General features: G+C 36.7%; 1 protein-coding gene across 1 annotated transcript; it reads left to right on the forward strand.

Moving 5' to 3' along the window:
• The first annotated feature begins 61,960 nt into the window (after positions 1-61,960).
• On the forward strand, positions 61,961-121,633 carry MIS18BP1 (MIS18 binding protein 1). The gene is made up of 15 exons (XM_082841224.1): positions 61,961-62,026; positions 66,744-67,369; positions 71,518-71,628; positions 72,255-72,730; positions 78,979-79,052; positions 80,766-80,896; positions 86,193-86,280; positions 88,313-88,470; positions 91,956-92,820; positions 102,614-102,777; positions 108,677-108,837; positions 110,860-111,008; positions 115,748-115,835; positions 120,629-120,683; positions 120,868-121,633. The coding sequence occupies exons 2-15, from the start codon at positions 66,835-66,837 to the stop codon at positions 120,969-120,971; spliced, it is 3,159 nt and encodes a 1,052-aa protein (XP_082697350.1). The 5' UTR covers positions 61,961-62,026; positions 66,744-66,834; the 3' UTR covers positions 120,972-121,633.
• The last annotated feature ends 263 nt before the right edge of the window (positions 121,634-121,896 follow it).

Consider the following 121,896-nt stretch of genomic DNA (forward strand, 5'->3'; position numbering starts at 1 on the left):
ATAATTTAAAAATTAGAATCATCAGGAATTCCCTGGTGTTCCAGTGGTTAGGACTCAGAGCTCGGAGCTTTCACTGACAGGGCCCAGGTTCAGGGAACTAAGATCCTGCAAGCCATGCAGTTCGGCAAAAAAAAAAAAAAAAAAAAAATAGAATCATCATAATTTGCTAGTTGATGAGATGATGGAGGTAAGAGAGAGGAAAGAGGTAATAACGGTGGGGACCTTCCTAAATTCACCACCTGGTAGATAATGGTGCCATGCACAGAGATTAGAAACATAATAGGGGTAGAAAGTTTGGAAGGAAGATCTTGAATAGGGTTTTGAGATATTTTGATGTAAGATAACTGTATAAGAAACAAATAGAGATAATGTGGTTGTTGGGTTTGAGTTAAGAGAGACTTGTAGCCTGGGAATATAGATTTGAGGGTCAGCAACATATAGGTAATTCTTAAAGCCATGATAATGCTGAATAGCACCCAAAAGAATGTGTAGAATGAGAAAAGATGGATGACAAAGCTTTGAGGATTACCTAAAGAATGATAAAGATTGGTCAAAGGAGACTGAGAAGGAGCAAGACAGAGAAACTGGATAAAAAATGGAAGAGTGATGTTTCAGAGCAACTAGGGGAAGAGAGATTTTTCAGAAAGGAGTGAGTGGGACAATGGGTCAACAGTGTCAAATGTTACTGATAGGTCAAGTAAAAATAAAAAGAACTGAAAAATGTCCATTGGATTCAGCAACAAGGAAGTCAGGACCTTGACAAGAGTAGTTTAATGAAATGAAAGGATGCTATCTGGCAAGAGATGGAGAAGTGAATGCAAGTGAGGGAACAGTAGCAGGAAATGTAGACAATAGTTTTTCAAGAGTTTCAGATATAAAGAGGAGAAAAAGGAAGAAAAATAGGCAAGATTAGAAGAAGTTGTACATTACAGGGAGGTTTTATTGGATATGATTGTTTAGTTGTTTGGTTAGTTTTTTATTGGTGGTGGTTTTATTCGTTTTAAATGGGAGAAAATTGAATATGTTTAAATGCTTATGGAAAGGTATGGTAGCCAGCCACCAAGATGATCCAAATAATTCCTGCATCCTGATATTCATATAGGGTCTTACACACACACATTGAATAGTACGGATCTGTGTAAGTAATAGGAGAGTATGGAAATACAGGTGTGTGACTCCTAAAACTAAATGATAAAAGACACTGTGACTTTGCCTTGCTCTCTTGAATCACTAGCTCTGGAAGAAGCCAGATGTCATGTTTTGAGGACACTCAAGCAGCCCTATGGAGAGGTCCATGTGGCAAGGAACACTCATCCTTCTTATAGCTGGCAAGGAACTGAGGCCTCCTGCCAATAGCCATGTAAGTGAGCCATCTTAGAATAGATTTTTCCAGCCCCAATCAAGCTTTCAGATGACTGTCAACTGAGGCTGACATCTTGACTGCAACCTCATGAGAAATTCTGAGCCCAAATCATTGCATTTAGCCACTCCCAGATTCCTGACCGACAATAACTGTGTGATAATAAATGTATGTTGTTTTAAGCTGGCAAACTGTTAAGTGACAATAGATAACTAATACAGAACTAATACAGAAGGTTATAGTATTAAACAGGAGAGGTTTAAAAATATAAAAGAAGGAAGAGATCATTGATATGCAAGATATAGAGGTAGAAGACAGTGTTTCCTACGTGAAAAGACCAGCTTCACATAGGAGAAATGATGCCTCTTTCACTTCACAGGAAGGAAATAAAAGGACGGCTATCTGAACTCAAGCTGTTGGTCAGTGGCAGGGAATGAGGAAGCACGCATCTGATGTTCTCAGTTTTCTCTGATAAGAAGAAAATGGGGTTATCTGTTAAGAGTGATGAACAGGTAGGGAAGTTTAAAGTTTGAAGAGGATAGGAAATTTTATGTAGCTGCTGTGCAGAATTGAAAAGAGGTGACTAGGGAAATATAGAAGGATTTCTCAAAAGCATTGAGAGCCCAGCTGATGTCAGAGATCATGAATTTTTTATGTAACCAATCTGTGAATTTTCTCCAAAATAGAGGTGAGCTACAGGAGTACCTTTTGGCAAAATCTCACAGGGCAGATTTGGATCACAGTTCAAATTGAGATAAAGTTGCCTGTTCTATGGTCTAATCACAGCTTGATGTTTAAAAATGGCAGGTGTGATTGAAGAGAAGCCCAGTGCTTTACATTTGAAAGAGATGGGAAAACTGCATGGCTAAGGAAATTAATCAAACCCCCCAACCACTGTTGTACAGACCTATGGCTATTTAAATAGCTTTTTTAAAAGGTCAACCAATCTTATAGTATAGGAAATTATTAGAAATATTTTCTGGGTATTGTTAATGATTTATTATTTCTCACTTTTCCATATAAATACCTTTCCCTTCTCTTCTAGCCTTTTCTATTCCTTTAATATGCAATTATTAATAGAGTCTAAAGGAACTCTCTAAAATATAAGCCAAAATTACCTCCCTTCATGCTTATATGTGATAAAGTGCATTCTTCAGAATTGGCCCATCAGATATGTTTTACCCATTGAACACAACATATACATAAACTTAATTTAACAAATAATTTGAGAAATAATTGCTATGATTTAACCTACAAAGTAAACTTTTCTCCCTAAAATAAATACCTCATTGGAATTCAAATAGCAGAGTCACAGTATACAAACCAACTTCATTCTAACTAGTTCTAGTTTGCCTCTTTAGAGACTTTTTTTAAATTCCAAGATAAACCAGGCTTAGAAACATTTATACAATCCTACCATGTATTAGGCGAACAATAAGCCATGATACCCTAAATATGAATGCAGCTCCCGTGTATTAATCATATTCATTAAAGGATAAAATATTTCATACAAATAAAAGTTTTTAGGCCCCAAGGTATAAAATGCAATATTTTCCAGCCATGACTATTTTTAAAGAGGCATATTTCTGAAAATACCTTGGGCTTCATTTCGGTAAACAATAACACACACTAATGCAAACAGATACACTGCCAAGTCATTATTCTCATACTTATTAAGGCAAATAGGCAGCACCACAGACAAACCTGAAGCACTGTAAATAATGAGAGTGTTAAATTGAACCTAATGAATGATTCATAAAACCTAATTCTTCCAGTTTATTTGGCACTTCTCTCACAGTCAGCTGAAACAATGCAGAATGATTACAAAGATGTATCATCTGTACTGCTAGGGCATACGCCTTATCTATTAAGCTAGCTCATTTATTTAAAAAATCATCATCATCTCATGGCTACTTTGCATTCTAAATGTTTGCTTTTGTAGGATAACGTGATGCAAATGTGCCTTTCTGGAGTTTAAAAATGAGATAATGTCCGGAGGATGTCTGCTTCACACTTGAGACCTGCTTTACGGGTGAAGTGGAACTCCAAGAGTAAAATGGCACAGACTGTGACTCTCCGAGGCAATGTATTGCATTCCTGGTCCAGCACTTTACTAACATGAAGGACTAGAATATCATCAAAAGGATCCTGGAGCTAAGTAAGCTGAAACACTGGTTCTATTTCTGGATCTGCCATGGCTTGATTTGACCTCAGTCATGTAAAAAAACTTCAGACGTCTAGACTCTCTTCCCTTACTTTATCACATTAGAGTATGGACTGGAATAACTGTGAGGTTCCTTCCATTCTTCATATTCAGCAATCTACATCACCAACAAACTGATATACCAGCTTTCAACCATATTCTACTAGATTATAAGAATCACGAAGGCAGAACTAGGTCTGCTTTGTTCACCGGTGTATCCTCAGCACCTAGCACAGTGCCTGACCCATCGGAGTATTTCAATAAATACTTATTAAATAAACAAATGGGCCTATTCCAATTGAGAAACACAGTATTAATCATAAGTTTGTTTCCTCCTTCACCCAATATTTGATACAGCAAAAGCTTGGGATAGCCAAAGCCCCAAATTATTGACAGCAGCTAAAGATAAGAGAATTATTACATTCAGCAGCAAACACAGCATTTGGTTTTCTCACCAAACTACCAGAGCAACATATTTTCCAAAGTCTATTATGGAGTAATGATTGGAATATGTTTTTCTATTACTCAGTGTAGCTAGGTTTAGGACTAGCATTCTAATTAATCAATGGGCTATCATTTTCTATAGTAATCCTATTTTAAAGGAAAGAAAACTCTCCCTCTCCCAATACACACATATAAACACATATGCACATTTAAGCCTATATCTCTCCTCAAAACACAGACTCAAAGACTATACACACTAAGGAGAGATTTAAAGTAGATACCATGGAAGATTCTAGGAGGGAATATTCTGTAGCTTCTACCAACTTCCTGCTTTCCACAGTCTATCTTGTGTTTTATACCCATTGTTTGATTCAATCTCTGTCTTATGGAATTTGGGCATTGCATCAACAGTTGAGGACTAGCACTCTGTTCCCTCCCTGAGGATTCCTTCCTGACTTAGGACAGAGTAGAGGAAAGAAGCATTTTAAGTTTTGGATTCCAATATATCTGAAATTTATTCAAGCATACTATTATAACCATTCAAAATATGAAAGACATTTTATATCTAATAAGCCTCTGTAACAGATGCTTTGTACTATATTGTGCTTTGTACAATAATGATACAGTATGAAAAACTATACTGTAAGCCATAAAGTACAGCAGATAACCCCAGAACAATTTAATAAAGTAATTTTAGTGACCCTTATAATATTTAGATATTCAATATTTATTCTCCCATTCTCCCATTTAGTAATAGAAATGTGGTTTCAGAAATTTAAGCTCGGATTTGCCAATGGTTGGTTCAAGAATGAGTATGTAGTATAATTATTATCAGTTAGACACAAGAAGAGAAATGCTAGAAATTTCTAGAAATATTATTCTTTCTTTCCAAGGCAGTGGCAAGAAACTGGTATCTCTCTATAGCTGGACATGAATAAGAAAACATGTAGCCCAGATTTCAGTCAGTTAAAATCACAAACGGAACCAGCCTTAGTTTGAAGTCCAACAATACTGGTAGCATAATGGAAAAACAGAAAGAGCCTAGGTCCATGATGACATTAATGAGCACTAAAGCAGTTAAATCTATAGCCTACTCTACTTCTGGATTTTCTTTTATTTGAGATAATAAATGTTCTTATTGTTTACATTAGTTAAGTTAGTGCTTCTGTTAATTGCAGCCCAAAGAATCCTGTCTGATACATTTAGTTATCTATTTGTGGAGACCATCTACTATGTAATTTTTTTTATTGGAGTAAAATTGCTTTACAATGTTGTGTTAGTTTCTGCTGTACAATGAAGTGAATCAGCTATATGATTCCTATACCTATACCTATTCCTATACCTATATCCCCTCCCTCTTGGACCTTCCTCCCCAGCTCCCCCGCCCCCCATCTAGGTCATCACAGAGCACCGAGCTGAGCTCCCTGTGCTATACAGCAGGTCCTCACTAGCTATCTATTTTACACATGGTAGTGTATTTATGTCAAACCTAATTAAGGTGATTTAAGACAATTTTAAAAAAACAAACAGACTTTGAAGTCCTAGTATTGGAAGTCCACACAGTATTGGTAGTCCTAGCCAGAGCAAGTAGGCAAGAAAAAGAAATAAAAGACATTCAAATTGGAACAGAAGAAGTAAAACTGTCACTATTTGCAGATGACATGATACTATATATAGAAAACCCTAAAGACTCCACCAAAAACCTTTTAGAACTAAGAAACAAATTCAGTAAATTTGCAGAATACAAAATCAATCTACAGAAATCTGTGGCATTTCTATACATTAATAATGAAATATAAGTAAGAGAAATTAATAAAACAATCCCATTTACAGTTGCACCAAAAAGAATAAAATACTTAGAAATAAGTTTAACCAATGAGGTGAAAGATCTGTACACTAAAAACTATAAGACCCTGAAGAAAGAAACTGAAGAAGACATAAATAAAAGACCTTCCATTCTAATGAATTGGAAAAATTAATATTGTTAAAATGTTCATACTATCTAAAGCAAACGACAAATTCAATGCAATCCCAATCAAAATTCCAATGGCATTTTTCACAGAACTAGAACAAATAATTCTAAAATGTGTGTAAAACCACAAAAGATCCCAGATAGCCAAATCAATCTAGGAAAAGAAGAACAAAGCTAGAGGCATCACATTCTCTGTTTACAAACTTTACTACGAAGCTATAATGACCAAAACAGCATGGTATTAGCATAAAAACAGATACATAGATCAATGGTATAGAGAATAGAGAGCCCAGAACTAAAAGCACACATTTATGAACAATTTACAACAAAAGAGCCAAGAACATTCAGTAGAGAAAGGACAGTCTCTTCAATAAATGGCACTGTGAACACTGGGTTGCCATATGCAAAAGAATGAAACTGGATCACTGTCATACAACATTCACAAAAACTAACTTGAAATGGCTTAAACACTTGAATGTAAAACCTGAAACCATAAAATTCCTAGAAGAAAACATGGTCTCCTTGACATCAGTCTTAGTGATGTTTTGTGGCTTTGACTCCAAAGGCAAGGGAAACAAAATAAAAAATAAACAAGTGGAAGTATATCAAACTAAAAAGCTTCTGCACAGCAAAGGAAACCATCATCAATGAAACAAAAAGACAACCTACTGAATGGGAGAAGATATTTGCAAATGATATATCCAATAAGCCATTAATATCCAAAATATATAAAGAATTCACACAATTCAACAACAAAAAATCAATTAAAAAATGGACAGAGGATTTGAATAGTCATTTTTCCAAGAAAACACGAAAAGCTGTTCAGCATCACTAATTACTAGGGAAATTCAAATCAAAATTGCAATCAGAGGGACCTCCCTGGTGGCACAGTGGTTAAGACTCCACGCGCCCAATGCAGGGGGCCTGGGTTTGATCCCTGGTCAGGGAACTAGATCCCACATGCATGCTGCAACCAAGAGTTCACATGCCATAACTAAGGAGCCAGTGAGTCACAACTAAGGAACCCGTGAGCCACAACTAAGGAGACTGCTGGCTGCAACTAAGGAGCACACGTGTCACAACTAAGGAGCAGGCAAGCCGCAACTAAGGAGCCCACGAACAGCAACTAAGGAACTTGCCTGCTGCAACTAAGACCCAGTGCAACCAAATAAATAAATAAATAAAATTGCAATGAGATATCACCTCACACCTATTAGAATGACTATTATCAAAAAAGACCAGAAATAATTGTTGGCAAGGATGTGGAGAAAAGGGAACCCTCGGGCACTGTTGGTGGGAATGTAAGTTGGTGCAGCCACTATGGAAAATAGTATGGAGATTCCTCAAAAACTTAAGAATAGAACTACCATATGATCCAGCTATTGCATTTCTGGGTATATATCCAAAGAATACAAAAACACTAATTCAAAAAGATATATGTACTCCTATGTTCATTGCAGCATTACTTACAATAGTAAGGATATGGAAACAACATAAGTGTTCACTGATGGATAAATGGACAAAGAAGATGTGGTGTATATACACAGGCATACCTCATTTTATTGCACTTCACTTTATTGTCCCTCACATATATTGCACTTTTTATAAATTGAAGGCTTGTGGCAACTGTGCATCGAGCAAGTCTATCAGTGACATTTTTCCAACAATATTTGCTCCCTTCATGTCTCTTTGTCACATGAAATCTTACTATTTGCAACAACATGGATAAACCTTGAGGGTACTATGTTAAGTGAAATAAGTCAGACAGAGAAAGACAAATACCATGTGATTTCACTCATATGTGAAAGTTAAAAAACAAACAAACTCATAGATATAGAGAACAAATTGGTGATTGCCAGAGGGGAAGGGGGTGGGAATGGGCAAGTAAGTAAAGGGGGTCAATTGTATAGCAATGTTGTACACCTGAAACTTATAAAATGTTATACACCAATTTATATCAATTGAAAAATAATTATACACAATAGCCCACTCTAAGAACATAGTATACTGAGCAAATATTTCCTATTTGATTTATCAAGTTTTTTATTTGATTGTTCACAAGGCACTTTTTTAGAAAAGTTAAGCATTAAAGGCATCCTAGGAATAAAACTTTATATTAGTCTGTCACTGTGGAAAGAACTTTATGGAAGTAACAGATAGAAAAGGCCTTTCCGATTTGTCCCTTTGCCAAGGCATGAGTTTCTTACAATATATTTTCTCATTAAAATTATACAAAGGGTCTCAATCCTGAGGTTTTAGTGAATAAGCTGACTTCTAGCTGGGATTGAAATGAGATTTTTTTTTCCCCTGAGGAATAGTACTACAAATGTGATCAGGTGAATTACTGAGGAGTTTCAACCTCCTCTATAAGACTCCTAGTCTGTTCCAGGGTGATAATTTAATGTTGTGTATATTTAAGAGTAAACTGGAAACTCAAAAGAGAAATTAAGTTCAACAGAAAGAGTAGCTTAATGCTCTCAGCTTCCCACCACAGCCATGGACTGATATAGATTCTGTGTGGAAGCAGACTTTCTAAAAGATCATTCCAATTATAAGGTCCATAAAAACAACCTCAATAATCTAACTTGGCCTCACTTCCTTAACACATATCAATCACACAGCAGTAGTCAAGCATCACAGTTTCTTACAATATATTTATTCTTCCATGTTTCTGTTTGTGAAATCTCCTTTGTTTGGGATGAACTCCCTCTCCCCCCATCTCTTCCACCCTTTTCTCCTCTCCTTCCTCTCCTCTGTTCTTCTCTCACCTCTTCCCTAATTCTCCATTTCTCTTTCCCTCCAAATTCCCATGCACCATTTCAGGTCTAATTCAAGTCTGACCTTCTGCAGGAAGCCCTCCCTGAGCATTTCTCGCCTCTGAATTCCTATGAAGGAAAGTCTGCTGCATAGGATTCTAACATGTCCTGATTTAAAGAGGAAAATACTACAATGAAGAGCATAGTCTTTAAGAAAAAACAGAATTCAAAGCTCAACTTTGACACTCAGTAGCAGGCCCTCAATAAAATAGCACTGATTATTATTATTAATAGCAATAACAATGAACAAATATTAAAACTTGATTCTGCTATTTAGTAATTTTATGATCTGAGCAAGACATTTAACTTATTAGAACCACAGTTTCCCTATCTGTAAAATGAATAACATCTGCCTCACTAACCTCATAAAATTGTGAGAATTGAAATGAGGTCATGTGTGTGATAGTGCTTGTAACAATAATACAAATATCTATGATAGAGTCTAAGAGAGCTATTAAATATATTCATTAAAAGATTATTAATAATGGGGAATGCTTATGTTGTAATATCAAATGGACAGAAAAAAAGACACAATTGTTCAACAATATGATTAAAAACTACATTAAAGTGTATTTTTAAAAAGATTCTAAGGAAACATACCAAATCATTAAAAGTTTTCAGGGCAGGGACTAGGGTGAAGCAAGTGAGGTGCCAAGGGCACAAAATGTAAGGAGGCACTCCCTTACCTCCTGTAAGTGAAATGTCAGCCTCCTTACATTTTGTGCCCAAGATAATACTCTGGATACCCAGATAAAGTTGCAATGCTGGGGCAACACTGATGGGGCAACAGCAAATAGGAAAGAGCAAACACTTCTCCCCACCTCCTGCCTTCCAATCTCCCTCTAGCACCTCTGCATCCTCCAGCAGATCCTAACAACTGAGGATGGTTAGGCAGTCCCAGTCCCAGCATTACCAATCATAGAGGATCAATTTGGGGCTGAAAAACAATGGCTAAATAATTGGCACACCAATTAACTGAAACTTCCAATAGGAAGGCTATGTCTTAATTGCTTTCTTATAATCAAATAGTTTCTAATGATAAATTCTGACAAAGGGCAAAGTCCTAACTCCCAGCTAGAAGAGAGCACAGAGCAAAGACAGGGGCCTCTAATGGATTTTAAGGCAGTCAGAGGGCTTGCCTTGAGCTGGAAGCAGAGCCTGCCTAGAATTTTTCTAGTCAATATGATTTCATGGACCTAGAATGATCAATTTTCCAAAGAAATAACTCAATGACAATACAGTTAGCATAATATTGTGGTTGATAGCATGAGTACTAAAGCCAGATCTCCAAGTTTCAACTCCCAGCTCCACCATTTACAGACCTAGTGACTTAAGGCAAATTACATAATTTCTTTGCGCTTTAGTTTTCTCAACAATAAGACAAATATAATAATAGCACTTACCTGATAGTGCTACTGTGAAAATTAAATGATTTAATCTACATACAGTGATTAGAGCAGTGCATGGAACATAGTAAATGTTTAATAAATTTTGGCCACTATTGGTAGTTAATGATTAAAATTCTTTTTTTAGTTTAAAAAAGCATAAATGCCTCTGGGGATAACACTGTAATCTATGATTGGTTATTTATATTAAAGTGTAAATAAAAGATCTGAGGGCAGATTTGGAAGAAAACATGAGTAATCAGGAGTGGAAATTTAGGAAAACATGAGAGTACTAGGTTTGTAAAAAATAAATGGTAGAAAGAATACATGGTAAGGTCCACAATATTTTGTGCTTGGTTTTATCCCTCACATAATGTCTGACATACAACAAATCTTGCTAATCATTTGCAGAATAAATTACTTGAATGAATTTAATTATTAAGGAAAATTAAAAGTAAACAATGTAATGGACATTTCTGCTTCAGTTTAATCTAGAAGGAAGTTGTTCAATGCTTGAGGTGAGTCCCTAATAGCTACTATATATCATTGTAGGTTGACTGGTTTAAATGTGGAATATAAGGACCTAATATTCCTTCTCTCCCTTCCACTAAATCAAATAGTAGGTATTTAGAGGAAATCTAATAGTTACCTAGAGCTATGCAAAGAATAAAAAATAAATAAAAGGTGCTCTCAGGAAATTCACTGTAGGAGACACAATTCGTAATCATGAATTAGAGATTATCATCAGAGAGCATATAGCAAAGAACTAAAATGTCTTAAATAAAGAGTAAATGCCACAGAAGTTTAGAGGTAGAAGAAACAAATCATCTACCTTACTGAGGCTACAAGGACCCATCTCTCCTGCCCCATACAACACTCCCCTGTAGCAATGGCTCCAAAGGTCATGGGGCAACATAGATTAAGTCAGAGGTAATTTGGCAAAATCTGAGATTTTATTGGCAACATAGCATACTTCATACCATGGAGATCAAAGATATAGCCTGACACAGACACAGAGAGAAACTTTCATGAAGATCTTCTAACTCCCCACATTACGATAACTTTATAAGTTTTGCCAATGCCCCCTCCTTTCACTATAACACCAACATCCATGTAACATGGAGAGGGGAGGAGAAGGAGGAGAAGACGGAGTTTTGTCAGGAAAGAAAACTTACTGTCTTTTCTCCAAGAGGTTTCTAAACCTATCTGGATCAATGGCTGTATCTTATTCTTTGATCTTTCAAATAGGCCATGATGAGACTCCTTGATCTCACAAGACAAGCCTCACAAATCTTAAATGTATAGATAGTGAAGGAAATCAGTCTTCACCATTCCCACCTTAGCCTTGTTTTCAGAGGAAACCATAACTGATCATAGGAAAATGAGCCTCAAGATCTCAGCTAACTGGTTTTAAATTAGTAAAGTATTTTTCAAACTGCTTTGCAACTATTTAGTGGATCATGAAAGTTGTTTGTTAAATTACATGATATATTTGTATTTAGGCTTACATGTATTGGGTCATGATATACAATTATATGAATCACAAGTCAAAATATTTGAAAAACACTGGTCTAATCTATAACAGGGAAAGTGATGAACAAAGAAAATCCACCATTTTGACACCTAGCCATAGTCACAAAATTTTCAGCAAACAAGCAGAGGAGATCATCTGATCTTCCAGACCTCTTTATAATATCAGAACATTGTCAATTATTAATATGATAGTTCAACTTGCCTTGTCTCATAGAAGGATCTGGAGAAAACTCCAGACTTATATGTTGGGTTCACTCTCCCACACCATTTACTAATGTAATGGTTGTCATTTTCCCAGATCTGTAAATAAAGGTATATGTCTATGGGTGCTGATAAGTTTATGTGTGTCTATGTACAAAATATGTAGTTGTAGAAGTTATGTATCTATGTACAGAATGTGTAAGTGTAAAATGGTATTTCTTGTTAATATGGGCAATACTGGATCTGTCCATAATGAAGTTTGTTAAGAAGACTTTATCTGGTGGAACACATGCAGCATAGGCATGTGGGGGAGGATGCCCCTAAAGAAACAAGCTACAAGTTATGATGAGCGGTCTGTAAGCACTGGATAAAAGGCCGGCAGCCAGGTGCCCAATAGGATAGCTGACAAGGAATACTGACCAATGTATGTGTGAAATGGCTTCCTCGTTCATTCCTATTCTGCTGTTTCTTGCTTACACACCCTAGAAAGGTCAACCCCACTGGTGCCCAAACTGCCCTGAATATTAATCCAGGAACAGGTGGAGCAGTTGCCTTCACTGCCACTTCTGCTCATTATTTTACCTTCTGTCTTTCTCCCTTCTTTTAGATGATGTGTATTATATGTCATATACATATATGCTAAAATGACAAATTCATAAAATTGTTTGCTACATTTTCAGTCTGTATGTATAAAGTTATTCAAATATCATCTTCATAAAAAAATCATTTTCTCATCCACACATTTTTCATCCACACAAACTCTAAATCTAAAGGAAATGGAAATGCTAAGGGAAGCATACAGAACTTCCCACAGAGCAGAATAAATCGAGTTCACTTTAGTCTCACCTTTTTATCCCCAAATATGGTCATTACACTACCTGGAACTGACATAAATAGAAAGAAATGCATGAGGGAGGAGAGGCTGGGTGGAAATACTATTAAATGCAATTTTCATAGCTCTTAGCAATTTTACAAAAGCACTTACATATACATCATAACATTTAATTCAGACTACATTTTGGCTCTGTAGACAATATTATTTGTCTTCATTTTTCAAATAAGGAATGGAGGCTCAGAAATGTAAAAACAAAGCCAAGATTCAAACACGGTCCATCAGATCCTTCCATTTACACACTGCTTCTCTACTGCCTCAAGACGTTTGGAGCTTGTTCAAAATGGATGAATTGAAATCCTTAAAAAATAAAAATTAAAAAAACGTATAGGCTATATATCCTTTCAATCCCCCATTTGACTTTACCTATAATTCTACATAAAGTTACAAAGGCCTCATTAATATCTGCTCTGGTCACAGGTCTCTGCTAACTACTAATTATCATCTTCCATAGCCATCCAAAGCAGTAGTAATAACTATCTAGAACAGGACCAATACTCTACTTTCCCCTGTTCTCAGCAGCAAACCTCATTTCTATATCTGAACCTAACAATTAACTAGATATAATATTCAAAATTCAGGGTCAAGGGACTTCTCTGGCGGTCCAGTGATTAAGACTTCGCCTTCCAGTGCAGGAGCTGCAGGTTAGATCCCTGGTCAGGGAGGTAAGATCGCACATGCCTCACAGCCAAAAAAACCAAAACATAAATCAGAAGCAATATTGTAACAAATTCAATTAAGACTTTAAAAATGGTCCACATCAAAAAAAAAAAAAGGAAACTTTAAAAAAATTCAGGGTCAAAATCAGGAAAATTTTTCATGTTTATTCTATCTATAAATATAAATACAGGGTAACCAAAGAACCCAAGTTAGTGTTGCCCTAAGACAATCCTCCTACTTACATGAGTTTATTTACTAGGAAAATCGGTGTAGATGTGAAAAGAAACAGCTTCCCCAGCAATTCAATCTTTCCCAATCTCCTATGTCCAAGAATGTGATGGAAAAATGTTAAGCTATTGAAAGAAGATCACTTTGATGAATATGGCATTTTACTTAAAAAATTATTGAACATCTCTAATGTGTATGCAAGGCTGTGCCTGTCACACCACCACAAAAATAGTGATAGTGGTAGAGCTTCAGAGATTCTGTGGTCCAAGCTCCTGGCAAATGGACAATAAATGTTCTTTGATATCTTGTCCTGATGCTCCCTTTTTTTCTCACTCTCTTGCTTTCTTACCCATAATAACAGGCTATAAATCTGACTCAGATTAAAAGTTCTTATTTGGGACCACTCATATGCACAGTGTCACAAAAAGAACAACTCCGAATCACCCCCTTGCCCTGATTTAACAGGTAACATCTCCAAAGTGTTTTTTAATTATGTTCAGTTATCCCATTTGGGGGGCATGGGAGGTTTGTTTGTGTCTTTGTTGTTGTTGTTTGCTTTGATTTTTATTTATTTGGTTGGTTTTGTTATTGTTTAGTTTTTTTTTATTTACAATTGGAACGCTATACAATAGAGTTTAGTAATAGAAACAAATTCCCAAGAATGACATATGAGATTACATACACACAAAATATTACAAATTCAAATTAATCAAGATCTAAAAGGAAAAACATAAAAGAGACATCAGAGAGTAAAATATACTTATTATAATTAATAAAGTCTTTATTTTTTCTTTCTTACCATATTGATATTTTCTGTCATATTAGGGATTATTCATCCTGTGATACTATTTAGTCTTTAACAAACAGAAATACTATTGTTTGAAAGCAGTTTTTATTGTGCATTCCAAACAAATTTTCTATTCTAATCATTTTAAATGAATTCATAACACAATACTTAAAGTTATCCTGTGGTAAATATTTTTGCAAAGTGAATATTTAGCAAGGTATGAAGCTGAAATTTCATATATTGGATTTCATGTTGACTGTGTTTATAACTGACGGGTCATTTTGAAGTTCCATATTCACAACCAGTTGCTACACTACAAATAGGGTGGACTGTGTGTCCATAAACATTTCATATTAAATTGACTGAAAACACCACATAACTGTCTTGATCCATCTCATTATTGCTCATTCCAAGTGGCCCAGTAATGCATTACAGATGCAACAAGGACTTCAACAACTCAGTATCTGCTTCTTACAGATAGTATTCCTCACAAGAAAATAAAAACTGACAACTTAAGTTGGTGTGAAAAGGCACAACCTAATGGTCTGAGATACTGCTCTTTCTTTCTGACCTCAATCTATCATCCAAAAACATTATGTTACCATAAGTGAACCAAGACTGAGATTTATGCATATTGAAAATTGCTTCTCATTTCTGGAACAGCACATGCCATATGATGTGCATGCAAACTTCTCTGATTTAAAAGGCTCAACTTAGAGAGTTACTCTCATCAGGCTTAGGTAAATTTAGATTCTAACTCATCCACACCTTATTAACTGAAAGTCTCAAAAAAACCCAGCCACTTGTTTTCTTTCTTGATTCTTTCCAGAGAGGGAATGAGAGATAATAAAAGGAAAAGGGAATGGGCTATTAATCTCTCCCTTGACGATGTTCCTCAGTGGTCTAGAGAGAGGCTGATTTTTATGCCTTAAATTCTGCTTTCCCAGGGCTGAAGGGAAAGCAAAGAGAATGAGAGAATGAGAGAAAGCATTTCATGAGAAGATGGGAAAATTCTGAATTCCTCAGAAGCTTTCTTACTTCTCTAGGTCAAGTACAGATTAATACAAAGTGATCTTAAATTAGAAAGGGAAGAAATCTAGTGTTGGAGAAAAGACAGAAAGAGAGACCCTAACACCAAAAGAGAATACTACTCCATCATTCAGCTCCTCTTAAGGCCATGGCACATGCAAAGCCCGCTGGGCCAGCAATGAAGCAACATCCCAGAGTCGCATCTGCAAGGGGAGCTCAGGCCCTGACTTGTGCCTGACCTTGCCTCGGTGCCGCAACTGTTTGTCTCCCAGCCTGAAGTGAGCTGGGCTGATATGTTTTACTAAGTAGCAGTCCCACTTCTTCAAATGAGAAAAATCTGGCATTTGGTGCCTAAATCACAGACACCAGATTAATGACAAACATCTTCTCTCTGCTCTGCAGGCGTTGCATACACTGCAATAATTCCATAAGAGCTTTTCAATCTCTCTCTTTCAGTAAGACATAATTATAAATTTAACAAACAATTATAATCAAATAAATCAGACTCTCAAACTTTTTGTTCAAATAAGGAATCCAGTAGGTTTTATGTTTTCTCTCTCAGCGTATGAGAGGTGAAGGAAGTAGCAATAATTCCTTCTGACGTAACATTTTCAAGCTTTTCAATTTTCAAGTATTTTTACCTTTCAGAAAACAGAAATGTTGGTTTAAATTTTATCTTCAGAACAACAAATTCTTATGTAAGATTAACAACATAATTACAGACTTTTTAGAGGTTTACTTTCCAGAACAGAGCAACAATGCATGAAATTCAGACATTTTACAAGACTCCTTTGTTAGAAATAAAATTTGCAAGGATAGTTTTATGGCAGAAACAAAATTCTGTGTATGTTTCTGCAGATATAGAGGAAGAGGGAATATTTTATCCTTCTTATCTTGCTGAGATTTTCATCAGCTGTTAGAAGTCCCTACAGTTTTATTGCTAGTATACCAGAATTTCATTAATTAGCATCAAGAGAAAAATAAAGACTAGGGTGAGAAGCTCAAAACTTACAAAATGGAAAAGGGAAAGGACCATATAAGATTATTAATAAGCGAAAATTGGGGCATGTAATATTTTGCATCCTCATCTGGCAACTCGGTAATATTATAGTTAGAAAAATAAAATAATAATAATTTCTCATATAAAGGGGACCCTCTTACATGGGAGAATTATGATAATTTGCATGGATATCTTAAGCTTCAAAAGTCTGACTTAACCACAGAATCTGAAGTTAACATATTAACACTAGACATCTTTTGTAAAAAAGTTGGGAAAAATATATAATGCCTTCATCTGAAATATAAATGAATGTTTAATTCCTTAAAGGGATTCTGAGTTATATAAAAGGAATTTGAGGATTAGTATGCAATTCTGAGGATCAAGGCCCTTTCTAGAAGCATAAAATATTCAATTAACTATCCTGTAGAATTTTTAATTGTGACATTGAAATGCTAAGCAGAGCATTAACATCTATTTTTCTTTATGAATTAGTATTTTCCAGGACTACACACAACGTTGGTTTACAAAACACATTAGGGCGCTATTTAAGGTTTTGGTTACATTTCTCAATCCATGTGGAAGGCTAGTATTTAATTCTTACTAAGCTATCTTTCATAACCAATGAAGCATTGTTTCAAGCCAAGAAAACATTACATATGCTTAATTTTAAAGGGGGAGTATTTTTTAATATATTAACACAACTTCTTACAAAACTTAAAAATCATTAAGATATTCCAACTTCCCAATGCTGTGCTATAAAAAACTATTACCATAATGTGCTTCCTGGCTCATTTGTTTCCTTCACAACAAAAACAACAGGTCCTCTACCCGACTTCCAGAGGACAAGCCAGTTCTTCATAAAAGTGTAATGAACATAAATTCAGTGTAACTCCAAGATAATAAATATAATAGGTTTGAACTTATATATAGCTGCCATCAATTGGCAGCATCTGCTTGGAGCATTGTATTAAGAATAACCAATAAAAGATAGTTTCACACCAAGGAAAGGTTATATTTGCTTAATAAAAGAGCAGAGTATTTTTAATATATTATAACAACTAGTTACATAATTTCAAAATCAATACGATTCTCCAAATCTAAGTCTGGACTCAGGGAAAAAGAGTTATCAATTAATACTCTCTACTTAATGGCCCAGAATGGGGTAATAGCCATGTTTCCATCCGCAGTATAGCTAAGTATGTGCTGTCATATAGGTAATATTTCCTGTTGATGAACATTTTTGCTTCACTTAGTTTACCTTCGTGTGAATAGGAAAATCTATCCACAAATGTAAACAAACAACTGTGAGCAAATCTGCAGAAAATTACTAAATCAGCTTTGGTCCAGGATATTCCAATTCAACCTGCCAATAAAACCTGCCAAGAAGGTTCAGCTGACTGACAAATCATCACAATATACGATTATATTTTAAAATAAATACATATGTATAAACATTAGGTCAAAATGTTGTACATATTGAAAAATAATGTGTGTGTTCCTTTCTGAAATGTGTGAGGGAAGCTGGAGATCACTTGCATTAAAGTAGTTTTTGAACAGTGGTGATTTTTCAAGAAATGAAATAAACATTCAAAAGAGATCAGCCATAAACTCCACATTCTACCACCCTACTGCCAACTTCTTCAGTTTAAAAATAGGTATGATTTTAGAAAAGCAAGCAATGCAGAAGAGAACATAATTTTTAAAACAACTTTAAAAACAGAGCTCATCTGCTAAACTCATATTAAGTTCATTAGATTTAGAAAAAAGATGTTTTCCAACAGTTCATATTGAATCCTGTTCAATATTTATCTTCAGCTACAGAGAATGTATCAAAATATGCATTTTGTTTCCATTAAAGTAGCACAGTTAATTACAGCATCCAGTAAGACATGAAAGATTAAGCTATGTTCCCACAAAAATCTACATAAACAAAAACTCACATACCATGTTTAACTTATCAACTGAAAGTTATTGCTAATTCTAAGGCCACATCCAGTATAATACAGGGGTTTTATTACAATACAATGCTACCACCCCCAGTTTGGCTAATATGCATTTTCTTTTCAATTTTTCTTATGTTGTAACATCTTTTTTTGGTATATGAGCAGAACATTTCTACTATCACCTACAAATCTATATTTTCTTCATGAATGGCCCTATGAAGTACTTATTATAAAGAAAGTGGTCTAAGGAAATTTTTATGCAATGCTTTTCACTAAATTATTATTTTGAAGAGAAGAAAATTCTTGTATATTAGCATTAGAATAGATATTATCTAAGAATCATAGAATCTTAAGGTTGGAAGGCTGCTTAGAGCAGTGGTTGTCAACGTTTTTGCCACTAAGGACCCCTTTTTAATTTTATCTAATATATCTCATGTTTGAAAGTTTTCCTATTTCCAAAAAAATGCATTTAGAGAAGTGATTAATTTTCCCACTCTTAGTAAATATATGGAGCTATAAACCCCCACTTTCCAGTGGGCTTTAGGAAAACTGAACATAGCTCATGGGCCAGTGTGAGCACGACATGCTGATAAAGGGTGTGATTTCTGGAACCAGATGCCTAGGTTCAATCCTAGGTCCACTGCTTACTAGTTGTTATCTGTGCTTGTTTCCTTAATAGTATAATGGAAATAATAAGAGTAACTATGTCATAGGAGTAAACACTAACACACATAAAGCCCTTAAAACAATGCCTGGCAGGTAGTAACTACTCATTCATTGTTATGTTGATATTACCACTGTAATCCCTGAGAAGGGAACTATCTTTGGAATTTATTAGTCTAAAATCAATCCAAGTATCCTTTTCTATAGTAATCTTGACAGACAACCAGCCATCCCCTTCTTGAACAAGACCAACCAACAGAGAATGTGTCAGCTATCTATTACAACAATAATAGTGCATAACAAACCACCTAAAAATACAGTGACTTAAAACTATAAGAATTTATTTAGCTCACAATAAACAACTGGGACAGCAATTTAGTCTGGGCTTGTCTGAGCAGTCTTGGACTTAGTTGTATTCAACTCAGATGTCTGGTTGTCAGCTGGCCCTCAGCTAATTTAGGAAACCTCAACTGGATGACTAGGATGACTCACTCTACCTATGTGTATCTCATTCTCCAACAGTCGAACCCAAGCATGTGCTCATGGTGCTGGCAAAGGTGCAGGAGAAAACAAACCCCGTGTGCAAGCCTATTTCAATCTTCTGCTGTGTAATGTCTGCTAACATCCCATTGGCCAAGCAAGTCACGTGGTTCAGCCCAGAGTTAGGGGGCAGGGAAGATTAACCTTCCCACAGTGGGAGGAACTGCTAAGTTACATGGCAAAGGATGTGGATACAGGGAGTAGTGAAAAGTTATGTCATCGCTGCTATCATACACAGGGAGTTAACTAGGTCAAAAGTCAGTCCTTTGCAATTATCAGACAGTTATACTTGGGGCTGAGCCAAAACTTCCCTCTCTTTAACTTCTCTTATTTGTTCTAGTTAATTCTCCAGAGCTACAACTATGTAAGTCTAATCATTCTTCCACATGACATTAAGTACCATTAAAATATTATATTAGGTTCCTCATAAATCATCTTTTGCAGGCTAAAAAAACCCTACCATTCAGTTCCTTCTATTGTATTTCATATCATTTGAAAAATGATATTGCTTATACCATCAATATTCCCCTTTAAATCATAGTACTTTCTAGGTGTCAGATATGGTCTTATGTTACTTCCATTATTCTCATCATTCTCATTTTAAATGCATCTATTGTTTCATTTTTAAAAGCATAGGGGTTTTTGGCTGCCATATCACACTGTAAACTCACACTAAGCTTGCAGGCAAATAAAATCCCCTGGTGTTTTGCATGAACTGTTGTTAAGGGAAGATCCTCTTACTACAAATTCTCCACAGACTGACCTTAAAACACCTTCTTGAGTATATGCATTAGTTGGCAAAAAAAACCAGTACAGCATCATCATGATTTTCTTGTTGCCAATTTGAATTGTTTGAATTGTTGCATGTTTATAAACTCACTTATCAGTCTATCCCAAATGCTGACCCCTAGTCAACTGGCTACCATCTACTGCCAAAGCACTTACCATGTTGTGCTGTGAATTATTTTTCTATATTTCTGTTCCCATAAGAATATAAGCTCCAATAGGCAGGAATTACATCTTATTCATCTCCATCGCCGGTACCTAGTCTAAGATCTCATACATGGTATTTTGTTGAATGAGTGAATGAATAGAAGACATTCTACACCACCCTGCATCATCACCCTCCTCTTCACCTCAATCCCAGCCTGCCACATAGGCTGACTCTTGGCAACAATTGCATAGGCGAGAGTTGGACTTGGTGCAGTCTCTTAGTGCTTTCTCCTCCTGGCACTATTTCTCCCTAACTCCAAGCCCCTATTTTGTGTCCCACTATTGACTGGCACCTCAATCTCCTTTAAGATGTGTATTCACAACAGTACAAAGCATTAAACATAGAATATCTTCCACAAGATCCCTGACAAGTAGTTGACAAGTCTCTGTGTAAACACTTGAATTTTTAGTGATGGCAGACTTTCTCCTAAAGCAACACCTCCATTTTCAGATAATTCTTTAACCAAAGTATCCCTCTCTCCAACACTCTCTTGTACTTCTAGGTCTGCCTCTGAGGCTTCCCAAAATAAATTTAATTCTTCTACATGACAGTCTTTCAGCTACGTAAAGGTAGAATCAAGTCCATCTAAGTTTTTCTCCTGCGTTATGTACATTTTTCATTCCCTCAACTATACCTTGTATGATGTAGTTTTAGCTCACACTTCTCTCAATATACTCCTGTTTGTCAAAGTCATTTTCAAAATATGACACCCAGAACTAAATACAATCCACCAGATGTGAGCAATTTACAAGGTAGGGAGGGTATTATTTCCTTGTGATAGGACCAATGACTACTAGTTTGTTTTGTTTTGTTTTTCTGCAACTACATTACACTGTCAACTTATTTTAAGCTTACTGTCAACAACACCCCTAACGTACTATATTATGCACAGGGTCTTTTGTTGTCCTTTTTTTCGCTTAAGTGCAGCACTTTACATTGAGTGTTAGGAAATTTCATTTTCTTAGACTTAACCTTCCATCTCCCATTCCAACTAGTCAGGATCATTTAGATTTTAATTCTATCTTTTGACATATTAGCTGTCTCCCAGCTTCATCATTTGCCAGTTTAATGAGTATGTCATTTTAATAAAATAATTCTAAAATATTGAATCTAACATTTTAAAAGGCACATTACCAGAGATATACCTTAGGCACTATTTGAGCACAGCCTTCAAGCCAGTTACAAATCCAATCTCTGTGTTTTTAATGTACCATGCCTTGAAAGCATGTTTGTATTTTAGTATAAAACCTTTAAAAAACCAAAAGCCTACAAGGCCAATAGAAATTTATTATTATTATTATTATTTTTTTTGGTACGCGGGCCTCTCACTGTTGTGGTCTCTCCTGTTGCGGAGCACAGGCTCCGGACGCGCAGGCTCAGCAACCATGGCTCACAGGCCCAGCCGCTCCGTGGCATGTGGGATCTTCCCAGACCAGGACACGAACCCGTGTCCCCTGCATTGGCAGGCGGACTCTCAACCACTGTGCCACCAGGGAAGCCCCGAAATTAATTATTAATGATGAAATTTTAGAGTTGGAAGAGAAAGTTTTCTACTGGGAGAGTTCTATTTTAGTTGTCTGTCTATTCATAAGCCTATACTAGCTAATATCATCCTTGCCAATGTTGTTGATCCTTCTTTTCACAATGGTAGTTGAATTGTGCTGAAAATTTATTAAAAGTATTGCCATGAGTGAAACTGATTTGGGGGAGATATCACCTAATGATTTTTTTTAAACATAAACTCTAATGCATGTTATTTCTCATGCTAACATCTGTGGTGAGCAGCTCCACACAAAAAATCCCTAAGGGTTCCAGGTAATCATGCCGGCTATAACAATACAACATTAAAATGATTTCCTCATGTAAAATCTGGAAGAAGAGCTTCCAGATACTAGGCTTGGTTCGTGGCATACACAGGTTGCTATGATCATCGTCTAAATTCATTTTGGATTCAGCAATTTTATTTCCATTTTTACAACTCTCTTAGTCACTGAATCTTCCCTACAATCTACAACCCTGACTCAGTGAAAACGAGGTGAATCACAAGCTATACTTGTTTTATTTTTAGTGCGAAGCATAATCTTGAGGGAGTTGCAGATGTTCAGAAACAAAATAAAACCTTGTAAGGCCAAAATAATACTCCTTTACATCATAGAGTGTCTCCCATTGCCTGAATTTTAATACATGTCAACAGAGAGGGGGCAGCATGACACTTTCAGGAGAAACTCTGTACTCTGCACTTTTCTGATGCCTTTTTCAGTGTGACAAAAGGCACAAATGGCAAACGAAGAACACCACATTCATGAGCCAGGTGAGGAGTCTACCACACAATTTCATTTCCATTACTCATAGGCTGTCTGTGAGATGCATGGGGGAAAAGAAAACCAGAGTGTCTCTTTTCCAGACAAAACAAACCCTCTTATCAGAGATGACAAAAATGTGCTAAAATTATGCTAAATTAAAGCATGTCAAAAAATGGGTTCCAAAAAAGACTCTAAAGCTATATTTAAAGTGCAAGCTACCTACTTGGGTAACAAAATGTTTGCCAATAATTATTTCTACTTTAGCTATCTTCTATTTGCCAGACTGTGGTAAGAATTGAATATAAATTAAACCTGAACTTAAAATATTACTGTACAATTCAAGTGGTTTTCTTCCTTTCAAATGAATTTCATATGGATGAAATCACATAATATCAGGCTTTATTTTTACATCACAATGAATGTTTATTTGTAGGTACCCTGAGACAACTATAGCTCAGTAAAAGGTTTTTCTTTACCTTGGGAAAGTATGTAACTGCATGGGCCTAATAAGTGATGGGGACTGACCCCCAAAAAAGACAGCCTCAGCTGCCAGAAAGTGACATCATCTCAAGACATTGTGGGAGGAAAAAAAGAAATCACTCAGTAAAATTAACTTTAGTATAACTTATAAAGCAAACACAATACTCAGAAGAAAATGGTTCATTTTTAATTTAAATGGCATACTATATCAGTAACATTTCCAGAGCTACCTGTTGGATTCATGGCTCATCTGCAAGATATGATCAAATAGAAAATTTTTTAATTGTAAATATTCATTATATAATTACAGGAATAAGATATTTGGGTATTTTTACCTGTATCACAGCGCCTTACTACTCAAAGTGTGATTTGTAGACCAGTAGCAAATGGCTTCAACCAGTGGCTTCAGCTAGAAGCTTGTTAAAAATGCAGAATCTTGGACCCCACCCCTACCTCCTGAATCAGAATCCGCATCTTAAACAGATGCCCAGGTGATTACTATGCACATTAAAGTTTCAGAAACACTGTCACAGTAGACTTTAAAAGTCTCTTCTAGCTCTGATCTCCCACAACCAGAACCCGATACTCCCATTTAAATATTATAACTGGAACACATTAATAATAAATGTGTTGTTGAGTCCTGCATTCTTTTTAAATTAACTGGAATAAAAATTTTTAGGAAGTTGTCAAATAATGAATAACTGATTGTAGTGACAAGAATGAGGGTTACATGAAAATTGTAGTTGACCAGGGAAAACAAATCTGATGGATGTAACATTCAGTGTGCTTAGTACTTGTAAGTCGCAAAGGATGCTACTAAATAAGATCAAATGAAGCAGCTATACTGAAATCAAAGAATCACATCAAAGACAAAGGCAAGAAGAAAATCATACTGTCAAATGCAAAGTTTCATTTGAAATAGGAAGCAGAATTTTTATGCAGATTTTTGTGGAAATTATGGTGGGATAGAAAATTATGAGGTAGGTCTTACTAACATCCCTCCCTTTTGTGTTCTGCCTCACCCTGCCTGTATGTTGTAGGGAGAACCCTGTGTCCCAGTCTCTGGGAAAAACTGCTCCTAAACAACTGCAAATAATTGACCACTTCAGGATTTTGTACAAACGTCTTTAATTCTTCTCTATACTATTGCCAGAGTGATTTTTTAAGTGCAAAAAAAATTATTTCCCAGGTTAAACTCTTCAGTGGTCCAAACCACTTAGCAATTACACAGATCCCTTCATGAGAGGCTCATGACTTTCCAGGCCCATATCCTGCCACTTCCACATGCCCCACCACACAGCCATTCCACACTGCCAACTCAAATCACTGAGCCTTTATACTGTTCCCCCTTCCTCAAAAAGTCATTGCTCTTGCTTTCCTCTAACCTTCTGGGTGCTCATCCTCCACGTCTCAGATTTCAGTGGATAACTCTTTCCTCTGTTCTACCACTGTAGCAGCACTTAATATGCTGTACTTGAATTTATTGACATCTTCTTTTCTTCCACTAGGCTAATAAGTTCCTTGAGCACAGAAATGCTTTACTCATCTTTGTAACCCCAGTACCTAGTACACTGCCAGGCACTAGGTGTGTGTCTCCATTCCTGGGTCCTCTATTTTGATGAGACCTTGGTGGAGCTTTTTTTTTTTTCTTTTTTTTTCAGAAACAACCTAAATGTCCATTGACAGATGAATGGATAAAGAAAATGTGGTATATATATATGTATATACACACACACACACACACACTCACACACACAAATGGAATATTACTCAGCCATAAAAAATAACAAAATAATGTCATTTGCAGGAACATGGATGGTCCTAGAGATTATCATACTAAGTGAAGTCATACAAATATATGATATCACTTACATGTGGAATCTAAAAAATGATAGAAATGAACTTATTTACAAAACAGAAATGGACTCACAGACATAGAAAACAAACTAATGGTTACTAAAGGGGAAAGGGGGAGGGTGAGAGAGGGACAAATTAGGACTTTGGGATTAACAGATACATGCTACTATATATAAAATAGATAAATAAGGACCTACTGTATAGCACAGGGAACTATAATAGAAAAGAATCTGAAAAAGAATATATATATATTCTATATATATACATATATATGCATATATATGGACATGTATATATATAACTGAATCACTTTGCTGCACACCTGAAACACTGTAAATCAACTATACTTCAAACAAAAACAAAAAGATGTAGTGGTTAGGAGAATAGGCTCTGGATCAAACTGTCTAGGCTTAATCCTAGACAATTTATCTTGGGCTAATAATTGCTTAATCTCTCTAAGCCTCAGTTTCCCAGTCTCTAAAATGAGACTAATAAAAACACCTAATCTCATTGCTGGGGTAGGGGGAAGTAAATGAAACAAAGTATGAAAGATACATATGAGGCATTTAATGTTTGTCAAATGAATGAATGAATATATATTCTCCAAACAAAACATTTAAACATCACAACATATTTTCCATTTCAGTTTGAATAAGTTGATTCTACATTTGACTAAATTCGTGAATCAGGGTCTTTGTCATTTTTTGATACAAGTGACTCTGTCTTGTGCAAAGACTAGATTTGAAATAGCAGCAGTTTTTTAGCTTGATGAAACTGAGAAATTGAAAGAGAATGCTTGCCATCTAGTGGAAACCTGTTAAATTCTAGTGTTGCTTCTGAGTTCTGGTAAACTCTTGGTTTCAGGTGAATTGTTCATTTTACATCTTTTGTGAGAAACTTCCTTCATATATTTGTTTGCATAGATTTATAGGGGGAAAATGCTCTGTGGTAGAGCAAAATAATGATGATGAGCATCATCATCAGCAACATAAGTCTCAAACTATCCTTTGATCAAACAGGATCTGCTTTATAAGATAACATTATGTATATTACAGTATTTTTAAGTCAGGCTTGAAAGAAAATTCCAGGAAATAATCAACAATAGAAAAGACACATACTTGTTTAAGCAGTTACCAGCATTTCTTCCACAGTCCTCATGTAGAAGAGCCAAGAATATAAGTAGATTTATGCTCCCAGGTTTCTATCTGGTTTTAAGGCCCAGTTTTTCTGTAAGTAGTCTCCATTTTTTTCTTTCTGCACTTATCTTTTTGTGAATGAAAGTCTGAACATAAAGTGCCAACTGATTTTGTCTTTTGAGAAATCACTTCCTTTTACCATCAAAACATACCCTAAATAATTCTTTTTTCTTAACAGTTATCATGTTTAATAAGTATTTCTTGGTTTGAGTTTAATATTACTCCTTTAATCACCATAGAGATAAAACCCTGAAGTAGCCAAGTCTTATGAAATTAACTCACATCTCAAGAAACAAATTACACTCGTAGGATCATGAGCTGTGGCAATGATGTACAGTTCTTGGGTCAAAAGTGTAACTAATCTACATGTTGAATAAGGTTCCTTCTCTCTAAAAATGAAAAAACTTGACAAAGTTATGGGTGATAATTCTTAAAAGAGGCAAGTAAGTGGATTCCATAAAACTATTTGAAAGGTTAATAGTTTTAAAATATAATGAGGCAGGAGCTATGGTTAGGGGGGAAAAAAAAACGTGCCAGTGAGACAGGTAGAAATGTATTTGTGCAAAGCATAGAGTAGACAATGGTTCCCAGGACCATGTATCTTTCAGCGTGACCTTTAAGTGAGGCTATTTTTTACTTTCATCTACATATTGAACTGACTTATCCATAAACCAAGCTTGAGTTTTTTAGTTACCCTTCAGGTAGTCATAGAGAATCCCCCAAAGAATCATAGGCATGAGATGAGGGAAGGGCACTGATATCACTACGCCATGGGGGGTCTATGATACCTACTCATGAAGCATGTTTATGCCATCTGGTCATGCTTATACTTACTCCCAAATGTACCACTTCCATCTTGCAATGTACTGTTGCTGGGCCTGTCTGACCTTATCATTTGGGGAGTCTGACAGGACTCAGTACTAGACAGAAAGTCACTTGATGCTCCATGGCCAGGCATCCTGCCTCCATCAGGGACCTGGGCATATCAAAAGGCACATAATTCTCCACTGAAAATGGCATGGCCTTGCTCCAGAACTCAAAGGGCTTACATTATGATTTGCCCACTGGGGCCTGCCACAAACTCCATGCAGCATCTTTTCTCACCAACACCTTTAACATCATACAGTCTGCCCAATTGTATGACCAAAGTGGCAGGGCTGCTTGCACCACAGCCTGGACCTGTTGCTGAACTCTTTCCTACTCTAGATCCCAATTAAAGTTGTTAGCCTTTTATGTATATGGGCCAGAGAAGTATTCCTAGGTATAGAATTATGCTGCCTCCAGAACTCAAGAGCCCACCAGGTACTGTGCTTTCTTCGTAATATAAAGATGCAATAATTTGTCTTTTACTTTGGAAGAGATATCCAGGCATACCACTGATCAAGGATCTCTAAAATATTTACAAATGTGGCAGGCATTTGAATCTTCATAGAATTTGTCTCCCACATTCCCGCACCATGTCTTATCAATGCCCCCACTGTGCTATTTCTTGCAAATCCAATCCAATCAACATCATGTCATCAAAGTAATTAATTAAAGTTGTATGGTTCAGAATGTCAGAATGGTCCATATCTTCTCAGACTATATTATGACAGAAGGCAAGAGACTTAAAACGGCCCTGGATAGGGACTTCCCTGGTGCCTCAGTGGTTAAGAATCCGCCTGCCAATGCAGGGGACATGGGTTCGAGCCCTAGTCTGGGAACATCCCACATGCTGCAGAGCAACTAAGCCCGTGCACCACAACTACTGAGCCTGCGTGCCACAACTACTGAAGTCTGCATGCCTAGAGCCCACGCTCCGCAACAAGAGAAGCCACAGCAATGAGAAGCCCACGCACCACAAGGAAGAGTAGCCCCCACTTGCCGCAACTAGAGAAAGCTGCGTGCAGCAACAAAGACCCAATGCAGCAAAAAATAGATAACTAAATAAATTTATTCTTTTAAAAAACTGCCCTGGACAAACCTATAAATGGATATTATTATCCATTCCATATGAATATAAACAGTTTAATTTTTTTCTGGTTTTTTTCCTGGGTAAAAGGAAATATTTTGGATCACCTTTCTCCTTTGGCTGAATGGATGTTTCTTCGTTCTGTTCCTCATTACGCCTGGTCAAAGTGTCATTAATTCTGTGTTATGTAAGTCCCCCTATGTGTGTATCACACTTGCTAATACTACTCAGACCCAATTATCATTCAAAATATGTCAGTTAATCACAAGAGGGACCATCTGAGATTAGGAATAAAATAGGTCAAGTGTATAACTACCAGAAGAAAAGAAAACTCAAAAATATTTCCTCTACTGAAATTATTACTACCATGAGAAACCTCAAGATCTTGAAACTAGCAAAGAAATGTTTCAAGTCCAAACATGACTTAGACTTTTATAAAAAGTATCTTATTTAATTATCACAACAACTCTACCAAGTAGGTATTAACATCTCTAATTTATAAATGAGGAAACAATTTTTCTTTTTTGCCATGCCGCACAGCTTGAGGGATCTCAAATCCCCGACCGGGGATTGAACCCGGGCCATGGCAGTGAAAGCCTGGAACTCTAACCACTAGACCACCAGGGAACTCCCAACAATTTTTCTTTTTGGCAATATGCTATTGTTTTATTCTTTGCTTTGGAAATTTCCTCATATTTTAGTGCTTTAAATTCTCAAATAAACCCATTAATTTATATAGTTACTGAATTACTTTAAGAAGACAGAATAATTCTTCTTGCTGTTGAACATAAATTAAAAATACAGAACAGTCCAGGGAATGCAAAGAAAACATGACAACATTTCTGGAAACAATAACAAATATCTTAAGTGTTCAGCATACATTTGACATTAGAATTACAGAGAAATTGTACAGTATCAATGTTGTAAAAATGTAAAGGATGTCTATGTGTGTCTTGATTCTTTTATGTTTTTCTTTTTAAAAAAATTTTTTCACACATAGATTTCACAGTCAGAGCCTAGATATTAGTGCATGGTTGTTCTCTAATTTCCCAGGGAAATTTACTCCTTACATGGTTCCCTCTAACATAGCATAATCTAACACTAATCATAATTATGGGTCTCCAAATTAATTTTTTCCTTGAAGTGGTTTTGTTTTATTTTTTAATACCACTTCACCCATTTGTCCCACCTCTTCATCCCCTACCTCTGGCAACCAGCAATCTGTTCTCCGTATCTATGAGCTTGGGTTTTTGAGGGGAGCGGGAGGGTGAGGAGGGAGTTTAGATTTCATGTATAAGAGAGATCACATGGTATTTGCCTTTCTCTGACTTATTTCACTCAGCATAATACCCTCAAGGTTTATCCATGATGTCCCAAATGGCAAGATTTCATTCTATCTATGGCTGAATAATATTCCATCATATATATTTGTGAGTGTGTGTGTGTGTGTGTGTGTGCGCGCTCACGTGTGCACAATCACAGTTTCTTTATCCATCTATCCATCAGTGGACACAACTCATTTCCATGTCTTGGCTATTATAAATAACACTGCAATGAACATCGAGTTGCATATATGTTTTTGAGTTAGTGTTTTCATTTTCTTTGGATAAATATCCAGCAGTGGAATAGTCAGATCATATGATGGTCCTATTTACTTTTTAAAAATTTTTTGAGGAACCTCCATATTGTTTTCCATAGTGGTTACTCCAATTTCCCACTAACAGTGCATAAGGGTTCCCTTTCCTCTACATCCTTTCCAACACTTGTTATTTCTTGTCTTTTGATAATAGCCATTCTAATAGGTATGAGGTGATAACTCATTGTGGTTTTGATTTGCATTTCCCAGATAATTAGTAATGTTGAACATCTTTTCACGTACCTGCTAGCCATTTGTATGTCATCATTGGAAAAACGTCTGCTTCAGATAGCCTGTCCATTTTTTTAACAGATTCTTTTTTTTACTAGTAAGTTGTATGAGTTCTTTGTATATTTTTACTATTAACCACTTATCAGATAAGTAACTTGCAGATATTTTCTCCCATTCAGTAGGTTGCTTTTTCATTCTGATGATGGTTTCCTTTGATATGCAGAAGCTTTTTAGTTTGATGTATTTCCACTTGTTTATTTTTGCTTTAGTTGTCTTTGCTTTTGGTGTCAGATTCAGAAAATCATCACCATGACCTATGTCAGGGAGCTTACTGCCTATGTTTACTTCCAGAATTTTTATGGTTTCAGGTCTTAGGTTTAAGTCTTTAATTCAATTTGAGTTTATTTTTGTATATCATGTAAGATAGTGGTCCAGATTGATTCTTTTGCATGTGTCTGTCCAGTTTACCCACCTCCATTTATTAAACAGACTGTCCTTTCCCCATTGGATATTCTTGGCTCCTTTGTCATAAATTAATTAAACATATATGCACGAGTTTATTTCTGGGGTCTCTAATCTGTTCCATTAATCTATGTTTATGGTTTTTATGGCAATACCACACTGTTTTAATTACTATAGCCTTGTAATATAGGTTGAAATCAGATAGCATGATTCCTCCAGCTTTGTTCTGCTTTCTCAAGGTTGTTTTGGCTATTCTGGATCTTTGGTGGTTCCATACAAATTTTAGGATCATCTGTTTTGTTTCTGTGAAGAGTGCCATCAGAATTTTGATAGGACCTGCAATGAATCTGTAGGCTGCTTTGGGTAGTGTGCATCTTTTAACAATAGTAATTCTTCCAATCCATGACCAGGAAATATTTTTCCGTTTATTTGTGTCTTCTTCAATTTCTTACATTAATGTCTTACACTTTTCAGTATTCAGGTCTTTCACCTCCTTGGTTAAATTTATTCCTAGATATTTCATTCTTTTTGATGCAATTATAAATGGGATTGTTTTCTTAATTTCTCTTTCTTTCATATGAATTTTATTTTTTTTTTTATAAAGCAGGTTCTTATTAATTATCTATTTTATACATATAAGGGTATATACGTCAATCCCAAACTCTCAATTCATCCCACCACCACCACCACCCCACTGCTTTCCCCCCTCGGTATCCATATATTTGTTCTCTACATCTGTGTCTCTATTTCTGCCTTGCAAACTGGTTCATCTGTACCATTTTTCTAGATTCCACACATATGCGTTAATATACGATATTTGTTTTTCTCCTTCTGACTTACTTCACTCTGTATGACAGTCTCTAGGTCCATCCACGTCTCTGCAAATGACCCAATTTCGTTCCATTTTATAGCTGAGTAATATTCCACTGTATATATGTACCACAACTTCTTTATCCATTCATCTGTCGATCGGCATTTGGGTTGCTTCCATGTCCTGGCTACTGTAAACAGTGCTGCAATGAACATTGGGGTGCATGTGTCTTTTTGAATTATGGTTTTCTCTGGGTATCTGCCCAGTAGTGGGATTGCTGGGTCATATGGTAATTCTATTTTTAGATTTTTAAGGACCATACTGTTCTCCATAGTGGCTGTATCAATTTACATTCCCACCAACAGTGCAAGAGGGTTCCCTTTTCTCCACACCCTCTCCAGCATTTGTTGTTTGTAGATTTTCTGATGATGCCCATTCTAACTGGTGGGAGGTGAAACCTCATTGTAGTTTTGATTTGCATTTCTCTAGTAATTAGTGATGTTGAGCAGCTTTTCATGTGCCTCTTGGCCATCTATATGTCTTCTTTGGAGAAATATCTATTAAGGTCTTCTTGCCATTTTTGGATTGGGTTGTTTGCTTTTTTAATATTGAGCTGCATGAGCTCTTTATACATTTTGGAGATTAATCCTTTGTAAGCTGCTTCATTTGCAAATGTTTTCTCCTATTCTGAGGGTTGTCTTTGTGTCTTGTTTATAGTTTCCTTTGCTTTGCAAAAGCTTGTAAGTTTCATTAGCTCCCATTTGTTTATTTTTGTTTTTATTTCCATTTCTCTAGAAGGTGGGTCAAAAAGATCTTGCTGTGATTATGTCAAAGAGTGTTCTTCCTATGTTTTCCTCTAAGAGTTTTATAGTGTCCAGTCTTATATTTAGGTCTTTAATCCATTTTGAGTTTATTTTGTGTATGGTGTTAGGGAGTGTTCTAATTTCATTCTTTTACATGTAGCTGTCCAGTTTTCCCAGCACCACTGTTGAAGAGACTGTCTTTTCTCCATTGTATATCCTTCCTTCCTTTGTCATAGATTAGTTGACCATAGGTGTGTGGGTTTATCTCTGGGCTTTCTATCCTGTTCCATTGACTTATATTTCTGTTTTTGTGCCTTTACCATATTGTCTTGATTACTGTAGTTTTGTAGTGTAGTCTGAAGTCAGGGAGTCTGATTCCTCCAGCTCCATTTTTTTCCCTCAAGATTGCTTTGGCTATTCAGGGTCTTTTGTGTCCCCATGCAAATTTTAAGATTTTTTTGTTCTAGTTCTGTAAAAGAATGCCATTGGTAATTTGATAGGGATCACATTGATCTATCCATTGAGGTAAGTGGGGTATTAAAATCACCTACTATTATTGTATTGCTATCTATTTATCGCTTCAGGTCTGTTAATATTGGCTTTATATATTAGCAAACATTATAAGAACTGTTTCTTATTCTCTTTCCTAATTGGAATAGAAAAGAATGCATTTTCCAACTCAATGGCCACTCACCACTTACCTGAGGCCAAACTAATCTATTCTAGCAAAGGTTCTTCATCAAGCACATGAAATTATCTTTATACTTATAGTACACTTTGAACCAAAACATACTCACTATTTCAACTTTGGACAATAGTTGTCTCTGGCTTTTATTTTGCAAGGGAAGAAAAACATCCGCAGAAGAAAATCCCCAGAACTCAGCTGAAATAAATTTTACTTCTGTTCTTTTCTCAACTCCCAAGGTTAGATAATCATAAACAAAACCTAAGGAAATACCTTCTACAAATACTCTTTTTAAGATGAGTCAGGTTAAAAAACATGCAGTAGGTGAAAAGTGGGGAGAGGCTTTAAAAAGTAAAACAGCAAAAGATAAGATGTATTTAAACATTTTTTTAAACTGCACAAGGGCACTGAAATGGCTGAGTGGGACTGTGTTGAACAATTATTTGGGCATGCATAGACATGACAGTCATTGATATTCTAATCTAAACTATTGGACAGACATAAACCATTTCAAAGAAAAGAATTCTCTGACTTTTTAAAGCCTTCCAAAAGAAAATACCTGTAAGTTTCATGTCATCTGTCAGGAAGCTTCTTTTTTTAATAAGGGTGTCCACTCCTTCTGTCACTAGGAAAGTGTATACTGACCTGTCTGAGTCCATTCCCAGAGTATAAGCCTTAGCAGGAAACAGAAGGGGCACTCAGCTGAGGTTTGAAGATATTTTAATAAAGAAACTATCTACACATGTGTGAAAAGAGTTAAAAGATTCAATAGGCATGTTGAGTACTCTGGGACTGTTACCACTTCTAGGCCTGAAGGGACAGGCTGGAGCTGGAATGATGGAAGAATTGAGGAAATGGAAACCTGTACTTGTAGAACTGCAGCCACAGCCAGAACACAGCTCCAAGGCAGCGATGGAGAGAAGGAAGGGATACCCTGATCTCTCCTCTCTCCCTCCTCTTACCCTTCAACCCCTTGCTGGTGCTTCCCATTGCCCAAACCAACTGGAAGCAAGAGGACAAGAAAGTCTAGGAAATGCAGTTTATCTGGATCCATCCCCAGGGACAAAGACTAGGGTGAAGTGTGGAAAATAAACCTGGGAAAGGGGAGCAGGGAAAACAGAAAATAACCAACCCAGCACTCAAATACCTTACCTAGTAATGGCTAATTGTAGCAAGTATAAAATGACCCATGTCCTTTTCTTCTTAAAAGGTGTCCCTGAGGAGTATCATCTCCAGGGTTCAATGATGCACATGTCCCAATATTGAGTTGCCATCTCTCACCAGAGCAGAAACAAACTAAGTCTCTAACAGCATTCTGACATCCTTTGATTACATTACTCAACTACCTACTTGCCGCATCTACTCTGCTTCAAAGGGACAAGTCACAACCAACTTTTTTCTGAATCTCTCCATTGCTTTGAACATTAGGTTTTAACTAGATACTCTATTGTAAGCTATAATATTTTATGACAAAGTAGTTATATCAGTTTGGGGAAACTAAATATTTTAGGGTGGGAACTAAATCCAACTCACATGTGAAAACATTAACCAGAGATAAATGTGTATGGAGGCCACAAAAATACAGCATGAATTAAAAGCATCAGTTCTTAAAAACCATTTTTACCAAAAATAAACATTCACGTCATTTGAAACAAAAGAGCAAAGGAAAATCAAAAGAGCTATTTGATAGGGAAATGACTCAAATAAACATACTTTAAGACATATACATTATATGGAAAAGAATATGAAAAAGAATATATATATATGTATAACTGAATTACTTTGTTGTACAGCAGAAACTAACACAACACTGTAAATCAACTATATCTCAATTTTAAAAAGGCATATACATTATATAAAATAATGGGAGTTTTCTTTCCATATTCAAAAAATGGCACAAAAATGTAAAGTTATTGCCATTTAAGCTACATTACCCGTTTGAATTATTTTACTCTTCACATAATAATCACTGAAATAGTACATTCTGTAGGACACTTTTGTTGACAAATTAACAACTGAAACTATCATTAATTTTGCAAGTATGAAGTACCTGATGGACTTGGGTCCTAGGACAAGCACATTATACTACTATTTGCTTTCAGAAGGCTCCCTGTGAGAGCCCTGTTTGCAGAAAGTGCCACATCATGGTTAAGAGCATGAACTCTGGAAATAGATGCCCAGCTCTGCCAGTTGTGTGTCCTTAGGCAAGGATACTTAACTTCTCTATACCTCAATTTCCCCATCTATAAAATGGGTAAATAACTGCCTCATGGGAGGTTGTGAAGACTAAATGAGTTAATTCATGTAAAGTGCTTTCAGCAGTGTTGTGAATAAATACACAACACATATTAGCTATTGTTATCATAGTTACCCCTCCCTCATGTTTAAGACTACTCCTTGGAAGAGCTAAGTGATTATCAGGGAACAGGATCTCTTTTTGCCATATTCTCATTTCTTTATCCTACAAATTAACCCTACTCTCAATACAAGCATCGATTTCAAAGGAGAGCACAAATATGACTAAACAGAAACATTGATTCTATCAGGAACTGCAGTTGGGCTACAATAAGCAGACATAAAAAAGTTTAAGCATACAAGGACTTGTTCTTTCCTGTAAGGATACAGAGCTGTTATGGTGGCTCCACAAAAAGCATCAGGCATCCTGCTCAATTCTATCATCTCAACCATCCTCAGTGAAAGGCTTTCACCCTCAAAGTCACCTCATGAACCAGGATGACTGCTGAGCTCTAGCTATCACATTCACATTCCAAACAGCAGAAAAGGCAAATGAGTCCTCTCCCAACCAAACCAGTTCCCACTGAGAAATTTCCCAGAGGTCCCACACATCACTTCCATTGAACTTAGTCAGTTGGTCACATCTAGTTGCAAATAAGTCTGGAAATATAATATTTTAGCTGGGTGTATTGCTGCTTTGAAAAAAATTGGGATTCTATTTCCTTGCTTCAAGGATTCAGACTGTGAGATCCAGTTTCTCTTATTAGAAAGACAGGCAGACAGAAAGAAATAGCTCTCAAAAATATATCGGTGATGACTCTATAGATAAAGAGTTGATGACAGTAATGCTACATAATACTCAATTTGCTTATTTGGTTGTTAGACATGTAACAAAGATGAAAAGGGAGAGTAAACTACAAAGTTTAAAACAAGAACATCTTTCTTTTAATTTCATGTACATGTTAGGTGAAGGAGGTTTTATGACCTAAAAAAGTCAAAATTTTCTTTTTTATAGTGCATGAACAAAAGGAACCTAAAAAACAAGATCAACCCTTTAGAAAATCATAGAATTATAGTTGAAAAGGAACTTAAGGTTACCTGGTACACATACCATTCTGGTATTTTATCCTCATCATATCACCTTCTCCAAGTGACCTGGCCTATATTTGAACTTATGTGAGAACTTAATGTTTCTTGAGGCAATGCACTCCATTCTTAGAAAACTCTGACTTTGAACATTTTTTCTTATGTTTAGCCAATATCTCTCTATAGCTTCCATTCACTAGTTTTAATTCCAACCCTAGGGGCCATGCATAGCCTTGGGGCTATACGAATACTTTTCTACAATGTACCATGTGCCCCTGAATCTCTTTTTCAGTAGACTTTGATAATAAATTCTTATTCCTTATCTTTTTGTTTCAAAATTGGAATAACTTTGTTTTGCTCAGTATAAAATATATTCTCACTGTAAAAAAAATTTTTAAATATAGATTATATAAAGCAAAAGTCTCCTTCCTAATCCCACCTCCTTGAAATAACCATAATTAACATTTTAATGTATACAACAGACACAACTGGCTTAGCTGTGCAGTTCATAACTATTACCTCAGTGGCCATGTCCATATTACTGTTTCTTATAGAAGCAGTCCACTCCCCTGACAACAGGCTGGCCAATCATAGAATATCACCCTCATATTAACACTACTTGGTCAAAAAATGTGAGCGTATGACACAAGACTAATCAGAATCTTGCCCTGAGATTTTCACAATGGGAAGCTGAGAAAAAGGAATCTCTTTTGCCACACTGGTTTTAGAGTTGTACCATTTGTATCTGTAGAAGTAGCTGGCAGCCATGTTTCTCACAACATGGAGGAATCCTGTCTGCAGTAAGAGAGAATGAAGCCAAAACAAGATAGAGAGAGAAAGAGATGAAAAAGTAAAAAAAAAGGCTGGCAGTGTTCAGGCTCCACACTCTAGTCTCCGAATTCCCTAAACCTTCTTTGGTTCTGGAAGCAATTGTTTTTAAGTGTGAGCTACCTCAGTCGTTTCAACAAACCTCCTTTTCTACATAAACTAATTTGACTAGATTTGGTACCAAAGGAGTTCTTGGCTAATTCAAAGAATATCCTTTCAGGCATCAAAAATATATTCAAATAAGTGGGGCTATAGTATAATTACTGTCCTTTACCTTGTTTTGCTTCTTAACTTTAAAATAGTCATGGACTAGGACTTCCCTAGAGGTCCAGTGGTTAAGACTCCGTGCTTCCAATGCAGGGGGCATGGGTTCAATCCCTGGTTGGGGTACTAAGATCCCACATGTCGCATGATGCAGCTAAAAAAAAAATTAAATAGTGATGGTCTTCCTTCTATGGCAAAACCTCTACATGTCTTAGCAGTTTTAATGGCTGTATAAGCATTCATTTGCATAAGGTACCATTTTTTATTTAATCAATCACATTGAAAAAAATTTAGATAATTTTTCATTTCATTAGTACAAATAATACTGTGCTTATCCTTATATATATATTTTATTTCATACTTGTATGATTATTTATTTAGAATAAATTACTAAAAGTTGGATTGTTGGTTCAAAATATATGTACATTTAAAACTTTAATAGTTATCAAATTTCCCTCTAGAAAAGTTATAAACATTTCTATTTCTAGCAACTATGTGGTCAAGGGTCTACCACTACACACCCTCACCAGCAGTGGACATAATCACAATTTAATCTTTATCTATATGATAGTCAAATGTGCTGTCTCATTGCTGTTTTTATTTTCACTTATTTAATTGTTAGGAAAATTGAGCATTTTTTCACTTTGACCATTTATATTTATACTTCTTTCTCTTTGCTTTTTTTTCTTCCTACTCTTCCTCTTCCTCCACCTCTTTCTTTGAGGAAAGAGATACATGAGGCCCAGATCAGGGCAGGGATATCAATCACTGCATTTATTCTAAATACTCCTGAAATTTAGAATAATGCTGCCAAGTATTATATGTGGGGTTTTTTCCTCCAGTTTTATTGAGATTTTTATTTGACATACAGTACTATATAAGTTTAAGGTGTACAGCACAATGATTTGACTTATACCATGACATAAGTTTAGTGAACATCCATCATCTCATATAGATACAAAAGAAAAGAAAAAAATATTTTTTCTTATGATGAGAACTCAGGATTTACTCTCTTAACAACTTTCATATATAATATATAGCAACTTTTATTATATTAATCATGTTGTACATTATATTCCTAGTACTTATTTATCTCATAACTGGAAGTTTGTACCTTTTGACCACCTTCATCCAGTTCCCTCTTCTCCTACCCCATCTACAGTAACCACAATTTGATTTCTTTTTCTATAAGTTTGTTTGTATTTTGAAGTATAAATGACCTACCTACAATACTATGTTAGTTCCTGGTGCACAACATAGTGATTAGATATTCCTATACACTACAAAATGATCACCATGATAAGTCTAGTTACCATCTGTCAACATATGAAGATATTACATTATTATTGACTATATTTTCCATGCTGTACATTACACTCCTGTGGCTTATTTATATTGTAACTGTAAATTTGTACCTCTTAATCTCCCTCACCTATTTCACTCATCTTCTCCTATCCTCCTCCCCTCTGGCAACCACCTGTTTGTTCTCTGTATCTGTGACTCTGTTTCTGTCTTGTTATGTCTGTTCATTTATCTTGTTTTCTAGATTCCACAAATAAGTGAAATCATACAGTATTTGTCTTTCTCTATCTGACTTAATTCACTTATCACATAATACCCTCTAGGTCTACCCATGTTGTCACAAATGGCAAGAAACTGAAGATGACACAGACAAATTTAAAGATATATCGTGTTCATGGATTGGAAGAATTAATATTATTAAAATGGCCATAATCCCCAAAGTAATCTACAGATTCAATGCAATTCCTATCAAAATACCAGTGACATTTTTCGTGGTATTAGAACAAATAATCTTAAAATTTGTACAGAAACACAACCCTGAATAGCCAAAACAATCTTAAGAAAGAAGAATAAGCTGGAGGTATCACACGCCCTGACTTTAAACTATACTACAAATCTACAGTATTCAAAACTGTATGGTGCGGGCACAAAAACAGACACATACCTCAACAGTTTCCAGTCCAAAGAGCAAAATCAACCAGATGCTCCACATCAGGGACCAGAAGGAATCCAGACAACTTGGTATCTCAGTCAGGACTTGTATCCCCTCCTTCTCTTGAAAATGGAAAGAAAGAAAAAGAAATAGGAAAAACAGAGAATTCACTAAAAAAAACTGAGCAAAAAGCACAAGTTCAGAGCATGAATTTATTGAAGATAATAAGGAGAATGTAAGCTCCCCAACCCCCACCTCCCTCCCCATGCCAAAATCCTTGGATTTCCTGAAGTTAAACAATAGAGTATAGACTAATTTTATTTGACTGTTAAACAAAAGGGTAACCCCAGAAGGCTGGCAATAATATTTGAGAATATTTAGGATACATATGTTACTTTTATGCCACTTTTCTATCTTATAGTTCTGCAGTTGGTTATTGTTTTGAGGAACTCAAATATAAAACCTTATTTCTATGCCAGTAAGACCTATAACTATCCCATTTAAATTATATTTGGTTTATTTAGCTCATTACTCAAGCTTTTAGAAGATATTTTGGATCCTAATTTTATCATATAATATACTCTCTACCCTAGAGTCATAGTGATGGCACATTTGATTAGCCTTTATCATTCTCATCAAAATCTTTAATAAAAATGTTGTTAAGTCTCACAAGGTTGGGGAAGAAAGAGCTGTCAAAATAACCTCTAGTGGGTATCATTCAGACAGTTGTTATTTTAGAAATTATACACATATCACCCCATGTTCTTAAATTTAAGAAGTTCTTGTCAAATGCCCATTAATACTGCTCTAGCATTTTCTTGATCTTCCTGATGAGTCACCCCATCAATTTAAAGATGTTTGAAATTTGTCTGAGAATTTTCTCTGCAGATAATGACTAACAGAAAGGAATCCTGAGCCAGGATTATTTTCCCTGTCAGCATGATGGTTCTAAACCACTTTACAGACTAAGATCAGAGTTTTCATTTAAAATGATATCTTCTTGTGTCCAAATAGCCAAAGCAATCTTGAAAAGAAGAACACAGCTGGAGGCATCACATTCCTTGACTTCAAACTATATTGCATAGTTATAGTAATCAAAACAGTAGGTATTGGCATAAAAACAGACACATAGATCAATGGAACAGAAGACAGAACCCAGAAATAAACCTACATACATACAGTAAATTAACTTACAGACAGTCTCTACAATAAATAGTATTGGGAAAACTGGACAGCCACACACAAAAGAATGAAACTGGACCACTGTCTTACACCATACACAACAATTAACTCAAATGGATTAAAGACCTGAAACCATAAAACTCCTAGAAGAAAACAAAGGCAGTGAGCTCCTTGACATCAGTCTTGGTGATGATTTATTTTAATTTGACACCAAAAGCAAAGGCAACAAAAGCAAAAGTAAACAAGTAGGATTACATCAAACTAAAAAGCTTCTGCACAGCAAAGGAAACCATCAACAAAATAAAAAGGTAACCTACAGTAAAAAAGCAACCAATCCAAAAATGGTCAGAGGATCTTAACAGGCATTTTTTCAAAGAAGACATACAACTGGCCAACAGGCAACAAGATGCTCAATATGCCTAATAATCAGGGACATGCAAATCAAAACCACAATGAGATATCACCTTACACCTGTTAGAATGAATGGCACTTATCAAAAAGACAAAAAATAACAAGTGTTGGTAAAGATGTGGAGAAAAGGGAACCCTGTGCACTGTTGATAGAAATGTGAATTGGTGCAACCACTATAGAAAGCAGTATAGAGATACCTCAAAAAATTAAAAATAGAACTACCATCTGATCCAGCAATTCCACGGCTGGGTATTTAACCAAAGAAAAATAGACTAATTCGAAAAGATATTTGTACCCCCATGTTCACTGCAGCATTATTTACAATAGCCAAGACATGGAAACAACTTAAGTGTCCATTGATGGATGAATGGATAAAGAAATTGTGGTATATATATATATATATATATATATATATACACAATAGAATATTATTCAGGCTTAAAAAGAATGAAATCTTGCCATTTGTGACAACATGGATGGAGCTGAAGGGCATTATGCTAAATGAAGTAAGTCAGAGAGGGACACACATACCATATGATCTCACTTGTATGTGGAATCTAAAAGAAAAAACAAAAGAATAAAAGAAAAAAAAAAGCTCACAGATAGAGGACAGATTGGCGGCTGCCAGAGGCAAGGCTTGGGGGATGGGCAGATAGGCAAAGGGAGTCACAAGGTACAAACTTCTGGTTATAAAGTAAATAATTCATGGGTATGTAAAGTACAGCATGGCGACTATACATAACAATACTGTAGTGTGTATTTGAAAGTTGCTGAGAGTAAATCTTAAAAGATCTTATCACAAGAAAAAAAATCAGTAGCTACGTATGGTGACAGATGTAACCTAGACCTATTGTCATGATCATTTTGTAATATATACAAATGTCGAATTATGTTGTACACCTGAAACTAATATAATATTGTATGTCAATTATACCTCAATAAAATAAATTTATTTATAAACTTACCATTAAATAAATCATATTAAAAACAAAAAACACACAGAGAAATTATATCTTCTTAAAAATGCTCAGCAGTGCTTCCTCTTGCTTATCTCTAAGTTCATCTAGATATTTAGTCTCACAAGACCAGAACAGGTCACACTTGGAGCCAAAAATATGCAAGGACAGCAAGCGAGCAGGGCAGTATCAGGCATTCTCCTTATGTAGGAGTACTCAAAGCAATCCACCAGCCCAGGTGCTTGTCTTCCCCCAAATAACAGCTCAAGTGGAAGAGAATGAGACCCACATGGACATGTGCAATAGTCATCCTGGGTTAGAAGGCCCATGTCCCAGATAGGAACTAACTTTCATGAGCATAGCTTCCAGATCCCCACCCCCAAAAGATATACTGAGTTATTTAGGAAAGCCCAAAGTTTTGGCTTCACACCAGGAACCTTCCTGGCCTAGCAAAATTACCCCAATCAGGGTCATTTTTACCATAAACAATATTGCTAATTAGACAGTTGACATTCTACTTTATCAGGATTCCAGAGAAACATAATTAGAAAGTTAACCCAAGGTCACATTTGCCCACAAAGAAAGAGAAAAAGTTTTGCTAACCTTTACACATTCTTTCTACAAAGCCTTTCCCAACTTCCTATTTAAAATACCTATGGGAGAATTCCCTGGCAATCCAGTGGTTAAGGCTCAGCGCTCTCACTGCCAGGGCCCTTGGTTCAATCCCTGGTCGGGGAAATAGGATCCTGCAAGCTGCACAGCACAGCCTAAACAAATAAATAAATAAATACCTATGAAATGACCAAAAAAAGACCAAAACTCATCAATACCAAAAACTAAGACTGATAGGTATTTCAATGCTGGAGTCTGAGAGACATCATACTTACTATGAGAGAGATAGAACTTTGATGGAAAAAAGCACTTAAATTCTGCTTCATGAAACAGACTGCCTGAAAAGGAGTTAGAATATAATGCATACTTTACCACCGTCTGTTTCTGAAGTCAGGGATACAGGGTCTCCACCAACTAGAAATTTAGAAAATCATTCCTTTTTTTAAAAGGGCCAATCCATGAATTGACTCTCTCTTTCTTCCTTACTGTTGGGAGGCAATTTTCAGTGGTCTTCTGTATTTCTCCATGTGTTGTAAAGAAGCATTGACAGCTTTTGCTCCAGACTATCTTTTCAAAGATATTTGTATGGAAAACAGTTTAGAAAGACAGAAATGATGTATCCCTCTAAAGCAGAAGGCAGATTTGTTTCCTGACCAGGATAGTAAAAATAATGTTTTTAGTGAAATGTTTTAGCGAAAACTGACCTAGTGGACAAGGGATATCAGACACCGAACCTGCAGGGGGAAGGAAGCTAATGAGAAGGAAGCTGATTTGAATTGCAAATCCCAGAAGGTTTCAGGAATTAGAGGCTGCAGGTACATTTGAAGGCAAAGTGTGGAGTCGAGCTGAAAACAGGAGAAATGGTTGAAAGTCTATATTTTAACAAAATAGTTTCCTAGACCTCCTCCCCAGCCTAAGACTTGGGAATACTTATCAAAGCTAAGAGATTAGCTACCATCTGAAAAGAGGAGATTAATTGAACATTTTCAAAATGAAAGGTGACATCCCTAGCCCTCTTGCCCCGTTCCTCTCACAGAACACTAGCAGACAGGTTTCCCCTCTGCGCTGATTGTTCTCTGTTAGGTTCTCCTGATCCTTTACCATTCTCTGCCCTACCCTGGGAGGATAACCTCTATATACTGCTTCACCTTGGCTTCCTTAGACTTTGGCTTTCATTTGGAATCAGCCAATGAGAAGAACCAGCAGAAGAAAAAAAGGTGGAAGGAGAGAGGAGTTGGGCTATTTTTTCTACATCCCCCACCCCCACGCTTTTTTGGCAGTGGCCACATTCCTCTGCTTTCAGACATTGTAACTGTTGGGTGCACTCTCACACAGAGTTACAGATCTCTCCCAGATCCAAAATGCTGTTCCTTCCCCTTGCCCCTTTATGTCTAGGGGGGATAAACACTTCTACCTGTTTTTTAGTCCTTGGGTATTTCACCATCCCTTGATGGTTATGTTGATAAATATTCCCCTTATTAAATTCTCTTCAAGGTACACGTCTATTATTCTCTTCTATTACCCCATTGAGTGATGCATCTGCTTCTTACAGGCCCAAACAGATACATACCCCACGGAAATTTTGCAGGATGCCTCTGCTGGACCTGAACTACCCCAGGATAAGACCTACAGATGTTTGTTCGTAAACAAAAGGAAACAATATGAACTAATGCCCAGAGCCTGACAAAACTCAGTGTGTTCCAGGAGGTATGTTACTAGTTGTTATGTGTGAAATGAGGAGTGATTAGAGAGGAGGCTTAAAAGCAGACAAATGCCAACTCACAGGGTACCTTTTAAGACATATCAAGGATCTTGGACTTTACCCTGTAGGCTCTTCGGCGATATTAAAGGATTTCAAATTTGAGTTTCAGATCAATCAAGCTGCAGGCAATATGAAGGAAAATTCTGAGATGGGCAAGGCTGTAAAATGGGGAACATGATAGAAACAAACAACTGCAATAGTTTCAGTGAAAAATATTGAAGGCTATAACTCAAACAGTGGCAGAAGAATGTAGGAAATGGATAGGAGATTAGTAGCCATTCGGAACTGGGAGCCAGAAAAAGGAAATGAAGGGGAGGGGGGGAAATCTAGAATGGCTTTAGGCTCTGGTTTAGCAGTGGATAAACAGTCTTTCAATGTGATAAAGAGGAAAGGAGAAGAGAGTTTAAGATTGGGAGTTACTGAGGGGAAGCCTGGGGTGAAGGTAAGGAGGGGGATACAGAAGGGTGAGGGGAAGCAGATTGATGTAGTTCTATTATGAATATGTTGAATTTAAAATACCTGTGGGAAATCTAAGTGAAATCTAGTCACAGGGAAAGAGCCTCCCTTCAACGCATTGAACCTAGTCAGTGTGGAGGACACTAGGCTCAGTTTGCCTCTCTCCTTAACCCTGGAATCCAGATCCAAAACCACAGAAAAAAAGGCAGATAAAATTGCCTTTAACCTTAAAGCAGCAGGCATGACCAGAATAAAAGGCTCCCAGTGCAGCCACCTATTTAACCACAAGATGGCATGAGAGATAAGCTAAGCAGAGCCCTAGTCAGACCTTCCTTCGATGGGCAAAGCTGTCACTTACGGTGTGGTACATTTTGTTTGTTTCTGTTAGCAAGGAACAGATGAAATTCCGTCATCCCTAATATATTTCCTAGGAATAATATCAGCATGGGGAGGAGATGGAAGCAGCAGGACTAGAGTTAGACAGATTTGGAGCATTTCCCCAAAGACCGGGAAGGGGCTGGGATATTGTGGTTTCCTTTGAGTGGCAGGGATCTTCAGGTGACAGAATGAGGCCAAGATGTTTTCAAGATAGCCACTATTTAGAGAATGAGATATTTGACAGACTACAGTTGGAAGCAAGGATTGGGGAAATCAAACCATCCTCTATTTACTTCATAATAATTTGAGACTCTTTAATAAACTGGCTCCATTTCTGTCTTTGACATCAAGCAGGCTTCAGTGTAGTTTCTGTACCTATTAGTATGAACTGACAAAGAGGAACATAATACAGCTTATCAAGTCACATCATATTAAATCATAGACACCTCATTTCACTTTTAGCTATACTAAAATATTAATACTAGTTATAACAGGTATTATAGACATAGTTACTGTTAATACCATCAGGCCTCTCATGTTACCCCAACCTCAGCCTACAACCAGCTAGACTATCCATATGAATAACTATTTCCTAAACTTCGGAGTCACCTAGGAATGCCCCCATCTCTGATACTCTAATATCTCACATGCTTACCACCCAGCCTTCCAGTTCTCTTATTTGCTTAACTCCTATTGTCTTCAAGCTCCTATTGTCTGTTGACCTCTCTAACTCTCCCAATAGCCCTCTTACCTTTATTTTTAATCCCATCCAACTAAAACAAAAAACATAGTCTATCATTTCAACAACTCTCCTATCAAAAAATATAATTCCTTTGTGTTATTATCATTCTGCCATATACCCACTCCAAAATAATCCCAGCCCTGGATTAATATTTTCTCTTACAAAATGTGTTTTAGAAACAGAAATTGCCAATCCTGCAAACTGGTGTTACTTAAATCTTGACTCCAACTTTAGCTTGATTCTCAATACATTCCAGCAATCTCTCTGTTCTCTCAAGTCAGTTCTCTCATATTTTCCATTAACATCTGTTCCAAAATTTAACCACTCTTCTCACAGAGGAATTATATTGAAGATTAAACACTTCTATACCTCCTAGCTCTTTTAGCCAATGATCTCTTTTCCTACAACAAAGACAAAAATATAGGCCATGAGAAGGTTTTAACTTTAAGACTATTCCCTACCTAAAAAATCCCTCTCACCTCTACCAACTGTTCTTTCCTTCCTTCCAGCTAGTTATTCTAAAAATAATAACCCTCCACTTGTACAAGGCTAATAATTCACCAACCTTTGCTCCAAGAAAATAATAATAATAGTAATAATAATAATCCCACCTAAGTCAAAGTCAAGTCTCTCCAACCCTGGGGGCGCTGTGGATTTTCCTGAACCCCAAATGTTCTACTTAGGGTTCTCTCTCCTCCCCTTTACACATTTCTCAGCAAGGAGGGGAGGGGAGAAATGTCTCTGTGGCTATTTTCAGGCACTCTCTTCCCAATCATTCCCTAACCTACTACAACTGAGCTTCCGCCCTACTAAATCTGTTGTCCTAAGGCCTCATTGTTAAATCTAAAGAGTGCATTTTAATCCTTACCACATTTGTATTTTGGGCAGCATTTGACATTAGAGAAAATGGTTCAAAATCACAAATCTATAATAATAAAAACTTCATTTACTGAGTACTTAATATATGCCAGACTCTGTGCTAAGTGTTTTACATATATCATTTTATTTAATCCTCACAATTATTATATTTCATAAATGAGGAAATGAAGATAAAGTAACTTGCCAATAGATACAGAGAGAGCTAGAGAAAGAACGGGGACTTGATATCAAAAGACAAAGACAAAAACAGAATCTTGAAAGCTGTGAAATGAGAGATTTGTCACATACAAGAGGTCCTCAATAACATTAACATCTGATTTCTCATGAGAAACTATGGAGACCAGAAAGCAGTGGAATGCCATATTCAGAGAGGAAAAAGACTGTTTAAGGATTCTATATCTGGCAAAACTATCTTTCAGAAATGAAGGAGAAAGTTAGACATTCCCAGGTAAACAAAAGCTGAAGGAGTTTGTCACTAGCAGATCTGCTCTATAAGGAGTGCTAAAGGGAGTCCTTCAGGCTGAAATGAAGGGACACTAGATAGCAACTTGAAGCATGAAGAAATCAAGAACTCAGATAAATGTAACAACAAAGGTGAATATAAAAGCCAGTATTATTGTATTTTTGGTTTTTAGGTCTTTCTTCCCTATATGATTTAAAAGACAAATGCATAAAACAATAATTATAAATCTATGAAAATGGGCATATGGTGTTAAATGATATAATTTGTGACAATAACAACATAAAAGAGGGGACAGAGCTTTATAGAAGCAGAATTGTGTATGCTACTGAAGCTAATTCATTAACAATTCAAATTAGATTGTTATATATTTAGGTGGAAACAACCCAAATGTCAATGGAGAAATGGATAAACAGAATGTGATATATATTGAATATATACAATGGAATATTACTCAGCCATAAAAAGGAATGAAATACTGAAACATGCTACAATGTGTTTGAACCTGAAAAAAATTATGCTGAGCGAAGGAAACCAGACACAAGTGGTCACATATTGTATGATTCCATTTATATGAAATATCCAGAATAGGTAAATTTATAGAGACAGAAGGGGTGGGGAGAATAGGGAATGACATTGGTATGGGATTCCCTTTGTGGGGTAATAAAAATTTTTTGTAGGTGGTAGTTGTATACATTCTGAATGTACTAAATGCCATTAGATTGTATAATTTAAAATGGTTAGTTTTTTTTAATGGTTAATTCTAAGTTATGTGAATTTTGTCTTAATTTTTTAAAAAGAAAAACCAATCTCTAATCATACAGAAACATGAAAATATTCACATTGTCCTATAATTAAACACTAAAAAACAGTATATATAAAAGGAAAATATCAGCATGCATTGCACACAGTAAGGGTAAGTAATGTTCCAAAAACTTTTTTTAGTTATATGTATTTTTATATTTATTAGGTTACAATGTAAAACATATTTCTTACTGTGGGTTGCAACAAAAAAAATTGAAAGCCATTGAAAATAAATTCTGGGACTTCCCTAGTGGTCCAGTGGCTAAGACTCCATGCTCCCGATGCAGGGGGCCCAGGTTCAATCCCTGGTCAGGGAACTAGATCCCACGTGCCACAACTAAGAGTTTGCATGGTGCAACTAATGATCCCGCATGCTGAGGACACCTTCAAGATGGTGGAGGAGTAACACGTGGAGATCAACTTCCTCCCCACAAATACATCAGAAATACATCTACATGAGGAACAACTCCTACTGAACACTGGCAGAAGACCTCAGACTTCCCAAAAGGCAAGAAACTCCCCACATACCTGGGTAGGGCACAATTAAAAAAAAAGAGACAAAAGAATAGGGACGGGACCTGCACCTCTGGGACGGAGCTGTGAGGGAGGAAAAGTTTCCACAAACTAGGAAGCCCCTTCACTGGCTGAAACAGGAGGTGACGGGGGGAAGCTTCGGAGCCACGGAGGAGAGAGCAGCAACAGGGGTGCAAAGGGCAAAGTGGAGAGATTCCCGCACAGAGGATTGGTGCAGGCAGGCACTCACCAGCCAGACAGGCTTGTCTGCTCACCCACCATGTCGGGTGGGGGCTGGGAGCTGAGGGGTCAGATCCCAGGGAGAGACGGGTTGGCTGCATGAACACAGCCTGAAGGGGACTAGTGCCCCACAGCTAGCCGGGAGGGAATCCGGGAAAAAGTCTGGACCTGCCTAAGAGGCAAGAGACCATTGTTTCGGGTGCGCTAGGAGAGGAGATTCAGAGCACTTCCTAAACGAGCTCCAGAGACCAGCGCAAGCCGCAGCTAACAGCGCTGACACCAGAGACCGGCATGAGATGCTAAGGCTGCTCCTGCAACCACCAAGAAGCCTGTGTGCGAGCACAGGTCACTATCCCCACCTCCCCTCCCAGGAGCCTGTTCAGCCCACCACTGCCAGGGTCCCGTGATCCAGGGACAACTTCCCCAGGAGAAGACACAGTGTGCCTCAGGCTGTTGCAACATAACACTGGCCTCTGCCGCGGCAGGCTCGCCCCGCATTCCGCATTCCGTACACCTCCCTCCCACAAGCCTGAGTGAGACAAAGCCCCCAAATCAGCTGCTCCTTTAACCCCGTCCTGTTTGAGTGAAGAACAGATAGCCTCAGGTGACATACATGCAAAGGTGGGGCCAAATCCAAAGCTGAACCTCAGGAGCTGTGCAAACAAAGAGGAGAAAGGGAAGTTTCTTCCAGCAGCCTCAGGAGCAGTGGATTAAATCTCCACAGTCAACTTGATGAACCCTACATCTGTGGAATTCCTGAATAGACAACGAGTCATTCCGAAATTGAGGTGGTGGACTTTGGGAGAAACCGTAGACTTGGGGTTTGCTTTCTGCATCTACTTTGTTCCTGGCTTTATGTTTATCTTAGTTTAGTATTTAGAGTTAATTACCATTGGTAGATTTCTTTATTGATTTGGCTGATCTCTTTCTTCATTTTTCTTTTTAATATATAGATATATATTTTATTTTCCTTTTTCTCTTTTTGTGAGTGTGTATGTGTATGCTTCTTTTTGTGATTTTGTCTGTAGAGCTTTGCTTTTACCATTTGTCCTAGGGTTCTGTCTGTCCGTTTTTTGTTTTGTTTTGTTTTTGTATAGTTTTTAGCGCTTTCATCATTGGTGGATTTGTTTTATGGTTTGTTTGCTCTCTTCTTTCTTTTTTTTTCTTGTTTTATTACTTTTTATTTTTAATAACTTTATTTTATTTTATTATTATTTTTTTCTTTCTTTCTTTCTTTCTTTGTCCCTTTTCCTCTGAGCTGTGTGGCTGACAGGGTCTTGGTGCTCTGACCAGGTGTCAGGCATGTGCCTCTAAGGTGCGAGAGCTCAGTTCAGGACATTGGTCCAACAGAGACCTCCCGGCACCACATAATATCAAACAGTGAAAGCTCTCCCAGAGATCTCCATCTCAAAGCTAAGACCCAGCTCCACTCAACGACCAGCAAGTTACACTGCTGGACACCCTATGACAAACAACTAGCAAGACAAGAACACAACCCCACCCATTAGCAGAGAGGCTGCCTAAAATCAGAATAAGGTCACAGACACCACAAAACACACAACTGGATGCAGTCCTGTTCACCACAAAGACAAGATCCAGCCTCATCCACCAGAACACAGGCACTAGTCCCCTCCATCACGAAGTGTTCACAACCCACTGAACCAACCTTAGCCACTGGGGGCAGACACCAAAAACAACAGGAACTACGAACCTGCAGCCTGCGAAAAGGAGACCCCCAAACACAGTAAGTGAAGCAAAATGAGAAGACAGAGAAACACACAGCAGATGAAGGAGCAAGGTAAAAACCTACCAGACCAAACAAATGAAGAGGAAATAGGCAGTCTACCTGAAAAAGAATTCAGAGTAAAATAGTAAAAATACCCAAAATCTTGGAAACACAATGGAGAAAATACAAGAAACGTTTAACAAAGACCAAGAAGAACTAAAAAGCAGACAATGATGAACAACACAAAAAATGAAATTAAAAATTCTCTAGAAGGAATTGATAGCAGAATAACTGAGGCAGAAGAACGGATAAGTGACCTGGAAGATAAAATAGTGGATATAACTACTGCAGAGCAGAATAAAGAAAAAAGAATGAAAAGAATTGAGGACAGTCTTAGAGACCTCTGGGACAACATTAAACACACGAGCATTCGAATTATAGGGGTCACAGGAGAAGAAGAGAAAAAGAAAGGGACTGAGAAAATATTTGAAGGGATTATAGTTGAAAACTTCCCTAATATGGGAAAGGAAGTTGTCAACCAAGTCCAGGAAGAGAGTCCCATACAGGATAAATCCAAAGAGAAACATGCCAAGACACATATTAATCAAACTATCAAAAATTAAATAAAGAAAAAATATTAAAAACAGCAAGGGAGGGGCTTCCCTGGTGGCGCAGTGGTTGAGAGTCCGCCTGCCGATGCAGGGGATACGGGTTCGTGCCCCGGACTGGGAAGATCCCACATGCCGTGGAGCAGCTGGGCCCGTGAGCCATGGACGCTGAGCCTGAGCATCTGGAGCCTCCTGCTCCACAATGGGAGAGGCCACAAGAGTGAGAGGCCCACGTACAGCAAAAAAAAAAAAGCAGCAAGGGAAAAACAACGAATAACATACAATGGAATCCCCATGAGCTTGACAGCTGATCTTTCAGCAGAAACTCCGCAGGCCGGAAGGGAGTGGCAGGACATATTTAAAGTGATGAAAGGGAAAAACCTACAACCAAGATTACTCTACCCAGCAAGGATCTCAATCAGATTCGACAGAGAAATTAAAACCTTTACAGACAAGCAAAAGCTAAGAGAATTCAGCACCACCAAACCAGCTTTACAAAAAATGCTAAAGGAACTTCTCTAGGCAGGAAATACAAGAGAAGGAAAAGACCTAGAATAACAAACCGAAATAATTAACAAAATGGTAATAGGAACATACATATTGATAATTACCTTAAATGTAAATGGATTAAATGTTCCCACCAAAAGACACAGACTGGCTGAATTGATATAAAAACAAGACCCATATATATGCTGTCTACAAGAGACCCACTTCAGACCTAGGGACACATACAGACTGAAAGTGAGGGGATGGAAAAAGATATTCCATGCAAACGGAAATCAAAAGAAAGTTGGAGTAGCAATTCTCCTACCAGGCAAAATAGACTTTAAAATAAAGACTATTACAAGAGACAAAGAAGGACGCTACATAATGATCAAGGGATCGATCCAAGAAGAAGATACAACAATTGTAATATTTATGCACCCAACATAGTAGCACCTCAGTATATAAGGCAAATGTTAGCAGTCATAAAAGGAGAAATAAACAGTAACACAATCATAGTAGGGGACTTTAACACCCCACTCTCACCAATGGACAGATCATCCAAAATGAAAAGAAATAAGGAAACACAAGCTTTAAATGATACATTAAACAAGATGGACTTAATTGATAATTATAGGACATTCCATCCAAAAACAACAGAATACACTTTCTTCTCAAGTGCTCATGGAACATTCTCCAAGATACATTGTATCTTGGGTTACAAACCAAGCCTTGGTAAACTTAAGAAAATTGAAATAGTATCAGGTATCTTTTCCAACCACAACGCTACGAGACTAGATATCAATTACAGGAAAAAATCTGTAAAAAATACAAACACATGGAGCCTAAACAATACACTACTTGATAACCAAGAGATCACTGAAGAAATCAAAGAGGAAATCAAAAAATACATAGAAACAAATGACAATGAAAACACGATGACCCAAAACCTATGGGATGCAGCAAAAGCAGTTCTAAGAAGGAAGTTTAGAGCAATACAAACTTACCTCAAGAAACAAGAAACATCTCAAATAAACAACCAAAACTTATACCTAAAGCAAGTAGAGAAAGAAAAACAATAAAACATCGAAGTTAGCAGGAGGAAAGAAATCATAAAGATCAGAGCAGAAATAAATGAAAAAGATATGAAGGAAACAATAGCAAAGATCAATAAAACTAAAAGCTGGTTCTTTGAGAAGATAAACAAAATTGATAAACCATTAGCCAGACTCATCAAGAGAAAAAGGGAGAAGACTCAAATCAATAGAATTAGAAATGAAAAAGGAGAAGTAACAACTGACACTTCAGAAATACAAAGGATCATGAGAGATTACTATAAGCAACTCTATGACAATAAAATGGACAACCTGGAAGAAATGGACAAATTCTTAGAAAAGCACAACCTTCTGAGACTGAGCCAGGAAGAAACAGAAAATATAAACAGAGCAATCACAAGCACTGAAATTGAGACTGTGATTAAAAATCTTCCAACAAACAAAAGGCCACGACCAGATGGCTTCACAGGCTAATTCTATCAAACATTTAGAGAAGAGCTAACACCTATCCTGCTCGAAATCTTCCAAAATATAGCAGAGGCAGGAATACTCCCAAACTCATTTACAAGGTCACCATCACCCTGATACCAAAATCAGACAAAGATGTCACAAAGAAAGAAAACTACAGGCCAATATCACTAATGAACGTAGATGCAAAAATCCTCAACAAAATACTACCACACAGAATCCAACAGCACATTAAAAGGATCATACACCATGATCAAGTGGGGTTTATCCCAGGAATGCAAGGATGCTTCAATATATGCAAATCAGTCAATGTGATACACCATATTAACAACTTGAAGGAGAAAAACTGTATGATCACCTCAATAGATGCAGAAAAAGATTCCGACAAAATTCAACACCCATTTATGATAAAAAAAAAAACCTCCAGAAAATAGGCATAGAGGGAAATTTCCTCAACATAATAAAGGCCATATATGACAAACCCACAGCCAGCATCATTCTCAATGGTGAAAAACTGAAACCACTCCCACTAAGATCATGAACAAGACAAGGTGGCCCACTCTCACCACTATTATTCCACATAGTTTTGGAAGTTTTAGCCACAGCAATCAGAGAAGAACCAGAAATAAAAGGAATTCAAATCGAAAAAAAGAAGTAAAGCTGTCACTGTGTGCAGATGACATGACATTATACACAGAGAATCCTAAAGATGCTACCAGAAAACTACTAGAGCTAATCATCGAATTTGGTAAAGTACCAGGACACAAAATTAATGCACAGAAATCTGTTGCATTCCTATATACAAATGATGAAAAATATGAAAGAGAAATTAAGGAAACACTCCCATTTACCACTGCAACAAAAAGAAAAAAATATCTAGGAATAAACCTACCTAAGGAGACAAAAGAATTGTATGCAGAAAACTAAAAGAAACTGAAGAAAGAAATTAAAGATGATACAAACAGATGGAGAGATATACCATGTTCTTGGATTGGAAGAATCAACATTGTGAAAATGACTATACCACCCAAAGCAATCTACAGATTCAATGCAATCTCTATCAATCTACCACTGGCATTTTTCACAGAACTAGAACAAAAAATTTGTATGGAAACACAAAACACCCTGAATGGCCAAAGCAAACTTGAGAAAGCAAAATGGAGCTGGAGGAATCAGGCTCCCAGCTTCAGACTATACTACAAAGCTACAGTAATCAAGACCGTATGGTCCTGGCACAAAAACAGTAATATAGATCAATGGAACTGAATAGAAAGCCCAGAGATAAACCCATGCACGTATGGTCACCTTATTTTTGATAAAGGAGGCAAGAATATACAATGGAGAAAAGACAATCTCTTCAATAAGTGGTGCTGGGAAAACAGGACAGCTACATGTAAAAGAATGAAATTAGAACACTCCTTAACACCACACACAATAATAAACTCAAAATGGATTAAAGACCTAAATGTAAGGCCAGACACTATCAAACTCTTAGAGGAAAACACAGGCAGAACACTCTATGATATAAATCACAGCAAGATCCTTTGTGACCCACCTCCTAGAGAAATGGACATAAAAATAAAAATAAACAAATGGGACCTTATGAAACTTAAAAGCTTTTGCACAGCAAAGGAAACCATAAACAAGACCAAAAGACAACCCTCAGAATGGGAGAAAATATTTGCAAATGAAGCAACTGACAAAGGTTTAATCTCCAAAATTTATAAGCAGCTCATGCAACTCAATATCAGAAAACAAACAACCCAATCCAAAAATGGCAAGAAGACCTAAATAGACATTTCTCCAAAGAAGATATACAGATTGCCAACAAAAACATGAAAGAATGCTCAACATCACTAATCATTACAGAAATGCAAAGCAAAACTACAATGAGGTATCACCTCACAGCAGTTAGAATGGGCATCATCAAAAAATGTAAAAACAATAAATGCTGGAGAGGGTTTGGAGTAAAGGGAACCTTCTTGCAATGTTGGTGGGAATGTAAATTGATACAGCCACTATGGAGAACAGTATGGAGGTTCCTTACAAAACTAAAAATAAAACTACCATACAACCCAGCAATCCCACTACTGGGCATATACCTTGAGAAAACCATTATTCAAAAAGAGTCATGTACCACAATGTTCATTGCAGCTTTATTTACAGTAGCCAGGACGTGGAAGCAACCTAAGTGTCCATCAACAGATGAATGGATAAAGAAGATGTGGCACATATATACAATGGAATATTACTCAGCCATAAAAAGAAACAAAATTGAGTTATTTGTAGTGAGGTGGATAGACCTAGAGTCTGTCATACAGAGTGAAGTAAGTCAGAAAGAGAAAAACAAATGCCATATGCTAACACATATATATGGAATCTAAAAAAAAAAAAAAAAAAGGGGGTTCTGAAGAACCTAGGGGCAGGACAGGAATAAAGATGCAGACATAGAGAATGGACTTGAGGACACGGGGAGGGGGAAGGGTAAGTTGGGACATAATGAGAGAATGGCCTGGACTTATAAATACCACAAAATGTAAAATAGATAGCTATTAGGAAGCAGCCGCATAGCACAGGGAGATCAGCTCAGTGCTTTGTGACCACCTAGAGGGGTGGGATAGGGAGGGTGGGAGGGAGATGCAAGAGGGAGGAAATATGGGGATATATGTATATGTATAGCTGATTGTTATAAAGCAGAAACCAACACACCATTGTAAAGCAGTTACAGTCCAATAAAGATGTTAAAGAAAAAAAACAGAAAAAAAAAACAAAAAAAAAGATCCCACATGCTACAACTAAGACCTTGCACAGCCAAATAAATAAATATGTTTTTTAAAAAAGAAAAGAAACTTCTGTTATGATCTTTTGATTATCCTCCTATGATAGGCATGGAAGTGTGCAATTCTAATCTCCTTTTATGAAAGAGTGTCACTGCTATATGATGAGTACAGCTATCTGACAGACTTTAACTGCATGGACTTCAGGATCTAATAAAGCCTTTGACTTCAATAAATGGTGCTGAGAAAACTGGACAGCCACATACGAAAGAGTGAAATTGGAAGTCCCAGCCACAGCAATAGAAAAGAAAAAGAAATAAAAGGAATCCAGATTGGAAAAGAAGTAAAACTGTCACTGTTTGCAGAAACATGATACTACACACAGAACTCCTAAAGAGGCTACCAGGATACTGCTAGAGCTCATCGATGAAATCAGTAAAGTTGCAGAATACAAAATTAATACACAGAAGTCTGTTGCATGTCTATACACTGACAACAAAATATCAGAAAGAGAAATTAAGAAAACAATCTCATCCACCATCACAACAAAAAGAATAAAATACCTAGGAATAAACCTACCTAAGGAGGCAAAAGACCTGTATGCAGAAAACTATAAGATACTGATGAAAGAAATCAAAGATGACACAAACAGATGGAGGATATACCATGTTCTTGGATTGTAAGAATCAATATTGTGAAAATGACTATATTAACCAAAGCAATCTACAGATTCAGTGCAATCCCTATCAAATTACCAATGGCATTTTTCACAGAACTAAAACAAAAAATTTTACAATTTGTATGGAAACACAAAAGACCCCGAATAATCAAAGCAATCTTGAGAAAGAAAAACAGAGATGGAGGAATCAGGCTCCTGACTTCAGACTATACTAGAAAGCTACAGTAATCAAGACAGTATGGTACTGGCACACAAAACAGAAATATAGATCAATGGAACAGGCTAGAAAGCCCAGAGATAAACCCATGCACCTATGATCACCTAATCTATGACAAAGGAGGCAAAAATATACAATGGAGAAAAGACAGCCTCTTCAATAAGTTGTGCTGGTGAAACTGGACAGCTACATGTAAAAGAATGAAATTAGAACACTCCCTAACACCATACACAAAAATAAACTCAAAATGGATTAAAGACCTAAATGCAAGCTGGATACTATAAAACTCTTAGAGGAAAATATAGGCAGAACACTCTGTGACATAAATCACAGCAGGATCTTTTTCGACCCACCTCCTAGAGTAATAAAAATAAAAACAAAAATAAACAAATGGGACCTAATGAAACTTAAAAGCTTTTGCACAGCAAAGGAGACCATAAATGAGACAAAAAGCCAACCTTCAGAACAGGAGAAAATATTTGCTAATGAAGCAACTTACCTAAATAGACACTACTCCAAAGAAGACATATGGATGGCCAACAAACACATGAGAAGATGCTCAACATCACTAATTATTAGAGAAATGCAAATAAAAACTACAATGAGGTATCACCTCACACCAGTTAGAATGGCCATCATCAAAAAGTCTACAAACAATAAATGCTGGAGAGGGTGTGGAGAAAGAGGAACTCTCCTACATTGTTGGAGGAAATGTAAATTGGTACAGCCAATATAGAGAACAGTATGGGGGTTCCTAAAAAAAAAAAAAAAAAGAACATAAGACCTGAAACCATAAAACTTCTAAAAGAAAACATAGGCAGTAAGCTCCTTGACATCGTTCCTGACAATGATTTTTTGGATTTGCCACCAAAAGCAAAGGCAACAAAAGGAAAAATAAATGAGTGGAACTAGATCAAACTAAAACTAAAAAGTTTTTGCAGAGCAAAGGAAACAATCATAAAATGAAAAAGCAACCTACAGAATGGGAGAAAATACTTGTAAATCAAAACTGGTAAGGGGTTAACATCCAAAATCTATGAAGAACTCATAGCTCAATAGCAAAACAAATATGATTTTAAAATCGGCAGGGAAACTGAATAGTCATTTTTCTAAAGAAGACATACAAATTGCCGATAGGTATAGGAAAAGGTGCCCAACATCACTAATGCTTAGGGAAATGCAAATGGAAACCACAGTGAGCTACCACCTCACACCTGTTAGAAATGTTGTCATGGGACTTCCCTGGCAGTCCAATGGTTAAGACTCTGAGCTTCCATTGCAGGGGGCTCGGGTTTGGTCCCTGGTCAGGGAATTAAGATCCCACAAGCGGCACACCAGAGGTAAGTGTTGAGAAGGATATGGAGAAAGGACAACCCTTGTGCGCACCTGGAGGGAATGTAAATTGGTGCAGCAACTATGGAAAACAGTATGGAGATTCCTCAAAAAATTAAAAATAGAACTACTATATAATCAAGCAATTCCACTGTTGGGTATTTAACCAAATAAAAAAAGACTAAGATATTTGTACCCCCATGTTCACTGCAGCATTATTTACAAAACACAAGACATGGAAAGAACCTAAGTGTCCACTGATGGATGAATGGATAAAGAAAATGTGGTGTATATATATATATAATGGAATATTATTCAGCTGTAAAAGAGAAGGAAATCTTGCCTTTGCAACAACATGCATGGAGCTGGAGAGCATTATGCTAAGTGAAATAGGTCAGACAGAGAAAGACAAATACTGTATGATTTCACAATTAATAGTGAAATTAAACAACAATAACTAAACTCATAGATACAAAGAATAGATTGGTGGTTGCCAGAGGTGTGGGTTGGGGTTGGACAGGTGGAAGAAGGTGGTCAAAATGTATAAACTTTCTGTTATAAAATAAAGAAGTCTTGTGGGTATAATTTACAACATTATGACTACAGTTAAAAATATTGAACTGTATATTTGAAAGTTGCTAAAAGGGTAGATCTTAGAAAAAAATTAACTAAAAAATGGTTGCTAAAAGGGTATATCTTATAAGTTCTCATCACAAGAAAAACAAAATTGTATCTATGTGTAAGAATGGATGTTAACTAGACATAGTGTGGTGATCATTTCACAATACATACATATTCAAATCATTTTGTTGTATACTTGAAACTAATATAATGTTATATGTCAATTATATCTCAGCTAAAAAAAAATTTTTAAGCCTTTGAGCCAAGGCATGTTCTTCCCATCTCCAGCATGATGGATTTCAGGGCCTGCCTACTTCTGCCCACTGTGGGAGTCCTCTGATGGGCTACCCCCAAACTCCTTACTTCATTAGCCAACACTCTGTCAATTTGTATTGCAATCTTTGGCTCCCTCTGACCAATTCTGCTTCCTTCTCCCTTTTTCTTTCACAAATGTCTGATTTGCATCAAAGCCTGAAGATTTACCAGGCCCAATTCTTTTTCCACCCCTTAAAACTTTCACAGGCCTTATCTCCCAATAAATCTCTTATACTCCTAACTGCATCTCACCATCAGCTTCCTGCAGGACCCAAACTGATACATCTTCATAGCACTTATTACAATTTGTAATGGTATGTTTATATATGTTTGTGTGTTTGTATACTGTCTCTATCACAAAATAATCTCCTTGGCAGGCTTTTCTACTGAAGGGTCATGCTCTAAAAAGCCTCGATAACCTCACTGTTGACTCCATCCTCATCCCTCCTCTAAGTCCAGAAAGGGTGTAGTGGTTGCACAGTTGTGCCTTACATTGGGAACACAGCTGAGAGAGTGAGAGGCGACTAAAATCCTAATTCAGGGCTACATTTTCCAAACGTAGGATTTCTCAACCTTGGCATTACTGACATTTTAGATTTGATAATTCTTTGTAGTGGAAGAGCTGTCCTGTGCATTATAGGATGTTTCGTAGCATTCCTGTCCTCTACTCACCAGCTGGCAGTGGCACCCTTCTTAGTTGTGACATTTATATTTCCAGACATTGCCAAATGTCCCCTGGGGTGCAAAATCATCCCTGGCTGAGAACCACTGACCTTGAGGAAAGAGCATCTTTTTTATAATTCTCCTCAAAATGCTATATGGTCAATTAGTATGGAACTTACCATTGTCCTAGGAATATTCTTCCAGGCTAAGCAGACCCAGATCTCTTGGCAGCAACTCCCACACAACATGAGGATTCCAGTCTTCTCCTCCTATGTCTATCTTCTGGACCCTAAGTGAGTCTGTATGTGTTCCCAGGAGTTACAGATTTAGGGCAGGTTATTCCAGGTGCCTGGCTGTGACGATAAGAAGCTCGTCTGCTTGTCGCCTGGCAGACACAAACTTAGAGGGTCCATCCAGGGAAGCATGTTGATGTCCCATTGGACAGATGAACATTGTCCCTTGGCCTGTATGCCTTCTCATTGAACTTTTTATCCACAAACTGTTATCCAGTTTTCCTTGGAAAATTATTAGTCACCTTTATGTAAATTCCTGTTGCTGTTCACCCTGGAGCATGCTAGATCCTAGTTATTTCTCACATGAGAAGTGACTAATTAAAAAATTAAAGTCTGTAATTCTGAGGGTCTGCCGTTAATATTTCAAGGTTCCTGTTTTGGCTGAATGTGTGAGCCATGGCTATTTCCATCATCAGGAACAGAAATCTTTCATACCTCTATTTCAGATACTTTGAAGTATGAATGCCTGTCTTTTCAAAGTCTCTCTATCCCACAAAATGCATTTCACAGACGACACTAAACATATATTTTAAGTCTGGTTTTTCCCATAAATTTGGTGCAAATCCATGTCTGGCCATTTTCCCATTATGCTGCACAGACAGAAACTTCATTTGATCTATGATTTGCTTCCCACCTCCCACCCCCAACTGGTTTATTTTCCTTACGTGCATTCATTTGATGTTTTAAATTTATATTTTAGATTCTGAATATTCGGTGAGCACAAGACTTAGTGGATACAAGATTTAGAAGAGGGAATCGCAAAAGTCACTTAAAAAATTAATCCATTACAACCATTTCAGTCCAGTCTTAACGGACAAATGCGATACATGACTCTAGGATGTTGAGAATTTTCTTGGATGAGGCAAAAAATAAACTCTCCTGTCCTAAATGCTGACTTGGTGGGGGAGGGGGGCGGAGTCCATGAACAGAAGATGCAGGATTGGAGCTGGAAGGGATTTAAGGCTGAAAACACTAGTTACTCCTCTGGCTCCTCCTCCGCCAAGACTGAAACAAGGTACCATACACAATGCTTCCAGCCAGCGCCCCAGTCGTGCCGGGGCGCTGAGGCGAAGGATACACAGTACTCCGCGGTGGTTAGTCAGAGCACAGCATCACTGGGAGTAGCCTAAGGCAGGGATAAATCTAAACGCGACTGTCACGAACTGCATCGCAACCCAGAGTAGTATTCGAGACAATCAGGTTTAAAAAAAAAAAAATCACACTTCCTGGGGGAATAGCTCAAACTAAACATCCCATTGCAAGTATAACTTTGCATTCAGTCCATTATCCCCTAAGAACAAAACGTTCCTTCTCGGCCTCAAATATCTGACGGTCTGAGAAAACTAAAAGCTCTCTCAAACGTATTCAGCAAGCCGTTTCCTCACACTAGGAAAGTAGCCCTAACCAAAAGCTGTTAGCTTTCACACATACAGCAGGAGGGTAGCCGGGAAGGGCCAAGCTTCTTAAACTGCAGTAGCGCGGGAGCGCGCAGTCGACGTCTGACGTAGGCCTTCCTGCCGCAGAGCATTTCGGGAGGAGCGGCGGACCGTGCGGCTGGCGCCCCTCTGAAGAAAAAACGAGTCCGAGAACGACTATAGGTGCGTGCTCAGTACCCGCTGCAGCTTGGGGTCGCCCAGTTTTTATAGAAACAGCATTGCTCACGCGGAGCGGGGACCACCCCCAGTTTTCCTGAGTCCCAGTGAGACGCACGGTGACGCAGTTCCTGGGCGCGCCAATCCCGGGCTGGCTGGGAGGGCGGGCTCTTCAGATTTGAATTCCCAAACAGTTTAGCGGTTAGGGAACCTCACCGAGAAAGTGAGCGTCACCTGGGGCTAGGCCGCTGCGAGCTGGGGCCGACTTGGGCCAGAGGCGAGAGTCTTGGGGCGCCCAGGTCCCCCTCTCCCCAGCACGAAGCCGAGCCCAGACTGCAGCCGTCTTGCCATGCTAGGCCCTTCGTCCAAGGTACGGCCACCCCGCCCCTCTTTCCTCGCCTCCTGCCTCCGGTCCTTTCTGGCGCCGCGAGTCTCAGCGCTTCAGCATTCTGGGCTCTCTCGGACTTCTGTACATTTCTGGCTTTGGCTGTAGTATCACAACTACTCATTCATTCGGGGTGTATTTGTTGCGTGTCTACTGTAGTTATCAAGAGAGTAGACTACTTTCCTTCAGATTTGTTTCGATGGTGAGCGCTCCAGGCTTTTCTTCTAAAATCACTTCTAGAAAAAAAAAATTTTTTTTTTAAAGATTACCAGGTAGGAGAATTGTGTGCGTCACTGCCCGATTCTTCACCTTGGAACCCAGCATCCACAGACCTAAAGAAACAATTGATCCATCCAGCTTCTGTTTTCTTCTGATTAAATTACATATTAGTTGCAAATATTTTCAGATGTAAGTAAAATTATTTAGGTAGTGGGAGGCCCCTTCATCAAAGATAAACGCTGCACTTCAAAGATAAACGCTGTTTACAATTTGGTATACTCATTTACAGATTTTTTGCCCTATGCTTATGCTCCTGGATGTGTTTGTTTATTTTTGACTTTTTTTTTTACAGAAATTCAATTGTACGTCCTGTTTTGTTGGTTTTTTAATTTAGTGTATCCTAGCTACTTTCTATGTCAGTATATGCGCGTGTGTGTATATCCTTTTATTGAATACATAGAATTCAGTTGTATGAATGTAGCAGAATTTTGTCCCATATTTATAGACATCTAGGTTGTTTCTAGTTAGCCTGGTACTTCAGTGAACAGTAGAATTTTGTCCCATCTTGGTAGACATCTAGATTCTTTCTAATTAGCTCAGTACTTAAGTGAACATCCTTGTATAGGGCCTGTTTAAGAACTTGGGCTTTGAAATCAGATAGACTGAGGTCCTGCTCTTAATCATTGTAAGTGGGACCTTGGACTGGTTATTTAACTGCTCAATGCCTTAGGTTTGTCATCTTCAAAATGGGAATAATGACAGTATTTAACTCTTAAGAATTGCTGTAAGGTTAAGTAGTATCTGATGTATATGCAGTAGATGTTGACTATTATTACCACATATATATTTGCATTCTTATGTAGATGTTTCTATAAGAAAAATAATTTTAAGTAGAATTTCTTGCCCATTGGCATGCAAACCTATATTTTGAAATTAATTTTTACCAATCTGATAATCATAAGAAGTCTCACTGTTTTAATTTGCATCTCTTCATTTATTAGTAAAATGGAGTGTCATTTTGACTCATTTATTGGCCTTTTGTATTCCATTAATTGCCATAAATGTCCTTTGGCCATTTTTTGTGTTGATCATTTCTTTAAATTGATTCATTTGGTTTCTTTGAATGTTATCTATATTGACCCTCAGTGTGTCATGTGCTGCATTTTTCCCCCCAAATGTATCATTTGCCAGTTAACTTAGTGTTCCTCTCATTTTTTTCCCAACTCTTGTCTCCCAGTTTTGGTTAGTGTGCCTTGGGAGTTTTGATCCATTCCATTATAATTATTATTAATATTACCACAACAATAAATTCCTAGAACTTTTCATGTCTTCTTAGGAAGAAGAGTAAAAATTACTTTCAGTATCATTTCCATGATAACAGTTGTTTAGCCTGCCTTTTACATACTATAAATGCTCATAGCTAGCTTTTTTTATATAATGGTTTTCCCACGCCTGAGTATTTATTTTGAATAAATAGTCATTTTTTCCTAGTACATCAGAATTTGTCAGTTTTCAGAATAAATTAGAAGTATTAGATTTTCCAATAGTTTTAAGCAGTTAATGAAGGCACAAGCATACCATTTTAGAATTCACCTTCTCTTCTTCAGTCCTAGAGTCTGAGCATCATGATTTATTTTCTTTGTTTTGCTTTTCTGTTAACTAGGAAGAGAATGGGGCTTCACGTGTTTATTGAGTGGCCTCTACCCAGTGGCTTTTTGTTTTTCTTCTTTATCTATTATGCAAAGCCTCTATGGTCAGAGAAAATCCTGGGTGATTTTTTTTTCTATATATCCTTCTCTTTTCCACCAACCGCACTGAAACCTGGCAACTATTGGCAACTCTTTTTGCTTCTATTGAGTTGCTCTTTATCACATAAATAGGAAAGAGGTGCTTCTCTTTCTTATTTAAAGAGGAACTTTCTGCATCTTTTGGGGAGGGTGAGTGGAATTTGAGGATTTTCAGAATCTTGACTACACACCTCTCAATCCTACTACATGTTTGAATTGAGAAGGAAGAAGTTGGGCAACATGAAAGAGAGGAGTTGTGTGCTTGTTTTTGGAGACTTTCACTGTGACTGAAATTATCTGCCTTTAGATGAAAACAGTTCTGCGTGTGTACAGTAGTCCCCACCGCCCCCCCCCATTACCTGCATTTCACTTTCCTCGGCCCACAGTTTCAGTTACCTTCAGTCAATTGCAGTCTGAATATATTAAATGAAAAATTCCAAAAATAAACAATTCATAAGTTTTAAATTGCATGCTTTTCTTAGTAGCATGATGAAATCTCACACTGTCCCGCTAGGGATGTTAATCATCCCTTTGTCCGGCATATCCTACCCATTAGTCACTTAGCAGCCCTCTCGGTTATCAGATGGACTGTCGTCAAGGTATCATAGTGCTTGTGTTCAAATAACCCTAATTTTACTAAATAATTGCCCCAAAACACAAGAGTAGTGGTGCTGGCAATTTGGATATGCCAAAGAGAAGCTGTAAATTGGTTCCTTTAAGTGAAAAGTTGAAAGCTCCTGACTTAATGAGGAAAAAAAATTGTATGCTGAGGTTGTTAAAGTCTGGGTGAAAACCGAATCTTCTATTTGTAAAATTGTGAAGAAGGAAAAAGAAATGCATGCAGGTTTTGCTATTGCACCCCAAACTGCAAAAGTTTACAGCCACAGTGCATGATAAATGCTTAGTTAAGTTGGAAAGGCATTAAATTTGTGCGATAAGATATTTTGAGTGAGAGAGATGACATTCACATAACTTTTATTACTTTTTATTATTTTTAATTTATTTTTGCTCTGCCGTGTGGCCTGTGGGATCCTAGCTTCCCAACCAAGATCAACCCCACGCCCTGCGGCATTGGAAGTGCGGAGTATTAACCACTGGACCGCCAGGGAAGTCCCTATTACAGTATATTGTTATAATTGTTTTATTTTATTCTTTACTGTGCCTAATTTACAAATTAAACTTTATCATACGTATGTACATAAAGGAAAAAACATAGTGTATATATAGGGTTTGGCACTATCCACAGGTTCAGGCATCCACTGGGGGTCTTATAATGTATCCACCCCTGGGAGAAGTGGGGGGGGGGGGGGAGGACTATTGTGCTACAGATTGGGCCTGTTCTTAGTTCTGCTAGTTTATTTGCAGTTTATACTTCCTGCTGAGCATTTCATTAGGTTCTAAGGAATTGAGATTGTGTAAACCTGCACATACTTTGCCTTCTTTCCATGCAATTGTCCCAGTTTATTCATTTTGTTTTGAGAGCTTAAAGAGAATGGCTAGTGAGTATTACAACTCTCAGCACAGTGTTCCTGTCACTACCACATTGCCAAATGCATAAATATATACATTAATACATATTTGCTGAATTCAGTGGTTTTTGTGTCATTCCCAGGATAACCCTTTTTTGTCAGCTCTTGTTATCGAGGAATATTTCCTTCTTTTTTTCTCTTATAAACTGTTGGATAAAATGGTAATTCGTATATGAATTTTTAACTTGCATATTTGTTTCTTACAGAAGTTACTGTAGATAAAGATACTTGATGTCTTTGGTCTGATTGCATTTGTATTTTCTGAAATAGGCTTTTTATGTTTATATGATGTCAAAGACTGGTTGGAATAGTTATAAATTCAGTGATCAGAGATGCTATAAATCTAGATTTTCAAGTTCTGAGCTCCTCAGGTTGAAATATTTTGTTAATTTACCAGGTATTACAGAATGTAACTGTATGGTTCATCACCTAGAATCTTAATTTCTAGGTGTGGGAAATAAAATTTATATGTAAGAAGCAAGCTAAAACAAGTCTAAGACCATGTATGCCCAAGTGCATGATTTCCTCTAAAAATTCTAAGTAGCGGTAAATGTTTAGAAAATTAGAATGTATATAATTTACTTTTGATTTGAGGGGTTTTTTTAAACAAAAACCTCAAAATTAAAATGTTCTGCAGCATAACAAAATCAGGATTGGAGATTATTTAACTTAAAAATTGAATGGATTTTTAGCCTTCATTAGGATATATCATTGTAGCTGCTGCCTTAAAATTTAAGTGCCTAAAAGGAAAAACCATATTGGTGAAATTTAATCTTTTATAACTTAATGTAGTGCCATATGCAAATGTCAGTTAATGGCTTTTGATGCAAATATAGATTGGAACTTACAGGACTTGAGGTTCAAATAAATTTCAAAAACAAATATTCAAAATTCAGCCCCTAGAGCGATTAAGTAGAAGACTTGGTGAAAGCTGCTTTTTCGTAGAGAAGTAAATTTAAAAGCCAAACTGTTTATCATTGAAAAATAGTAAAATGAGGCTTTAACAAAAATATAAAATCTTCGTCTGATTTGTGAGCTATAGATTATCCAGTGTTGTTATGAACCGATTAAACCTTTTAATTAGTATAATGTTGTTATGGAAAGCAAATAAACTTAACTTTTTCTGTACCAAAGCATGGTAAAGGTTGATTTCACATTGAACTACAGGTTCTTCTGGCCCCTTGCTGAAGGTCTATCCTGAAAATTGTGTTTAAGGGAATATTCTCTTAGAGGAAATTTGTTGCTACTGTTTATCAAGATGATTGCAACACCTTTGAAACATCCAGGAATTCACTTGTCTTCAGAGACATCTTCTCAGAGGAGAAATATGCCCATGCATGCAGTCTTTTTTGACAGCATTCCTTCAGGCACACTTACTCCTGTAAAAGATTTGGCGAAATATCAGAAGTCCTCTTTAAAATGGAATGACCATAAAAAGAGTCAGTTCCTAGAAATAACAGTTTTTAATAATAAATTTCAATCTACCATGCTAGCAGAGGCTACCACCTCTAACAGTTCTCTTGATATCAGTGCTATAAAACCCAACAAGGATGGATTAAAAAATAAAGCAAGCTATGAATCACCAGGAAAAATATTTCAAAGAATGAAAGAAAAAGTACTACGTAACAAGCAAGAACAAGCATCAAGAAACAGTTTGTTGGAACCACCAACAAATGAAAGTAATAAAATTTTCACTCCTAACGGTGCTGAGGAAGGAGTATTACAGCATACCTACCTCTGTGAAGGAAAGGAAAACAACAAATCGTTCCAGCCAGAAGACAGTTCACTAAGAGGTTAGTTTTATTACGTGTTGGTTTAAAAAGTGTTTATTGTGTCTGATACTGTTTTAGGCACTCGGGCGGGATACAGCAGTGAACAAAATGAACAAAAATCTCTGCCCTCATGAAGCTAGCTTACATTCAGTTGCTGGGAGACAGATCACCAAATAAGTATTTTTTAGGGTATAATAGAAGAAAAATGCTCTGGAAAGAAAAAGAGTAAGCTTGATGGGGAGAGTTGGAGGAGGTTGTAATTTTCAATGGGGTGGTCAGTGTTTCAATAAGGTGGCATTTGAGCCAAAAATTGAAGGAGGCACTAGATACAGATATCTTGGGGACTGAATGGGGAAGGATGATCCTTCAGCTGGTACAAATGCCCTGAAATAGAAGCCTGTGGACTAGCTGTGAGATTATCATGGGTGAGTGGACAGAGCTGGGAAGGAGCGGATAAATAGAGGGTCAGATAATGCAGGGCCTTATAGGTGAATGTTAGAGTTCGGGCTTTTATTGTGAACACATTAATGAGCCACTGGAGAGTTTTGAGCAGAGGAATGACACGATCTGACTTATATTTTTAAATTTGAAATAGTTAATGAAGTAATTCAGTTGAGAGAGGGTGTTGGCTTGGTCAGGTGGTAGCAGTGAAGATAATAAGGAGTGGCTGAATTCCAGATATATTTTGAAGGAAGAGCCAACAGCATTAGCTTAGAGATTGGATGTGGAATATAAGAGGTATAAAGGGTGATTTGTTTGTTTGGTTTTGGTTTTTTTTTTGCTCGAGCGACTGGAACGATTTAACTGAGGTGAGGCAGACAGAGGTGGAGTGGGGTTGGGGGCTCAGCAATTATGTTTTTTGTCATGTCAATTTTGATATGTCTGTTAAAAATTGAAGTGTAGTTGTGAATTAGGCTTTTGAAAAAAAGTAGTTGGAATTTAGGGAAGTGGTCCAGGTGTGAAAAATACATTTGAGAGTCATTAGCACCTAAATGGTATTTAAAGCTATGAGATTAGATGGGATCATCAGGGAGTAAGTGTACACAGAAAAAACATTCAAGGATGAGTCCTGGGGCACCCTGAAATTTAGAAGTTAGAAGAAAGAGTAGGAAGTACTGAAGGCCACTGAGAAGATGAGGAAGAAGAAAAACCCAAGAAAACAAAATGCTTTTGAGGAAGTTGTCATTAGCTATGTCTAATGCTGCTAATCAGTCAAGAAAGATGAAGGCTGAGATTTGACTATTGGATTTAGCAACGTGGAAATCATTGATGACTGATGTGGGCAGTTTTGGTGGAGTGATAGGAGCAAAAACGTGATTCAGGAGGGTTCAAGAGAGAGTGTGAGGAGAGAAATTGATGATGGTGAACATAGTTCTTTTTGAGGGGAGCAGAGAAATATGGGAAGTATGGTTTAAGAAGATCTTGTTGTTTTTAATGATTGGTGAAATAACATCATCTTGGTGTGCTTTTGGGAATGATCCACTAGGGAAGGAAAAACTGAGATTTGTAGTATGATATTCTTGAGTAGTTGAGAGGGAATAGAATCTAAAAGTGGATGTTTGGCCTTTGCTAGGAACATAAACAGAACATCAAACAAGAAGGTAGGCAGTGTTATGTGACTTCAGAAATAATCTGAAATACGAAGTCAAGTCATCAGTTGAGAGTGAGAATGGGAAGCAGGTATTGAAGTTTGAGAAGGTTTGAATAGTGTAGGAGAGCGAAAGAGTAAATGGCCTAGGCCTGATTTCCTGGGTAATGTTAAGGACTTACTTGAGATTTGTGGGCATGAATTTAGATAAGACCAATCAGTATGGTTGTGAGTTTTCCTCTAGCTGCATAGGTGCTGGTGGGGAACAGGAAGGGGGTTGGATTTTATCAGGACTATAATTTTGCCAAATACAGGCATCCTCGTTTTATTGCAGTTCACCTTATTGCTCTTCACAGATATTGAGGTCTTTATAAATTGAAGGTTTGTGGCAATCCTGTGTTGTCAGATATGGTTACCATTTTTAAACAGTAAAGTTGCTATAAAAAAAATTGTGTTTTTAGCAATAATTTTTTAAATTAAGGTATGTACATTTTTTTCTTGGACATAAGACTGTTGCACTCTTAATAGACTACAATATAATATAAATATAACTTTCATATGCATTGGGAAATAAAATTCACATGACTCACTTTATTGTGATACTCACTTTATTGCAGTGGTCTGGAACTCAACCCACAATATTTCCGAGGTATGCCTGTAGGATGATGTGAAAAAGGGACAAAGGAGTTGGGGTGTGTGTGCAAGGGGGTGGTCACAATTGGCCATGAAATTTAAGTTGGTTAGACAGAGTAAAGAAGACCTGAAGGAGGTGAAGAAGTGTGAAGAAGTGTAGGTCTTGTTGGGATAGTCAGTGAATTTGAGAGAATGATCTGGAAAGATATAAGGTGATCAGAAATTGGGACACTTGAAATTGAGATTTTAATGAGTTGCAATAATTGATAAAGATACTTTACATGCATTATTTCTTTTGATTCTTTGAGCAAACACTATGGTTACATGCGTATTTAATAGTCTCGGAGTTGGAGCTTTTAAATATGTCACATCTGCTCTGTGTCTCACAGGTAATAAGTGATGGGCTGAGAATTAAATACAGGTATCTATTAGAAAGCGCATGCTCTTAACTACTGTACGATAGATTGTGGGTATATTGTTGCATTTCAAAGACAGTGATATATTTTGACACAAAAAGCAGAGTTTTCTAAGGGAGTTTAGGATAGAGGTGGGGGAGTATACAAAATAATCTCATACAATCTAGGAAAAAAGGGAGAAGCAAATGAAATAATGTATATTAAAGCATGTTTTATATGTAAAGTGGAATTAGAGAGAAGTAACTGACTACTTTGAGAATCTGATGAATCTTTCCCCAGAAAATGCACATATATACAAACACAGATTTTGTATATATTTTCAGAGATCTTTTGGAGAGTCTCTGCATGGATCCTTGGACTCTCAAATAAACGGCCCAAGTTCTATATAGCATGTTATTTATATTTGATTGAATTACCTACTCATCTTTACTACCTTGCTTTTTCATTTCTAGTAGAATGAATTAAAGAAATAGAAACTTATCCTTCTTTTATGACACATCATTATAATAAAATCTTTATATTAAGGTTTCTAAGGCCAAAGCGGCATACTTATTAAAGTATAATCACTACTAATTTTTTCAAGTGTAATATTTAAAATTAAACATATAGGGCTTCCCTGGTGGTGCAGTGGTTGAGAGTCCGCCTGCCAAAGCAGGGGACGTGGGTTCGTGCCCCGGTCCAGGAAGATGCCACATGCCGCGGAGCGGCTGGGCCCGTGAGCCATGGCCGCTGAGCCTGCCTGTCCGGAGCCTGTGCTCCGCAACGGGAGAGGCCACAGCAGTAAGAGACCCGCGTACCACCAAAAAAAAAATTAAACATATAAAATAATTCAGTTTTTCCTTCTCTGGTACAAATTAAGTCGATTACCTTCCCCTTTTTGTGTGAAAGAAATTCATTTCTGTATTCAAGAAACAAAACTAACCATCTAGGATGTAAAGCAGAATAAAATGTAAATAATACTATTAGTTCCTATTTTCCTAGTTGATAAGCCTACCAGATTTGTGCCTTTGAAGACCTGCTAAAGAGATGTCAAAGAAGTATAAATTATGGTTTAGTCTGCTACTGAATCTCAACATTTTGATTTTTAAAGTATAAGTTACAACTTTTCAACTGTTCTTCCACATTTTAGAAATTTCCAGCAACCAGAAGCAAAATCAGAATTTTCAAGGCTGGATGGCACTTCATATATAACCTTAACACTGATTTGTGGCAGAAACAGAGTGTTATTCCAGATGTCTAGGCTTCTAAGTTCAGTAGTATACTTTTGTCTAGAGTTGGCAAGTAATGTGGAGAAGTTTTAAAAAAATTTTTTTCTCAGCATAATGTAGGTATAGATAATCTGTTGAAGGCATGAGACAATAATAAAGGGAAAAAACTTAATGTAACTGTCATATATTCCGTAAGTATACACTATTGGTTGGATCATTACTGAACCTAGGTCTATTCCAAGATTTTTTCTAAGGCAGTTTTTTCTTCTCAGTGACTAATACAACTCAACTTCTTTCTTTTAAAAAAAACAACAAAAAACGCAGCCTCAGTCCAAGAAGTTCCTTCAGAATCATCAAATAATATTTTCCTGTCAGTCAAGCAAAAGATTCAATATCAGCAGGAAAAGAAGTCACCTCTGTGCAATTTAACTTATGGTAAAGTGCTTTTTGTTTTGTTTGTTATTTCAATGTATAGCTAAATGTGCTAGATAAAATTATTTCCCCTGTGTAGACAACAAGCATTGACTGTGGATAAAAGATTGAGTTGTAAAAGCCAGCTGCACTCAGAGAAAGACTGGGCAGGAGGGTGGAACATTTCTAACCTGAAGACTTTTTAATATAAACAGTTTTACAAAACAAATGAACAAACATAACAAAACAGAAACAGACCTATAGATATACAGAACAAACTGGTAGTTGCCTGGGGCGGGGGAAATGAGTGAAATAGATGAGGGAGATCAGTAATACAGACTCCCAGTTATACAATAAATAAGTCACGGGGATTTCATGTACGGCATAGGGAATGTGGCCAATCGTATTGTAATAACTTTGCATGGTGACAGATGGTAACAAGTTATTTTGGTGATCCTGTGTTGTGTGTTATTTGTAATGTGTAAAAATACTGAATCCTTATGTTATATACCCTGAAACTAATATTTAAGTCAATTATACTTCAGTTTTAAAAAGGAAAAAAATATTAGAAGTTTTCAGTTGTTCTGTTGCTCTCTTTTAATTTCATATTATCCTTCTATAAATTTTGTTTGGTTTTGTGTTTTTTGCAGAGCTTCCAATTCTGAACCAAGAACATGAAAATAATTCAGCTGCAGGAGTCTCAAACAAGGCATTAACTAGAGCTCAGTTGGCTAGACAAGTTCTTCACTCTAAGGAGAATACAGTTGCAACCACTAAGTCCAAAAAGGACACATTTGTTTTAGAAGGCACTGATTCTACCTGTGAAAAATCCCAAAATACCACCATTGAGACTCTCTGTGTTCCTTTTAAAAACGGCAGTCAATTAATGGTTTCTGATGATAGTAAGATTACAACAGAAGGCACTTCAAAACAGGAAATTAAGGAAGGAAATGAGAAAACAATGCCCAGGGAGACTGATCTTCCAGGTTCCATGAATGATACATGTAAAATTGTGCTTGCAACTCCAAGATTTCATATAGGAATACCTCAGAGATCCAAAAGCAATGCCTGGAAACTTTCTCCAAGTACATGCCAAACTATTACTAATGGAGTTAAAAAAAATAAGGTAGGAAAACTTTTAAGGCAGATGTATATTTGTTTTTACACCCATTCTTCAAGAGCATGAGCTCTTTTGCTTTCTCATTAACAGTATCTTCATTTTGGAGTTTTGATATTATTTAGTGTAAGAGGCAGTGTGGCCTAGTGAAAAGAACAGTGGATTAAAAGTAAGACCTAGGCATTAACTCTTACTTTGCTCTATTACTAGTACAGTCTGCAACTCCCTTTGGGGATGAACAGTGAGGTATTCTTCTTAAATTTTATTTTTCCTGATTCTTGGGCTTCTATTAACAGAGCAGTTAAAAGAAGAGTTACAGCATCTGAAGATTTGAGAAGTTTTTCTGTTGTAATACAGAGGGATCAATGAAAGACTTTAGACCATCAAACTATGTTATATTAGGATAAGTTCTCTGAAGGAAGTGTAATAGAAATGCAAGTTCAAGGAGGAAGATACAATGTAAACTTTCCAATTGGTAAAGGTTTGAGCCTTTATTTTTAAAAGGATGATTGTAGGTATCAGACTGAGATATTTGAATTCTGTCTAAATTTTTTTTTTAATTTATTTATTTATTTTCGGCTACGTTGGGTCTTCATTGCTGTGCGAGGGCTTTCTCTAGTTGAGGTGAGAGGGAGCTACTCTTCTTTGTGGTGCACGTGCTTCTCATTGTGGTGGCTTCTCTTGTTGCAGAGCACGGGCTCTAGGCATGCAGGCTTCAGTAGTTGTGGCACACAGGCTCAGTAGTTGTGGCTTGCGGGCTCTAGAGCACAGGCTCAGTAGTTGTGGCTCATGGACTTAGTTGCTCTGCGGCATGTGGGATCTTCCCAGACCAGGGCTCTAACCTGTGTCCCCTGCATTGGCAGGCAGATTCTTAACCACTGTGCCACCAGGGAAGTCCCTGTCTAAATTTTTAAGAGCGATATAACAGTTACAGTTTCGTATCTCAGTGTATTTATTGGAAATTGCATTATTTGCAAATGTTTAGACTTACGAGGAAAAGTTTTAGATGTTGTCTTAAAAATATGAGGTGGATTAAGTAAAAGATTTAAAGACATCTGTTCTAAGAGACCCTACAATATTAATTCCATCATCTCTATAGTACTGTTTACCTCAGCTACTACACAAAGTCCAAGCCTCCCAGGTCTCTATACAGTTCTGTACATGCCTTAGTCTGACCCAGTCTCTCACTCATCTTTAACTCTCCCAACATTACATTGCTCTCTTGAACTCGAGTTACAGCATTAGCAAAATGTTATATTCTCAATCTTCTATGAACATTTCTTAACTTTGCTCTAACTAAAATTATGGCTGTTTCTCTTAAATGGTGGCTCTTTTTTCTCCCATGTCCCATATTCTGTTGGACCTAGAGATGATATAATGTGCGTTCCTCTTGTTCCTCATCCTTGTTGCAGGTCATTTTTCCTTCTTTCTAAAACCACTCCTTCCCCCTCCCTAACTTTTGAAGCATGTGCCATAAGGCTTTACCACTCCCTCTGTCCTTTTGTAGTCATCTACAGTGCAACCTCCTAGTCATGAGCTTGCATCCTGTTGAAGGGTTTTGACACCTGTTACTTTTTCCTGTGCTACTCCTTCTGTCGTCAACTCTTGTGACATCAATATCCATGCAGATAATCTATCCAGCCTCCTTGAATTCTTGATTTTCAGAGACGTTCTCCCTACCAATACCCTCAACTCTAGTCATACCCATCCCTTGTCTTTGCCAGTCCATGCACCAGCTCCTCACTTTCAAGCATCCCACTCTCGCTATTAAATCCTGTGTGCTCAGATCATTCTACCTCTAGTACTTTTCCCCCATCCCCACCATCAATACTCCACCCCACTAAGACAACCTTCAGTTCATCAAATCTTTTCTGTCCTCATTTCTCACCTTACATAGAGTCCATGGTCCATCATTATAATCATCCCCTTGACTAAACTCAGTTCTGTTTATTGCTTTTCCTTCTGTCTTCCTCTGGCAAAATTGTAACCCTGGTTAAATTTTACTCTTTTTTTTTTTTGCTACACATCTGTACCTGAGAAGTAGAAGATGACTGGAACAAAATGTACAACGATGTTGACTAGTCTCATTTTAAATTTGACAACAAACCTTAAATGGGCTCTCAGTATTGCCCATCAGTCCTGCTAGATTTCACTTGTCAATCCACCCCACACTCTGACTTTCCTAGAGGAGTATGCCACTCTCATTCTCTCTTAAAACTTCCAAACCTTCTCTTTCCTCCTCATTCTCAGTTCATTGAGAACCTCATATTCCCATCACCAAATCTATCAGTCTGTTTGCTGCTATATCCACATATTCTGTGTTTCCTTCTGTTAAAATGGATGAACAGTTTGTGTTCCTTTTCAAGGCCAGTTCATTTCCTCCTGCCACCTAAAGGATTTTGTCCTTATTCCCTCAATTTTTTCCTCTCTTCTGCATCATTCCCATTAGTATATAAACATGCTGAAACATGACCTGCGTTTTTTAAAAAATATGAAGAAAAAGTCTACCTTCCTTTTACTCCATATCCCACTCCAGCTACCACCCCTTTTTTTGTTTGCTTGTTACAGCAAAACACCTTGAATGAGGTATATGTATTCACAGTGATCATTTCTTCTTATCTCATTCCCTATTGAGCAAGTTCCACTTTGGACATTCATATTCACTACGCCATGAAAACTGCTTTTTTCAGGTTCACCAATGATTTCCATATCATTAAATCCAATGATTATTCTTATTCCTTATTCTGTCACTCATGGGGGAGGTTAACACAGTGAATCAGAACATCCTTCTCAAAATTTTGTATTGCTTTTTTGCTTAGGTTCTAGGAACTCTCTCCTAATTTTCTGCTACCTCACTGGGCATTCTCACTCCCCTTTGCTACTTTCTCCTGTAACAACCTGTAAATGTTGGATTCCCTAGAATCCTAGAAACTGATTTTCTCTAGACTATTATTATCCAGTGCCATAGCTTTAAATTCCATTTCTCTGCTGATAGCTGCCAAATATATATGTCCAGCCCAGAACATTCTTGTTAACCCTACTCACATATGCAATTATCTGTACAGCTTCTCTATTGATACCTAATAGGCATCTCAAATTTAACATTGTGTCCCATATTGGTACAAAGTAATACCATTTCACCAAATACTTAGGTAAAAATTTTAGGTTCATTTTGGGCTTTTTTTTCTATCTCTCTCTTTCTCTGTCTCTGTCTCTCTCTCTCATACTGCACATCTAAACTGTGAAGAAATCCTGTTGTCTCTGCTGTCCTGAATCTGACCACTCCTTATTGCTCAACCACTACCTCCTAGTCCAAGGCACAGTAATCTCCTGGATTACTACAGTAGCCTTATAGTCTCCCTGTTTCCACTATTGCCTCTCTCCCCTTCAGTCTGTTTTCTAAATAGAGGCCAGAATCTTTATATATAGGCCAATTTCTACCCAGCAGCCCCTTAATAGAATATTAAATCATGTCACTCCTCTGCTCAAAATCCTCTAGTAACTTCTCACCTCAAGAGAAATCACTGGGACTTCCCTGGTGGTCCAGTGATTAAGACTCCACAGCACTTTCATTGGCTGTGAGTGGGGGATGGGGGGCGCACGGGTTCGATCCCTGGTTGGGGAACTAAGATACCGCATGCCGCATGGCGGCCAAAAAAAGAGAGAGAGAAAACACTAAACCTTTACCATAGCTTGTAGGACTCTACATAATTCAATCCTGGAGATCTCCAGCCTCATCTCATCTCTCTTGCTTACTCTTTTCAAGCTACTGTGCCCTCCTTGCTACCTACTTAGGGCCTTTGTACTTGTTCCCTCTACCTGGAAGAATTACTCCCAGATATCCATATGGCTCATTCCTTACTTCATTCAGTTCTCTGTTCCAAGACCTTCCCTGACTATCCTGTCTAAAAAAAAAAATCCTCCATTTATACTTATTTTTAATATTATCACTGCCTGACATTTTATTATTGTCCATTTATTTGAATATCACCACCACCACTCTGCTTGTTTCCAGCCCCCTCACCACCACCACACATACAACACAAATGTTGACTCTGAAGAGGGTGGCCTTTTTATTCTGTTTCTGGATGAATCCCACGCCTAAACCAGTGCCTGGAGCATAGTAGAGCTCAACAAATGTTTGATGAATGAATATTTGATTTTTTTTCTTAAATAATTTATTTTTGGCTGCATTGCGTCTTCATTGCTGTGCGCGGGAGTTCTCTAGTTGCAGCGAGCGGGGGTTATTCTTCATTGCAGTGCACAGGCTTCTCATTGCAGTGGCTTCTCTTATTGCGGAGCACAGGCTCTAGGTGTGCGGGCTGCAGTAGTTGTGGCTCCCGGACTCTAGAGCACAGGCTTAGTAGTCGTGGTGCCCGGGCTTAGTTGCTCCACGGCATGTGGGATCTTCCTGGAGAAGAGATCAAACCCATGTCCCCTGCATTGGCAGGCAGATTCTTAACCGCTGCGACACCAGGGAAGTTCCGATTTTTTTCTTTCTTTTTTTAACAACATAGTTTTTTGTTTGTTTGTTTGTTTTGTTTTATTTTGGCTGTGCGGGGTCTTAGTTGCAGCATGTGGGATCTCTAGTTGCTGCGTGAGGACTTCTTAGTTGAGGCATACGGACTCTTAGTTGCAGCATGCATGCGGGATCTAGTTCCCCAACCAGGGATAGAACCCGGGGCCCCCTGCATTGGGAGCACAGAGTCTTACTCACTGGACCACCAGGGAAGTCCCTTGGTATTTTATGTAAGCAGTATGATACAGGATCATGGAGCCAGAGTTCCTAGATTTGTAACCCATCTGTGCTACTAACTAGCTCTGTGTGATACAGGCAAGTTATTGAACTAGACTTTACAGAGTTTCTTTATCTATGAAATGAAGATAATTGTACCTGCCTCCTAGTGGTATGAGAATAACATGAGTCAGTGTATCTTAGATGCTTGGAACACTGCCTACTGTTAGCTTTTATTGTTAATACCATCTCCATCTGATAGATTCTTTGATATATCTTATAGTTCCAAATGCAGAAGTAGGAAAAAAAAAATTTATTGCCTCTTTCCCAAGTCCTACCTGTAATTTTTTAAATGAATACCCTTCCATTTTAGTTTCCTGACTCAGCATAAAACTACCACAGAATAGTTTGTCTTTATATGTAAGTTTATAATTTTATATATAAAATAAATGGCGACTCAAAGTATGACTTTTATGGATGTATTTGTCATCAGAAATAGTTCATTATTAGATTGTTACACAATAAAAGCAATAATTTCATAACACAGTTGTTCACAGAAATCTTCCTTTATAGTAATGTAGGATTTTACTTGTCCTAAAATAAAGAATTCTCTGAGCTGTTCAGTTGTTTGCTTTGGAATAGAATACTAAATATAGATTACTAGCAGTCACCTTTATAGGAAATTGAATGCAACTCCAAATCAACTTTGCAAAAAAACAAAAAAGCTCTATTTATATAAGGGTAAGAGTGATGGTGAAATGTATATTACACAACTGTTTTTTTCTCCAAGTTATTGGGTCTCTTGTGAGTTTGGGTATTTTAATGGATACCTTAGGATTTTAGGTGTTTTTTTCCCCCTAGTGGTTAGGGGTATTTGACATAAGAATATTTAAAGTATAATTGATTCTGGATTGGAGAGCAAACTCTGCAGTACAACCTCAGTTCAGTCTCTCTCCATTCATCCTTTTTTTTTTTTAATTAATTTATTTATATTTTGTTTTTGGCTGCATTGTGTCTTCGTTGCTGTGCTCAGGCTTTCTCTACTTGTGGAGAGCAGGGGCTACTCTTTGCTGCAGTGCACAGGCTTCTCATTGCGGTGGCTGGCTTCTTGTTGCGGAGCACAGGCTCTAGGTGTGCGGCCTTCAGTAGTTGTGGCACGCAGGCTCAGTAGTTGTGGCTCCCCGGCTCTAGAGCACAGGCGCAGTAGTTGTGTCTTAGTTGCTCCGTGGCATGTGAGATCTTCCCGGACCAGGGCTTGAACCCATGTCCCCACACTGACAGGCAGATTCTTAACCACTGTGCCACCAGGGAAGTCCTCCATTCATCTTTTGTTCAATTATGTATAAGAGTTTTTACCTTATTGCTATTTAAAATAGAATGTGATTCTTACGTAGATGAACACTAAGGACTCATTTGGATTACTCGTCTAAGTTTTTTCTTTTAATTTAATGTAAATTGATTTTGTAATGCATATGCTACAAGTAATACAAAAAATAACATACTTCATTTTATGCTTAATTAGGTAGTCCAGCTACAGGAATGGATGATTAAAGTCATCAATGATAACACTGCTATATGTGTAGAAGGAAAATTGACGTAAGTATAACTTTTTGGTATTCTTTTAATAAAATTTGTGATAAGATATACTTGTGTGTAAGAGCTTAAAAGGAGATGCATGACAAATTGCATCTTGGTACAAAACAAAGACTTTCTAATGAGGTTACAAACTGATGGCAGTAAAGTAAAATGAGTATGACCATTGTGATTGTAACCAGCTTTCTTGCTTTTGTCTGTTAACTCAAATTATTTTTAAAATAGTGACAGCTCCAATTTGTATACACAGTGCTTTATTTTTTTCAGAGGTTCTAATAAGTGAACTGGTATTATCTGCTTAATTATATATGATTAGTTAATATTACTACATGCATTTCAGTCCAGATTCTCACATCTAAATTGGGACAACCAGATATAAATTACTGATCCAGAAAAGAAATCAAAATATATAACACTTTGCCATACAGCTATATATTAAGTAATCATTGGCACTTTCTGGTTCTCCCTAAAGCGAAAGCATCATCTGGTAAGTGGGCTTTGCTTAGTTCTGCTACTCTATTAGCACAGTTTCCTATTCTTCAAAACTAATTTTCATAGTAGTTAAAAAAAAATTGTAATAAAAGGTTGTAATAAAACAATACAGTGTATCACTGTTCAAGATACTTACCTGCAAGTTTATAAGTGTATAAAATCTGTCTTGCTCACTTTATTTCTGCCTGCCTTGCACCCGTTTCCTTAATATCCAGAGGCAGCATTGATTGCCCTTGTTGGAATCCCATTACTGCTCTTTACTGGCTGTATGAGTTGGGCAAATTACTTATCCTCTTTCAGTCTCATTTTCTTCATTTGCATGATGACAATAACAGTATGACCTACCTTTTGGGTTATTTTGAGGATTTAATGAGTTAATATTTATAAGACTTTGAGAACAGTACTTTTAGAGTACTATTTAAATATTTGTTAAATAAAATAAATAAAGACAGAAAGAACAGAAGACGAGAATATTGTGTTAAAGTATAATGTATGAATTTAATTCCATTTGACCAAACTAAAGAACTTAACTTTCTTATTTATTACATTTATATTTAGAATGTTTCTTATTAGTTATCTAATGAATCAAAGAATGTTCAACATTTATCTTCATACTTACATAATACTTACTTCATACATACATAATACATCTTCATACTTTGTTTTTTTCTATTTTATATTTATTCTTAGTTTCACGTAAGGAAGTATGAAGAGTAGATTTGTGGGTCAGTGATTTGATACTGCAGTTTTTTTTCCCAATTTGAACCTCTTTTTGGTACTTTCCAAAGAGGAAGGTAAAGACATTTGGCTATGTAGTGAGGGGAAAAAACACAAGATTAGAATAATCCAAACCATATAACTGCGTGAAAGCTAACACAGTATAGTCCCTGAGGAGAGGGACAGGGAAATCATCCTTTGGAAGCTGAGCATCAGTTGTTAGCACCAGATGAAGAAGGCTCTGCTTTCTTGCTAATGATATATTTTATACTAGGGGTATAGTTTGGCCACAATACAGTTTCTTGGTACTCTGAGGATCACATTAGCCAAGAGGTTGAGTTCTGTTGCAATATTTGGCCCTCAAATGTTTTGTAACTAGATTAATAGTATTGTAGCTGGAGGGCAAATTTTTTATTCTGTTATAAATTTACATGCTTATATGTGTACATTGTGACTCTTGGTAAAATGTGAATGTTTTGGTTTTAACTAAGCTATTTTTTCTCCTAGAGACATCACTAACATATATTGGCACAGTAATGCAATTATAGAACGGATTAAGCACAACAAACTTAGGACTTTATCAGGCAACATGTATATATTAAAAGGAATGATAGACCGGATTTCCATGAAAGAAGCAGGTAAAAACTGTCATTACTAATTGATGAATTAGTTTACTAAGTGAAACAATTAACCATATATCTAACAGTGATATACATTTTTTTGCTTTTTACTAGGTGTTTTAAAATTATATATCAAAACTAAAAATTAAAAATAAAATTGCCAACATTATGTGAAACTGTTCTGTATGTTGATCCTTTCCTCTGGTTTAATCACTCTTATTGACAGTTTAAGTCCAGTAATTTTAAAAACATTCAAGTCAAATGTTCCTTGTTTGTGAGAAATTGTAAGAATAAATTATAAGAATATAATTTAGCTCCCCAATTCCTCTCTTTGTTGAACCTGCCCGGTACAACCCCAGTCCTGATACAATCTAATTTTCTGCCTATGCCTGTACACAGCTAAAGTGACTGAAGAAAAACACATCTGAGTAGTCCACCTTAAATTTATGATTACCAGCAACAAGTTTTGGTCACTTAGTGCCCCTTAGTATCCTACCACAGCTCCCTAATCCATTCACTCTCCCATCGTCCTTGATAACAATTTCATATTTTTACACATCTCCTACCTCCCTCTCTCATCTGGGTGGGTAGGGGAGCAAGAAGAGGACTTGAGCAATAGGAACAATCAAAAGAAAACCTCTCTGTCACATTTGCTCACCTGCTTGTATCTGTACCTGCTTTTATTGTGGACAAACTTTCCATGTTCCTGTCTGTGTCCACCTATTTATGCTTCAGCTCCTATCCTCTTTTACTCAAGGATATTACTCCAGTAATTCTTTCTCCTATCAAAAAGAAAAACAAAAAACCCTCTTTTGAGTAAGAAATCAGAGTTGTTAGAATGCATTTGTATTTAAGAGATCATCAACTTAAAATAATTATATATATATATACTATATATATATATATATATATATATATATATACTATGTAATATATATACATATACACACACGCTATATATAAACCTCATGGTAACCACAAACCAAAAATCTGTAATAGATACACAAAAAAAGAGAAAGGAATCCAAATATAACACTAAAGATAGCCATCAAAAGAAGAAAGGAGGGCTTCCCTGGTGGCACAGTGGTTAAGAGTCCGCCTGCCGATGCAGGGGACGTGGGTTCATGCCCTGGTCTGGGAAGATCCCACATGCCGCGGAGTGCCTGGGCCCGTGAGCCATGGCCACTGAACCTGCATGTCCGGAGCCTGTGCTCCGCAACGGGAGAGGCCACAACAGTGAGAGGCCCGTGTACCGCAAAAAAAAAAAAAATAAGAAGAAAGGAACCAAAAACTATAAACACAACCAGAAAAACTGCTAGCGCAACCAGAAAACAATTAACAAAATGGCAGTAACTACTTTAAATGTCACTTTAAGTGCAAATGGACTAAATGGTCCCAATCAAAAGACATAGAGTGGCTGAATGGATAGAAACATAAGGCCCATATATATGCTGCCTACAAGAGACTCACTTCAGATCTAAAGACACATGCAGATAGAAAGTAAGGGGATGGAAAAAGGTATTCCATGCAAATGGAAATGAAAAGAAAGCCAAGTTAGCGATACTTATATCAGACAAAACAATTCAAAACAAAGTTTGTAACAACACAAAAAAGGACATTACATAATGGTAAAGGGAGCAATCCAAAAAAAAGATATAACAATTGTAAATATATATGCACCCAACATAGGAACACCTAAATACATGAAAAACAAAGCTAGAGGCACCACACTCCCTGACTTCAAACTGTACTGCTAAGCTACAGAAATCAAGACAGTATGATACTGGCACCAAAACAGCCACATAGATCAACTAAACAGATTAGAGGCCCCAGAAATGAACCCATGCTTATTTGGTCAATTAATTTATGACAAAGGAGGTAAGAATATAATGGGGAAATGACAGCCTCTTCAATAAATGATGCTGGGAAAACTGGATATCTACATGCAAATGAATCAAACTAGACTACTTTCTCATACCATGTACAAAAATAAACCCAAAATGGATTAAAGACTTAAATGTAAGACCTGAAACCTTAAAACTCCTAGAAGAAAACACAGGCAGTAAACTCGTTGACATATGCCTTAGTATTTTTCTGGATCTGTCTCTTCAGGCAAGGGCAACAAAAGCAAAAAATAAACAGATGGGACTACCTCAAACTAAAAAACTTCTGTACAGCAAAAGAAACTGTCAACAAAATAAGGCAACCTACTGAATAGGAGGAGATATTTGCGAACTATATTACTGATAAGGGATTAATACCCAAAATATACAAAGAACTCATACAGCTCAATATCACAAGAAGAAACAACCCTTTTCCCGAAAAAGACATACAGACGGCCAACAGATATGAAAATATGCTTAACATCACTAATCATCAGGGAAATGCTAATCAAAACCATAATGCGATATCACCTCATGCCTGTGAGAATGGCTATTATCCAAAAGACAAGAAATAACATGCGTTGGTGAGGATGTGGAGAAAAGGGAACCCTTATGCAGTGTTGGTGGGAAAGTAAATTCCTTACAGCCACTAGGAAAAACAGTATGGGAGTTCCTCAAAAAATTAAAAAGTATAACTAGCATATGATCCAGCAATCCAGTTCTGGGTATTTTTCCAAAGAAAACAAAAGCGCTAGTTGAAAAGACAAATGCACCCCTATGTTCATTGCAGCATTATTTACAATGGCCAAGATACAGAAACAGCTTCAGTGTCCATAGATGGATGAATGGATAAAGAAGATGTGGTGGGACTTCCCTGGTGGCGCAGTGGCAAAGAATCTGCTTGCCAGTGCAGGGGACACAGGTTCGAGCCCCGGTCCGGGAAGATCCCACATGCTGCGGAGCAACTAAGCCCGTGCACCACAACTACTGAACCTACGCTCTAGAGCCTGTGAGGCCACAACTACTGAGCCCACATGCCACAACTACTGAAGCCCACGTGCCTAGAGCCCGTGCTCTGCAACAAGAGAAGCCACTGCAATGAAAAGCCCACCTGCCACAACAAAGAGTAGCCCCCGCTCGCTGCAACTAGAGAAAACCTGTGTGCAGCAATGAAGACCCAACGCAGCCAAAAATAAATAAATAAAATAAATAAATTCATTAAAATAAAAAAAGATGGGTGTGTATATATATATATATGTATATATATATACACACACACAAAAGAATATTGTTCAGCCATAAAAAAGAATGAAATCTTGCTATTGTGACAACATGGCTGGACCTAGAAGGTAATAAATTTTAAGTGAAATAAATCAGAGAAAAACAAATAACATATGATTTCACTTGTATGTGTAATCTAAAAAATAAAACAAATGAACAAACAGAAACAGACTCATAAAGAGAACAGATGCTTGCCAGAAGGGAGGGAGGTCAGGGAATGAGTGAAATAGGTAAGGGAGGTTAAAAGATACAAACTTCCAGTTACAAAATGAGTCACAGTGATGAAATGTACAGCATGGGGAAAGGACATATAATCACAGTATTCTAATAGGTTCTGCAGTGAACAATATTCACATTGTTATAATAATGCAAACAATCTTCGATATAATTAAAATTATTGTAAAAATGTGGGGAGAGGGTAAGGAAGGAGAGGTGCAGATGCTAAATCTTCATCTCATAACATTTATAAATTTTAAAATTGCTTTTTTCTTTTTATTGTATCTATATGAGATGCTAGATGTTAACTAAACATATTGTGGTAATCATTTGACAATATGTGTAAATCAAACCGTCATACTGTACACCTTAAGTTTGTACTGTAATGTATGTCAATTATTTCTCAATAAAACTGGGAGGGGGGGCCCTCTTTTAACCACACTTCTTTCAGTCACTGTTGCTCTCATTTACAGCAAAACAGCTCAGACGATTTGTTATACTTAGATCTAATTCCTCTTGAATTCTTTCTCATTTTTTCTTGCATTCTCTTTAATCACGCATTAATCCTCAATTCTTCACCAAAACAGCCCTTATCAAAGTCACTGGTGGCCCCCACATTGCTAAATCCAGTGTACACTTGACACAGTTAATCACACCTACCTTCTTGAAACACTTTCTTTACTTGGCTTCTGGAATACCATATTTTCATACTGCCTCATTCCCTGTTCCTTCTTAGTTTCTTTGCTTATTTTTCTTTCTTCTTTGCCTCTGAATGATGGGATAGACCACGGCTCTTTCTGTACTCAGTGCTGTGCTGATTTCTTTTAGGCTTAAATCTCATTCATATTTTGACAAATGCCAAATTTTATCTGTAACGAAGAATAGTCCCTGAGCCACTCAACTCATTTTCTGTCTGCTTGTTTGACATCTCCACTAGGATGTCTACAGGTGTCTCAGGGTTAATATGTCTAAAACATGGTCTTCTCCCTTAAATCTATATAGCCTACAGTCTTCCTCTCTTTCCATGGTTCCAGTGGCTAGCCAGTTTCCTCAGTTTCTCTCACACTCACATCTAGTACGTCAGTACATCCTACTGGCATTATCTCCATGATATATCCAGAACCCAGGCCTCTGCTGCACCGCTGTGGTCTGGACTTTCCTCATCTTTTGTCTGAATCATTGCTGTAACCTCCTAACTGGTGTCATTGTTTCTCCCTATGTACTTCCACAGATTGTTCTCAAAATAGCAGCTAATTCAGTCCTGTTAAAGTAAGTCAAATTCTGTGACTCCTCCACTCAGAATTTTTCTATAGCTTCCCATCTCACCCAAAGTAAAACACTCGGTTTATAAAATGACCCCAAGGCTTTATAATCTCCCCCAACTACCTCTTTTACCTATCTGAGTAGCCTCTCCTCACTCCACTTCAACTACACTGATTTCTTTGTCATTCTACAAACAGGCCGGGCACACTCTTGCTTCATACCCTTTCACTTTGTTCCCTCTGCTTCCACTGCTTTAATCCTATATTGCCACATTGCTCACTCCTTCGTGTCCTAGGGCTTTACTCAAATGATGCTATTTCTGTGAGAATGTCTCTGTCCGTTTTTGAAAAGCTGCCTGCCCCCTTTCTCCTCCTTTAGAATGAACACACTGGTATCCCTATTCCCCTTAACTGCATAATTTTCTCCATAGCATCGATGACCATCTAACAAACGAGATGTTTTACTTATTGGTTTGCTTTCTGTTTAGAAGCCAGTTTTCATGAAGGCAGGGATTTTTGTTTGTTTTGTTAACTGATGAATCCTCAGTATCTATGACAGTGCCTGGCACATAGTAAGCAATAAGTATATATTTTTAAATTATTTAATGAATTAATGACATCACTTTAAAATCTAGACTTTCAGGTAATTTTTGTTTGTTTATCATTAAATAGGTTACCCAAATTATCTCATAAGGAAATTTATGTTTGGATTTCCAGAAAAATGGAAAGAGTACATTGATAATTTTTTAGAACAGTTAAGGTAAAGTACCTTCTAACTTTTAAAAAAAAACTTTATTAACGTATAATTTACATTTGATAAACTGTATCTTTTAGGAATAAAATTTGATGAGCTTTTTACAAATGTATATACTCATGTAACCAATGTAAAGTGGTTTTAATTTGTATTTTTGGAAATGCCAGTTTTGAAGCTGTCTTTGATCATAGACTTTGAGAAGGCAGTAACACTTTACTAGAACTTCTGTAATATGGAGTAAATCTGAAAGGAAAATAAAACCTTTGATGTATTTCAAGGAGTCATCCACAATCACTTACCCTTTAAGAGGCATTTAGCTGTTAAACATGAGTCTGAAGTTCTTGATCTTTTTTTTTTTAATAATTTTATTTTATTTGGCCGCGCCACATGGCGTGTGGGATCTTAGTTCCCTGACCAGGGGTCAAACCCATGTACCCTGCATTGCAGCATGGAGTCATAACCACTGGACCTCCAGGGAAGTCTGGTCTTTTTTTTTTTTTTTTTTTTGCAGTACGCAGGCCTCTCACTGTTGTGGCCTCTCCCATTGCGGAGCACAGGCTCCAGGCACCGGATGCGCAGGCTCAGCGGCCATGGCTCACGGACCCAGCCGCTCCGCAGCATGTGGGATCTTCCCGGACCGGGGCACGAACCCATGTCCTCTGCATCGGCAGGCGGACTGTCAACCACTGCGCCACCAGGGAAGCCCTGGTCCTTTTTTAATTCATTCATTCCCTCAGTAGTTACTAAGTGTCATTTGCTTAGCAGACACTGTATCAGCCTTGGGAAAACAAAGAAGAATTTGATTACTTTTTTTTTTTTTTAATCTTAGTTTGTTTGTTTGTTTTCTTTGTACTCTTTTTTTTTTAATTTTTGGCTGCGCTGGGTTTTCGTCGCTGCGCGCGGGCTTTCTCTAGTTGCAGGGAGCGGGGGCTACTCTTCGTTAAGGTGCGTGGGTTTCTCATTGTGGTGGCTTCTCTAGTTGTGGATCATGGGCTCTAGGCACATGGGCTTCAGTAGTTGCAGCATGCAGCCTCAGTAGTTGCGGCATGCGGGCCCTAGAGTGCACAGGCTTCAGTAGTTGTGGCCCGCAGGCTCAGTAGTTGCAGCTTGTGGGCTCAGTAGTTGTGGTGCACGGACTTAGTTGCTCTGCGGCATGTGGGAGCTTCCCAGACCAGGGATTGAACCTGTGTCCCTTGCCTTGGCAGGTGGATTCTTAACCATTGGACCACGAGGGATGTCTGAATTTGATTAATTCTTGCCCTTAAAAACTCATAGGGGATAGGTTGTGTAAGTTGACTAATCATGTCACAATGTAATAAGGTATAACTGGGGCTGGCAATTTTTTTCTGTAAAGGGGCAGATAGTATTTTCATGGGTATGTTGCCTCTATCACAGCTACTCGACTCTGCCTTTGTAGTGGAAAAGCAACATAGATAGTACTGAAAAGCGAGAGAGAGGCATGGACATATATACACTACCAAACGTAAAATAGATAGCTAGTGGGAAGCAGCCGCATAGCACAGGGAGATCAGCTCGGTGCTTTGTGACCACCTAGAGGGGTGGGATAGGGAGGGTGGGAGGGAGGGAGACTCAAGAGGGAAGAGATATGGGAACATATGTATATGTATAACTGATTCACTTTGTTATAAAGCAGAAACTAACACACCATTGTAAAGCAATTATACTCCAATAAAGATGTAAAAAAAAAAAAGTGAATGTGGCTGTGTTTCAATAAACTTTACAAGAACAGACAACTGGCAGAATTTGTCCTGTAATTTTCTTATAATATCAGCTTAAGTGGGAAATACAAGAGCATAGATAAGAAGAACTTAAGAGGTCATTAAGATGTTATACTTAAGTTGTTTGTGGGAGGAAAAGGGTAGAAGCCATGAAAGCTTAAATAATGTAAGATTAAAGGTAATATGCTGGGGAAAAAAGCTTTATCTGAGGGACTTTCATTTATTATTTATGGGTTTCGTTTTTTGTTTTTGTTTTTTGAGAACCAATATTAGAGGAAAAATACTATACTTATTTTTAGGTCTTGTGAAAAGAAAGGAGGAAAGGCCAGACAAAAACAGAAAACTGAAAGAGTTGTTCCTGACATTCGAAAATCAATGAAAAATGATGCAGGGGAAAAAAACCCAGAAGTCCTCCAAAGAGCCACTGAAACTTGTGACCTTGATTGTGATCATTTGGGTATGTTTGCTCTTTTCTTCTCTGTTGGTATAGTGGTAAATTTTTACCTGAGCTCCACACTGTTTAATTGTTTACAGTGAATTTAGTATTGAGTTCTTGACTTATACTGCCCTAAAATTCCTGGGTTTTTTTCACTGCTTAAGAGGAGAAACTGCAATGTAGACTGCCTGTAGTCAGCATTCAGTTTACTTCATTAAATAATACCTTTTAATTAGAATACCAAGAACACTGATCAACATAACAATGAAAAATGATTGTTCTTTCAGTTTTCTAGACGCAAGGTATTTAGGCTGCCAGCTTACCTCAGACCTATATTACAGATACCTATATTTTTGTACTATTATTCCTGTTAATAGACAAAACCAGTTTGCTTTCATGGAGGTAATGGCATGTCTTTTTGAATGACCGTTGCTATGAAGGTAGCTGGCAGAACTCTTCTGTGTCAACTCTACCAAAACTATAATCTGCCTCACATCCACCCAACCCCAAGCTGAAAAAAAGTTTTTATAGTTCTTTCTAGATAATATAATGAGTAAAATTCCTAGACTCTGTTGTATAAATTTATGCCAATTCTACCTTGATCTTACAATGAAGAGTTTTACAGAACTTCAAGAGTTCAGGACTGCTTCTGCCAGAAACATAGCACCATACTGGATATAAATGTACCTGTATGTCACTCCCCACCCCACCATACCCTATTTCCTGTCCCCCACCCCCATTGAAACTATGCTCATCCTTTGTAGTACAGAGAAAGGAATAAATATGTGGATGACTGCTTCATACAGCTAGCAAAAATTCACTCCTTAACTGTTGATCCAGTTCCTTCTCAATCCTTCATTTTATCAAAAGTCATCCTATTTCTCGCGAATTAGGCATACTGCTTGTTGTCTCTGCTAGACCTCTTCAGTATTCTGGAGTCCTGGGGCTACAGCACCTGCTATATACATTTTTACTCTGAAATTTAAAAGATCCCTAAAAGTATATCTAACTTTGAATTATTTATTAGTCTTCTTTAGTCTTAGGTCTTATCATCTCCCTACCCCCACTCCTTCCTTTCACTTATAGTACTGTTTTTCAGGAATTTGAGTCAAATTGTGAGTATTATTGGTAAAGTATTTGAGAATACAAATGTAAAAGACTAAAGTTTGATAATTTACATGCCAGCTGTGTCCAAAGGAAAATCATTCAACAAACATTTTTAAAGCATCTTCCATGAACTTTGATCTATGTTAGCTGTTAGGAACTTAGAGATGAATAAAATGAGATGCTTTTCCTTGAGAAGCTCAGTTTAGGGGAAGATATTACTGTATTCTGTTTTGGATGTATCATTTTTCCAGTGTGATTGATTAGATCATTGTTTTGTGAAACTATTAAGACAGTGAGTGTCTTCTTGTCACATACATTATTTTGAGTGGTGGTATTTGATGCTGTTATTGTTTGTATTATCATTATCATTACACTTTCCATGAGAAAACCACTGAAATATAAAAAAAACCACATCTAACATTAAACAACTGAGGTTATGCAAAGGTGCCAACCAATGATAATTTAAGATGATATAATTGCGTGTGTGTATTTTAATGATTTACCTAATGTTTTGTATATTTAGTTCTGTAATCTATATATTATAGTATTGCTCTTAAAGTACTTTATATATCTGTTATTATACTTAACAGTATATTGTAAATGATTATAATATCAGCCTTCCTCACCATACTGTAATAATCTCAAGAGCAAGGAGTACCATCCATTGTGCATCTTCAAGTACAGACTTCTATGAACTTAATACCATAATTTAGTTTTGTGTAAGTGTGGATTTTCAGAGTAATTTCATTGAAATCCTGCCTACCAGAATTTAAAGAACCTTTTCTCTACACATTAGCAAGTTTAAAATTTCATATTGAGTTAAATCCATCAGCTTAATAGCACTTTTTCCTATCTTATTTCTTCTAGGTGAAAAGAAATGAAAGTGAGGAACATTTATAAGTGTTTAAAGAAGTAGAGAGGAAACAATACTAACACTATTAACTTCATACAGCTTAGGTTGAAGTATCCAGAATGGTCTGAATCTTTATTCAAATTATTTAATAAAGTGAATAAAAATATTCAGAATAAAAAGGTTTTGTTCAAAATTAGAAAGTTCAAATTTTTCACATTTCCATTTGAACATTTGAATCATGTTTATATGAGGAATTAGAAGAAAACTCTTCCTTCATAATATGAAGATACATGATTCCATTGAGAAATCATGTAGAAACTTTCCTGATTACTTTTGTCTAGTGCCACTTCTCCATGAACTATAATTTAGAGGCTTCTTTTTTCCCCAGCATTCAGTATTACCCATCAGTCTTTCATTTTGTCATTCATCTTGTAAAATGGCACATAATATGTGTAGGTTGTTGGAGTACTTCACTATGATGATTGGTGTGATGATTTATAATTTGTATATATTTATAATTATATAATTTAAAGTTAAAATTAGTTTGGCTTCTGGTTTCCTAAGTTTCAAATTGGAGAATTTCTCTCATTTTAATTTGCTTTCTTTAACCAGTGACACAGTATAATAAAGATTCCCAAGTTCTGCTTTGGTTGTTAGTCCATGATGCTTCATGGAGTTTTGGGGGATTCAGCAAAAATGTACCTCTGTGACCACCGCTGGGGATGCATATGGGGCCATGCAGATGGAGTTCCATGTTTTCCTAACTCTCCTAAACCAGGATAGCTTCTGTTCCATATATTACATACCTAGTAAGGTTTTAGCAACCCTAGTGGTTTTCCTTATGTCTTCTTAATATTTTACTTCCAAATTTAACAAATATTTAGCATCTCCTATGTATGTGAAAGACTGTACCAACTCCAGCAAAAAAAAAAATCAAAAATGAAGACGAAATTCTTACCATTAAGAATTTTTTTCATTTGAAAGATAAGAAAAGTATGTTAATTATAATGCAGGGCACATTGTCAAACATGATATTATTTGAAAGTATTCTGGAAATCTGAAGGAGAGCTTTCATTCAGTTGAGGGAATCAAGACAAAGTTTGTGGTTAGGTGGGTTAGAAAACAGAAATAAAGAAGGTTATAGAACAGAATTGAAGCAGGTGGTAAGTGAAGGAAACTTTCCAAGTAGAGTGAATGACATTAATGAAAGTTGAGAAGCAGTGGATTAACAGACATAGAATATCATTCAGATTTGGGTACAGTGAGTGATTAGAGCTATATTGAAGACCAGGCAGAGGAACTGTGTACACTAAGTAGATTGTGAGACGTCATGGACAGATTGGTATAAAAATTAGTATATGTTTACAATTGAAGGGGCAGTGATCTGAACAGACCAGTGCTTCAGGAAGATTAATTTGGCGATAGTGTTTAAAATGGAGTTTGTGGGGAAAGAAACAGTATATTTTATTTGGGAAATATTTTTTCTATATTTTGTTTGTAGCTAACTTGAAATTTTGATCTTTGGTTTTGTCTTATGAAATTAAAGAGAGAACTGAAGAATCCAAAGTATCCGTTGATATTCTGACATCAAGGGAACAGTTTTTCTCAGATGAAGAAAGAAAATATATGGCTGTTAATCAGAAGAAACCTTATATTTTAGTAACACCACTCAAATCTAAAAAAATTATAGAGCAAAAATGCATGAATTATAATCTGTCCTTTGGCACCATTAAAGCAGTGACAGATTTTGCAGTGCGAAAGCATCAAAAAGAAGGTAAATCAAACTTATGTGAACCTACAAGTCCAATCAGCAAACCCACAAAGACTTTAGAAAGTACATTTGAGTATAGTGTGGGTCATAAAAGTAAAAACAAGGAAGGTTGTAGTGAATGTGATTTACTCACTGTCAACCAGAAAATAAAAATACCTAGTCCTAAAAAGGAACAAACAGTCACCTCTGACTTTAAGAAAAATACAAGGTTATCAAAATTGAAGAAAACTGAAAATCAAGTAACTGTGTCATTTTACAAGCATCAGTCCTCATCAGATTTGTCTAACGAAGAGAGTGAAAAAGGAAAGGAATTTAGAAGGAAAGCTGGGGTTGTTAAGAAAACCAGAGCAAGAAATACCAAAGAAATAGTGGTTCACTTGAGAAAAAGCACAAGAAAAACAAGGACAATCCCAGTGATGTCTGAATCTGAAACTGAAGAGAGTGAAAATGAACTTCATATGAAACAAAAGAAAGCTAGATGTTCTGCTAAAGAAAATCTTCAGAAACCTGATATTAGCAATGAGCTTCCAGTTATTGAGACAATGGGATCTGGCAAGACAAACAGGTATTCCTTAGCATGTTTACCTGGTTTAATTCAGGATGAGGAATGGAATAAGAAAGAATTACAGAAACTTCATTGGTAAGTAGTCAGATTTGACTCTGAAATATCTAGAGGGGCCACAAAACAGTTTACAACATAAAAACTCCAATAACGGGCTGATTTAATGACTTCTATTTGTTAATATGGAAGATGTCATCCAAAAACACATGGAGAGAAATTAAAATTTATATAGGGAGTAGAGGGAGAGTACAGATAACTTCTAAATAGGTTCTTTGTGGCCATCTATAGCCTGCATGTGAGGAAAGTGAGTGACCCTCTTTTCTTTTCATTCCCATTTAATATTTCAGGAGAGTCCCCTCCCCCTCCCCCCTAAGAAAGGGTAACTATGTGAGGGGACAGATGTGTTCATTAATTTGATTGTGGTAATCATTTCACAATGTATATGTATGTCAAATGATCACATGTACACTTTAAATATATACAGGTTTTTTGGTCAATTATACCTCAGTAAAGCAGGGGTAAACCATTTCAACACAGACAAATGCAGCTCTCTCACTTAGCTTCACATTTTAAGGAATATTTTATAAGTAAATTTACTATTATAAAACCCTAAATTTGAATCCAAATTTGTAGATTATTTAGTACAGTCTTTACCCCCTCATTTATAGAAGAGAAATTAGTCTCAAAAATTCAGTGATTTGTCCAAGGTTTCTTAATTAGTGCTGCTTGATAAATCAGGTATGATGAGAATTGGATTTAACTACATAGACTTGAAAAGCAGTTTCAGTAGTGTGGTAGTTACTATTGGAAGCCAGATCATAGTTGAGAGATGAAGAGTGAATGAGACAGTAAAGACAACCTAGATGGATGACACAAGAAATTTGGCAATGATAGGGAACAGAAGAATGCATAGTCATAGAAGACAGTGTGAAGATAAGGGAACATGTATGTTTAGTTGCTTGCTTTCTTGTTTGTAAGGTGACTCATGCCAGGGTATAATGGTATGTTCTTGGATATGATCTAGTAGAAAGAAAGGAAGATATGATTGATAAAAGAGGGAAGGATAACATAGAAACACTCCACGTTCAGTGTTCCATTCTCTTGTGTACCCCCAACTTTATAACATTTGGAATTCATTTTCAAATCTACCTTCTCTTCCTAAGGCATCTTTGTGCCACTGTACTCTTCCTTTCTCGATTTCCTAAATTTTCCTTCTCTATCTTATTTTCAGGCAGAGAAGGTTTTCTTATTCTTCAGACTTCTTGGTTTTGGCTGTTTGCTTTCTAGCAGTAGTGTATTCCTCAGTGATCTTTTCATTCCGAAGTTCTACTTTTCCTTTTTGCAAAGGGACTTCCAAATCTGTGCCTCTGGTCTTGAATTCTTGTACTTAGGTTTGTATTTCCCTTTGCCTGCTGGACATCTCTACATAAATCTTACCTACAGCTAACTTAATATGTCAAAAACCAAACTTATTTTTCCCTGCCTGTCCACTTTGCCTGACATTCCTGTTTCTGAATATGTAATTTTTCTAGGCAGCTAGGTTTAAACTCTTTATTATTATTGATTTTTAATCTACTTTTTTAAATCTAATTTTTTTTTAAATTAAGAAGCTACCAGCTATACTTAGGCAATATTGTGGGTTCAATTCTGGACTACTGGAAGAAGGTGAATATCTCAACAAAGAAAGTCACATTAATTTTTTGGTTTCCTGGTGCATATGAAAATTATGTTTACACTCTACTGTAGTCTCTTAAGTGTGCAATAGCATTATGTCAAAAACACCAGTGTATATACCATAGTTAAAAAAATAATTTATTGCTTAAAAATGCTAATCATTTGAGTCCTCAGCAAGTTGTAATCCTTTTGCTGGTTGGAGGGTCTTGCCTTGATATTGATAGCATTTTACCCACAGTAGAACTTCTTTCAAAATTGGAGTCAGTCCTCTCAAACCCTGCTGCTGCTTTATCAACTAAGTTTATGTAATATTCTAAATCCTTTGTTGTCATTTCAACAGTCTTCACAGCATCTTCACCAGGAGTAGATTTCATCTCATGAAATCACTTTCTTTGCTCATCCATAAGAACCAGTTCCTCATACGTTCAAGTTTTATCATGAGATTGTAGCAATTCAGCCACATCTTTAGGCTCCACTTCTAATTCTAGTTCTCGCTATTTCCACTACATCTGCAGTGACTTCTTCCACTGAAGTCTTTAGCTCCTCCAAGTCATTCATGAGGGTTGGAATCAACTTCTTCCAAACTCCTGTGAATGTTGATATTTTAATAGACCTCTTCCCATGAATCACGAATATTCTTAATGGCATTTTAATGGTGAATCCTTTCCAGAAGGTTTTCAATTTACTTTGATCCATCAGAGGAATCACTATCTGTGGCAGCTCTAGCCTTAGGAAATATATTTCTTAAATAATAAGACTTGAAATTCAAAATTACTCCTTGATTCATAAGCTGCAGAATGGATGTTATGTTAGCAGGCTGAAAACAACATAAATCTTGTACATCTCCATCAGAGCTTTTGGGTGACCAGGTACACTGTAAATGAGCAGTAATATTTTGAAAAGAATCTTTCTTTCTGAACAGTAGCTCTACACAGTGGTCTTAAAATGATTCAGTAAACCTTGTTGTAAATAGATGTGCTGACCTCCAGGCTTTGTTCCATTTATAGAGCACAGTTAGAGGAGATTTAGCATAATCTACCTAAGGACCCTAGAGTTTTCAGAATGGTAAATAAGCATTGGCTTCAACTTCAAGTCCCCTGCTACATGAGCCTGTATCAAGAGAGTCACCCTGTCATTTGAAGCCAGCCATTGACTTTTCCTCCTTAGCTATAAAAGTCATAGATGGCATCTTCTTCCAATAGAAGACTGTTTTGTCTGCATTGAAAATCTGTTGTGTAGTGTAGCCACCTTCATTGATGATCTTAGCTAGAGCTTCTGGATAACTTGCTGCAGCTTTTACATTAGCACTTGCTACTTCACTTTGTACTTTTATGGAGACACTTCTTTCATTAAACCTCATGAGCCAACCTCTGCTAGCTTCAGACTTTTCATCTGAAGCTTCCTCACGTCTCTCACCCTTCGTAGAATTAAAGAAAGTTAGGACCTTGCTCTAGATTAGACTTTGGCTTAAAAGAATCTTGTGACTGGTTTGATCTTCTATCCAGATCGCTAAACTTTCTCCATATCAGCAATAAGGCTATTTGTTATCATTTGTGTGTTCACTAGAGTAGCACTTTTAATTTCCTTAAAGTACTTTTTCCTTTGGATTCACAACTTTACTGTTTGGCACAAGAGGCCTAGCTTTCAGCCTGTGTCAGCTCTTGACATGCCTTCCTCACTAAGCTTAATCATTTCTAGCTTTTGATTTAAAGTGAGAGACTTGCAACTCTTCCTTTCACTTGAACATTTAGAGGCCATTGTAGGCTTATTAATTGGCCTAATTTCAATACTCTTGCATCCTCGGAGAATAAGGAGGCTCAAGGAGAGAGAGAGAGAGATGGGAATGGCTGGTCAGTGGAGCAGTCAGAACACACACAACATTTATCAATTAAATTCACTGTCTTATATTTGCACAGTTCATGGCACCCCAAACAATACAAGAGTAGCATCACAGATCACATAACAAATATAATAATGATGAAAAAGTGTGGAATATTGTGAGAATTACCAAATGTGACAGAGTCATGAAGTGAGCAAATGCTGTTGGAAATATGGCACCAATAGTCTTGCTTGACACAGGGTTGCCACAAACCTTTAGTTTGTAAAAAACACAGTAAAGCAAAGGGCAATAAAACAAGATATGCCTGTACAGCCTTTTTCTTAACACTACTCTTTTTTTCAGACCTTTAATGCCTTTTGCCTGAACTGTGTAAGCAGCCTTGTGTTTTTACTTTATTCTGTTCATCTGAGTAATCTGTTTTATACAACTCCAGATTAGTCTTAATGTATAGTTGTGGTTCTGACACATCAAAAACCTTCACTTGCATTCTTGCTCAAATTCAAATTATATAAAGATTTCTTCTGCCTTGCATTGAGAGTAATAGTTGACCTCAGTTATCCTTTCCAGCTGTATCCCCCATTATTTCCTTTAATAAAAGTTGTCAACCTTTGCTGTATGTTCAGATCATGCAAGGAGATTTTTAAGTGCCTGGACTACAGAAATGCCAGTTCTCAGTAAGATGAGTAAGCATACTCCACTCTGTTTCTTCTATGCAGCTGTAACACCTGGACAGAATTCTTGGAACAGCTTTTTGTTGACTCAGGAAGATAAATAATAACAGGTTGATTGAGGGAGACTAGAATTTTAAGAACCACCAGACTGGAAGTGAATTTCCAGTTTTTCCTCTAGATATTCCCCCAAGCTAAACTCAAGGCCACCTAAAACCAGGAAGGGGGCATTGAGGCAAGACAAAGAGAGTTCAAAGAGAAGCCCTTCAGTTATGGCTTGAACAGGAAGGGGGATTACTAACACTCAGAAACAGTAGAGGAAATCTCTCAGTTGTTTCTTTTTCTTTTCTCCTTTCTCTTATAACCCAGTACCCATACAATCCAGCAGGAGCAAGCATCACAGCATCATTTGGGGCCCACACATACCTAAAACTCTGAAAGTGTGGAACCTTCCTCTCCAGTTCAGGTAGAGGTCTCAAAAGGGTGGGGCAAACCATTTTGCAATTTTCTCTTTCTGTCCTCTGCTTGGCCCTGAGAAAGATACAATTTTATAAAGTGTGCAGCAGAGCTGGGTAACTAAAACCCCAGGTTTCTGCCAGAGAATCAAAAATGGGAACCCTAGGGAACCAAAGACTGCAGAGAGGGAGGACCTAGGGAAAGCAACCCTATAAAGTTGTTTATGAACTTTTAGGCTCACCCTTGAGTTGCCCATTTGTGGATCTGATCCTAAACAGCATACCCAAGACTTTGCAAACTGAACTAAATGGTAGACCACCATGCAGTTTCCAGGCCAGCCACCCAGTGTCCAACATGCAGTATATCCTAATAACACTGCAAAGCTTTAAAAATGGAACTGACACTGAAACTGCAACCACAGAAGACTGACTGGAATTTATAGCTCAGGTTACAACCAGGTTGGTTGCCTGCTAAAACAAAAATATTAATATTCTCTATAAAATATATATAAGACCCAGAGTTTTGTCATTCAAAATGTCTAGGAAATAATCCAAAATTACTTAGCATACAAAGAACCAGGAAAATTTCAACTCTTATGGAAAAAATAATCAACAGATGCGAATGCTGGAATTGACACAGATGTTGGAATTACCTGACAAGATTCTGAAGCAGGTATATAAAAATGCTTCAGGAACTAAAAGCAAACATTCTTGAACAGAAATTTATAATGTCTCAGCAAGAAATAGAAAATGTAAATAAGAATCAAATGGAAATTTTAGAACTGAAAAATAAGATAAAAACTCACTGGATAGGCTCAATAGCAGAATGAGATGAGAGAGGAAAGAGGCAGTCAGTATCAGGAATGGAGGAATAGGAAGACGGATGGCAACTCTGGGTAAATACAGTAGACTTCTCTTGAGTTCTTGTAAATGTTTAGCGGTTTAAGGCAAATATTGCATTGCATGATGGAGTTCTTCAGTGTTTATAAATGTGATACAGAAGACAAGTGAGGAAGAGGCTTATATGATGGTAAGATTTTACTTGAAGCAGTAAGATACTGATTCTAAGTTGACTGTTCAGTATGTATACAGTAAACCCCAGAGCAGCCACTAAAAAACTACACATATCTTCAAACATTTAATAGATAAATTAAAATACTAAAAAAAAAAAGGCAGAAAAAGGAAATAGAAAACAGGAGGAACAAAGAAAAACAATTACATTAATTATGTTAATAATATAAATACCATTTAAAAGATTGTTAGAATGAATTTAAAAACATGATCCCACTGTGTTGTATAAAGGAAACTCACTTCAAATAGGACATAAGTAAGTTAAAAGTGAAAGGATAGATACATACCATGCAAATTCAGTAGATAGCTGGAGTGGCTATACTAATACTAATCAAAGATTTCAGTATGAAGAAAATATCGAGAATAAAGAAGGACATTACAAAATGATAGAAGTGCCATTTCACCAGGAAAACTTAACAATCCTAAATGTGTATGCACCTGAGAACAAAACCTCAAAATACATGAATCAAAATCTGACAAAACTAAAAGGAAAGTACTGAACTGAAAAGAGTCAAATCCACAATTATAGTTGGAGACTTCAGTATTCTTCTCTTGGTAATTGATGGCAGTAGTAGACAGATAATCAGTAAGGGTATACAAGAACTGAATGAACAACACCATCAGCCAACTGTGCTAGCTGACATTTTGGAATAGTGTACCCAACAAGGAAAAAACATATTATTTCTAAGGGTAGGTGGATTATTCACTAAGAAAGAACATTTACTAGGTCATAAAACAAATCTTAACGAATTGAGTATAACTGAAGTTATATAAAGGGTGTTCTCTGGCCATAATTGAATTAAACTACAAGTCCGTAAAAGAAAACAAAAAATTCCAAGTGGTTGAAAAATAACACACCTATAAATAATCTATGGGTCAGAGAGGAAGTCTCAAGGGAAGATATTCTGAACTGAACAACAAAGAAAATATATCAAAATTTGCAGTGTGAGCCCAGAAGTTCATAAACAATGTTACAGTTTGGTTTTACGTAGCTCATTTCTCTGCCTGACTTTCATGATACTTTCTTCATAAATGAAATTGTGGTATGATCTTATAGTGAGTGGACTACTGAGTAATAAAAAGGAAGAACTATTGATACTTGTAACCACTTGAATGAATTTCAGAGGTATTATGCTGAGTGAAAAATGCCAGCCCAAAAGGTTACATACTATATGATTCCATTTATGTTATGTTCTGGAGAAGACAGAACTAAAAAGGAAGAAAATGGATCAGGGATTTCCAGTGGTTATAGTGGTGGACCACAGAGGGGTAGCACTGGGAGTTTTTTTCAGTCTGATGGAACTGTTCCATCTGTTGTGTTATATATCTGTTAAGATTCATAGAACCATACCCAAAAAGACAATTTTACTTAAACTGTTTAAAAAGTGCCTAGACTGCATACTATTAAAATATTCAGATATGGCAGGTTTGGGTTTGGGTTTTATGCTTCTCTAGTTTTTTACAGCTTTGACCTGCAGCTATTTCTTTGAAATTTACTGTTCTATAAATATGAACTATTTATCATTCCCTAACCGTATGTAGTTCTTCCTTGTCTTCATTTCCTTGCCAATATTACGGCCTCATTTTCACCTGTTATATTTTTATCCATCCTTCAAATTTTATCTCACATGTCACCTCCTCCCTGTAACATTTCCTTGTTATCACCTATTCCTACTTTCCACTCAGTTAGATGTAATGCCTCTTTCTTACAAACAACGTAAAGCAATTCTAATGCTGATTTCAAAGCAAAATAATCACATGAGGAGCTTTTGGAAAATGCAAAGGATTGCTGCCCCAGACCTACTGTATTGAAATCTTCAGGGATGGAGTCTATGAATCTGTTCGCTTATTTTACTTGCTTGCATTTTGCTGTAAGCTCCTTAAGTGATTCTTGGTTGCAGCCCACTGTTTTGTACCCCCCCATCATGCTTATAACCTAGTAGGGTAGACAGATACTTAGCAAATAATCCCTGTAAGAAGTTTATGACAGTATTTATCAGGGAAATCTTAGTTTAGGCAGATACTAGAATTAAGATTTGAAGGTTAAATAAGAAGTATTTAGGCCAAAGATTCATGATAAGTACATTTTAAAGTAAAACAGTGTATGTAAAAGTAGAAAGTAAGAGAGCATATTTAAAAATACTAAAGGCCAAAATGACTGGCATACAGAAAGTGAGGGAAGAGCTGTAGAGGATGAGAATAGACAGGCAAGGAAGAACATAGATCATATTTCGGTTTTTATGCTTAAACATGATGAAGTGATTTTTAAGTAGGACTGGAATGATATTACATTTGCCTTTTTAAATTATCTGGGATTAACTAGAGGAGATGTGTTCATTACTAATTTCTTATTAAGTGCATTAAGTATTTTTATTATGACAAAATAGTCCTTTTAGGCAATCCTAGACTTGAATGTTAGCTATGTACACAGATAGGGAAGCTTGAGCCCCCTCCCTATAGTTCTCCGCTTTAGAACACACGTGGAATGATTAGTTATGCAAGGGTAGAACATTTGTTAAGTGTTCAGTGCCCATAAGTATTTGTTCTCCTTTTATGCATCGAGTGAGTGGTATTCTGTAGTTAGATCATATCTGTTCACAAAAGTTGATTCTTAAATTTTCATGAATTTTACAAATTAAATGTTTCATGATCATTATTAAAAATTAAATTATATAAACTAAAGGTTAAATAAATTTATTAGAAACAAACTAAAACTCTAAACTCATCACTTCCTAATTATTTTACTATATTTTATTATCTGTGCCCTTGAGGTTCTTTACATCTGTCATATCTGTGTAGTGGAAATTCTTTATAATTGTGTGCTGTTGCACATTTCTACTCCATGTTGGTAACTTGAAATCACCCACGATAGGAGTATTTACAACATGGAAATTGACAAACACTACAAATTGGGGCTTTTTAACCCCAGAGAACTAGTTGTTAAAAATTTACCAGCATAACACTGCATAGGTTAACGTGAGTTAAATAGATCTTTTCTGGCAGAACTATCAGCCTAACCACAATATATAGTATCTCTTGGAGGGGGAGGGCAGTAATATGTATACCAGGTTCTAAATACAGTAAGTCCCCTACATCCGAACCTTCAAGTTGTGAACTTCCGAAGATGCGAACATGTGTTCACATGTCCAGTCACATAAGTTAGTTCACATGTCTGGTGTATACTGTCACGTGTGTGCATCCCTTACAAGTAGTTGTGCTTTTGTGTGCTTTACTGTATAATATTGTATCGAGTACAGTAGTACAGTATCTTTATTTCAAGCCCAGGATGTCCGGATGCAAGCATAAAAGCAGTGGTGATGTAGCTGGTACTACTGTACTTTTCAAGGTACTTTAGTGTAAGAGTAAAAATGTTTTTATTTTTTGTGTTTGTTTTTAATGTATTATTTGTGTGAAAAGTAATATAAGCGTATTACAGTATAGCACTATATAGCCAATTGTGTTAGTTGGATACCTATGCTAACTTTGTTGGACTTACCAACAAATTGGACTTAAAAATGCAGTCTCGGAACGAAATTCATTCATATGTAGGGGACTTACTGTAATCATTTGCAATGAGATTTTAGAATGTAACTCGTTTGTTAAATTGGGGAACTACCTTATATTGACTTAGTTTTTTTCTATTTCAATTTTCATTTCCCTCAGTTAAGTATTATATCTAAAATATTGTGTTCTATAAATTATAATAGAATGAAAGCAAGTGTAACACTTTTTAATAAGAGTTTGTAACATGGAATATATAGAAACTAGGAGCTTGTCTTCCAATATAGTTAGCACCAGTAAGATTTGTGCAGCAGTGTACAAAAGTTAGTCATGCTAGAGTCCCCCCAAAGATCTAATCACTGATTAGTTGGACTTAGGAAAAAAATGTTGAAAGATTGGGCATGGTTTTTCAGGTTTATTAAGACTACAACAAAATAGAAGGCATCTACTAGATATGTACACTTACATCTTTGTATTTTAAGCATTAGAGTAGGTTATTAAGTGGAGAGAATACTATCTTCTTCCTAAATAGTTATCTAGAATGATTTTGATAAAATTCCTTCAGCTCAGTAATTCTCCTTGATTTAGTAGTATCCCTTCAGAAGGTTATTTTTTTATTGAGTTGAATTGCTTGTTCTTTAACTGTTTTTGGTCTTCGATAGTGCTTTTGCATCTCTTCCAAAGCACAAACCTGGTTTCTGGTCAGAGGTGGCTATGGCTGTAGGTTCTCGATCTGCTCATGAATGCCAGAGGAAATACATGGAAGATCCCCGAGGAAAAAGATCTCAGAAACATGTCACCAAGAAAAAGCCAGTCAACCCCAAAGGTAACCTTTGTAGGAAATAGTTTTTTCCTAGTTCTTAGTATGGATTTCTTTTTTTGAATTTTATTTTATTTATTTTTTTATACAGCAGGTTCTTATTAGTCATCCGTTTTATACACATCAGTGTATACATGTCAATCCCAATCTCCCAATTCATCACACCACCACCCCCACCCGACACTGCTTTCCCCCCTTGGTATCCATACGTTTGTTCTCTACATCTGTGTCTCAATTTCTGCCCTGCAAACCGGTTCATCTGTACCATTTTTCTAGGTTACACATACATGTGTTACTATGCGGTATTTGTTTTTCTCTTTCTGACTTACTTCACTCTGTATGACAGTCTGTAGATTCATCCACGTCTCTACAAATGACCCAATTTCATTCCTTTTTATGGCTGAGTAATATTCCATTGTATATATGTACCACATCTTCATTAATCATTTGTCTGTCAAGGGGCATTTAGGTTGCTTCCATGACCTGGCTATTGTAAATAGTGCTGCAGTGAACATTGGGATGCATGTGTCTTTTTGAATTATGGTTTCCTCTGGGTAACCCAGTAGTGGGATTGCTGGGTCATGTGGTAATTCTATTTTTAGTTTTTTTTAGTTTTTTAAGGAACCTCCATACTGTTCTCCATAGTGGCTGTGTCAATTTACATTCCCACCAACAGTGCAAGAGGGTTCCCATTTCTCCACACCCTCTCCAGCATTTGTTTGTAGATTTTCTGATGATGACCATTTTAACTGGTGTGAGGTAATAACTCATTGTAGTTTTGATTTGCATTTCTCTAATAATTAGTGATGTTGAGGAGCTTTTCATGTGCTTCTTGGCCATCTGTATGTCTTCTTTGGAGAAATGTCTATTTAGGTCTTCTGCCCATTTTTGGATTGGGTTGTTTCTTTAATATTGAGCTGCATGCGCTGTTTATATATTTTGGTGATTAATCCTTTGTCCGTTGATTCGTTTGCAAATATATTTCCCATTCTGAGGGTTCTCTTTTCGTCTTGTTTGTAGTTTCCTTTACTTTGCAAAAGCTTTTAAGTTTCATTAGGTCCCATTTGTTTATTTTTGTTTTTATTTCCATTACTCTAAGAGGTGGATCAAAAACTTCTTGCTGTGATTTATGTCAGAGAGTGTTCTTCCTATGTTTTCCTCTAAGAGTTTTATAGTGTCTAGTCTTATATTTACTTCTCTAATCTATTTTGAGTTTATTTTTATGTATGGTGTTAGGTAGTGTTCTAATTTCATTCTTTTACATGTAGCTGTCCAGTTTTCCCAGCACCACTTATTGAAGAGGCTGTCTTTTCTCCATTGTATATCCTTTGCCTCCTTTGTCATAGATTAGTTGACCATAGGTGCGTGGGTTTATCTCTGTGCTTTCTGTCCTGTTCCATTGATCTACATTTCTGTTTTTGTGCCCCTACCATATTGTCTTGATTACTGTAGCTTTGTAGTATAGTCTGAAGTCAGGGAGTCTGATTCCTCCAGCTCCGTTTTTTCCCCTCAAGACTGCTTTGGCTATTGGGGGTCTTGTGCCTCCATACAAATTTTAAGATTTTTTTGTTGTAGTTCTGTGAAAAATGCCATTGGTAATTTGATAGGCATTGCATTGAATCTGTAGATTGCTTTGGGTAGTTAAGTCATTTTCACAATATTGATTCTTCCAATCCAAGAACATGCTATATCTCTCCATCTGTTTGTATCATCTTTAATTTATTTCATCAGTGTCTTATACTTTTCTGCATACAGGTCTTTTGTCTCCCTAACTAGGTTTATTCCTCGGTATTTTATTCTTTTTGTTGCAGTGGTAAATGGGAGTGTTTCCTTAATTTCTCTTTCAGATTTTTCATCATTAGTGTACGGGAATGCAAGAGATTTCTGTGTATTAATTTTGTATCCTGCAACTTTACCAAATTCATTGATTAGCTCTAGTAGTTTTCTGGTGGCATCTTTAGGATTCTCTATGTATAGGATCATGTCATCTGCAAACAGTGACAGTTTTACTTCTTCTTTTCCAATTTGTATTCCTTTTATTTCTTTTTCTTCTCTGATGGCCGTGGCTAGGACTTCCAAAACTGTGTTGAATAATAGTGGCAAGAGTGGACATCCTTGTCTTGTTCCCTGATCTTAGAGGAAATGCTTTCAGTTTTTCATCATTGAGAATGATGTTTGCTGTGGGTTTGTCATATATGGCCTTTATTATGTTGAGGTAGGTTCCCTCTATGCCCACTTTCTGGAGAGTTTTTATCATAAATTGGTGTTGAATTTTGTCAAAAGCTTTTTTTCCTGCATCTATTGAGATGATCATATGGTTTTTATTCTTCAATTTGTTAATATGGTGTATCACATTGATTTGCGTATATTGAAGAATCCTTGCATCCCTGGGATAAATCCCACTTGATCATGGTGTATGATCCTTTTAATGTGTTGTTGGATCCTGTTTGCTAGCATTTTGTTGAGGACTTTTGCATTTATGTTCATCAGTGATATTGGTCTGTAATTTTCTTATTTTGTAGTATCTTTGTCTGGTTTTGGTATCAGGGTGATGGTGGCCTCATAGAATGAGTTTGGGAGTATTCCTCCCTCTGCAATTTTTTGGAAGAGTCTGAGAAGGATGGGTGTTAGCTCTTCTCTAAATGTTTGATAGAATTCACCTGTGAAGCCATCTGGTCCTGGACTTCTGTTTGTTGGAAGATTTTTAATCACAGTTTCAATTTCATTACTTGTGATTGGTCTGTTCATATTTTCTGTTTCTTCCTGGTTTAGTCTTAGAAGGTTATACCTTTCTAAGAATTTGTCCATTTCTTCCAGGCGGTCCATTTTATTGACATAGAGTTGCTTGTAGTAGTCTCTTAGGATGCTTTATATTTCTGCAGTGTCTGTTGTAACTTCTCCTTTTTCATTTCTAATTTTATTGATTTGAGTCCTCTCCTTTTTCTTGATGAGTCCGGCTAATGGTTTATCAATTTTGTTTATCTTCTCAAAGAACCAGCTTTTAGTTTTATTGATCTTTGTTGTTTTCTTTGTTTCTATTTCATTTATTTCTGCTCTGACCTTTATGATTTCTTTCCTTCTGCTAACTTTGGGTTTTGTTTGTTCTTCTTTCTCTAGTTCCTTTAGGTGTAAGGTTAGATTGTTTGAGATTTTTCTTGTTTCTTCAGGTAGGCTTGTATAGCTATAAACTTCCCTCTTAGAACTGCTTTTGCTGCATCCCATAGGTTTTGGATCATCGTGTTTTCATTATCATTTGTCTCTAGGTATTTTTTGATTTCCTCTTCGATTTCTTCAGTGATCTCTTGGTTATTTAGTAACGTATTGTTTAGCCTCATCATGTGTTTGTGTTTTTTATGTTTTTTTCCCTGTAATTGATTTCTAATCTCGTAGCATTGTGGTCAGAAAAGATGCTTGATATGAGTTAAATTTTCCTAAATTTACTGAGGCTTGATTTGTGACCCAAAATGTGATCTATCCTGGAGAATGTTCCGTGCGCACTTGAGAAGAAAGTGTAACCTGCTTTTGGATGGAATGTCCTATAAATGTCAATTAAATCTGTCTGGTCTATTGTGTTTTAAAGTTTGTATTTCCTTATTAATTTTCTGTTTGGATGATCTGTCCATTGGTGTAAGTGAGGTGTTAACGTCCCCCACTATTATTGTGTTACTGTCAATTTCCTCCTTGAAAGCTGTTAGCAGTTGCCTTATGTATTGAGGTGCTCCTATGTTGGGTGCATATATATTTATAATTGTTATATCTTCTTCTTGGATTGATTCCTTGATCATTATGTAGTGTACTTCCTTGTCTCTTGTAACATTCTTTATTTTAAAGTCTGTTTTATCTGATATGAGTATTGCTACTTCAGCTTTCTTTTGATTTCCATTTGCATGGAATATCTTTTTCCATCCCCTCACTTTCAGTCTGAATGTGTCCCTTCGTCTGCAGTGGGTCTCTTGTAGACAGCATATATATGGGTCTTGTTTTTGTATCCATTCAGCAAGCCTGTGTCTTTTGGTTGGAGCATTTAATGCATTCACGTTTAAGGTAATTATTGATATGTATGTTCCTTTTACCATTTTCTTAATTGTTTTGGGTTTGTTTTTGTAGATCCTTTTCTTCTCTTGTGTTTCCTGCCTAGAGAAGTTCCTTTAGCATTTGTTGTAGAGCTGGTTTGGTGATGCTGAATTCTCTTAGCTTTGGCTTGTCTGTAAAGCTTTTGATTTCTCCATCAAATCTGAATGAGATCCTTGCCCGGTAGAGTAATCTTGGTTGTAGGTTCTTCCCTTTCATCACTTTAAGTATATCATTGCCACTCCCTTCTGGCTTGTAGAGTTTCTGCTGAGAAATCAGCTGTTAACCTTATGGGAGTTCCCTTGTATGTTATTTGTAGTTTTTCCCTTGCTGTATTCAGTTCTTCTTTAATTTTTGCCAATTTGATTACTTTGTGTCTCGGCGTGTTTCTCCTTGGGTTTATCCTGTATGGGACTCTCTCCACTTCCTGGACTTGGGTGGCTATTTCCTTTCCCATGTTAGGGAAGTTTTCGACTATAATCTCTTCAAATATTTTCTTGGGTCCTCTCTTTCTCTCTCCTCCTTCTGGGATCCCTATAATTCCAATGTTGTTGCATTTAATGTTGTCCCACAGGTCTCTTAGGCTGTCTTCATTTTTCCTCATGCTTTTTTCTTTATTCTGTTCCATGACAGTGAATTCCACCATTCTGTCTACCAGGTCACTTATCCGTTCTTCTGCCTCAGTTATTCTGCTATTGATTCCTTTTAGTGTATTTTTCATTTCAGTTATTGTGTTGTTCATCTCTGTTTGTTTGTTCTTTAATTCTTCTAGATCTTTGTTAAACATTTCTTGCGTCTTCTACATCTTTGCCTCCATTCTTTTTCCGAGGTCCTGGATCATCTTCACTATCGTTTTTCTGAATTCTTTTTCTGGAAGGTTGCCTATCTCCACTTCATTAGGTTGTTTTTCTAAGGTTTTATCTTGTTCCTTCATCTGGTACATAGCCCTCTTCCTTTTCATCTTGTCTATCTGTGAATGTGGTTTTTGTTCCACAGGCTGCAGGATTGTAGTTCTTCTTGCTTCTCCTGTCTGCCCTCTGGTGGATGAGGCTATCTAAAACGATTATGCAAGTTTCCGGATCAGTATCAATTTCTGATCACTCATTAGATGTATTTTCTATTTATCCATGTGTTTTATTATAGGTATTTTTTGTTGTTTTTAAAATTTTAAAGCTAGGAAGAACTCCAAGGATCATCTGTTTAATTTTTAAGTCTGACCTAGCTACTTACTTACATCAATAGTACCCTTAGCAGCCTTGTGCTTTGAGTTTGTTCTAGGAAATCTGCAGTTGGATCCAGAGATTTCAATAACTGGATTATTGTTCTAAGGGTCTAAGTTAATTTGAGGCCACTTGGGTAGGGCCCCCTAGTAATTCATAAGAAAACTCAGAGTAAATTTAGTTTTTATAGTCCCTAGTTGTACACACTCCTGGCCAGTGTTTCTGCCAGAGAAGTCCTATACCAGGCTTTAGGGAATATTCAGTATCCCTGTCCTAATTCAATAAGGTTTATATTTTAGCAAAATCAATAAGTTAGGTAGTCAGCGAGAGAAGTGTGAGAGGTAACCTTTCTCACACGTAAAGAACCTTTTCAACCTCACGCTACCTAATCCTAATATAATTTCTTCCTGAGTAGTCTTGTAATCTGATCACATTGCGGAGATCCCAGTGTAGAAAGAATCATTTGTTATATTAGAGGCTTGGAAATATTAACAACAGAGACTGAGTTTATTTAATGTAAATACACAATTCAGAATTTGCAAAGGCTGTTCACTTTATAGAGCAGTTAGTATAAATGACTAAATCCTTATCAAAATGTTTTGCTGACTCTTAAGGCAAGATCGGTGATTCTGATAAGAAGCAAACTATTAAGATAACTGCCAAAGTGGGAACTCTTAAAAGGAAGCAGCAGATGAGGGATTTTCTGGAACAGTTGCCAAAAGATGACCATGATGATTTTTTCAGTACAACACCTTTGCAGCATCAAAGAGTACTGGTAAGCATCTTAAATGTATGAAATCATTGTTTTCTTTATACTGACTTTTTTATCTTTCATTTTATGTATGGTTAGTGTTCATCCCTAATATTTAGGCCAAGGATTGATAGCCCTCACTCATATGCCAAAGTATAGTATAGTAAAGTATAGTATAGTATAAGAATCATTCTGATGCCATTCTCATCAGTGGCCAGAGTCTCCCCTTAAGTGGGGTTCAGAAGTAATGGTTGTAGAACCAAATAGAAAATCCAGAGATAGACCAAACATATATATTTAAAATTCATATGCAGTGAGGCAAACTTAAAAAGGGGGGGTGATAAGAAAAGATTATTACCTACTGCATAGTAAATTGGGAGGAGGGATTAAGTGACAGCATAAGATTGACAGATTTGAATGTATACAAGAATTTTTGTAGTATGAAAAATCACAAAACTAAAAACTTCAGTGACTGGGATAAAATATTTGCAACAGATAAAGACAATAATATGTATAATATGAAGAACTCATTCAGATGTTACTGGAATAATAAAAAGTATCAAGCTCACAGGAAAAAAGTAGGCAAGAAAAATTTAAAAGGCTGAATGAACACCTAGGGGCATTTTAACTAGCTATCAAAGGAAAACAAAGTAAATTATATACCTTCTAAATTACAGAATCTTTTAAAAAATAAATTAAAATATTCACTAACAAAAAGCAGTAGGCATGTTGATATAGTCATATGTCAGTGTATACATAATTGAATCTTATCTTTTGGAAAGCATTATGGCAGTATATGAGAGCCATAAAGATTATATCTATTCATGGGAGTTTATCCTAAGAAATTCAAAAGAAGGCAAAAATCTTCACAAAGATACTCCTTGTACATTTATCTTCACAGCAAAAAGCTGAAAACAATCTGTATATCCAGTAAGGATGTACTTCATAAACACAGTTAAATATAGTGCAAATATTAAGTGCAAATCTGAGACTTTGTAGACTCTAAATATAAAATGTTAAGAATATTAAGATTAAAGTAATGCAGAAATGGATGTATATAGACAACTGGACTATTAAGCATAAAAACTGAGATTTGTTTTAGTGAGCTACACTTAAGGGTAATTTTTTCATCTACCCATTTCACAATGTTGTTAAATCATCTCCAATTTTAAAAGGCTACACAGTGCTTTAAGAATTTAGTAATAACATCATTATATGAGCTCTCTTTTTGCCTACACAGGTTATGAAGGAAGGAATTTTAAGGGAGCCATCTGAGAATCTTACTGTGTTCTTTGCACAAAAACCATGGTCCTTTAGGCATTGTACCCTTTATATTCCCCCATCATTTCAGGTTCTATATTTGTTTTGGCCTAAATGCAACAGTAGCAACATTTTGAAAGCAATAGAAATAGAAAGCAGTGAATTAGTTCATTTTCTGTGGCAGAAGTCCACTGTTTCTAAGGTTTTAATATAAAGGTAAGTAAAATCTTAATTAAGGATTGAATTGCTGTTTATTGGAAATATATGCATACAAAAAGTTTAATACTGCTTGACTGTCTATTTAGTACCAAGCATAATAGTAAATCAATTACAGTTTTGTTTTGTTCTGTCTACACAGAGGTCAGTATACTTGGTGCATAGGCCAAATCTGGCATATCACCTTTTTTTGTAAACAATATTTTATTGTAACACAGACATGTTAGCTATGGCTGCTTTCCTGCTTCAACAGCAGAGCTGAGTAGTTGGAATAGAGACTGTATGGACCACAAAACCCTAAAATATTTTCTGTCTGACTCTACAGAAAACATTTGCTGACCCTCGTCTACACAGTGCTAGAAATGTGTGTCCATTATCTCTGTTTTACACAACAGAAACTAAGTTTTTTAGAGGCCAAGGCTCTGTTCTCTACCTACTAATACTTTTAGTTACTCAGTTGTGAAATTATAAGACAGAAAACAACTTATCATCTCCCCCAAAAAACAATTTGTGATAATGAGGAATTCCGTTTTTAGGAGTGCCTGTCAGTAATATATATTTGCTTTCTAGTTACCAAGTTTCCGGGACAGTCAAGAAGAGGATGATATTCTGCCAAATATGGACAGAAATCCAACAACTCCATCATCGGTTATCTTTCCACTGGCAAAAACTCCTCAGTGTCAGCATGTCAGTCCTGGCATGCTAGCCTCTATAAATAGGTAAGTATTTGTGCATATGATACTGTAATTCTCTGCATCAACTTTTAATATTCCATGAGTTGAAGAGAGTAGATGTCAGTAATGAAAGGAGTGATCATTATTTTTAAAAAATCATGAAAGAATAGTTCCTAGAAGTCAAGGATGGACAGTTTCCACAAGGAGGGATGTTATTCAATAGTGTCAGTACACAAGTGACACTTTCTGTTAGATTCTAGATGGGTCAAAGTTTTGCCTGTAAAGAATTAAACTATAAAATATACCTTAAAAACACCTTAGAGAATTATTTTACAACCTCAGAAGAACCAGAAGCCACTAACAAAAAGTATGATAAAGTCAACCATACAGAAAATAAAACATTTTACCTGGTACCAACCACCATAAACAATCAAAAGACAAATGACAGTCTGAGAAAAGAATTTGTGGAACTCATCACAGGAAAAAGGCTAATTTCTCTGTTATAACACTCCTACAAATAAACAAGAAAAGGAAAGCCATTCTCATGCATTACTAGTGAGAAGGTAAATTAGTTCAGTCTCTGCAGGCAGTAATTTGTTGATATCTATCAAAATTATAAATGCATATGCTCTGACTTAGCAGTCCTACTTCGAGAATTGTGAATGTACAACTAATTCATTGCAGTATTGTTTATAATGACAAAAGACTGGAAACAAATGTCCATCAATTAGGGACTAATCAAATAAATTCTGATATATTATGTAGCCATAGACATTAATGAAGAAATTCTTTATGTACTTAAAAATGTCCAAGATATATTAAATGCAAAAAGTTAGATGTGGTTAATTATGTGTTACAATTTGTGTAAATCAGGACTGTGTGTGTGTATATACTTGTGATTGCTTTTATGTGATTAAATATAAAACAATTGCTTTTATGTGATTTAAATATATTGCTTTTATGTGATTAAATATCTCTGAAGGGATACATAAGCAACTGAAAACATTGGTGATTCTTAGGGAGAAGAACTAAGATAGCTTGGGACAAATAAGAGGAATACTTTTTTGAATTTCACACGATTTGAATATAAGCATTATTTTTTAATATAAATAAATAAAATTAAGAAAACATATGGGTGGCCAACAGTCATAACACAGAGAAAAAAATGGAAAATGGTAAAAATGAGGCCTGAAAATAGGCTATTCATTTGGCAATTAAGCAGGCCAGTGCTGATCTTAAGAGCAATTTCCATGGGGTGTGAGAGATAGAAGCCAGATGATCATGACTGAAAAAAAAAAAGCACTTAGTACGCTCATGAAGCTTAGTGAAATTTTAATTTGCATTTATTCAGCAAAAACATAATTTTTCCCTAGCAATCCACAAATTATTTTTAATTTAGTATTTAGTGCAGGTGAAAGTGTATTGAGCATATAATTTTTTTAATTTTTTAAAATTTATTTTATTAAAGTATAGTTGATTTACAATGTTAATTTCTACTGTACAGCAAAGTGATTCAGTTATACATATATATATTCTTTTTCACATTCTTTTCCATTATGGTTTATCACAGGATATTGAATATAGTTCCCGGTGCTATACAGTAGGACTTTGTTGTTTATCCATTCTATATATAATAGTTTGCATCTGCTAATCCCAAACTCCCAATCCATCTCTCCTGCACCCCCTCTCCCCTTTGGCAACCACAAGTCTGTTTTCTATGTCTGTGAGTCTGTTTCTGTTTGGTAGATAGGTTCATTTGTGTCATATTTTAGATTCCACATATAAGTGATATCATATGGTATTTGTCTTTCTCTTTCTGACTTAACTCCACTCTGTATGACAGTCTCTAGGTCCATCCATATTTCTGCAGATGGCATTATTTCATTCTTTTTCATGGCTGAGTAGTGTTCCATTTTGTATATGTACCATATCTTCTTTATCATCCATCTGTCAATGGACATTTAGGTTACTTCCATGTCTTGGCTATTGTGAATAATACTGCAATGAACACAGGGGTGCATGTTATCTTTTTGAATTATAGTTTTGTCTGGATATATGCCCAGGAGTGGGATTGCTGGATCATATGGCAACTCTATTTTTAGTTTCTTGAGGAACCTCCATACTGTTCTCCATAGTGGCTGCACCAGTTTACATTCCCACCAACAGTGCAAGAGGGTTCCCTTTTCTCCAAACCCTCTCCAGCATTTATTGTTTGTAGATTTTTTGATGATGGCCATTCTGACTGGTGTGAGGTGATACCTCACTGTAGTTTTGATTTGCATTTCTCTAATAATTAGTGATGTTGAGCATCTTTTCATGTGTTTGTTGGCCATCTATATGTCTTACTTGGAGAAATGTCTATTTAGGTCTTCTGCCCATTTTTCGATTGGGTTGTTTGTTTTTTTGTGGTTGAGTTGTATGAGCTGTTTGTATATTTTGGAAATTAAGCCCTTGTTGGTCACATCATTTGCAAATATTTTCTCCCAGTCTGTAGGCTGTCTTTTCATTTTGTTTATGGTTCCCTTTGCTCTACAAAAGCTTGTAAGTTTGATTAAGTCCCATTTATTTATTTTTGGCTTTTATTTCTGTTGTTTTGGGAGACTGATCTAAGAAAACATTGGTATCATTTATGTCAGAATGTTTTTGCCTATGTTCTCTTCTAGGAGTTTTATGGTGTCATGTCTTATATTTAAGAGTTTAAGCCATATCGAGTTTACTTTTGTGTATGGTGTGAGGGTGTGTTCTAACTTCATTGATTTACATGTAGCTGTCCAACTTTCTCAACACCACTTGCTGAAGAGACTTTTTTCCATTGTATATGCTTGCCTCCTTTGTTGAAGATTAATTGACCAGAGGTGTGTGGGTTTATTTCTGGGAAGCATATAATTTTGGACACAGTTTTTGGTAAGCACTTTGGCCAAATCATTAGCTTTAAAATAGTCATCCCTTTGGCCCTTGAATTTTATTTCTGAGGAAATATGAGGTTTGGGCAAGTATGTATGCACATTTGTATGAACAGAGATGTTCACCACAAAACAATACTGAAAATTTGGAAATGACCTAAATGTCCAACAGTAAGGAAAGTCAAGAAATGAGGATTTGTTGGACTTCCCTGGTGGCGCAGTGGTTAAGAATCTGCCTGCCAATGCAGGGGACACGGGTTCGAGCCCTGACCCGGGAAGATCCCACATGCCATGGAGCAACTAAGCCTGTGTGCCACAACTACTGAGCCCATGCTCTAGAGCCCACGAGCCGCAACTACTAAAGCCTGCGCGCCTACAGCCCCTGCTCCGCAGCAGGAGAAGCCACCGCAATGAGAAGCCCATGCACCCCAACAAAAAGTACCCCGCTCACCACAACTAGAGAAAGCCCGCATACAGCAACGAAGACCCAACGCAGCCAAAAATAAAAAAATTAATTTTAAAAATAAAGAAATTAGGATTTGTCCATATAATAGAATAATATATAACAATTTAAAATGATGCCTTCAAGAATTTTTAATGACATAATGTTCAGTGGATAATTTTTAAAAGCTAAGAAATAAAACTACATACAGTATGATCCCAGTTTACATAACATGTATTCATAAGAGAAAGGAAATTTCTTGACCAAAAATATCACCAGCCATTATCTCTATATTGTAGAATTACACTGATACAGGTTGTCACGTTATTTTTTTATATGTATCACTTTTATAATTAAGGAAAATGGCTTTTTTTTCTTATAGAGCATATGGTGGGCTCATTTATATCAAGAATATATTTCCTAAAACTTCTTTATTTTTAAAATATGAGTTTCCTAGACCTCTTCAATCTCTTGACTTCACCAACTCTAGCAGTTAGTTTCCTTCTCATAACAATATTAAGTTACAAAACAGTTTTTTTTTATTAATCCCCAAGTCTCTGGTTTGTTCAGGACAACAGACCCATGAGATGCTGATCCTGAACCACTGGCTAGGCTTATACACCTGCTATGCAGCAGAGTTTGTGGTTCACATTAATATCTTAATATGTCACACATTTACACATTTCTACACGTCATACCTTTAAGGTTGCTCCCAAATAGTCATAAAGGAAAGGATAGTCAATCATATAGGATCTTGAAGCCAAAAGAGAGAATTAGAATTGGTGTTCAGCTGGATTTACTGTCATAAGTAATTGTTGGGGAAATTGAGAACGACATTACATGTGGCTTCAGTTTTCATCTGTAAATTATGAGTCAAGCTTATTTGCAAAGAATGAGAAGGGAAAGAGGTAAGGTAAAAAGAAATGAAAAAAAATTCTTAGTTGGTATGGGGGATATAAGAAAGATGTAACTATGTAGAAATAAAAGGCTTATGAGCTGAACTGAAGACTAAACACAGTTGGAAGCCATAAATTAATTGAGGGCTTTCATCACCAGACTTATCCTTAAAATGATCAACTTTTAAGATTCAATCTGGAGAGGGAAGGAAGACATGAATAAGAAAAAGGAGTGAAAGGTATAACAAAAGCGAATCAAGGGACAAGAAGTCTGTGAGTTTTAGAAAAGACAGGCAGCAAGATAGAGATTGGAAAGAGCACAAATGGGACAAAAGACAATGGGTAAACCATCATTTCCCAAAACAGTCTTAGATTGAAGCATTTTGTCTATTTCCATTGGTACATGATTGCCTTTTTAAAAATGGAAAAGAAAATGTACTTTTAAAATATTGAAACATTTTAAATTCATTTTGTCAGTTGCTGTTCAACCTGTGGATAAAAGTATGGTAGTTAATGTTGACCTGTTATTTTATATTTAAACAGGGCTGACTGTGATAAATATGTTTTTCGTATGCAAAAAACCCATAAAAGTAAAGGTGGCACTGTCTGGGGCAATATCAAGAAAAAAACAGTAAGTATTTTTATTCACCATTCATTTATTCAACATATACCTATTGAACAACTATAATATATGGCAAATTATTTTAGTTATGTTATATAACAGTCCCTGCCTTCAAGTTGCTTACAGCCTAATACAAGTAAATTATGAGGCTATGAGTGAGGTAAGTACCTAAGTGCTGTAGGATTATGGATGGCAGCTCATAGACTGAAGCATTTGAGCAAGGTGAGAATTTTCATTTGAGGAGTCTGGCAGGGTGGAAAGAACACATATAGGTTAGAGACATTTCACACAAAACAAAAGCATATCTATTTAATGATTGGGGAATAATCCACACTAATTGAGTTGTGATTGTCATAGAATAAGAAATTTCATTAAATCCTCTGCAGGTTCAAAATGGTTTCAAATTTTTTCAGATTCAGCTACTTGATTTTATGTGTGTGTGTATGTCAATAACAGAAAAAAATTTAACTCAAAATCTAATTACAGAAAAAATTTTAATTCAAAATTGCCTTACAGTGATCTGTATCCCTTTGAGAAAAGATTAGGAGAATCCTCTTGAATTAATTTTTAAATTTTTAATTTCTGATTTTAATCTGAATAATTTATATCCAGATAAAACTATAAGTATTCTGGAAAAGCTAATTCACCTCAAATTTCCTCAAAGTAAATAGCCATTCTTAGAGAATGATAATTTCTGGATGGAGGTAAAATGGGAGACTATCTTATTCCCTGAGGGTATATTCCTTCTGACCAGGTTATGGCCATCTTTCTCCCTCACCCACACTGAAATATTTATATTGCACACCTGCTAGAGTATAGTTCCTCTCAGAGAGTCTCTAAACTTAACATTAGGATTACCTAATCAGACCTAATCTTTGTAGGCTTTATTTGTCCGCAGGAAATGGTAGATACCTCTGGGAACCTTGGTTTAAAATCAGTCTGGAGACTAAATTCTTCAAAAGAAACCTCTACTCCATAATTGAAGGTGTGGGCAGATGCCCTCTCAGTGTTTCTCAGATTTTCTTTTTCCAGTCCATTCCTTACAAGAATGAAATTTTGGTTTCATTTGTAGCCAGTGAGTGTGTGAGGATAGAAAGAACAAAGGATTTAGTATTAAAACTTCTGATTTCAAGGTCTGACTCCATACCAGCTTTATGACAAGGCAAGCTACTTGAGCTTTCTAATCTCATTTTATTCATATGTGGTATGAAGTGGGGATCATGATGATATTGTATCATTTAGGATCTCTGTTGCCTTATTGATTTTCTGTCTCGAAGATATGTCCATTGATGTGAGTGAGGTGTTAAAGTCTCTTACTATTATTGTATTCCCATCAGTTTCTCTCTTTATATCTGTTAGTGTTTGTTTTATGTCTCTGGGTGCTTCTATATTGGGTGCATATATATTGACAAGTGTAATATCCTCTTCTTGTATTGATCATTTTATCATTTTATAGTGTCCTTCTTTATCTTTCTTTGTTTTAAAGTCTGTTTTGTCTGATAATGAGTATTGCGGCCTCTGCTTTCTTCTCATTCCCGTTTCCATGAAATATCTTTTTCCATCCCCTCACTTTCAATCTATGTGTGTTCTTTGCCCTAAAGTGAGTCTCTTTGTAGGCAGCATATTGTAAGTTCTTGTTTTTTTATCCGATCTGCCACTCTGTGTCTTTTTATTGGAACATTTAGTGCATTGACATTTAAGGTAATTATTGATAGATATGAATTTATTGCTGTTTAAACCTTGTTTTTCCATTGATTTTATATTTCTTCTTTGTCCCTTTTTCATTTTCCTTTTGCAGTTTGATGGTTTTCTTTATCCTTGTGTTCTTTTTGGTTTTTGTGCATCTATTGTATGTTTTTGATTTGTGGTTACTCTGTTTTTCAAGTATGTTAACCCCTTCCTATATCTACTTGCTTTAGACTGGTAGTCATATAGGCTCAAACACATTCTAGAAAAAAAAATGTACATTTTCTTACTCTCCTCCCCCACATTTTTATTATTTTGATGTCTTCTTTTACAGCTTCATGTTAATCCTTTTGCTGTTCATTGTGGTTATCATCACTTTCATAGAAATTTTTTGATTTTTTTTTTTTTTTTTTAGTCTGTGTCCTGGCTTATTTAATTGATTTACTTTCCAATTGTGATTTTCTCTTTCCTATAGATTCTTGCTTCTTTTCTATTTAGAGAAGACCTTTTAGGATAGGTCTTACTTTAGGATAGGTGTACTCTTAGTTTTTGCTTGTCTGAGCAATTCTTTATCTCTCCTTCTCTTCTAAATGATAATCTTGCTGGGTAGAGTATCCTAGGTTGCAGGGTTTTCCCTTTCAGGACTTTATATCCTGCCATTCCCTTCTGGCCTGCAATGTTTATGTAGAGAAATCAGCTGATTGCCTTATGAGGGTTTCCTTATAATTAAATCTTTGTTTTTCTCTTGCTGCCTTTAGAATCCTCTAACTTTTGCCATTTTAATTATGTCTTGGTGTAGGTCTGTTTGGGTTCATCTTGTTTGGGACCCTCTGTGCTTCCTGTACCTGGATATCTGTTTCCTTCTTTAGGTTTGGGAAGTTTTCAACCATAATTTCTTCAGATACATTTCAATATCCTTTTTTCTTTCTTCTCCTTCTGGGATCCCTGTTATGTGTAGATTGGCATGTTTTATATTATCCTATAGGTCTCTTCTGTTGGTTTCATTTTTCTTTTCATTTGGCTCTCTGCTGTTCTAATTGGGTGATTTCTCTTATTCTTTCAGATCACTTCTTTGTTCCTCTGCATTATTCATTCTGTTATTCATTGCCTTTAGCTCAGCTTTCATCTCGGCAAATAAGTTTTCCAATTCTTCTTAGTTCCTCTTTATAGTTTCTAGTTTCTTTTTACAGTAATCTTCATTTCTGTCAATAGCCCTTCTTAATTCCTTCAGTGTTTTCATTATTTCCTTTCTGAACTCAGTGTCTATTAGACTGAAGAGGTCTGTTTTGTTCTTTCAGGAGAATTCTCTTGATCTTTTAATTGGGAGTGATTCCACTACTTCTTCATTTTACTTTTATTTCTCTGACTCTGTGAGCTTAGGAGAAATAATTATTTATTATGGCCTTGAAGGGCTGTTTTTATGTGGGAGCATCCCTTTGTAGCCTGCATAAGTCTAATATTTTTGGTGCATGGGCTGTTTCTAGTAGGGATGCCTGCTGCATTTTCCTTCAGTGTGTGCTGGCCGGGGTCCTTTTCATAGGGGGTATGACTCGTGTGGTGACTAGAGCCTGCACTGGATATTGAGCAGGGTCTCTTCTTTGCTCTCTGGTTGTCACAGCCCTGTTGGGGGCAGCATCTGCTCCCCAGTTGTTGGAATAGAAGCCCCTAGATCCGTTTCTGAGCTGCAGTGTGAGGTAGGTGAAACTGGAGCTCTCCCACTGAGAGAAGAGCCACTGAGTATTCCATTGCTCGAGCTGTCCACTGGGGGGTATGCTCTGTGTGTCACCTGTGCGAGCCCACAAAGTACACTGTCACTGGCACTGCCCTTGGCCCCGCCTCCACCGTGGGAATGCAGGTAGTCGGCTGTGGTGTCCCTCAGACACTGTGTTCACAAAGCTGCCAGCGCAGATCCACTAAAGTTAGGTACCAGGACCACAGCAGTCACATACCTGGACCCACCATGGGAGCTATGGAAGCAGCCCAGACCCCAGCCCTGCCTCTGCGTGCAGTCACACACAAAGCCTACAGCTGCGTGGCGGCCTGGCTTCCACATACACCCTCGGTTGAGGCCCTATAACTACTCTCCAGCCCCTTCAGGCTCTCCCCGTTTAGCCAACCCCCGTACTCTCCCCAGGTGTGTCCTCTGAAGCCCAACCCGGTCATCCCATTGCTCCCTCCCAACACACACACACACGCACACGCACACGCACACACACTGAGGTAGCACAGGTCCTCTGTGCTAGTCTCTGTCTGTTCTGCCTGCCACCAGCTGGCTTCTGTGCTCTCTTCCAGGCCTATGAAGCTCCCTTTCTGTCCCAGCTGATCTTCCCACCAGTTAAGGGGTTTCCCAGGGTGCGGGAACGTTTCCCCTTTTCCAGCTCCCTCCCAGTGCCGCAGGTCTCATCCCAATTCCTTTATTTTTTCTTTCATCCTACTGGGTTATATGGAGATATTTCTTGCACTTCTGGGTGTCTGATACCTTTTGTCAGTGTTCAGTAAGCTATCCTGAGAAAATGCTCCCCATGTAGATGTATTTTTGATGTATTTGTGGGAAGAGGTGAGTTTCATGTCCTTCTGTTCTCCCATCTTGGTTCCTCCTCTTGATCATGATGATACTGGTTTATCTCATTGAATGATTTTTGAGGGCTAAATGTTGTAATAGTGTTTTGACTCATTTCACAGGAAAAAATACATTTCCATGGCAATCTATGAACACGAGTTTGTGTATCTAAAGTTTCTTTCAATAATACTTATCCTTAGTACAGTGGGTATACTCTGTCATGTTTTCTTTTCTGTTCTATTCATTTTCATTTTTTAAAGATAGTCATGGCCAGTAGTTTAAAAAGCACTGATGTATATATAAGCATGCATTATATACTTAAAATTTGCCATATAAATTATTATTTTAGCCAAGAATTTAAAGTACAGAGAATTCAAATTTTGCTAGTGTAATGGAATAAGTACTCAGTAGATTTTGGCAACTTTCAGAGGCTATCCTTTAACCACTGTAGCATTAGTTTGTAATGTTTTATTGGGATAAAGCATGCTGAATTTTGTCTACATATGAAGCAGGCTTCAGAGGAGGCATCACTTAGCTAATATGAACTCTCTTGTAGATTGAAAGTGATTTTTCAACTCCACCATCAAGAAGAAAAACCCCATTTAACAAAGGTAATATACTTACATCTTTCTTTTGTAGCTCTGTTCTATTATAGGGTAGTCTCTTTATTAACATAGTATTAAAATTAATTGCTTACAAGTGGGCAGATCTACCAATTGGTTTCCTGTTATTTTCAATTTCATTGAAATTGTTTTTAGAAATATATTAATCTTTTTATTAAACTTCTCTTTACAGAATTAGCAGAAAACTCTGGTATTGGAAAACTTTTCACTAATGCTATGGAGTCTTTAGAGGAAGAAGAGAAAGATTCTTATTTTTCGAACTCTGATTCTGCATAGTAAAAATGAGAATACTTCCAGGATGTTTATCAAGAAGCAGACAGTGTATCTGTATCTTCATTTGAAGGATGTATTTTTTTTTTTTATAATGTAGCTTCATATGAAATTGCAGACTCTTTTTCATAGGTTTCATGTGTTATATATAGATGTCTCTCATAAACATCTTAGTCTGTTTACTTTAAGAAAATCATGTTCCATACAGATTTTTTTCAGAAGCATTCAAGAAAATGTTGCTATCCTTAAGGGGAGAGGTGGGGGAGAATTAAAAAATAGATTGTATTGGTAGCTACTGAGTTCATGAAAACTTTAGGTTACCAGTTGTCACCACTTGGTATAAAAGCCAGAGTTGATCTAATGTTTCAGTTATCAGTACATGTTGTTTAAACCATTTGACAAGCTTTCTCCTGATTGTTTTTCTTAAAACTTGTGATTGGCATATTCATGAAACCTATGTAAATTTAATTTATTGCTTTTTCAGTATTTTTATTAGGTAGAATAAGAGAACAGATTTTGTTGTATTCTTAAGCAGACATGGTGTAAATTTGGTCTCAGTATTTAAAAGACTGGATTAGACAAACATTCAGGTTATAGGTCTTTTACTGTAAGGAGTCAAGTTACTATGTCATGTCATAGTAAACACTGTTTTCCTTTCAGACAGCTTCTTTAGAAATAAACTTCTTTTAGCATATTATGCCATTATGCTTTAAAATTTGACATAGGGCTTCCCTGGTGGTGCGGTGGTTGAGAATCTGCCTGCTAATGCAGGGGACATGGGTCCGAGCCTTGGTCTGGGAGGATCCCACATGCCGTGGAACGACTGGGCGCGTGAGCCACGGGTACTGAGCCTGCGTGTCTGGAGCCTGTGCTCCGCAGCAGGGGAGGCCGCAATAGTGAGAGGCCCGCGCACTGTGATGAAGAGTGGCCC

Source organism: Leucopleurus acutus (genome assembly GCF_964270905.1).
Source record: "Leucopleurus acutus genome assembly, chromosome: 1".
Taxonomy (NCBI): domain Eukaryota; kingdom Metazoa; phylum Chordata; class Mammalia; order Artiodactyla; family Delphinidae; genus Leucopleurus; species Leucopleurus acutus.

What these genes read in the sequence shown, in the direction of transcription:
- MIS18BP1 (XM_082841224.1), top strand. Translation starts at nt 66,835, where the DNA reads ATGATTGCAACACCTTTGAAACATCCAGGAATTCACTTGTCTTCAGAG. An exon ending in AATTTTTTAGAACAGTTAAG is followed by an intron (nt 86,281 to 88,312) that starts GTAAAGTACCTT and finishes ACTTATTTTTAG; the next exon opens with GTCTTGTGAAAAGAAAGGAG. An exon ending in ATGCTAGCCTCTATAAATAG is followed by an intron (nt 111,009 to 115,747) that starts GTAAGTATTTGT and finishes ATATTTAAACAG; the next exon opens with GGCTGACTGTGATAAATATG.